The following is a 130063-nucleotide window of genomic DNA, read 5'->3' on the forward strand; positions in this document are numbered from 1 at the left end:
GTACAATTTGAGAGAAGCTGTGTGTGTATGGAACCTTTCAGGGGTCTTTTATTTCAGCTCATGAAGCATGGGACCAACACTTTACATGTTGCATTTATATTTTTTGTTCAGTGTAGATTCTCACCACAGATGACTTATTAAAACAAAATTTATACAAAAAAAAAGACTTATTCTTATGTATCAAACATGACATTCAATTCATCTTTCAATAAACACATTTAAGGAAACAATCTTGTTTTTCTTATAAAGTGTACACTTGCATACAGGTTATGATCTACACATACAAATCAGACATTTTTAAAAATGTAAAATAAAAAAAAGTAAAATATTGTATAAAGTGATTGGTAATTATCAACAAGCACTTGGACAATTCCGGTCTCACCAAATAAGTCCAGTGTCAAAACCTTCCAGTCATTGATCCATGAAAGAGACATGTTACAGTGAGAAAGAAGGTGGCACAATCCAACGCCTCCGATCCATCATTCAATCAACAAAATGCCACTGCAGTGTGGAGAACAAGCAGTCTGCCCGGTTATTCAATTCCAGTTCCTATTGCACAATAACAGCATCCCCACTATGACATACATAGACATTAGGTGAATGTACAATAAGATTTACTCTCTAAATCCTTCCCTTAAAAATCAAATTCTGTCCAGTTGAATCATATCTACTCTTTCTGTGAAAATATTCTATCAACATTACTCGGTCATTCCAATCTATTCACGAGTGTTCAGTGACATAGTGCCCTCTCTCACCATGCTTCAGAGTGGATCATGCAAAAAACCAACAAAATACGCCTGATGAATACTTGGCAGCCAAGCAGTGGAAGAATGCGGAGTGAATGCAGAACTATTTCGCCAAATCGAGATAGCTCCATCAGTCTTACCGGAGAGCAGCTGTTGTTATGAAAGCCCAACCGGGTCACGGACAGAGTTTGTGACTTCATCAAAGAGCATCTAGTGTGTTTAGCAGTCTCAGTATCACCCATTTAAAAGTGCATTAAGTTTGGCGAACAAAATCTTAACTAGTGGGAGTGTCACAAACGACAGTTACAATAGAGGATTATCAGTCATAGTCATGTCGGACTTTCTTTAATGACAATACATGAGCAGCCAAATTAAACCACAAACAATATTTTCTGATCAAACATTATATGGTCCCATGTGTTCGACCGCAAAATATAATCCTAAATAAAATAGATATTCAAACATAATGTGATCAGGGAGAGGGCAGTTCAACTATGCTAAAATCAATGCTATCTGCATGCTAGATACAAACTGTTGGGAGTATGAAATACCCTTCATATTTGATTATATTACTTGGGGCACAGTGGACATACCCTACTTTCCTCTGCTGACCCATGAGCAGAGCATCATTGATCCCTATATACAGTACAGTACTAATAATGGTTGGCGTCATCGTAGGAGGTCACATCCAGGTCAAAGAAGTCCTCTAGCTTCCACTGTAGGGTCTCAAAGGTGGGTCTTTCGTACTCATTCTCCTTCCAGCAGTCAGACATGATCTCATACATCACCTTGGGACAGCGTGATGGGTTCGGCATCCTGTAGCCTGTGGGCAGCTTCTGGACCACCTCGTAGTTGGTCATGGCTGGAACAATAACGGGACCATAGTTCTGATCTCACACAGTAACACAATCTAACCTGATGCTGTGCATTTAGTGTGGATAAACTATGAACGCTCCCTTGAAATTGCAAGTGGTGTACAAATAGACAGGGTGTCAGGTGTTTGTTTTTTAAAACTGTTGACTGTAGTGCATGCTACTCATACAATATTTCTACCCCGCCCACTGACATTATTGTACACTCAAAAATTCCACGGTAGTAAACAACAGGATTAACACTGACTGATTACACCAGCTTTATTTTCTATAGAGTAATACATTAAACATGCATGTAAAAGTCTTACTTGGATATGGCATCCCACCGAAGGTCATGATCTCATATAGCAGAATGCCGAAGGACCACACGTCAGACTTGATGGTGAACTTGCCGCTGTGGATGGCCTCTGGGGCGGTCCATTTCACAGGGAACTTAGTGCCCTCTTTAGCTTCGTAAACGTTGTCACTCTCCATCTAAAACAACAGGAATAAAATCTGAATCCTCAATACTACATTTTTGACAAACCGTCCCAACTAATAACAAAATATCCCCTTCTCTTGTTTTTCTTGACAGAGATACCCACCATGAAGACTCTGGCGAGGCCAAAATCAGCCACCTTGCAAATGTTGTTCTCTCCCACCAGAACGTTGCGGGCTGCCAGGTCTCTGTGGATGTAGTTCTGCAGCTCCAGGTAAGCCATCCCAGCAGCCACCTGGGCCGCCATCTCTAGCTGGTCTGAGATTACCAGCTGCGTACCCTTGTCCTCTGTGGAGGAGGAGAGAAGGTAAGTACCATGGTCAGAGAACTGATATTTCATTCTAATGAGTGCTTAAGTCAAATGTTATAGTACAATTTCTAGAATAACAGTGTGCATGCAAAAGTATGACTATGCGATTCTTTGTAAAAGTTTCTGAAGTTTAGAGTCCCCCCCCAAAAAAAATTATAGTAATGGCCGAACGTCTGAATTTGTGCCCGTGTGTAAGGGCATCTAGTAAAATATAGGGGATGTAATGCAGACAGTCTCGGGGCCACCAACATCAATTTCACATGGCCGCTCCAAGAGGTGACTATCACTCTGACAGGCAATGACACTGCATATTTCACGCTATGGCACAGCATCTCACATTGGGAGAAAAACACAAGGAGTGCTGGCAGTCACCAGGGAGTCCATAACATCAGATTATCTTAAATATACAGTGCATTCGGAAAGTATTCAGACCCCTTTACTTTTTCCACATTCTGTTACATTACAGCCTTATTCTAAAATTGATTAAATAGTTATTCCCCTCTCAATCTAAACACAATAACCCATAATGACAAAGTAACAGGTTTTTCAAAAAAAAACTCAGCACTTTGTTGAAGCACCTTAGGCAGAAATTACAGCCTCGAGTCTTCTTGGGTATGACGCAACAAGCTTGGCACACCTGTACTTGGGGAGTTTCTCCCATTCTTCTCTGCAGATCCACTCAAGCTCTGTCAGGTTGGATGTGTGCTTAGGTTCTTTGTCCTGTTGGAAGGTGAACCTTCGCCCCAGTCTGAAGTCCTAAGCAGGTTTTCATCAACTCCCTCTGTACTTTGCGCCGTTCATATTTCCCTCTATCCTGACTAGTCTCCCAGTTCCTGCCGCTGAAAAACATCCCCACAGCATGATGCTGCCTCCACCATGCTTCACCGTAGGGATGGTGCCAGGTTTCCTCCATATGTGACACTTGGCATTCAGGCCAAATAGTTTAATCTTGGTTTAATCAGACCAGAGAATCTTGTTTCTCATGATCTGAGTCTTTAGGTGCCTTTTGGTAAATGCCAAGCAGGCTGTCATGTGCCTTTAACTAAGGAATGGCTTCAGTCTGGCAACTCTACCATAAAGGCCTGATTGGTGGAGTGGTGCAGAGATGGTTGTGCTTCTGGAAGGTTCTCCCATCTCCACAGAGGAACTCTGGAGCTCTGTCAGAGTGACCATTGGGTTCTTGGTCACCTCCCTGACCAAGGCCCTTCTCTCCCGATTGCTCTGTTTGGCTGGGCGGCCAGATCTAGGAAGAGTCTTGGTGGTTCCAAACTCCTTCCATGTAAGAATGATGGAGGCCACTGTGTTCTTGGGGACCTTCAATGCTGCAGAAATGTTTTGGTACCCTTCCCCATGCCTTGACACAATCCTCTCTCGGAGTTCTACGGACAGTTCCTTAAACCTCATGGCTTGGTTTTTGCTCTGACATGCACTGTCAACTGTGGGACCTTATATAGACAGGTATGTGCCTTTCCAAATCATGTCCAATCAATTTAATTTATTACAGGTGGACTCCAATCAAGTTGTAGAAACATCTCAAGGATGATCAATGGTAACAGGGATGCCCCGGAGCTCAATTTCGAGTCTCGTAGCAAAGGGTCTGAATACTTATGTAAATAATCTTTTTTAGACATTTGCAAAAAAAAAAAAAAACTTTGTCATTATGGGGTATTGTGTGAAGACTGATGAGGACATTTTAAAAATAAAATTCAATTTTAGAATATGGCTGTAACATAACAAATTGAGGAAAAAGGGAAGTGGTCTGAACACTTTCTGAATGCTTTGGATGTAACTTTCAAACTATTGAAGGATGGCCCGTATGATGCATGTTGCATATTCTTTACAGGCAACTGTATCACACAAAGTGAACAGGGAGCAAAACTGTAGCTTCTTTTGGTTGTTGCCAAATGTACACTTCATCCAAAACATCCCCTATACACATCACTCAGTTACATAAGTTAAAGAAACGTCTGCACTGTATTTCAACTCTTGCCACAGGCACATTGTTGAGGTGGTGTTCTAATCTAAACGGCCAACAATAACCAGGGTCTGGTCCACTGAGGAAAGTGCAGTGGTCTTGTATGTAGGTAAGTTACAATGCAATACACTAGTGTGTTCTTACTTCGGAGATAATCCAGCAGACTGCCATTCTTCATGAGCTCTGTGATGATGTAGATGGGTTCCTCCACAGTACACACAGCGTAGAGCTGGATCAGTTTGGGGTGCCGCAGTGTCTTCATGATATGGGCCTCCTGTAGGAAGTCCTTAGCGTCCATGGTGCCTAGGATATCAAGAACATGTATACGTTGTATTGCACTCTAACACGAGCTGGAATTCAAACCATCCTGCAATGTGACGAGAAAGTGTAGTCAAAAACGGGATTTTCCTGTGTTTCGTGTAATGAACAAAAATATAAACACAACAATTTCCAAGTTTTTACTGAGTTACAGTTCATATAAGGAAATCAGTCAATTTAAATAAATTCATTATAATTTCAGATGAGTGAGAATACAGGAATTCATCTGTTGGTCACAGATACCTTAAAAAAAGGTAGGGGGCCGCCCGAATGGCACACTGAGTGAGGCGTCACTACAGACCTGGGTTCGATCCCAGGTTGTCACACAACTGGCTATGATGCCGCAATATTGGCCCAGCATCGTCTGGGTTAGGGGAGGGTTTGGCCCGGGGGGGGGGCCTTACATGGCTCATCGCGCTCTAGCGACTCCTTGTGGCCGGCCGGGTGCCTGCAGGCTGACCCCCGGTCGTCAGTTGAACAGTGTTTCCTCCGTCACACTTCCGGGTTAAGCGTGCGCGTATTAAGAAGCGCGGTTTGACGGGTCATGTTTCGAAGGACGCCTGACTAGACCTTCGCCTCTGCCGAGCCCATTGGGGAGTTGCAGCGATGAGACAAGATCGTAAATATATATAATATACACACACAGTTGAAGTCGGAAGTTTGCTTACACCTTAGCCAACTACATTTAAACTCAGTTTTTCACAATTCCTGACATTTAATCTGAGTAAAAATTCCATGTCTTAGATCATTTTATTTTAAGAATGTGAAATGTCAGAATAATAGTAGAGAGAATGATTTATTAAAGCTCTTATTTCTTTCATCACATTCCCAGTGGGTCAGAAGTTTACATACACTCAATTAGTATTTGGGAGCATTGCCTTTAAATTGTTTAACAAGGGTCAAACGTTTCAGGTAGCCTTTCATAAGCTTCCCACAATAAGTTGGGTGAATTTTGGCCCATTCACCTGACAGAGCTGGTGTAACTGAGTCAGGTTTGTAGGCCTACTTGCTCGGCAAAAACGCTTCTTTAGTTCTGCCCACAAATTATCTATGGGATTGAGGTCAGGGCTTTGTGATGGCCACTCCAAGAACTTGACTTTGTTGTCCTTAAGCCATTTTGCCACAACTTTGGAAGTATGCTTGGGGTCATTGTCCATTTTGAAGACCCATTTGCGACCAAGCTTTAACTTCCTGACTGATGTCTTGAGATGTTGCTTCAATATATCCACATAATTTTCTTTCCTCATGATACCATCTATTTTGTGAAGAGCACCAGTCCCTCCTGCAGCAAGGCACACCCACAACATGATGCTGCCACCCCCGTGCTTCACGATCGGATGGTGTTTTTCGGCTTGCAAGCCTCCCCCTTTTCCCTCCAAACATAAGGAGGGTCATTATGGCCAAACAGTTCTATTTTTGTTTCATCAGATCAGAGGACATTTCTCCAAAAAGTACGATCTTTGTCCCCATGTGCAGTTGCAAACTGTAGTCTGTCTTTTTTATGGCGGTTTTAGAGAAGTGGATTCTTTCTTGCTGAGCAGCGTTTCATGGTTATGTCAATATAGGACTTGTTTTACTGTGGATATAGATACTTTGTACCTGTTTCCTCCAGCATCTTCACAAGGTCCTTTGCTGTTGTTCTGGGATTGATTTGCACTTTTCGCACCAAAGTACGTTCATCTCCAGGAGACAGAATGTGTCTCCTTCCTGAGCAGTATGACGGCTGCGTGGTCCCATAGTGTTTGTACTTGCGTACTATTGTTTGTACAGATGAATGTGGTACCTTCAGGCATTTGGAAATTGCTCTCAAGAATGAACCAGACATGTGGAGGTCTACAATTTTCTTTCAGAAGTCTTGGCTGATTTCTTTTGATTTTCCCATGATGTCAAGCAAAGAGGCACTGAGTTTGAAGGTAGGCCTTGAAATACATTGAAGTGGTTTACCTCCAATTGACTCAAATTATAACAATTAGCCTATCAGAAGCTTCTAAAGCCATGACATCATTTTCTGGAATTTTCCAAGCTGTTTAAAAGGCACAGTCAACTTTGCGTATGTAAACTTCTGACCCACTGGAATTGTGATACAGTGAATTATAAGTGAAATAATCTGTCTGTAAACAATACTTGGAAAAATGAGTTGTGTCATGCACAAAGTAGATGTCTGAACCGACTTGCCAAAACTATAGTTTGTTCACAAGAAATTTGTGGAGTGGTTGAAAAACGAGTTTTAATGACTCCAACCTAAGTGTATGTAAACTTCAGCTGTATGTATGTATGTATGTATGTATGTATGTATGTATGTATGTATGTATGTATGTATGTATGTATGTATGTATGTATGTAATGTAAATAAAATAAAAAATAAGGTAGGATGTGGATAGGAAAATCAGTCAGTATCTGGTGTGACCACCATTTGCCTCATGCAGTACATCTCGTTCGCAGAGAGTTGATCATGCTGATTGTGGAATGTTGTCCCACTCCTCTGCAATGGCTGTGCGAAGTTGCTGGATATCAACGGGAACTGGAACATGCTATCGTACACGTCGATCCAGAGCATCCCAAACATGCTCAACGTGTGACATGTCTGGTGAGTATGCAGGCCATGGCCAGCTTCCAGGAATTGTGTACAGATCCTTGAGACATGGGGCCGTGAATTATCATGTTGAAACATGAGGTGATGGCGGCGGATGAATGGCACGACAATGGGCCTCAGGATCTCGTCACAGTATCTCTGCAATCAAATTTCCAGCGGTAAAATGCCTGCCCATTCCACTCTTTTCACAACGTTAACATCAGCAAACCGCTCCTCCACACAACTCCATACACGTGGTCTGCGGTTGTGAGGCCGGTTGGACGTATTGACAAATTCTCTAAAACGACATTGGTCGAGAAATTAACATTTCATTTTCTGGCAACAGTTTAGGTGGACATTCCTGCAGTCAGCATGCCAATTGCACACTCCCGCAAAACTAGACATCTGTGGCATTGTGTTGTGTGACAAAACTGCACATTTTAGAGTGGTCTTTTATTGTCCCCAGCACAATGTGCACCTGTGTAATGATAATCCTGTTTAATCATCTTCTTGATATGCCACACTTGTCAGGTGGATGTATTATCTCGGCAAAGGAGAAATGCTCACAAACAGGGATGTAAACTAATTTGTGATAAAGATTGAGAAATAAGCTTTTTGTGCGTATGACACATATCTGGGCTCTTTAATTTCAGCTCATGAAACATGGGACCAACACATTACATGTTGCATATATTTTTTTGTTCAGTGTATATACAGTACTTAATGATTTGATATTGAGATAAAAACAACTGCATTGGAACTTTAAGGAGATGCAAAATTAAGGATTTGAAATAACGTGATTTTATGGGTTTGAGTCCTGTGTTTGTGTTGTACAGGCTATTTACCAGGTTTGAGGGTCTTCACTGCTACTGCAGTGGTGTCGTTCCAGAGGCCTTCATGAACCTCTCCAAATTGCCCAGCGCCCAGTTTATTCAGCAGTTTGACAGACGTCCGGTCTATCTCCCAGTGGTCGGCAGTGTTGTAGGACAGACCATGGGTCTGAGGCGCCTCCATCTGACACGAGAGAGATACAACAAATCAGCAGAGACAGAGGAACTGTCCCAAAGTAGAACCTGACACCCTGTTCTCTTTACTGTTCAGGAAAACCACATGACTTTTGTTCTATTTTCCTTGAACGGTTAATGGTGCTATACACGGTTGACACGGAACAGCATCAGGCTATTGTATTAGGCCCAATATTTGAAGAGGATTTCTGTGATCTGGATATCTTTAGCAAATTTGCCAGGCACATTAATTCCATAAAGTGTGTGCACATCAATTCAGATCAAGAGGGCCACTAAACAAATCTGATTTATCGCAATCACATGATACTAGAGGTCGACCGATTATGATTTTTCAACGCCCATACCGATTATTGGAGGACCAAAAAAGCCGATACCGATTTAAGCGGCCGATTTTTATTTATTTTTTATTTTTATTTATTTGTAACTATTGGATGTTCTTATAGGCACTTTAGTATTGCCAGTGTAACAGTGTAGCTTCCGTCCCTCTCCTCGCTCCTACCTGGGCACGAACCAGGAACACAACGACAACAGCCACCCTCGAAGCAGCGTTACCCATCGCTCCACAAAAGCTGCGGCCCTTGCAGAGCAAGTGGAACAACCACTCCAAGTCACAGGGCGAGTGACGTTTGAAACGCTATTAGCGCGCACCCCGCTAACTAGCTAGCCATTTCACATCGGTTACACCAGCCTAATCTCGGGAATTGATAGGCTTGAAGTCATAAACAGCTGCTGGCAAACGCACGAAAGTGCTGTTTGAATGAATGCTTACGAGCCTGCTGCTGCCTACCATCGCTCAGTCAGACTGCTCTATCAAATCATAGACTTAGTTATAACATAACACACAGAAATACGAGCCGTAGGTCATTAATATGGTCGAATCCGGAAACTGTCATCTCGAAAATAAGACGTTTATTCTTTCAGTGAAATACGGAACCTTTCCGTATTTTATCTAACGGGTGGCATCCATAAGTCTAAATATTCCTGTTACATTGCACAACCTTCAATGTTATGTTATAAAATTCTGGCAAATTAGGCGGCCCAAACCGTTGCTTATACACTGACTCTGATTGCAATGAACGCAAGAGAAGTGACACAATTTCACCTGGTTAATATTGCCTGCTAACCTGGATTTCTTATCTAAATATGCAGGTTTAAAAATATATACTTCGGGTGTATTGATTTTAAGAAAGACATTGATGTTTATGGTTAGGTACACATTGGAGCAACGATACGCACCGCATCGATTATATGCAACGCAGGACACGCTAGATAAACTAGTAATATCATCAACCATGTGTAGTTAACTAGTGATTATGATTGATGTTTTTTTTTATAAGATAAGTTTAATGCTAGCTAGCAACTTACCTTGGCTTACTGCATTCGCCTAACAGGCAGTCTCCTCATGGAGTGCAATGAGAAGCAGGTGCTTAGAGCGTTGGACTAGTTAACTGTAAGGTTGCAAGATTGAATCCCCCGAGCTGACAAGGTAAAGATCTGTCGTTCTGCCCCTGAATGAGGCAGTTAACCCACCGTTCCTAGGCCGTCATTGAAAATAAGAATGTGTTCTTAACTGACTTGCCTAGTTAAATAAATATGAAATAAATAAATAAAAATTGGCCAAATCGGTGTCCAAAAATACCGATTTCCGATTGTTATGAAAACTTGAAATCGGCCCTAATTAAATGGGCCATTCCGATTTAATCGGTCGACCTCTACACGGTACAGTAGTTAACAAAGAAAGTCAACGGAACACCATACCTTTTTACATGGTTGAAGCAGCCGTACACAGAGACCATCCTCCTGTTTTGAGTAGTGTTCCACCAACTCCCTCAGAGTTAGGAAGTTCTTGGACGTCGACACGTAGTAGCCTCCAGAGTCCATCTTCCTTACTTTGTAGTGCTTCACTTTGCACTGGTCCAGTACTGAAAGATGCATACAAAAGCATAAGGGCAGAACACTACAAAGTGTGAATGAAGACAGTAGAATCAACCCTGGCCATGAAAATGTGTGCAGAATAGTAAATAAATGGGGAAAGTACCATGGTAAAAATCTGTTTATATGGCCATTATGGAATAATGGGCTGCCTACATGTAAACATAATTTTTTGGTGATTTGGCTCATTGTACAGAAAGATGCCGAGACTCAATTCCCCCCACAGCTACTCGCCCAAGCCTCCCCAGCTTCTCCTTTACCCAAATCCAGATAGCAGATGTTCTGAAAGAGCTGCAAAACCTGGACCCATACAAATCAGCTAGGCTTGACAATCTGGACCCTCTATTTCTGAAACTATCCGCCGCCATTGTCGCAACCCCTATTACCGGCCTGTTCAACCTCTCTTTCGTATCGTCTGAGATCTCCAAGGATTGGAAAGCTGCCGTGGTCATCCCCCTCTTCAAAGAGGGAGACACCCTGGACCCAAACTGTTACAGACCTATATCCATCCTGCCCTGCCTATCTAAGGTCTTCGAAAGCCAAGTTAACAAACAGATCACTGACCATCTCGAATCCCACTGTACCTTCTCCGCTGTGCAATCCGGTTTCCGATCCGGTCACGGGTGCACCTCAGCCACACTCAAGGTACTAAACGATATCATAACCGCCATCGATAAAAGACAGTACTGTGCAGCCGTCTTCATCGACCTGGCCAAGGCTTTCGACTCTGTCAATCACCATATTCTTATCGGCAGACACAGTAGCCTCGGTTTTTCTAATGACTGCCTTGCATGGTTCACCAACTACTTTGCAGACAGAGTTCAATGTGTCAAATCGGAGGGCATGTTGTCCGGTCCTCTGGCAGTCTCTATGGGGTGCCACAGGGTTCAATTCTCGGGCCGACTCTTTTGTCTGTATATATCAATGATGTCGCTCTTGCTGCAGACGACACCATTCTGTATACTTCTGGCCCTTCCTTGGACACTGTGCTATCTAACCTCCAAACGAGCTTCAATGCCATACAACACTCCTTCCGTGGCCTCCAACTGCTCTTAAACGCTAGTAAAACCAAATGCATGCTTTTGAACCGTTCGCTGCCTGCACCCGCACGCCCGACTAGCATCACCACCCTGGATGGTTCTGACCTAGAATATGTGGACATATATAAGTACCTTGGTGTCTGGCTAGACTGTAAACTCTCCTTCCAGACTCATATCAAACATCTCCAATCCAAAATCAAATCTATATTCGGCTTTCTATTTTGCAACAAAGCCTCCTTCACTCACGCCGCCAAACTTACCCTAGTAAAACTGACTATCCTGCCGATCCTCGACTTCGGTGATGTCATCTAAAAAATAGCTTCCAATACTCTACTCAACAAACTAGATGCAGTTTATCACAGTGCCATCTGTTTTGTTACTAAAGCACCTTATACCACCCACCACTGCAACCTGTATGCTCTAGTCGGCTGGCCCTCGCTACATATTCGTCGCCAGACCCACTGGCTCCAGGTCATCTACAAGTCCATGCTAGGTAAAGCTCCGCCTTATCTCAGTTCACTGGTCACGGTGGCAACACCCACCCGTAGAACACGCGCTCCAGCATTAAAGATAAAGATCATCCCTAAAGCCAACACCTCATTTGGCCGCCTTTCCTTCCAGTCTCTGCTGCCTGTGACTGGAACGAATTGCATAAATCGCTGAAGTTGGAGACTTTTATTTCCCTCAGCAACTTTAAACATCTGCCATCTTAGCAGCTAACCGATCGCTGCAGCTGTACATAGTCCATCTGTAAATAGCCCACCCAATTTTCCTACCTCATCCCCATACTGTTTTTATTTATTTACTTTTCTGCTCTTTTGCACACCAGTATCTCTACTTGCACATGATCATCTGATCATTTATCACTCCAGTGTTAATCTGCTAAATTGTCATTATTCACTCCTATGATCTATTTATTGCCTACCTCCTCATGTCTTTTGCACACAATGTATATAGACTATTTTTTTTCTACTGTGTTATTGACTTGTTTATTGTTTACTCCATGTGTAACTCTGTGTTGTTGTCTGTTCACACTGCTATGCTTTATCTTGACCAGGTCGCAGTTGTAAATGAGAACTTGTTCTCAACTAGCCTACCTGGTTAAATAAAGGTGAAATAAGAATTTTAAAAAGAGAGGGAGAGCGACAGGGAGAGAGAAAGAGCGACGTGGAGAAAAAGAGAGAAGAGCGACAAAGACAGAAGGAGGGGTTGCCCAGACTGTTTTCACACTTTTGCTTTGACCACCACACCACAGAAAGAGAAAGAAAACAGTGAAAACAGGAGGACAGTAGCAGGCGATCCAACTTTGGTTTGACAACTATGAATTCCCGTTGTAGCCAATTCAGTGGCAGGCATTCTATTACCGATTTGGTAAAATAATTATATCTTTTAAGCACTTGAATCAAACCACATTGTTATTTGTAAAAACATGAACTAATTGGTAGGTCTACCCCTTGTTACTTATGTAAACTTTCATTATCCTCCCTCCTCATGAGGGAGAGGAATTAGAAAATATCTTAAAGATATGTGGGCTTTTGGTAACAGAATTACAAGACAATGACAAGACTCAATATTTTTTTTTAAACTTACAGAAGGCAAATCATTTCTACAAAACCAGAGCTCCTGAGTGACGCAGCGGTCTAAGGCACTGCATGAGGTGTCACTACAGTCCCTGGTTTGAATCCAGGCTGTATCACATTCGGCCGTGATTGGGAGTCCCATAGGGCCGAGCACAATTGGCCCAGCGTTGTCCAGGTTTGGCTGGGGTAGGCCGTCATTGTAAATAAGCATTTGGTTCTTAACTGACTTGCCTAGTTAAATAAAAGGTTAAATTAATCATATAAATCTTGATATTAGTTGGCAGGGGTCTTTACTTCAATGTGTTTTTATGCATTTCTAATAGCTTTTAAGAATTTTTCTGCTAGATGTTTAAGACCCCTTTTCCATTTGTTTGACCAGAAATCAAAATATTTTCTTATTCCTAATTTTTAGGATAGAAAAAGGTTGAAGAATGTATATATGCATTAATAACATAAAAAATAAACTCTTAGCCTTCATTTGCCACCAAATTTCATGTGCTCCAACTACTTTATATATTAGTTAGTGCTCATGGGGCTTTTTACATTCAAACGCAAATGACTATTATTATGACTATTATTTTATTATATGACTATTATATTATATGACTATTATTATATGGCTATTATTAACATGAACAGTCCATTGGTAGATAACAACACCACTGAACTTTCCTGTAATCAGGTTACTATGAGACTATTGCATTTGTCGTGACTAAGTTTACACACCACTGGACTTTTTCCTTCCGACAGAAACGGCCAGCCAGACTCATGTGGCCCTCAACTGATGTTATCACAGTCTCTTTTTGAGAAGTAGAGGTCTCCCTATTTGTTTAACTTTATGACCTTGAACCATCAAACACTTCAGTGCACTATGGGAGGCTGTGATTTACCCAGAGTGAAGCGGGGATTGTTCAGGGACGAAGAAACAACTCGAGTTATTTGTGCATCGAGTTCCCTCCTCGTACCGGGATCACACGGAAATAGGCTGATCGAAAAAATAAAACCACAAAATACAATCCTGAACAATAGAGCGAAGACACAAAATGTGTCAAACATCACAGTCATTCAAAATCTGTTCCAAGAGCATATTGTGAGAGCACATATTTGGTGGGGGGACAGATCTGAGCTTTCGTCTCTTGCAGACGCGACAAGTACAAGACGACAACGCTGAGACTTACCTGAGAGTGAGAGCTCTCCTTTCTGACTCTCACAGTGTCTGATGAGAAAGGCTCCATGCTGGTTCCCCTCAGACAGAAGCAGCTTCTCAGCATCCACTCTCTTGGTGTCTGCAAAGTACCACCTGTATAGCAGAACAGGAGGAAACAACAGTCAACCCCAGCATCATAGATATTCACTGGCACTGCACAGTGATATTTACTTGGTGGGTAGGTACATTAAGGCGTTCACCTAGCTTAGGGTTTTTACCAATACATCAAACAGATCTATATGATTGATACTATAGGCATCCACTGATCAAGTTCATTTGTTTATGTACACTATGAGACAGTGATACTTCAGTCAAACAAGTCCTGATTACCAAGACAAAACCCTCAAGGTTTCACAGGATGTATCAGAACCGGCCGTGATTGGGAGTCCCATCGGGCGGCGCACAATTGGCCCAGCGTCGTCTGGGTTTGGCCGGTGTAGGCAGTCATCGTAAATAAGAATGTGTTCTTAACTGACTTGCCTAGTTAAATAAAGGCTCAATTTTAAACAAATATACATTCCCACAGACAGTGTGTTGAGAAAGGCAAAAACATAGACTGCAGCTTAACTAAAACCAGTTTCATGGGGATGATCACCAGGACAATACTTGAGCCACACCCAAGATAAAATTACTGACTTTGTTCAGAAGATGGACCCCTCATTAGTTAAATATTTGTTATATATATACATATATATTTTACATAAACACTTTACTTTGAATTGTATGTCTCACTGGCATTGATAAACTGAAGAAAATGTGTGGTTAGTTGTTTTTAATAGGGTATGATAAGATTCATTATTTCCATAATTATTGAACAGCCCATTTCTGAATTGGTACCTGTTCCATTATTTCAAAGCATGACCCAAGCATTACTTTTGACCAAGATACCCAAGCCTGTTCAGTTTGGTCAAAGTTCAGTTAAACTCTACGCCATGTCATGCCAAGTGCAATTTCCTTGCTTAACCGGTTTCTTTCTATATTTAAACAGTGCACTTGTGTGTGTGTTGACCCTACAAACGGTTGTCAAAATGTAAACACAGCTACATGTACACTGAATCTCTTTACAGTTGAATCACTTTTACATTTGTATTTTCATCTGATCTGGATAATTATTAACTCATTCATTGTACTTCCTTGTCATTGACAATCATTAACTTGTTTGACCAATCACTTAGGTCGAGATATATGGAACGGCGCCGATAGTGTGGCATTTGCCTATTGACTTAATCTGTTCGCAATATGGAAAGTTGGCATGCATTAAACCAAACACTAGCGCTTTGTAATTTTCAAAACAATGACATTACTGTAGCCTATGTCAACTATTGGTTAGTTGTGTGTCGTGTGTTTCTTTGAGAGCAGTCACTCAAATCTGAGGCCTCATCAAGAACTAGGTTATGAGGAAGTGCTGGGAATCCATAAAGCACTTACAGTATTGTGACTCATCATATTTTAATTGGGATAATAAACATTCAACACCAGATTGCACCAAGGCTACATAGAACATGCTCATTCTCATAAACTGTGAATGTATACAAATATTGGCGAGATCCTCCTTGGAATGGTCCAGTGGCGTAGGGATACCAACATGTCAGCTATGATGGTTAATCAAATGAGCACAACAGAAGAGTGTCAGAAAGCTAGTGTCCCCTCCTAAAACAATGATTATGTGATCAGTGGAATCAGGGGTAAAGCAGCTCTGGAACATGCCTCAAGTGTGTGAGAGTCTTTTCTGCTTTACTCTGGCCTCAAATTGCCCAAGAATAAGTAAAGGTTATAAGGGACGTAGAATGAATTTTAATAGGCTACTCTATTTTCTGTAGTCCATTTTGTTCTTCGCCTCTTTGAATGAAGCCACCATTCTTCAAACCTGACCTGGTGCTGTTCTAGTCTATACAGTAGCATATATCAACTATTTCAATAGAATCATTTTAAATGGATATTGGTAGGCTACTTACGGCTCCGCATCCAGGCTCTCCACAGGCGCCACATAATTGGCTGGAATGTAACCCTTCTTGGCAGCTGAAAGTCCAGTGAGTGCTTTTGCATACCACCAATCACCAGCACCTTTGTCTAGAGCGTCTAACTTGTCCCCAGCATTGAAACTCAAGTCCTCCACGGTTCGCGCAGCATAATCATAGAGGGCGATATAAACGTAGCCAGGTCGCCCAAGGGGTATTGGTGGCAAAGCCCTGTCGGTGGGATGCTCCGCATGAATGTTTTTGATCACCACGATTTCGCTGTTCTCCTTCCCCGGCTCTGATTCTGACGGAGGTTTATTAAAACACGGGAAAACAGTCGGACAACACCACAAGCACCTACCTAGAATGTCCATTGTGAATACTCACTGGTTTATCATACTAAACCATGTTGTGATCAAATAAAATGTTAGCCGTCCCTTTTTGGCGTTTATAATCCACTTCGGTTAGAACGAATTTCACATCATGGATTGGATCCTAAAAGTTTCACTCATTCCAGAAACGTCTTGTCAACCCTGGTCTTTGGACTGGAATAGCACAAAAACACCCTGACCAACAGTAAAATAAAGCGATTTATTGCACGAGGCCAACAGTCACTATGTTTCCTGGTTAGCCTACTTTAATTTCTCAATCTGCTGCTGAGGAGACCTGTGTGCACTTTGAGCGCAACCCGCAAGGGGTGTTTACTTCCATTGCACCGCCTGCAGTGCAATAATAGCGTACCTGTATCCAGTGGCGGTTCTAGACCATTTCAACTGGGGGGGGGGGCAAAGCTGGGGCCAGTTGTACTGTTAGAGGGGCCAGTTACATTAGACGTTATTGTTGTCATACCGTTTTCTTCACTGCATTGCAGGCATTAGCAGGAAAAAGACCATGTTCATAATCATTCAACAATGTATTTGCATTTTCTGTCTAATAATGAATGTAAAAAAAAAGAATGATAGCAAAAATTAGTTATGTAAAAATTATTGCATACTCCACATGTAGGGGGGCCTCAAGGGAGTCCAAAATTGTTGTCACAGGGGCACTGCCATAAAATACAAAAACAAGTCTTTGTTTTTCCAGAACTGGTTTGACAACAACATTATTTGGGTGAAACAATTATTGAATAATGATGGCCAACTGTATGATTATCCAGCATTTATGAGAACACACAATGTTACATTCACTCCCGAGGAGTATCAAATTGTTATTAGAGCTATCCCTTAAAAGGTGCTATTCTTCTTTTAGGAGAATATAACAATACTCCAAGTGCAACTGTTGATGATTTTGTAGCCTCAATACAATTAGAAGGAATTGAGATTTTAAACTATAAATGTAATAACATGTATATAAGGAAACTGTGTCAATATGTTACAATTGCCTCTGCTAAAATGCCTAACACATGTAGCCCTAGGACAAGTGAACTGGAACAAGGTTTCATTGTTATCTGGTAAATATTGTATATCTAATAAGGTGAAAGAAGTATTATACAAACTCATTCATAGAATCCACCCTGTAAAGACCTTTATTATACACAGATTTAAAAAATAGCTATTGATAACAAATGTGTATTTTGTGATTGTGACCCAGAGACACTTGACCATTTTTGGGGGGGACTGCTCTTATGTCAGAAGATTTGTGTGAGTCAGAAGATTTATTTTAAAAGAAACAACTATTAATGTTAATTTGAACAACTCTGATTATTATGTTTTATTTTGAACCAAATGATATGGACCCTGATTTAACTTTCATTGTTAATTTGTTTATCTTTCATGGAAGATTCTTTGTCCATAAAATGAAGTGGGCAGACAACAAACCCCTCTTCACATGATTTAAGATAGAATTGAAATATTTTGAAATGATCAGTAAATGTAAAAACAAAAAAGCAATACGCACCGTGGAAGTATAAGAAATTGAAAATGATTATTGATATGTTAGGTTTATGTACTATTGTTTGTATATTTGTTGTGCTCATAATAAAATTAATAAAATTTTTAAAAATCATGTGTTACATTGTGTTAATAGCTATCAAGCATACTCCAAACACATGTGTCGGAACAAGGCTGCCAGAAACATGTTGTATGGTGAATTCAGAGAGTAGGACATCACATAAGCTGGGACAGCTTCATCCTGACATGTTTATTTATTGGTCTGAGAAGAGAAACATATTTTGTTGTTGTTAAACCACATGATCAAATAACTAATAACTCGTTTTCTTCTTCGAGATTGGGTTGGTGGATCGCATCCAACTTTTAAGGTGCATACACCGCCACCTACTGTACTGGAGTGTGAGGCCAGTCATGGCCTACCTCATTACAGTTTCTGCATTCGTCCTGTTCCTCTAAGTGAAATGGAGCCCTAGACACCCCAACTACACCACGCAAACCCAACCCCTTCCGGCCTCTATAACCCTTTCACACAATTTCTATGTCATACAGTTCACAAAATATCAACACATGCTCTAAACACTCATCACAGACCTGTTTCAAATCAAATCACATTTTTATTGGTCACATACACACGGTTAGCAGATATGAGAGTGTAGCGAAATGCTTGTGCTTCTAGTTCCGACCATGCAGTAATATCTAACAAGTAATCTAACCTAACAATTTCACAACAACTACCTTATACACAGAAGTGTAAAGGAATTAATAAGAATATATGAATGAGCGATGGCCGAACGGCATAGGCAGTATTTGGTATAGAGTACAGTATATACATATGAGATGAGTAATGTAGGGTATGTAAACATTAAATAAAGTGGCATTGTTTAAAGTGGCCAGTGATACATTTATTACATTATTATTAAAGTGGCTAGAGATGAGTCAGTATGTTGGCAGCAGCCACTCAATGTTAGCGATTGCTGTTTAACAGTCTGATGGCCTTGAGATAGAAGCTGTTTTTCAGTCTCTCGGTCCCCGCTTTGATGCACCTGTATTGACCTCGCCTTCTGGATGATAGGAGGGTGAACAGGCAGTGGTTCGGGTGGTTGTTGTCCTTGATGATCTTTTTGGCCTTCCTGTGACATTGGGTGGTGTAGGTGTCCTGCAGGGCAGGTAGTTTGCTCCCGGTGATGCGTTGTGCAGACCTCACTACCCTCTGGAGAGCCTTACGGTTGTGGGCGGAGCAGTTGCCATACCAGGCGGTGATACAGCCCAACAGGATGCTTTCGATTGTGCATCTGTAAAAGTTTGAGTGTTTTTGGTGACAAGCCAAATTTCTTCAGCCTCCTGAGGTCAAAGAGGCGCTGCTGCGCCTTCTTTACCACACTGTCTGTGTGGGTGGACCATTTCAATTTGTCCGTGATGTGTACGCCGAGGAACTTAAAAAAAAAACACTACTGTTCCGTCAATGTGAATAAGGGGCTGCTCCCTCTGCTGTTTCCTGAAGCCCACGATCATCTCCTTTGTTTTGTTGACACTGAGTGTTGAGTGTCATCCACAACGTGAAAATCAACATTGGGGCGGCAGATAACCTAGTGGTTCGAGTGTTGGGCCAGTAACCAAAAGGTTGCTAGATCGAATCCCCAAGCTGACAAGGTAAAAATCTGTCGTTCTGAACAAGGCTGTTAACCCACTGTTCCTAAGCTGTCATTGTAAATAAGAATTAGTTCTTAACTAAAATAAAAATTCAAACCCCCCCAAAAATTCAAACCCTCTATCCTACATCCTTCCACCACATCAGCCTTCTCATTATGCTCCTTACCTTACCTCCTATCCAATCCAATTAACAGTACCATCATCTCCACAAACAAGTCTCCCCTATCTGACCTGCCAGACTACTCAACACTGCAGCCGAATCAGAACAGATCACCACTCTGAGTGGTTTCACCTCCTCCACCCATTTCACAATCATTTTATTTCCTATTGTGGCTGTTTTTTCAGAGCATGAACGCGGTTGCTGCCGTTGCCATAGCGACCTAGGTAAATAAAATATTTATTCCTGTTGTCAACAGCAACCAAGCTAGAAAGCTTCCTCTAAAAACTGCAACAGTGGCTATCACACCTGTAACCACTTTACACTGTGCCCTAAACATCTTTCTTGTTATTTCTGAAATTAACAGAGCTGATGTTTATTTAAACCATGTAACTTTATGCAAGATGCTGGCTAGCTAAGTCTGTCTAGCTACTGTCAATGTCTCTTCTGATTTACGTCATTAGCTCCATGGACATTGTATTGTCATCATTTTTAAGTAAAGCATTGTTTTCTCCGTATTGTTTTCACAGTTTACAAATTTGGCCAGTAATGTCCAGTGGTGTAAAGTACTTAAGTATTACTTATTATATTTACTTAAGTGCTACTTAAATCTGTACTTTACAACTTATATTTTTGGCAACTTTTACTTGTACTCCACTATATTCCTAAAGAAAATGTACTTTTTACTCCATACATTATCCCTGACACCCAAAAGTACTTGTTACATTTTGAATGCTTAGCAGAACAGGAAAATGACAGCCTACAGGGAGCTGGAGCGAGCGGTCGCATCCGCACTTCGGTCCGCAGGTAGTATAACTTTTCATTACATTTCATTATAGTACAACGGTTTGATTTGTCTAATCTTAGCAATTTCTTCTTAGCTAGCTACATAGCCGTCTTTGTATCAAAGATAATTGCGTAATTATCGTATTTCGTCGTCCTAACGTAGTCTACACTGCTATCTGCCCAGCAGCTAGCCAGCTAGCAAACGTCCACCGTCTACCGAATAGAAGCACTGTAGAAACTATTACACTCAACTGAACGACTTGATTAGTGTAGTGTTAGCTAGCTACATAGTTGTCTTTGCTGTCTTCGTATCCAAGATAATTGTGTAGTTTAGAGTGTGTAGTCTTAGAGTGATTATCTTAATTTACCGAGGTTAGCTAGCCAGCTATTTGTCGTCCTTAACGTAGGAGACGTTGCTAGCTAGCCAACAGCTAGCCAACGTCTACCGAATAGAACTTCCGCACTCAACAACCCGGTCGCATTCCGCTTCGCTCCACAGGTAGTATCACATTTTCATTTCATTTCATTACAGTACAACGGTTTGATTTGTTTGATCGTAGCTAGCTACATAGCTAGCTACATAGCCGTCTTTGTATCAAAGATAATTGTGTAGTCTAGAGCGATTTTCTAGGTTAGCTAGCCAGCTATTGTCGTTCTTTTAACGCAACGTAACGTAATCAACACTGCTAGCTAGCCAGCTAGCCCCCGAATAGCAGCACTGTAGAAACAACGCAGCCACTGCCAGCTAGCCTACAAAGTCAACAACGCAGCCACTGCCAGCTAGCCTACTTCAGCAGTACTGTATCATTTCATCATTTTAGTCAATAAGATTCTTGCTACGTAAGCTTAACTTTCTGAACATTCGAGACGTGTAGTCCACTTGTCATTCCAATCTCCTTTGCATTAGCGTAGCCTCTTCTGTGGCCTGTCAACTATGTGTCTGTCTATCCCTGTTCTCTCCTCTCTGCACAGACCATACAAACGCTCCACACCGCGTGGCCGCGGCCACCCTAATCTGGTGGTCCCAGCGCGCACGACCCACGTGGAATTCCAGGTCTCCGGTAGCCTCTGGAACTGCCGATCTGCGGCCAACAAGGCAGAGTTCATCTCAGCCTATGCCTCCCTCCAGTCCCTCGACTTCTTAGCACTGACGGAAACATGGATCACCACAGATAACACTGCTACTCCTACTGCTCTCTCTTCGTCCGCCCACGTGTTCTCGCACACCCCGAGAGCTTCTGGTCAGCGGGGTGGTGGCACCGGGATCCTCATCTCTCCCAAGTGGTCATTCTCTCTTTCTCCCCTTACCCATCTGTCTATCGCCTCCTTTGAATTCCATGCTGTCACAGTTACCAGCCCTTTCAAGCTTAACATCCTTATCATTTATCGCCCTCCAGGTTCCCTCGGAGAGTTCATCAATGAGCTTGATGCCTTGATAAGCTCCTTTCCTGAGGACGGCTCACCTCTCACAGTTCTGGGCGATTTTAACCTCCCCACGTCTACCTTTGACTCATTCCTCTCTGCCTCCTTCTTTCCACTCCTCTCCTCTTTTGACCTCACCCTCTCACCTTCCCCCTACTCACAAGGCAGGCAATACGCTCGACCTCATCTTTACTAGATGCTGTTCTTCCACTAACCTCATTGCAACTCCCCTCCAAGTCTCCGACCACTACCTTGTATCCTTTTCCCTCTCGCTCTCATCTAACACTTCCCACACTGCCCCTACTCGGATGGTATCGCGCCGTCCCAACCTTCGCTCTCTCTCCCCCGCTACTCTCTCCTCTTCCATCCTATCATCTCTTCCCTCTGCTCAAACCTTCTCCAACCTATCTCCTGATTCTGCCTCCTCAACCCTCCTCTCCTCCCTTTCTGCATCCTTTGACTCTCTATGTCCCCTATCCTCCAGGCCGGCTCGGTCCTCCCCTCCCGCTCCGTGGCTCGACGACTCATTGCGAGCTCACAGAACAGGGCTCCGGGCAGCCGAGCGGAAATGGAGGAAAACTCGCCTCCCTGCGGACCTGGCATCCTTTCACTCCCTCCTCTCTACATTTTCCTATTCTGTCTCTGCTGCTAAAGCCACTTTCTACCACTCTAAATTCCAAGCATCTGCCTCTAACCCTAGGAAGCTCTTTGCCACCTTCTCCTCCCTCCTGAATCCTCCCCCCCTCCTCCCTCTCTGCAGATGACTTCGTCAACCATTTTGAAAAGAAGGTCGACGACATCCGATCCTCGTTTGCTAAGTCAAACGACACCGCTGGTTCTGCTCACACTGCCCTACCCTGTGCTCTGACCTCTTTCTCCCCTCTCTCTCCAGATGAAATCTCGCGTCTTGTGACGGCCGGCCGCCCAACAACCTGCCCGCTTGACCCTATACCCTCCTCTCTTGACCCTATCCCCTCCTCTCCGGACCATTTCCGGAGACCTTCTCCCTTACCTCACCTCGCTCATCAACTCATCCCTGACCGCTGGCTACGTCCCTTCCGTCTTCAAGAGAGCGAGAGTTGCACCCCTTCTGAAAAAACCTACACTCGATCCCTCCGATGTCAACAACTACAGACCAGTATCCCTTCTTTCTTTTCTCTCCAAAACTCTTGAACGTGCCGTCCTTGGCCAGCTCTCCCGCTATCTCTCTCAGAATGACCTTCTTGATCCAAATCAGTCAGGTTTCAAGACTAGTCATTCAACTGAGACTGCTCTTCTCTGTATCACGGAGGCGCTCCGCACTGCTAAAGCTAACTCTCTCTCCTCTGCTCTCATCCTTCTAGACCTATCGGCTGCCTTCGATACTGTGAACCATCAGATCCTCCTCTCCACCCTCTCCGAGTTGGGCATCTCCGGCGCGGCCCACGCTTGGATTGCGTCCTACCTGACAGGTCGCTCCTACCAGGTGGCGTGGCGAGAATCTGTCTCCTCACCACATGCTCTCACCACTGGTGTCCCCCAGGGCTCTGTTCTAGGCCCTCTCCTATTCTCGCTATACACCAAGTCACTTGGCTCTGTCATAACCTCACATGGTCTCTCCTATCATTGCTATGCAGACGACACACAATTAATCTTCTCCTTTCCCCTTCTGATGACCAGGTGGCGAATCGCATCTCTGCATGTCTGGCAGACATATCAGTGTGGATGACGGATCACCACCTCAAGCTGAACCTCGGCAAGACGGAGCTGCTCTTCCTCCCGGGGAAGGACTGCCCGTTCCATGATCTCGCCATCACGGTTGACAACTCCATTGTGTCCTCCTCCCAGAGCGCTAAGAACCTTGGCGTGATCCTGGACAACACCCTGTCGTTCTCAACTAACATCAAGGCGGTGGCCCGTTCCTGTAGGTTCATGCTCTACAACATCCGCAGAGTACGACCCTGCCTCACACAGGAAGCGGCGCAGGTCCTAATCCAGGCACTTGTCATCTCCCGTCTGGATTACTGCAACTCGCTGTTGGCTGGGCTCCCTGCCTGTGCCATTAAACCCCTACAACTCATCCAGAACGCCGCAGCCCGTCTGGTGTTCAACCTTCCCAAGTTCTCTCACGTCACCCCGCTCCTCCGCTCTCTCCACTGGCTTCCAGTTGAAGCTCGCATCCGCTACAAGACCATGGTGCTTGCCTACGGAGCTGTGAGGGGAACGGCACCTCAGTACCTCCAGGCTCTGATCAGGCCCTACACCCAAACAAGGGCACTGCGTTCATCCACCTCTGGCCTGCTCGCCTCCCTACCACTGAGGAAGTACAGTTCCCGCTCAGCCCAGTCAAAACTGTTCGCTGCTCTGGCCCCCCAATGGTGGAACAAACTCCCTCACGACGCCAGGACAGCGGAGTCAATCACCACCTTCCGGAGACACCTGAAACCCCACCTCTTTAAGGAATACCTAGGATAGGATAAAGTAATCCTTCTCACCCCCCTTAAAAGATTTAGATGCACTATTGTAAAGTGGCTGTTCCACTGGATGTCATGAGGTGAATGCACCAATTTGTAAGTCGCTCTGGATAAGAGCGTCTGCTAAATGACTTAAATGTAAAAAAATGGTCCAATTCACACACGTATCAAGAAAACATCTCTACTGCCTCTGATCTGGTGGACTCACTAAACACAGATGCTTCGTTTGTAAATTATGTCTAAATGCTGGGGTGTGCCCCTGGCTATCTGTAAATAAAATGAAAACAAGAAAATGGTGCTGTCTAGTTTGCTTAAAATAAGGAATTTTAAATGATTTATACTTCTTCTTTTACTTTCAACACTTCAATATATTTTTGCAATTACATTTGACTTATTTTGACAATGAATTATATTTCAAACAAAATACTTTTAGACTTTTACTCAAGTGACTTTCACTTTTACTTGCGTCACTTTCAGAGCGAGCATCAAACAGGAAGCTCATCGCGCAAAGTACACGGTAAAGATCATTGACATTCAGTGGCTATCTTTCTGTTTTGATGTTGAAGTGGAACTGGCAGCATTTTAGCAACATGACATCTTATTGAAATATGACACTTTGTGTTTGTTACATTTTCTGACAAGCGAGAACGCTTAGATATGGTCATTTTCATGAATTCATAGAATGTTTGGGAATTATGTATATTAAGGCATTTGTGCAAATTCTATATCAATATGGGAAAACGAGAAAACGGCTGTGCGTTCTGGACAATTAATAGTCACTGCAGTAAATAAAACATAATAAAATCATCTGGCGTGTTCAGGACCGGTGTTTCAATGTAGACTGGTGCGCCACAGCCAATCAGAGCTACAGTAGGCCTATAAGAAAATAAACAATTTGCCATATGGGACCACAAGCTCTGCACACTTCTGCAAAGTGATTCCATTTACCACATGTAGTACACTGTTTGCCTTTGGCTGGGCAATTTCCTTGTTCGCCATGCACTTTGTATCCACAATATCCACATGTTTTGGGGCGTTTTGAGTCTGTGTCGCTCTGTTTTGGAGTTGTCTCTCTCTGTTCTAAAACGCGCTCTCTGTGCACCGGAGGTGTGCTTTGACGTCTGCATGCACTGCTTGTTCACGTGATGCGCTCGTGCTGCCACGAGAAATGGTTTTACTCTGAGCCAGTGCTAGCTCGTGAGATCTGGCTTTGTCAAGCGTTAGCTCAGACCCAACACTCAAAAGTTTCTCTCACTCACAGTGAATGTATTCCAAATACAATACGGTCCCTGACCATCTCATCCTTGTTTGCATAATCACAGTCTTTCACAAGCAGACGCAGCTCAGTCACAAACTGTTCAAAAGACTTGCTAGCTCCCTGTACTTTGTCATGGAATTTGTACCTAGCGAACGATAAACGATGAACAATAATAGTATGTTTTCAGTACCTTTGATTCAGCCTCGGTAAGTGTCCATGTGTTGCAAATATCTCTCCCTTTTTCACCGATCCAGTTGAGCAGGTAGCTGCACAAGCCCACAGACCCTGTGGTCTACCCACCGAGAAAGATTCCCCTTGCTCTCCATGCCTGTCTGAAGAAAGAGTTGGAGAGCATGGAGCAATCTGACATAGTCACCAAGGTTACAGAATCCACTGACTGGGTAAACGAGTTAGTGGTGTTTTGAGAAACCACGCACAGGCAAGCTCCGAGTACGTCTCGACCCAAGAGATTTGAACAAGGCTATCAAACGCCCCCATTTTCCTTTACCGACGCTAGATGGCATCACACACAAGCTAGCGGGAGCACACTACTTCAGTGTCATGGAAGCTAGATCAGGCTACTGGGCTATAAAGCTCACAGAAGAGTCATCTAAGCTCACAACATTCAACACACCGTTTTGACGCTACAGGTTCCGTCGCCTGCCTTTTGGGATTATCTCAGCCCAAGACGAGTTTCAGCGAAAGATCGACAAAGTGTACGAAGGCCTCGATGGAGCTGTGGCAATTGTAGACGACATCCTTGTCTATGGTCGAACCAAAGAGGAGCACGACCAAAAGCTCCGCACGATGCTGCAAAGGTCCCGAGAGAGAGGAGTCCGGCTCAACCCCAAGAAGAGCACAGTCGGCGCTACAGAAGTCAGCTACTTCGGACATCTTCTCACAGCAAATGGAATCAAGCCAGATCCTCAGAAGATCTCAGCCATAAAAGAAAATGAGCCACCAAAGAACTGTGCAGAGCTGGAAACAGTGCTTGGCATGGTAAACTACTTAGCCAAGTTCGCACCCAGCCTCTCCAATGCTAATGTTCCCCTGCGTCAACTGCTAAAGCAGTCCACTGAGTTTCTCTGGGACAAGCAACACAACAACATTGCTTTCCAGAATGTGAAAGACTTGATCACGTGAGAACCAGGACCAATCCTTGCCTACTACGACCCCGACAAAGAGCTCAGACTCCAAGTGGATGCGTCAAAGTATGGACTAGGTGCAGTGCTACTGCAAGAAGGAAAGCCCATCGGCTACGCTTCCAAATCTCTCAGACTGTGAAATCAACTACGCTCAAATTGAAAAGGAGCTCTACCCCATTCTGTTCGGATGTAAACGTTTCCATCAGTACGTATATGGACGACAAGTCATTGTGGAATCCGACCACAAGCCCCTTGAGTAAATCATGAGGAAACCACTAGCCGCAGCCAAGCCAAGGCTACAGAGAATGATCCTTCAACTACAAAAATACGACTTCGCAATCACTCACCGTCCAGGCAAAGACATCCCTGTCGCAGACACACTCTCCAGGAAGTTTCTTACCTATAAGGACAGCAGCCTCAGTGAAGGCATGGACATGCAAGTGCACACTGTGTACAGCAACTTACCAGTTAGTGACACAAAACTGAAGGAGATCCAAGCAGAAACAGAAAAGGACTCACAACTATGAGGATTCTGTGTTATGCACTATAGCCCGTTACCATATATGTGATTGAATATTATCTGCTGCTTGTGTGGATGTATGTATGTGTTATGCAACATAGCTGACTTGAAACATTGTTAACAGTTTCAGGGCCATGGACCTTTCTCATGATGTAAAAATACAGAATAACATAAAAACGGACACATACAGAACGTAGTGTAGCAAACCACAGACTGTTTTTGTTAGAACTCAAACTTAACAATAACAGAAACCAGATATGTGATAACGGTATCTAGGGAATGAGCTAGGGAATTTATCCTGACACCAGATTCGAATTGACGCAACCCTAACAATTTGTGACCCCGAACGTGATCTGGTGAAGGACTTCGCTGGACATTGGTGTGCCAGCCGATTGGCCAGTACTGTCGTCGGACGGTGTGTCTCACAAATCCTGACCGGTCAACTAAAAAAGGTAAGCAGACACCTGTTGTGAAAAACTAAAGTTCTGCACATTGGCGTTATCCAAATTTAGTTTTGTGAGACAACTGTTTGATGTAAGTAACCAAATTGTATTAGTTTATATTGGTAACGGATCATAAGGAATACATAGTGGTAAATGCAATTTTGAACTGATCGATCACTTTTATGGTATGACAGTGAATGTAATGTACTAGGTAGTTCGGCGAAGCTACTGGTTTATGTCAGGGTGGGTCGGCGAACCTACCAGTGGTAATGTGAGGTGAACGGCAATATAACTGCGAATGTAATGTACTAGGTAGTTTGGCGAAGCTACTGGTTTATATGAGGGTGGGTTGGCGAACCTACTTGTGTGAGTGAGGATGAACGGCAATATAACAGTGAATGTAATGTACTAGGTGGGTCGGCGTACCTACTGGTTTGTGTGTGGGTGAGTCGGCGTACTTACTGGTGTGAATGAAGATTTGATAAGGACAAATCGAGTGACTGTGGTACATTAGTTATCAGTCGGCGTACTGATGACGGGCTGAATGATCTACGGATAATAGTACAGGCAAGAGACCTGTGTTATATTGGAAATAAGATAAGTTCATCGAGTGACTGTGGTACATTAGTTATTAGTCGGCGTACAATAACAGTTGAATGACCTAAGGGTAATGAGATGGGTTTTATTGGAAATAAGATAAGTTCACTGAATGAATGTAGTACATTGGGTATTGAGTGGGAATAGCTAATACCAGTTTGAACGACCTACGGGTATTTCTTGAAGTCATACTGTTAATTGACTAAGGAGGTAGCAACGTTGACATGAAAAAAAGTGGCGAATTGGTATTGGAAATCATTCTAAAAATTATATGATACACACCCCAAATGTACTTAACAATGACTAGTCAAGAAAGAGACTGAGAAGTTGTTGAAAACTTTGAAGTCCACTTTAGAAATAAATGGTGGTAGAAGCGGGGAGAAAAGCTATACAGGGAGTGGACAGAAGAAGGCAGCATTGCAGCGCCTTCGACGGGGAGCCTGGTTGGATATTGGAGACGCTAAAACGGAGAATAAGGAGAATCCTCGCTGGGGAAAAGCTTAGACCTTTGAATTGTAATATTTTCTGGGAATTGTCTCGGTGCCGGAGTTTGCTAGTGCAGACAATTATAATGGTGTGGTTATTGGCGGGGAAACTCAATAATTTGAATGGCGTTGTGGGTAAAGTTTTTGCCTTCGATGCGGGGGATTGGGGTTCGTGTCTCAGCCTTGACATCGATAGACTAAAATTAATTCTGATTGTAATTCAAATATTTATGGGTTTTGCCCGATTTGATACGGTTACTAGTATTTGTTCAAGATATGACTGAACGTTTTGATAGTTTGTTTAGGTTGAATTGAGAGACTAATTCGTTCGAGATAATGGCGAGGCAATTTCTATGTAATACATTGTGTTTCCCAAATGATCACTGGAAGAGCCTATTGGAGTCGTATTTTTTTTTTAAAGGTGCTGGGTCATGGGATGAGACAGTTATCTAAATCTGATGAATTCTAAATAATAATGAAGAGACAATTACGATAGATCTGTGCCCATCGAAATATTCTTATGACTTTAGCGAAGTACATGGTACGTTTACATTTTGGGGTAGAGGAAGTTGGAAGATAAAACTGCATCATTACGTTGAATACACAATAACGTTCCTCAAATTATGACAGAGAAAATTGGTTGTGTCATTTAGAGGGAAAATGCGTGCATTATAGCTTTGAGTCACTTTACAGAAAAAAAGTTCCAAATATATTTAGTAGCTGTATATCGTTTTACAATAATTCACAGTTATTGATTTTGGCTTGATTGTTCAGATAACACCATTTGAAGTTAAACAGGAGGTTAAGGTATACTGACATTATAATCTGTTTTCATTATGGGGAACGATGAAAGGTCCGCAAAGCTGATTGCAGGCTGAGTTTATTTTATGTTAAAGGGACAGTGCACGTTTATTACAATTGTGTGAGTCTAATGGCAGGGTAAAAGCATTTTGGGGAGACAATCCTTTAAAGACGAGTTACATGAAACATTGAGGAAATTTAAAACAAATTATTTGAGGGTATTATTATAATTATCAGGTTTTGTTGTGTTTTCAGCCAGAGGTGGGACCAAGTCATTGTTTGACAAGTCACAAGTAAGTCTCAAGTCTTAGCACTCAAGTCCCAAGTCAAGACAGGCAAGTCCGAGTCAAGTCTCAAGTCAAGACCGTCAAGTATCAAGTCAAGTCTCAAGTCCTAAACTTTGAGTTTCGAGTCCTAAACAAGTCATCACGTGCTCTTCACCAAATGTAATACCATTTCATATTATTGTAATGAAACAGCAGGGAGCAGGTCTCGAACCCTCGACCTTCGAGGGTCCAAAATACTGCAACGTCACCTAACACGACAGATTTTGCGGTAGCCGGCGCTACCCAAAACGCAGAAATAAAATATAAAACATTCATTACCTTTGAAGAGCTTCTTTCTTGGCACTCCTAGATGTCCCATAAACATCACTTTTGGGTATTTTTTTCCGATTAAATCGGTCCATATATAGCCTAGATATCGATCTATGAAGACTGTGTAATCAAGGAAAAAGCTGAGTTTGATAACGCAACGTCATTTTTTTTAATAAAAAAAGTTGACGATAAACTTTCACAAAACACTTCGAAATACTTTTGTAATGCAACTTTAGGTATTAGTAAACGTTAATAAGCGATCAAATTGATCACGAGGCCATGTATATTCTATAGCTGTACGTCTGGAAATAATGTCCGGGTAAATCTCAACCAAAATATCCGGTCGGAGACCGTAAGAAATGGGCTGTCTCTTGTTCGTTTGACCAAGAAACAAATCTGAGACAAATGACAAGACTGTTGACATCGTGTGGAAGCTGTATGTATTGCAACCTCGGCCCCATTTAATGTGGTTCACCTTTATCAATGGGTTGAAGTGGCGCATGGATATATTTTTCCATTTTCAGTGATCAGATTTTCCTGCACTTTTCGATGAAACGCACGTTCTGTTATAGTCACAGCCGTGATTTAACCAGTTTTAGAAATGTCTGAGTGTTTTCTATCCACACATACTAATCATATGCATATACTATATTCCTGGCATGAGTAGCAGGGCGCTGAAATGTTGCGCGATTTTTAACAAAAAGCTGCGAAAATTCGCAGCCTCCCTAAGAGGCTTTAGGAAAAGTACACAACCATTCTAGGAGGCACTCTGTCACAAATGTGCTCATTTGATATTTTCCAGCTCCAAACAGCGTGGTGGCGAGTCAATCTGCAAGTCTAATCTAGGCAAGCAGTGAGGAGCGCACATAACAATACAGGCTCCAGACAAGCTCACAAGCCAGCAAAAAGAAACTCATGAAACAAGTTACACACTCATAAAACACACAACCTCGTGTGTCGGCTATATTATCCACGATTTACTGTTCTTTGTGCAGCTTCAAATGTCGAACAAAGTTGGAAATTGTTGTGCCTCCGTCTGTAATTTTCTTCCCGCATGTTTTGCAAGTTGCATGTTTTGTTGATACAACGTCGTCTTTATTTCCGAAAATAATAATTTTGGGGTATCATCATTCCAAGTGCTCCATCTGAATTCAACTTCCGACGTTCCTCTGCACTGTCACGCACAATTTGATTGGCTGCTGTCCGATTCAACTTGTAATCCATTAAATAAAGAGTTGATGCGTTGCACACTTTTTTTAATAGCATCATTTTTTATATTTGTGCTTGGGGAGGGTATCAAGTCAGGTCGAGCCATAAGTCATCATATTTGTGACTCGAGTCCAAGTCATGTGACTCGAGTCCACACCTCTGTTTTTAGCATGCAAAATAAATACCTAGCTACATAAATGTATACGCTAGCCCGGGGTGTCAAACTTAATCAGCGCACAGGCCGCATTGAAAAAGCAAAAACAAATTTGCGGTCCAGGCACAGCCTATTTGTTTATACAAAGAAACGTGCAAGTGCGACCCAAACTGGCCATGCATTGTTTCATTGGAAAAAATATTGCCCTTTATAATGTCAACTTATGTAGGGCTCCTCAATGGCACAGCGGTCTAAAGGCACTGCATCACAGTGCTAGAGGCGTCACTACAGGCCCTGGTTCGATCCCAGGCTGTATCACAGCCAGCTGTGGTCGGGAGGCCCATAGGGCGGCACACAATTGGCCCAGCATCGTCCGGGTTTGGACGAGTAGGCCGTCATTGTAAATAAGAATTTGTTCTTAACTGACTTGCCTAGTTTAATAGAAGGCCAGCATCCCGGAGTCACCTCTTTACTGTTGAGATTGGTGTTTTGCAGGCACTTTTTAATGAAGCTGCCAGTTGAGGACTTGTGAGGCATCTGTTTCTCAAACTAAACACTAATGTACTTGTGCTCTTGCTCAGTTGTGCACCGGGGCCTCCCACTTCTCTTTCTATTCTGGTTAGAGCCAGTTTGCCCTGTCTTGTGAAGGGAGTAGTACACAGTGTAACTGACAAGTAACCTGTAAGTCTGTCGTTTTTTGTTTGAATTGTTTACGTGTTCGCTATGCGGGGGAAATTATAAAACAAGCGGAACTACGTAGCTAATAACTGTTGTAACAGGGACATTATTGAGGCAACACACCTTTGGAGGGAAGGAAATCCTGCGCTGTGTTAGCTAAGTTTTCATGTCATCGGGTGTAGTTAGTAAAAGTTGAAGCGTGTACGTTATGATGGTAACGTTATAATAATTAAGTGTGAATTCATGCCAGGAATAATAAGTGTGAAATTTGATTATCTCCCTTCTGTAATAAGCAGCCAATGAGGTATTTTTCCTTTATTCATGTGTTTAATCTGATACTGTTATAGCTCCAGCTAAACTGTTATGTATGTCAGCACTTCAGAGTTATACCAAGCTAATAAGTCACTCGTAAAATAAGAAGGTTGTAAGAGTGTGCTTAACTGTATTTTCATTTACTTTATAGTTCTCAAGGAAGGTGATAATTATAACTAAAACTACAGAAGAAAGCCGCCAGTTAAAATCAAGGAACGGTTGTGCTCGTGGTTACTGAAGGGAGCTACACACAGCATTGTACAAGATCTTCAGTTTCTTGGCAATTTCTCGCATGGAATAGCTTTCATTTCTCAGATCAAGAATAGACTGATGAGTTTCAAAAGAAAGGTCTATGTTTCTGGCCATTTTGAGCCTGTAATCGAACCCACAAATGCTGATGCTCCAGATACTCAACTAGTTAAAAGAAGGCCAGTTTTATTGCTTCTTTAATCAGCACAGCCATTTTCAGCTGTGCTAACATAATTGCAAAATGTTTTTCTAATGATCAATTAGCTTTTTAAAATGATAAACTTGGATTAGCTAACACAATGTGCCATTGGAACACAGGACTGATAGTTGCTGATAATGGGCCTCTGTATGCCTATCTAGATATTCCATTAAAAATCATCCGTTTCCAGCTACAGTAGTCATGTACAACATTAACAATGTCTACACTGCATTTCTGATCAATTTTATGTTATTTTAATGGACAAAAAATGTGCTTTTCTTTAAAAAACAAGGACATTTCTAAGTGACCCTTAACTTTTGAACGGTAGTGTACATTTCTTAAAAGCATGTTTTTGCCCTGTCATTATGGGTTATTGTGTGTAGATTGATAAGGAGATTTTATTTTAGAATAATACTGTAACGTGAAAGTCAAGGGGTCTGAACACTTTCCAAATGCACACCTATTCCACAATGAAATAGGGTGCAGGCCAGGCAGCAGGCTGTTAGCCAGCCTGCCAGCTTAGTGGAGTCTGCCACTAGCACAGTCAGTGTAGTCAGCTCAGCTATCCCCATTGAGACCGTGTCTGTGCCTCGACCTGGGTTGGGCAAAACTAAACATGGCGATGTTTAGTATAAAGACCTCCTCCATTCCTGCCATTATTGAAAGAGATCGTGATACCTCACATCTCAAAATAGGACTACTTAATGTTAGATCCCTCACTTCAAAGGCAGTTATAGTCACTGATCATAATCTTGATGTGATTGGCCTGACTGAAACATGGCTTAAGCCTGATGAATTTACTGTGTTAAATGACGCCTCACCTCTAGGTTACACTAGTGCCCATATCCCCCGTGCATTACGAAAAGGCGAAGGTGTTGCTAAGATTTACGATAGCAAATTTCAATTGACAAAAAACCCCCCAGATGTTTTCATCTTTTGAGCTTCTAGTCATGATATCTATGCAGCCTAGTCAATCACTTTTTATAGCTACTGTTTACAGGCCTCCTGGGCCATATACAGCGTTCCTCACTGAGTTCCCTGAATTCCTATTGGACCTTGTAGTCATAGCAGATAATATTAAACTTTTTGGTGATTTTAATATTCACATGGAAAAGTACACAGACCCACTCCAAAAGGGTTTCGGAGCCAACATGTCCAACATGTCTCTGGACCTATTCACTGTCACAGTCATACTCTTGACCTAGTTTTGTCCCATAGAATACATGTTGTGGATCTTAATGTTTTTCCTCATAATCCTCGACTATCGGACCACCATTTTATTACGTTTGCAGTCGCAAAATATTATCTGCTCAGACCCCAACCAAGAAGCATCAAAAGTCGTGCTATAAATTCTCAGACAACCCAAAGATTCATTGATGTCCTTCCAGACTCCCTCTGCCTACCCAAGGAGGTCAGAAGACAAAAATCATTTGACCATGTCACATTCTGACCTTAGTTCCTTTGTTTTGTCTTTGTTTTAGTATGGTTAGGGTGTGAGTTGGGCTGGGCAGTCTATGTTTGTTTTTCTATGTTGGTTTCTGTGTTCGGCCTAGTATGGTTCTCAATCAGAGGCAGGTGTCGTTAGTTGTCTCTGATTGAGAATCATACTTAGGTAGCCTTTTTCCACCTGTGTTTCGTGGGTGTTTATTTTCTGTCTTTGTGTATGTCGCTAGACAGGACTGTTTCGGTTTTCGTTCATTCACTTTATTTTTTTGTAGTTCAGTGTTCAGTTTGATTCATTAAATATTACATCATGAACACTTACCACGCTGCAAATTGGTCCTCCGATCCTTCTCGCTACTCCTCCTCAGAAGAGGAGAACGAGATCCGTTACAGACCACCTAATTGAGGAACTCAATTTAACTTTGCGCAATACCCCAGATGCAGTTGCACCCCTAAAAACAAAAAACATTTGTCATAAGAAACTATCTTCCTGGTATACAGAAAATACCCGAGCTCTGAAGCAAGCTTCCAGACAATTGGAACGGAAATGGTGCCACACCAAACTGGAAGTCTTCCGACTAGCTTGTACCGTGCATTATCGAAGAGCCCTCACTGCTGCTCGATCATTCTATTTTTCCAACTTAATTGAGGAAACTAAGAACAATCCAAAATTTATTTTTGATACTGTCGCAAAGCTAACCAAAAAGCAGCATTCCCCAAGAGAGGATTGCTTTCACTTCAGCAGTAATACATTCATGAACTTCTTTGAGGAAAATATCATGTTCATTAGAAAGCAAATTACGGACTCCTCTTTAAATCTGCGTATTCCTCCAAAGCTCAGTTGTCCTGAGTCTGCACAACTCTGCCAGGACCTAGGATCAAGGGAGACACTCAATTGTTTTAGTACTATATCTCTAGATAAAATTATTAAAATAATCATGGCCTCTAAACCTTCAAGCTGCATACTGGACCCGATTCCAACTACCGAAAGAGCTGCTTCCTGTGCTTGGCCCTATTATGTTGAACATAATAAACGGCTCTCTATCCACCGGATGTGTACCAAACTCACTAAAAGTGGAAGTAATAAAGCCTCTCTTGAAAAAGACAAACCTTGACCCAGAAAATATAAAAAACTATCGGCCTATATCGAATCTTCCATTCCTCTCAACATTTTTAGAAAAAGCTGTTGCGCAGCAACTCACTGCCTTCCTGAAGACAATGTATATGAAATGCTTCAGTCTGGTTTAGACCCCACCATAGCACTGAGACTGCACTTGTGAAGGTGGTAAATTACCTTTTAATGGCGTCAGACCGAGGCTCTGCATCTGTCCTCGTGCTCCTAGACCTTAGTCCTGCTTTTGATACCATCGATCATCACATCCTAAACCAGTTCTGGCCTGGTTTAGATCTTATCTGTCAGAAAGATATCAGTTTGTCTCTGTGAATGGCTTGTCCTCTGACAAATCAACTCTAAATGTCGGTGTTCCTCAAGGTTCCGTTTTAGGACCACTATTGCTTTCACTATATATTTTACCTCTTGGGGATGTCATTCGAAAACATAATGTTAACTTTCACTGCTCTGCGGATGACACACAGCTGTACATTTCAATGAAACATGGTGAAGCCCCAAAATTGCCCTCGCTAGAAGCCTGTGTTTCAGACATAAGGAAGTGGATGGCTGCAAACTTTCTACGTTTAAACTCGGACAAAACAGAGATGCTTGTTCTAGGTCCCAAGAAACAAAGAGATCTTCTGTTGAATCTGACAATTAATCTTGATGGTTGTGCAGTTGTCTCAAATAAAACTGTGAAGGACCTCGGCGTTACTCTGGACCCTGATCTCTCTTTTGACGAACATATCAAGACTGTTTCAAGGACAGCTTTTTTCCATCTACGTAACATTGCAAAAATCAGAAACTTTCTGTCCAAAAATGATGCAGAAAAATTAATCCATGCTTTTGTTACTTCTAGGTTAGACTACTGCAATGCTCTACTTTCCGGCTACCTGGATAAAAGCACTGAATAAACTTCAGTTAGTGCTAAATACGGCTGCTACAATCCTGACTAGAACCAAAATATTAGATCATATTACTCCAGTGCTAGCCTCCCTACACTGGCTTCATGTTAAGGCAAGGGCTGATTTCAAGGTTTTACTGCTAACCTACAAAGCATTACATGGGCTTGCTCCTACCTATCTTTCCGATTTGGTCCTGCCGTACATACCTACACGTACGCTACGGTCACAATACGCAGGCCACCTAATTGTCCCTATAATTTCTGAGCAAACAGCTGGAGGCAGGGCTTTCTCTTACATATCTCCATTTTTATGGAATGGTCTGCCTACCCATGTGAGAGACGCAGACTCTGTCTCAACCTTTAAGTCTTTACTGAAGACTCATCTCTTCAGTAGGTCATATGATTGAGTGTAGTCTAGCCCAGGAGTGTGAAGGTGAATGGAAAGGCTCTGGAGCAATGAACCGCCCTTGCTGTCTCTGCCTGGCCGGTCCCCCTCTCTCCACTGGAATTCTCTGCCTCTAACCCTATTACAGGGGCTGAGTCACTGTCTTACTTGTGCTCTTCCATGCCGTCCCTAGGAGGGGTGCGTCACTTGAGTGGGTTGAGTCACTGGCGTGATCTTCCTGTCTGGGTTGGCGCCCCCCCTTGGGTTGTGCTGTGGCGGAGATCTTTGTGGGCTATTCTCAGCCTGGTCTCAGGATGGTAAGTTGGTGGTTGAAGATATCCCTCTAGTGGTGTGGGGGCTGTGCTTTGGCAAAGTGGGTGGGGTTATATCGTGCCTGTTTGGCCCTGTCCGGGGGTATCATCTGATGGGGCCACAGTGTCTCCTGACCCCTCCTGTCTCAGCCTCCAGTATTTATGCTGCAGTAGTTTATGTGTCGGGGGGCTAGGCTCAGTCTGTTATATCTGGAGTACTTCTCCTGTCTTATCCGGTGTCCTGTGTGAATTTAAGTATGCTCTCTCTAATTCTGTCTTTCTCTCTTTCTTTCATTCTCTCTCTGAGGACCTGAGTCCTAGGTCCATGCCTCAGGACTACCTGGCATGATAACTCCTTGCTGTCCCCAGTCCACCTGGCCGTGCTGCTGCTCCAGTTTCAACTGTTCTACCTGCGGCTATGGAACCCTGACCTGTTCACCGGACGTGCTACCTGTCCCCAGACCTACTGTTTTCAACTCTCTAGAGACAGCAGGAGTGGTAGTGATACTCTTAATGATCAGCTATGAAAAGCCAACTGACATTTACTCCAGAGGTGCTGACTTGTTGCACCCTCAACAACTACTGTGATTATTACTATTTGACCATGCTGGTCATTTATGAACATTTGAACATCTTGGCCATGTTCTGTTATAATCTCCACCCGGCACAGCCAGAAGAGGACTGGCCACCCCTCATAGCCTGGTTCCTCTCTAGGTTTCTCCCTAGGTTTTTGGCCTTTCTAGGGAGTTTTTCCTAGCCACCGTGCTTCTACACCTGCATTTCTTGCTGTTTGGGGTTTTAGGCTGGATTTCTGTACAGCACTTTGAGATATCATTATATATTTCGGAAATCCTCAGGTGTTTCCTAATCACACATTGAATTTTCATTGGGATATAATTAGGACTATAATAGTCAGGGGTGTAACTTTGGTTTTAGAATAATAATAATAATAATATGATTTATTATACATTTTTTATCCAATCTGATAAACACTCCAATCAGCCTACCCGACCGCTTGGAGGTGTCCGCACAGTCGTAAAGCACACTGTTGCCTCGTTTTGTAAGTCATTCCAATGATAAAAGTGGGGGGGGGACAGAAATGCAATGGTTCTTGTCCACCCCCCCCCCCCCCCCGGCATCAGTGAACGTTGCGCCCCTGATAATAATGGTGTCCCAATTTATCTAACCTGCTGTTCCAGTCTACCAAATGCGAACTGAAAATATGGTTTTGACCCAATGTACACAAATTGGTGTCATGCCTCCTGTGAATATGATATCAATTTTGTGTGTGTGTGATTAAGAAAACTCTTGAGGATTTCAGAAATGTATCTTGTGTTGGGCTAATACGCCGAAAGAGGTTACAGCAGATGGAAATGCAAAAAGTTTCCCACCCAAACTGAAAAATACTGTCGGCTGCAACTGTGATAAAGCCTGTTAAAACAGTGTACAGTAAGTGTATATTTTGCATTTGTGAAATTATTTTGCTGTGATATGAATTATAAGGCTTTATGTTTCTAGAACCGTATCGCAATTGAGAATCGATTCACGTTTAGATGGAGTAGTGTTTGACTGTTTTTGCTGCCAGAGCCAGTCCACCTCTGAAAATAACATACAATGTCCTCATAGGTCCATATATGGCTCTACTACTGTACACTCCTTAAAGCTAGAATCCTCAATTAAAACAATAACAAAGCTCACCCCGCCTCTGTTTTGGTATAAATCTGATATATGCTAGAAATGTAACCACTCTCAAATTAATTGACAGCGCTTTGGATGCAAGAACTGACCATCCATTATATCAAAATTATAGTTTTAACTGTGTTTTGAGTATATACAGTGTTTGTTTACGTTATTTACAAACATTGTTTAAGAAACTAAGGATTCTAGCTTTAAGAGTAGATTCTTGGGCTAGGCCTATCCATATGTGTGGGCAAAATGTTAGGCTTTTAGTTTAGTTAATTAACTAGCATAAATAATTAAGGCTACAACTTTTTGAGAACTTCAAATTGTCTAGGATATGTGTGGCCCCGCTCTTCGAATAACTATGCACATTTATTTGACGTACTACGGTACACCCTGACCGGAAGCTTCGGGCACAAACCTTTTGTGCATGTTCTTGCGCACCTCCACCTTATATCACTATTGCGGTTGATGCGGAATGTCAAACAATGAATGAACAATTCGTAGACCTTGATTTACTATATGTGTACGACAGTGCCTGGTTATTGGAGACATTTTGTAAAGCATCCCCTTGTAACAGCAACCCACGTGTTGCCGTAGGAACAAATATATTGGAGGGTACAGATTCGACATTGACAGATACAGTGTGCAGGCGTGTGTAGCCAACAGTACAATATCCTTGGTTTCGATTGTTTCTAGCGCCCTCGTTAAAATGAGCGAATATTTTTCCCTTTCAGATTGTGATGTAATTGGTTTTGATTTGGACCACACTCTCTGTCGGTACCATTTGAAGGAGACCTCTAGGGTGAGTTTATTTATAGCTCACGGGCTGTCCTTGTGATTTCTGACAATATGATACTGTAACAATAGCTAGCCGGCTGGCTAGCTACTAAGTATACTAACGCTGGCATTCAACATAAACCATCCTTTCCAGCTGGTAGTGTTAAGTTAGTCGTTCATGGCTCGCTGCATTTGATCAATAGCTAATACTCACAATGTATGATGGAACGAATGGAATAGAATACATACATCCTAGCTACATGGTGTTAATATGGTAAACATTGCAGTTGCGATGCATGCGCCCCCAAAAACGACATTGTTACAATGCAACGTCTAACTACCTACCTAACAACACTATTAGTATGTGTTTATAGCATGCGTACATTTGATTTATAAGCAATATGCAACAACAAATTAGCCAGCAGTCCAGCCAGAGTCACAGCTGAGTCTGTGTGACATCTGACTGCCAGCTGCAGAAACCCAACGGCATCCTCTCTGTCAGGAACACATACATGACATTGAAGCCGTGACTTTATAAAGAGGTTCACAGTGTATGCCAGCTCCATCACGGTAGTTGTCAATACAGCACAGTGTTTATGTATCGGTACAAACATAAAGGTTCAGTGTCACTGAATGTTCACCCCACCTGTGGATAGAATAGAATGCAAGTGAGACCCTATATATTTGTGCTTCTTTGCAGCTGATCTATGAGAGCTTTACCAGGTATCTGGTAGAACATAAAGACTATGACAAGGACCTTCTTATATTGACCCCTGCTTCCTGGGATTTCTGGTGAGTCACAAGCAGCAGCAGCAGAACGACTGCAGAAAACACATTGTTCAATAGGCTGTAATCATTCTTGACTGTGGTGTGCCATTGTAAATTCAGACTACCTGCATGCATCATTCCACTGCTGTGAATGACTACCCCATTTTCAGGTTAGATAAAGGGCACTTTCAAAAAATGAAAGGCATTGGATGAATGCACGGTGCTCTGGGGAATATCGCTTACAGATTCTTATTGTTATTGCTTAGCATAGGAGATTGATCAACACGCTTGTTCTTTGCCAGTGACCACTATGAAATGTGTGTTCTGTATGTCCAGTTTCAAAGGCTTAGTGGTAGACCTTGAGGATGGAAACTTGGTTAAGTTGGCTGAAGATGGAACCGTTTTACGGTAGGGTAACAGTAAATGATACAGTCAACTACATGCTCTGATATTGGGTTCCTTTTTATATTGATAGGGGGAAAAAATGCCTGTTTTTAAGTGTTTGTATCAATGTACAATATTTGGGCATGCCTTTTTGTTACTCCTCTTTCCACCGCAAATGAATTAAAACCCCTGATTTTTAAACATGTTTTCATCAGAGCAACCCATGGGACCAATAACCTCAGCACAGAAGAGATCATTAAACATTATGGTTCAAAAAGGGAATGGAAGAACTTTAATACCCTTAATACCTCATTTACCAAATCTAGTAAGTCTGTAATCTTGAATCTCTGTGTCCCATCCAAATTGTGACAGCAGTTTTTGCTTTATTTTTGCAATGCAGTTTCAATTTTTTTTTTTATATGTGAAAGACTAAAGAGTGATTATTGATTGGATTGTTTCTTACAATAAATATGTTCTGTTTTATTCTCTGCAGCAAAGTACTATTTTTATGACAACTATTTTGATCTACCCGGGGCTCTTCTCTGTGGAAGGGTTGTGGATATGTTGCGTAAGGTAAAAATATACATGTTTTTAAGTGAGTTATGAATAGATAATGAATATGTTTACACTTTTTTTTCTTCGCCAAATTGTATCTCCTTTCAAGAACATGATTTTGTTTTTGTCAACAGCGTGGGAACGAGGTGAATTCAGACTTCTGGAAAGACATTGTTGCTGCCATCGACCACAATTACAACACATCTGCATTCAAAGGTATGCCTATTACTTATGCAATAATCAAATCACTTTCAGTTGTTGAAACAGAGGACCATATCAGAAATCACTATTTCACCATATCAGTGGGCTGAAATAGTCCAACTCAAAACAAGATTTTTCAGTTTCGTACTGTAGACTGACACAGAAAAGAAAAGACAACGCCGTCAGTTTCAGAAATAAGACTTTATTCTTTTACTTTGATCAATAAGTTGAACATAGCATAATGCATCCCCTCAGGCATAGAGTTGTTTTTGACATAATACTTTTTTTTGTGAGCGTTTTTCATCTTGTGTGTTGCAATATCACACGGCTGGTTTGTTAAAGGTGTTGCGATCTGACTTACAACATTGCCTTAAAAAACAAGCATGATTTCCTTTGCATGTATATTACAAGATATGTATTAACGACTTTGAAAACAACAACATGTTGTCTGCTGTAAATGTTACAGGCACCATTTTGTGAATTATTCAGACTGATCATTGTTTGCTGAATACTTGTGCATATACTGGGAAAGGGAATAGTGATGACAAACAATTGAATTCCTAAATTATATTCTTCTTCTCATTTCATTTAAATGCCTCCATGAACCGAAAGCCCTTCTTAATAGAATACTTGAGAGAATTGCTGCTCTTGCCTTTTCAGCCTTTTCAATGACAAATTAACTTGTAGAATATTACGTCAATCTTTTATTCTACAATGACAACCCAATCTCGATGGAAGTTACAAACTGAACTATTTCTTTAGGTCGTTTCTTTTCAGCTGTTATTAGTGATTGTATCACGTTGAGGCAATCAGGAACCCAGAGAAAGAGCAGTGAACATTATCGGCAGCGAAGACACCATTGGTCTCCTCATCAGGGACCTGAATGTAGACTTGGTCATGGGCATTCAGCATAAGTACAGTGCTGCCAGACAACTGATCCAAGAAGCCCTTGTTGTACTCATCGTATGAGAACATGATTGGCTCACCATTTTTGTACAGTGCCACCAATGCATTAGCACCGTTAACATGCATATGGTAGGAGAAGTAGTAGAGACCTGGTACCTGGCAGGAGAAGATGCCAGTCTGGGGGTCATAGTGCTGCTCCCCATTGTAAATAATCTGGTTGAATGGAACGGGTGAACCCGCTGATGGGTAAGCCACCGTCAGAACCGCGCTGAAGGCGGACATAGGGGCCTTCATCATCTCATGAGGCATCATAATCTCATGGGACTTGATGGGCATGCTCTTCTCGTGATGGTAGACCATCTCACCAGGGGGACCAGGTGGGCCAGGAGGTCCCATAGCACCTGGGTTACCATCGTTACCTCTGGAACCAGGAGCTCCAGGTGGACCCATAGGACCAGACATTCCCTTGGCCATCTGGCCAGCTGGGCCGGGTGCGCCGGGAAGACCTGCGTGACCCCTAAGACCTGCTTGACCTGCTGGACCTGAAGGCCCCACTGGTCCTCTTGTCCCTGGGATGCCGCTCTCGCCTGGTTTCCCTGGGCCTCCAGGTGTGCCTGGGTGTCCCTTTGCTCCTGCAAGCCCATTTGAACCTGGCTGACCAGGAGAGCCAGCATGGCCCTGAGCTCCCTTGTTACCCTGATGTCCTGTTGCGCCGGTTGCACCAGGAGGGCCTGCTGCCCCGGGGATACCTGCCTTCCCTGCGTAACCCTGATGTCCCTGATCCCCCTTGGTTCCCTTTGCCCCTGGAGCTCCCAGCATGCCGACATCTCCTTTAGATCCCTGCACACCTGGTTCTCCCTGGAATCCTCTAGCACCCTGTGGCCCAGCTGGACCCATAAGGCCAGTACCACCTGTTGCCCCAGTGTAACCTGTTGGCCCTGGCTCTCCTTTCTGACCGGTGGTTCCTGATGTACCGGGGGATCCCCTGTCACCTGTCATGCCATTAGCTCCTGGTTTACCAACTCCTGGTATGCCAGGTGCACCTGGTTGTCCGGCATGTCCCTGGGGACCTTTAGGTCCCATATTTCCAGGCATACCTGGACTGCCATTCTCACCTGATTTTCCTGGCGCTCCTACCCCAGGGTTTCCATTGTGGCCCTTTGGCCCTGGCTGACCCATAGCTCCTGGAGCTCCATCCCTACCTGGAGTACCTGACTTCCCAGGCTCCCCAGGGTATCCAGTGGCACCAGACTTACCAACTCCGGGTTGCCCTGGCATACCAGAGGGTCCCATTGGGCCCACTTGGCCGTTTGCACCTGGTGCCCCAGGAATACCAACTCCCCTCTCTCCCTTTTGTCCTTGCAGACCAGGGATACCTGGATGCCCTTTAAGTCCACTCTCACCCCTTGGCCCCATGCCTCCGGGCAGACCGTGTGGGCCAGGTTTGCCAGCAGAAGAGTATCCAGCAGGTCCTGGGCTTCCAGCGGAACCGGGTGATCCTCTTGGACCCATGGCACCAGGTGCGCCAGTATGGCCCTTCTCACCGGGCATTCCGTTACTACCTGGTTTCCCAGGACCACCTGGATTGCCAGGCTTGCCAGCTGCGGAGTAGCCAGCGGGTCCGGGGGCCCCGGGTGGGCCCTGTTGTCCAGGATGTCCCACGCCGTTATTGCCGGGAGGCCCAGGGGGGCCCATAGGTCCTGGCTCACCAGGGGATCCGGGAATACCTGGCTCACCTGAAACAGCTGTGGAAATGGATAAGCGTAATTACCTAAGATGCAGGTAACAACTGCAGTTAACTGTAATTTGTTTAGATTTTAGGATATCTTTTTTTTCATTTCATTAAGTTTGTCAGTTTTTCCAGAGTAGATCATTAGGTTTCAGTCAAGATTAATTCATCCAAGTCCGTTATCTGTTAACAGAATATTCATGTAGTCCTGTTTTCATTCGGGGTGCATCTGAAACATTTGTCTATTTCATTTGAATTTGAATGGAAAGATATATTGACGTTTTCTCGGTGATGCCCCAAATGGATCTTAAGATGTTTTGAAAAGCTGATGACTTGGATATCTGCGCCCTATTTGTATGGGTGTGGATGAACAACTCTGCCATGCACCAGTTGTTACACGTATTGATCCAGTCATGGTGTCTGGGGGGGTTGGACAACAACTCGGCTTGTCAATTGGTTCCTTGAGTTACCTCTGCTTTGGTATTCCACTCTAAAACACCACAATGGGATTTAAACAACCGAGGGGATGTAGGCTCTGTGATTATGGAGGGAGTTTGCGGGCACTGACTGCTTTTCCCAGGGTAATTTTGACAGCACCAGTGGTCTGAGAATATGTTCATATAAACACTGGGGTCCTTGTACAGTGCTCAGCATATTGAGACCACATTAGACGACTGTAGCCAGTTATTTTAGTTTCATTTGCCCACGCTATGTTGAACCCTTTCATTTCACAAGTTGTCTGTAGTGCGTGATTATGGTTAGTGGTCCTCCAGTTGACGTATGTGCATCGCCTTGAACTCTGGCCTAGGTCGTGAAATTCTGAAGGGATACTTTTATCCCTGTGTCTTTGAGCAGTTAGCCCACAATACCTCCACGCCTTTGCCTATATCAATAACTTTCCCGAAGCCGTGTTGTTTGTTGCATATTATGCCTAACATTTTGTATAACCATTCATGTGTTCGCTTGAGCTATTTGTGTTAAGTCTGTGGCATTTTACCACTGTTCAGATATCAGAATTCAGTCCATAGTGGTCAGTATTTGCCTTATGCTGTAGCTTGGCTGCATCACCGAGTTGATGACCCTGCCCCCTTTTTGACTGACGTTGGTAAAGGGACAGTGACCTTTGAAACGGAGTTTCCTTTTAGATATAAAACTTCAAGGCACTAGCAGTTATTAACAGTTTTTATCAATTCATGTATTCATTGTATTATTAAAAGTGATTTTATAATTTACTGGCAAGGCTGTTGCTGCTCAAGTAATGTGTGGTATAGTAGTGCCATGGTGTAAGGTACTACTACAGAAGTCAGTAGGAAACATTTAGCTAAAGTGACTGAAGTTTAATTGACTGATGATTTGTAGAAAAGCACATAAAGTGTTTGCCTTTTCCTGTTTTGGAATAGCACTTTGAGAACAAAATGGCAAGACAGGGCTGTAATTTGAAAGCCACTGAAGAGTAGGTTTGAAACCTGAGGAAAAACAGAAAGTGCCAAAACTGGCAGCCAAGTCAAACCTCAGGAACTGGAAGGTGACAACACTGTGGCATAGCCAGCTGTTCAACCTTGACTTGTCTAGTTAGGCCTAGATCCTATGTCTATTGCCAGCCTCAAACCATACCGTTCTATATATAGGCCATGCCATGGCTCTCACATTATACATCCTGAGGATGGCACTTTTTAAAGTCTTACAGCATATTTAAGATGATTTGCATTTGTGTCTACTCTACTGTAGGGCATTTATTTTGAGACGTGTCTGGGACAATTTAAGCACTTACAAAGCGGTTTGTTTGGGTGTGCCCAGTGCAACGTGGTAACATCTGTTTGCATTGTTGACGTGTGGGAAAGTTTTGTATTTCTGTCAGAGGACACCGGCCATAATAATACATTTTAAAAATGCATCGAAACATCTTAAGCAAAGCTACTGAGTGACGTAGTCTGGTTGAGCGACAACCCTCGTCTCTGGACCGTATTCTTGACCGAATGGTCCCATCTCTGCCGTTTTGTCAAGCCCCACTCTCTTACTCTCTATACTTTTTCCCCGCTGTCTTCTGAGCTTTCTCCTGAAGAGAGGATAGTAGGATATCTTGTTAGGATATTTCAATATTTGTCAAGAGTGACATGGAATCTGGAAAGCAGCGTTCTGTGGAAGCTAGCGACATTTAACTGGTGCGTTGGGTGCTCTTTTTATGAGGCGTACAGAAGCGATAATTGCCCCTGGCTCTCACTGCTACAGAACCTCTGTGATCTGACTGTCAGCGTTGTTGCAGGAGAATGGTTATTATTTTAACTACTGTAATCATATTTTTATTATCCACTTTCTGTGGATGAATGACTGTGTCCTCTCTTGGGAGCTGTGGAAGGATGCATTGGTCCACGGTTTCCAATTTGTCACGACATCTATGGGCAGGTGAAAACCCTCAACAATTTGGACTGAGACATTGCCTCAGAATGCATCAATAAGTCTGTTTAATTGACTTGTTCCCCTGTAAAGGATAATGTACTTTCAATCCTGTTTCATAAGGTAAGTATGTCGAGATTTAATACTCAACATCTGTGAGTGTTTTGGTAGCAATTAACTTCCACAGTAATTAATGTTTTTTTTTATTTAAATTTTGCTGTTTTACATTGATTTAACTTTTTTATTTTGATACGTTTATTTGTATATATTTTTTTACCATGCTGTGCTTAATTACATTTGTTAAAGCTATATGGAATTCAAAACAGCCAAGTATCTTCCAGTTTGACATTTGGGGTGTACTTGCACCCAGTATTTTCCTTTTGGCACTGACGGCTATTAGGTGGCCAAGAAAACCTCCTGGCCCTAATGACAAACCTCCAGTACAGTCTAGAATTGTAATGAATTAAACCTTTCATCAAGAGAATGTACCTTAAAGCTGATACAGAATTATCTTCGGAATATTAGCGTGCAAATAGACATGAATACGTTGAGACTTACTTTGGACATGGCTCTTGGTAGGATAATGCTGCTGCTGCTTGGCTACTTTCTGTACATGGTAGTATCTCTCTGGTGTTGCCACGGCCAAGGCCACCAGGAGGAGGAGAACGCTTGTCACTCTGAGGTCCATCCTGTGAAGCTAAACCTGCAAGAAAGAAATGTAGAACAGAATGTTGAAATGTGAACGGTCTTCAGCATACAGAGACACTACACTGGCGTCTCCTGTATTTCTCATACAGTAGCTTTGCAGTTATATTGTCACTACAGCAGGGCCTGCAACAACAAACTAACATTTCTGTGTCAGAATGACAAGAAACGAAGCACAGGAGGGAACGTTGCAGGCCCCAAATCTTTAGTCAGACTTCCAGAGCTAAGTCAGATTCAGACTCCCATGTATGCGTCATCCCTTCCCTCGCCAAGTGAATCATCTCATCACAATGATAGATAGATAAGACACTTGCTATGAGGACGACTTGAGGCCAGATGCCATCAGTACCTACTGCCCCAACCTATTCCTCAACCATGCCCCCAAGACCCCAACTGCCTCCCCAATGGCCCAATGCACTCTACACCTCACAGCACCAGGCACAGAGGGCCACACTCACATACACCCAGAGAGCATACTAGAGAGAGCGGGCAGGATACACTTACCAGCAGGCAGGCTCCAAAAGATCAGTGAGGGTCGGGAGGCTACTGTCCTGGCACGGTACTGTATAGTCCTTAGTCTGGCTGCTGCTACCCAGGCCACTGGATATGGGGTATTTATACCAAATCTGTCTCCAGCATCACCCAGAATCTACCTAGTATAAAAGCCCCACCCCGTTGTGATGTCAGCTTTAATGAGGGGTGCCATATCCTCCGAGAGAGAAGGCATGTCACTTCAGGATGATAGTCCTCTCATAGCATTTCAAAACCCCACAGCTCCTCCCTCATCCATCCATCCTCAATGGAGCAGGACTGAACTAGATTTAATTCAGTTAAAGATACCTTTTTATCTTTTTGTTTCTGAACTCTTTGGCATTTGTGGGTATATGTGGTCGTATGTTCAAGTCGCAATAATGCACAAAGCTATGTGGGTATTCACTTTGATTCTTTGATGTCTTTGACATCTTAATTGCTGTTTTTTTTATAGATTAATTAGAAAAACAACATAAGTGTTCCCCTCTTCTACCCAGTTCTGCATATTTTCGTCTGCTCAAATACAGGTGCTGGGGAATGGCTTTAGTACATTCATTATCTCCAAAATAATTTTATTGACAGAGTGAGCATTTTTGCCCTGGAAAATTAAAGACGGTCTGTACTTGAGCTTTTTCCTCCTTTCATCCCATGGAGTCCCTGTCTGTAACAGTAAATAACACTGTGGATAGCCCAGACCATTGAGTCCTTATGGAGGGAACTTCCAGGCAACAGTGAAGTTTCAGACTTGTACATGCAAACAAATGTGTTGCTTTCTTAACAGGATTTTAATGTTAGATTGTGGTAGCAAAATCAATACACTATGTCAGCTTAATGAACTCTGGTAAACATTACTTACATTTATAGACATTTATTTACTGGAGAGTTAAATTGTTTCAACTGTGTGTGGTGTAGAGTGCATATAGCAGTACTGTGCCTCCACTGAGCCACAGTGCAAGATGGGTACACCAGAGGGCAGAGTTTAGTTTCTGTCCTCAGACCTCTGGCGGTCTGGTTCTCAAATGTCCATTGTCACCTCCAAATTATTTTGTGAAAGTCTACCCTGCACATTTGTCACATTTTTCTGCCTTTAAAATGAAATCTTAATAGGAATAAAAAAAATGTTTCTACACAACCTGCTCCACATTTTCAAAATGAAAGAAAAAGTATGGAACATTTTCACAATAACATACAATTTTTTAATTAAAAATGCAGATGTCTTGTATTTTCAAGTATTGTGGCATGCATGTCACAGGCAGGGACTGGAGAGTTTGTCAGAATCCAAATAAATAAATGATCAACACCCAGGTAAAAAGTTAGAGACCCTGTCTCAGTCTTCTGGATACCTAACCCTGGGATAGAATTGTATTTTTCAGTGGGACAATTACACAAATGTTAATGCCAAATACACACCAGAATGGCTTTCCAAGAGATGTTGATGATTGTTTCTAAGGGGTCTAGTCCCAGTCCTGACTTAAATCTGTTTGAAATTCAGAGACAAGTTTTTGATGTTGCTTGTCCATATTAATCATTTCCTAACCAAATTTACCGAGCTTGAGAAATTTTGACAAAAACAATGGATATGTTGCCGCAAGAGTTGTGCAGAGTTATTCAAAATAATTCACAGCTGTACTCACTGCCAAAGGTGCTTCCACCTCTGGGGTTTGAAGACATACGCAATCATTACGTTTATTTTTTTTAAATTTAAAAGGTTGTGTAGATTTGTAGGGAAAAAATCTAAATGTACTCCCTTTTTTAGATGATATTTTAAGGCGACAAAATGTGAGAATTGCGCAAGGGGTGTGTTGACTTTCACTAGGCACTGTATCTACTCTTACGGACAGTACCTGCCTTTTGGAGTCTAGCAACTGTGTTTTGTGATGTCACCATGTGCTAGCAGGAAATGCCTACTCCCCAAATAATGACGTTGTTATTACACACAATGTCAAGATAGCCTTCGATTTTGTGTACAGAAGCTGTGCCTCAAATTGCTCCTTTTGTATATGTTGTGTGTCTATCTCCTAATCTGCAGTATTTATCTTTGTCTTTGAGCTGTTTTGCACCTGTTAATCCTTGCCAGGTCAAGTTTTACTGTAGTAGACTGAAATGGTCTCGAGGATGTTTTAGGTTTAGAAAAACCCAAAATAGTGTGTGCGTTTTTTTTCTCCGACATATTTCCAACTCTTAGTTTTACAGCCTGCAGAAGAAAGTCAATCAAGCCACTGGGCATCCTTGGTAAACCCCTTTAGTTTAAATGACAGAGTTGCAGGAGGTGGAGTCAACACTTAAAAACTTTGCAGGCTCCAGTCCCTCCATCACACTTTCACCATGAAAGCCGTGTAGACCACACAGTGGCAACGTGTTCATTTTTTATTTGGGTCCATGATTTTTTTTGTTGATGTGTCAGGATTCATTCCTCCCTATCTAAAAGCATACTGTGTCATTTTAACGTAAGTTAATGCCTAGACTAGAGGCACATGAATAGACGTGTACTGGAAATACCTTGTGGAGTTTGAAAGGAGGAGTACCAGGTCTTACAGATCGTTTTTCTGCACGGGGATAGAAGTGAAACACCTTCAAGATGCCTCTATTGTACTTGTCATCAGTTTTGCGTTGTGACCCTGTGGCCCTTAACAAAATGCATAAACATTGGCCTTTTTACAATAAACATCGATCACATCATATACATTGCCTCGTAGGACACTGTTACTGATTTACTGCCGAGGTGTGGTGGTCTCTCAGGCGCTTTTAGCTGCCGAAGCATCACCCAGGTGCGTGCTACACTTTCGGTTGGTGGATGCTCCGTGCGGCCTACCTACAGAGGAGGAGTAGCCGTGAACTTCGGAGAAAGCGGTGCCCGGTGAAAAGTTCTATGCCTGTCTGACTGATGTTCTCCCTCCCTGGCTTTACCATCAACCCAACCTCCACTCAAGCCAGTTACTCCTTTACTGAACTGCATCGTCATCTAGCTGTGGAAGACCATCTCCCATGAACTGCCAACTCCCTGTATTTGTTTTTGTTCATTTTCCTTTTTTCTCTCAATTGACTGAGATTCTGTATGAAAGCACTATATCAAATACATGTATTATTATTATTATTATTATTACAGCACACCTGAACCACTTTATGATGTGGTGGCATTCTGAGTCAATGAAAGGCTCTGGAGAGAGCGCTGCGGTTGACACTAGAAGAATATGCAGCTTCTCTCTCCAGACGTGACTAATTCACTTTCATTCCTTTTAATTGCTATGATAATGACTGGGATTCTCACACAACATAGACAATGGTGCCAACCGTTTACCCCGTTATCTTAGTATGGGATACAGGCATGCTGTAGATCAAATCTGCACTCTGCTATAATTTGTTTCTGATTAATAAGCACAAGGCCGATGTCTTAAATCTAGGCTAATTGATAGCTGAATCTTTTTCCATCTGTTTGAAATGGTCTTTTGCATTTATCATGTTTTTTTTTTATGTCTGGTGTGCAAAATACCTACTGCTTTTCGTAGTCTATTTATTCTCATGGGTAAAGTTGGTAGACTGGTGGCTAGGACTACAAATACAATTAAGGCATTTTAAATCTTATAATGGGCAGTTCAGAAAAACCCCCAATGATTTATAGCATTTAGTGTTTAGATTTATGAAATGTCTGATTTTGCCATCATAATTTCCCTCACAAATTGTCTCAAAAATCATCATACATTTTCCCTGTGCTTGTCTTTGCTGCCCAAGTTCAGTTTTAGAGTGCTGGGGAAGACGCAGTCTGGGTGAGACAGATACGTTTTAGTCTCTTATGAATCTCTCTCCTCTGTTTGTTCCCGGTGATTTGAGAATGCCACGCTGCCTGAGAGAACGGAGGAAATAATTGCAGGTTGATGATATGACTAAGCTAGTCAGAAGAATGGAAAGTGGGAATCTAAAGATGGCATGTTTTAGCTGGGAAGTGGCTGGGATACAGATTTAACATTTTAATAAACCCAATATGCCACTAAGAGGCAGTTGCAGCTTTATGAATGGAAGGGTTGATGTTGGCCCTCCAGGCTTAGTGTGGGTGCAATTACAGAGACCCGAAAGACAAACGTCTCGAAATCACGGTCGGAAGCAGAACCGAACAACCTGAGGAGTCTGAGGTTGTTTCAGAATAGGAACCCAAAATGCATCCCTCACAACTTTTTTTTTTTGTCATTTCAAGATGAAAGTATTTAATTAGAGAAATTACTGAAAAGCTGGTAATCAGAGAAAGAGGGGAATTTAGGCCAATGTTTTATTTTTTTCACGCTGAAGCCTGAGAATGTTTCAAATCAGATTTGGTTCCAATTTTAGGCTCTCCTTGAGGACCAGGTAATGGGAGGGGGATTGTTAGAAGTCAATTATGTTCATAGAGGCAGGACGCAACAAAGACGCAGGGCCTTAATGACTAGTGCCTTTAAGTCTAACTATGCCTTCCACACCCTCCAGAGCCCTTTAAGTGGAACAAACGGCTCACATGGATGCTTGAGCCAATCCCATGGCTTTTGTCTGGTGTTGAGACACCGCCACTGTCGCTCAATCTTCTTCTAAATGTGTTTTAACTCCAACAAAGTAAGATTGAACATGTTGTCCAAAGGGCAACATTCTTGAGTCTTGACAGATTTTTTGTAATTTGCAGAATATTTTCTACTATGGATCTGAAAGTCTGCCTCCTGGATTGAAATCTGCCGACTATATATCTTTGTTTGACTCTGAACTAAGCCAAAGGTTGTATTGTGTAAGGTGCATGTAGCTTAGGTTGGTGTATATTGCCAGCTTATCAGAGTTAGCTGTTTTTGTAGGATTATTATAGTCGTCTTATAGTGAGATGTGACATGCCATTAAAATTAGTAACTGGGGAAAGCTGGTATATCCTATTTGGTTGGCTTGAGTTCCTGAAGAGGCCAAGGCTGCCATGTGGGCACTGACTACATGTCTAATTTACATTACGTTTAAACCTTTGATTAATGGTCACAATAAAGCATGGGGAGTCTGCTTATATGGTTATATGCCTATGTGGTTATATTCACCAAAAGCATATAATCTTACAGTCCTTTGAAAGACTATGGGATGTTTTCCATGTTTTTTCCATTATCCCTCACTCTGCTTCCCATGCACTTCTGTGTTGTTGAATCAGATCAGCTCCTGTCTAGTTTGGCATGTCCAACCCAGCCCCAAAGTCCAGCCATTGAGCCTTGGGGGCTTGCCTGGGGGCTTAGAGGGCTCTGCCTGGGCTTGGCCGGGCTGGCTCGACTGTCTGGAGGTGGTGTTGGAGATAGCTTTGGCGTCTGACACCTACCAACATGACCAGCCATGGTGCGTTTTTGTTTTTGCTTCACTGGAAGGAGCTCCTGTGTTTTAGCAAATTACGAAGCTCTCAAAATAATCATAGTCGGATGAAAAACAAGGAATAAGCCTTTCTCAAGCACGATGGAAAATCCAAGCCTTTGCATGTTGGTAAACAACCCATAGCTATATTTTAGGGCTATCTTAGTGTGCTGCGTTTTCACTTTGGTCTTTAGACCAGGATATGGTTGAAAACCTGAACTGCAGAGTGCCAAACCACCACTGGTATTCAAGTGTGAAAAACCCACACGGATGCAGTAGGTTCACTTTTTAAGTTGTCTACCAACCTTACATGAATATAATGCCAATCCTCATACCTACAGTATGTTTTACACCGTGCCATTACACTAATGTCTGCACACACAATTTGTTTATGGTGCTTCTGAAGCTGCGGCCGATCATCCTTGGTGGCCTGCAGCACTAAAACATGTGGATATCTCCTTTCTGGGTTTCTGTCAAAGGTCTGTTTTTGTTTTTCTTGGTTCGACCTTTATTTTAGGTGTGTGGGTTGGGAAGAATCCCTGAACACCACTCTCCGTACGGTGGTAAGATTGTTTGGTAGAGTTTTAAGAGGTAAGCTAGCTACTTATTTTTTTCAACAGAAATTCAGTGCCAATGAATGAGGAAGAAGTTCTGAATAACACTTTTCTCTTGAATACCATGGTACCAAGGGATACGCTCACTTTCCTTTTGATGTTATTTAAATCAAATTACTCTCATTAGGCTGGCTAAAAAAGGATCCCATATCTGCTCACCCAATTATTCTCGATGGTACTAAATTGTCTGGATAACAGTTTCTCTTATATTTTTACTACTCAGTGTTAGAAAAATGTAAATGATCTTTGTAGTTCACCACTATATGTGTTCCCTCATTTTATACAATTGTTGTTGGCCATGTACACTGAGTATACAAAACATTAAGAACACCTTAATATTGCCCTCAGAACAGCCTCAATTCGTCGGGGCTTGGACTCTACTAGAAGTCGAAAGCGTTCCACAGAGATGCTGGCCCATGTTGACTCTAATGCTCTTCAAGTTGACTGGATGTCCTTTGGGTGGTGGACCATTCTTGATACACACAGGAAACTGTTGAGCATGAAACACCCAGCAGCGATGCAGTTCTTGACACACTCAAACTGGTGCACCTGGCCCCTTTTACCATACCCCATTCAAAGGCACTTAAATCGTTTGCCTAGCCCATTCACCCTCTGAATGGCACACACATTGTCCATGTCTCAATTCTCCAAGGCTTAAAAATCCTTCTTTAACTTGTCTCCTACACTGATTGAATTTAACAAGTGACATCAATAAGGGATCATAGCGTTCACCTGTATTCACCTGGACAGTCAATGTCATGGAAAGTGCAGGTGTTCCTAATGTTTTGCAACCTCAGTGCATAGTTCTAGGTGTTGTATGCGTGTAACTATCATCAGCTTAGCTCTTTCGAAATCCATACATTAAAGCCTGTTGAATCGTGTTGTTGTTTAGGTGTGTTTTGAGAAAATAAACTGTGGGAGGAGAATTACAGATACTTTCTGGCATGGAGCAGAAAGTACAGAACATTTAAAGATAGTGTTGGGTTCTCCTCTCATCCCAAAATGGGTGCTTCGTGTGTCCAATTAGGCTTTGTGTGGAATCAAGCATTTTCCCATTTTCTCCACGTGTTTGGCCTCCTGCAGTCGCAGGAGACGAATGAAGTAGGTCTGTATAACACTGAACTTCGATTTCAAAGCACTTTCCTACCAGGAAAGAAATCATAACATATAACCTATTTGAAAGGTGTTTTGTCTCTGTGATCATTTGGTTTCAAATGCAGACCTGCCAACCTGCACGCATTTTCCGTACCATGCACACAATTTGAGGTTCAAGTACGCTGGTACGAAAAACTACCAGAAAATATGCAACAACAGGCTTCTAGTTGGCACATTGTGATTTTTGACTGAACCGTCTGAAGTTGAAGCTGAGCCAATCAGACGACTGAGCCAATCAGCTCTCCATAGTCTGAGGACTATTTTCCTCCCTCAGCTCTCCACTTTGTCGGTTGATACCACTGATGTGTGAGGAAAAAGTTTAGGGAAAATGGAGAACGAGCTGTTTGCCAAATACATTTTCCAAAACTGTATGTGTTAGTCAAGCACATTACCACTACTATTTTGTAGTTAGATCCTTAGCTAAGGCATCATTATGACAAAGGTAGTTAGCTACAGCGTTTAGTCAACTAAGCGAGAACACTTTCTTGCCCAGACATGCTTTGACAGCAAAGAAACGTGCGGTGTGCGTTTGTTCAGTGTGCGTCGCTGCGTGGATAGAAACAGACATGTTAGAGAGCTGTTAAACTAATACCGTCTTTCACAGAAAGTGATGTTAGTCCTACTAAATCTTAAACAGTCTATGTCAATTAATCAGTTCTTGATCTGTCCTCTTGATATAGCTGTATGTCAACAGTAGGCTGCTAAGGATTTGATAATAGTAATTTCACCAATGACAACAAGGTGTGTTTAAATGAAAGGTCTCCCTACTAGGCTACCAAACTGGGTGGATTAGGTCAGGGATGGAGATCTGAAACAAGCTCATTATAGGCCTACATTAGTTGTTTTATATTTCAAATAGCCTACAGTAAGCTAGAGTACAGTACTACAGTTGAAGTCGGAAGTTTACATACACCTTAGCCAAGTACATTTAAACTCAGTTTTTCACAATTCCTGACATTTAATCCTAGTAAAAATTCCCTGTTTTAGGTCAGTTAGGATCACCACTTTATTTTAAGAATGTGAAATGTCAGAATAATAGTAGAGTGATTTATTTCAGCTTATATTTCTTTCATGACATTCCCAGTGGGTCAGGAGTTTACATACACTCAATTAGTATTTGGTAGCATTGCCTTTAAATGATTTAACTTGGGTCAAACGTTTCAGGTAGCCTTCCACAAGCTTCCCACAATAAGTTGGGTGATTTTTGGCCCATTCCTCCTGACAGAGCTGGTGTAACTGAGTCAGGTTTGTACACACTTTTTCAGTTCTGCCCACAAATGTTCTATAGGATTGAGGTCAGGGCTTTGTGATGCCCACTCCAAGACCTTGACTTTGTTGTCCTTAAGCCATTTTGCCACAACTTTGGAAGTATGCTTGGGGTCATTGTCCATTTGGAACACCCATGTGCGACCATCTTTAACTTTCTGACTGATGTCTTGAAATTTCCTCCCTCATGATGCCATCTATTTTGTGAAGTGCACCAGTCCCTCCTGCAGCAAAGCACCCCCACAACATGATGCTGCCACACCGTGCTTCACAGTTGGGATGGTGTTCTTCTGCTTGAAAGCATCCCACTTTTTCCTCCAAACACAACAATGGTCATTATGGTCAAACAGTTATATTTTTGTTTCATCAGACCAGAGGGCATTTCTCCAAAAAGTACGATCTTTGTCCCCATGTGCAGTTGCAAACCTTAGTCTGTCTTTTTTATTGTAACGGTTTTCTTGACTTGAAGGAGAGGCGGACCAAAATGCAGCGTGGTTTCTATTCATGGTTCTTTAATGAAGAAAACTATACATGAACAGACTGTCCGCGGTGGCGGCTCTGGCGCGGGACGCGGACCCCACTTCACCATCGTCTTAGTCCGCCTTATTGTCCGCCTCCGTGGCCTCCTAACCACGGCGACCCTACTAAATGACCCCACTAGACAGAGGGGCAGCTCGGGACAGAGGGGCGGCAGCTCGGGACAGAGGGGCGGAAGCTCGGGACTGAGGGGCTCTGGCGCCTCTGGGCTGAGGGGCTCTGGCGCCTCTGGGCTGAGTGGCTCTGGCGCCTCTGGGCTGAGAGGCTCTGACGCCTCTGGGCTGAGGGGCTCTGGCGCCTCATGGCTGAGGGGCTCTGGCGACCCCTGGCTGACTGGCGGCCCCTGGCTGACTGGCGGCACTCGCGGCCCCTGGCTGACTGGCGGCCCCTGGCAGACTGGCGGCACTGGCGGCCCCTGGCAGACTGGCGGCACCTTGCAGACTGGCGGCACTGGCGGCTCCTTGCAGACTGGTGGCGCTGGGCAGACTGGCGGCGCTGGGCAGACTGGCGGCGCTGGGCAGACTGGCGGCACTGGCGGCGCTGGGCAGACTGGCGGCACTGGCGGCGCTGGGCAGACTGGCGGCACTGGCGGCGCAGGGCAGACTGGCGGCACTGGCGGCACTGGGCAGACTGGCGGCACTGGCGGCGCTGGGCAGACGCGTAGCTCAGGCGGCGCTGGGCAGACTGGCGACTCTGATGGCGCTGGGCAGACGGGTAGCTCAGGCGGCGCTGGGCAGACTGGCGACTCTGGCAGCGCTGGAGAGGAGGAAGGCTCCGGCAGCGCTGGACAGGCGGGAGCACCTGTAAGGATGAGACGGAGAGACAGCCTGGTGCGGGGGGCTGCCACCGGAGGGCTGGTGCGTGGAGGTGGTACCGGATAGACCGGACCGTGCAGGCGCACTGGAGCTCTTGAGCACCGAGCCTGCCCAACCTTACCTGGTTGAATGCTCCCGGTCGCCCTGCTAGTGCGGCGAGGTGGAATAGCCCGCACTGGGCTATGCAGGCGAACCGGGGACACCATGCGCAAGGCTGGTGCCATGTAAGCCTGGAGACCAGATGCGTAGAGCCGGCTTCATGGCACTTGGCTCGATGCCCACTCTAGCCCGGCCGATGCGCGGAGCTGGTATGTACCGCACTGGGCTATGCACCCGCACTGGGGACACCGTGCGCTCCACAGCATAACACGGTGCCTGCCCGGTCTCTCTCGCCCCCCGGTAAGCACAGGAAGTTGGCTCAGGTCTCCTACCTGGCTTCGCCACACCTCCTGTGTGCCCCCCTCCAAGACATTTTTAGGGGTGCCTCTCGGGCTTCCTTGCCAGCCGTGTTCCCTCATATCGCCGGCTCCTCTCTCCGGCTGCCTCTGCTCTCCTAGCTGCCTCCACCTGTTCCCATGGAATGCGATCTTTTCCCGCCAGGATCTCCTCCCATGTGTAGCAACCCTTGCCATCCAATACATCGTCCCATGTCCATTCCTCTTTGCGCCGCTGTTGCTGTTGCCCGTTACCACGCCACTTGGTCCTGTTGTCGTGGGTGATTCTGTAACGGTTTTCTTGACTTGAAGGAGAGGCGGACCAAAATGCAGCGTTGTTTCTATTCATGGTTCTTTAATGAAGAAAACTATACATGAACAGACTAACAAAAACAAGAAACGTGAAAACCTAAAACAGCCCTATCTGGTGCAAACACAGAGACAGGAACAATCACCCAGAAACACACAGTGAAACCCAGGCTACCTAAGTATGATTCTCAATCAGAGACAACTAATGACACCTGCCTCTGATTGAGAACCATTTTAGGCCGAAACATAGAAATAGCCAAATCATAGAAAAAGAAACATAGACTGCCCACCCCAACTCACGCCCTGACCATACTAAATAATGACAAAACAAAGGACATAAAGGTCAGAAGCTGACATTTATGGCAGTTTTGGAGCATTGGCTTCTTCCTTGTTGAGCAGCCTTTTAGGTTATGTTGATTTAGGACTTGTTTTACTGTGGATATAGATACTTTTGTACCTGTTTCCTCCAGCATCTTCACAAGGTCCTTTGCTGTTGTTCTGGGATTGATTTGCACTTCTCGCACCAAAGTACGTTCATCTCTAGGAGACAGAACACTTCTCCTTCCTGAGAGGTATGATGGCTGCATGGTCCCATGGTGTTTATACTTGCGTACTCCTGTTTGTACAAATGAACGTGGTACCTTCAGGCGTTTGGAAATTACTCCCAAGGATGAATCAGACTTACGGAGGTCTACAATGTTTTTTTCAGAGGTCTTGGCTGATTTATTTTGATTTTCCCATGATGCCAAGCAAAGAGGCACTGCATTTTGAAATGCATCCACAGGTACACCTCCAATTGACTCAAATTATGTCAATTAGCCTATCGGAAGCTTCTAAAGCCATGACATAATTTTCTGGATTTTTCCAAGCTGTTCAAAGGCGCAGTCAACTTAGTGTATGTGAACTTCTGACCCACTGGAATTGTGATGAAAAACAACACAGTTTACTTTTTCATTCAACTATTCACATATAGAAAAATGTGAAACTGTCATTGAGACCACCTCAATTTAATTTAGGATCAAAAACAAGACTTCTGTGTTGGCAACCATTTTTTATATAATTTATGACTCTAGGTTTCAGGAAATGGCAGTTACAGGTAAATTGTCCAACTTCCTTACGCCTACATCAGCACCACCTTATCGGAAAATAAGGCGAGAGCCCTTATTTGTACATTTAAATGTATTTCTAGTCAGCTACTAAAGAGTAGCCAATTACCAAGTACCCATGAATCTATAGCCTACCATTGTTACTGAGGCAATCTTCTGCTCACATCATTATTAGGCTAAATAAGATCCATTTGCCTGTGATTTGAACAGTGTGGGTGTTGCACGCACGCCTTTTGTGGGGTCCGCGGGGCAGTTTCCCAAATGGCGTCTTGCACCAGGCACTGCTAGTGATGTGGCAGTCTGACAAAGGCAAAGACGTGGAGCCCCAGATTGTTTAGATAAGCTACAGTAAGTGGCAGTGTTTAGAAACTTTCACTCAACTTGAGGTGAAGGTCGTGAAGTCCACTTCCTCCACTTGAAAAGGCTCAAGTTGTTTCTCCACAAATCATAAACCAATCGTTGGTGATGCGAAGGGAGCATGTGAGATATGAGCCAGGTTTAACTGCATTGGGCTCTATAACTGCACTTTAATGAGCACTGGTGAAGGCTTGTTAAGCATGTCCCCGATTTAATCACTATGAAGACATGAAAGTCAGGTTCGCTCAGTGGAAGTATTTTTGACTTAGCAAAGGAAAACAAAGTGATGAATGGAACCCTCAATTCTTCTTGGTGTTTTCAGCAATTAAGCCATAATTAATCAAATATAGCCAGCCATCATCAGCAAAAATGGTTGTACTAAGACTGCTTATTTTGAAGTATTTTGGTGCAAGGAAAAAGTGACTTTTTGCTTTAGGATTGTGATTTGCTGATTTGGTAAATAACAGTGAGCTTACATTTGCTTTTCAAGATACTGGTGATGACAATGAAGTGTCACACTAAATGAGAGAATGAAAATGATCACTAAACAACTGTACATGTATGTCACCAAGGGAAAGTGTATTAGCCTAGTCCACATGTTGTTAAAAGTGGATTAAAGCTGGAAAGATGTGTGTTACTGGCAAAAAATAAACATAACCACTGGAACAACTATACTTATATTTTACTGCACATTGGGGACACCAGCACATGCAGCCTACTCCACCACTTTGCCTGAGTTTTACGGAGTGACTGGGAGGAGCACACATGAGAATATACGTTTTTAATTGTGCCAGTAAACTGGGGTAAGGCAACACTGAAATGTGCTTGGTTGCCCTGGCAATCTTGCAGATCTAAATAAGAACTAGTTTGTTAGCTAATGCTTGTCAAGGGTAGCATTTAAAGGCAGAAAATATCAAACTAGGCCACATCCTTGACCACCCTTTGCCCTCCGTGTGTTCCATATATAGATTTGCCAAACTTGTTTTTCTACCCTTGGTTTGACCATTCTTTGTTGTTCCTATTTCTTGGGTCAGTTTCCGCAGGCGCAGGTTAAGCCTACAGCAGGACTAAAAAGCATTCTCAATGGAGAATATCCATATCGTTTTAGTCCTGGTTTAGGCTTAATCTGTGTCTGGGAAACCGCCCCTGTACTCTGTTCCTTTACAACAACAAAAATGTATAGTACCCTTCAAATGTAATAAACACCAGAGCAGAACGGCTTCAAAGTATTTCTGTGCTGTGAGCCTTTTTATATATATATTTTTTTATATACTTATTCAACCAAACTAATGTTATAAATCTCAACTGTCTTTAGCCATGGTCCATAGGTGCAATCTGTCAAGATTCAAACTGCTCTGGTCAACGGGGTAGGGAAAAAAATGAAGTTTATTACTTGGCATATACTAAAGCTGAGGAATTTACGCACATCCAGGTACTCTTTTGCAGATGCTGGAGTTCTAGGTGAATCCCTGAAAAATAAGAAGGGAAACAGCGCACACTGCTGTTCATGTTCCCAGGTGATTTTGTTGCAACGTTTTGACCCTTAGGTCTCCACGGATCCCTGGTGAAGACCTAAGGGTCGAGGCGTTCGAACGATAAAGTCCCCTGGGAACATGAACAGCAGTGTGCAGGTGTTTTCCTATTTATTTTTCATAGACATGGCATGTGCCTTCAAATTCTATCTAATTAAAGTTTCCCTCACTACAGTCCACCGCAGCCGTGATGAGTGAGCCACGCCGTTTACCGACCTTTACCTCCTGAAATGGTGTTTATTTTCTGAGTAACTACCTGGTCTAACACAAGGGCCCCAACTGGAGTGGAAGGACACTTGCTTACCAAAGGGTATATTTTTCTCACCTCAGCTTATCTAAAGCCATCTGTGCGGCATTAAGTCATCACTGTCTACTTGGGTTCCTCAAGTGGATTTGCTTGGTGGTCATCCATATTTCATCCATCTGTATCCATTCAGACTCTGGGCTAAAAGTAGTAATTGATCTGCTCTTGATCAGGACGGTCACCAGACTTTGGCACACTGTCAAATGAAACTTGTGAAATTTGAATGAGCAAAATCATGTTTTCTTCTGTGACCTTCTGGTTGTAATCTTTTTAAGCACGCATGTGTAATGGTTTAATCTCGCAGCCTACTTGTCGTGAATTGAGCGTGTGCATGCAGCCCGTGTTGACATAGCAACGGTATCCATGTTTTTACAGCTTTGTAAAGCTACATGTTAAACTTGGTACCATGAAGTCATTCATGTCGTCACACACTGTATGTTCCGAACGATACGACAGTGGAAAACTGGGCAGAAAGGTCATTTGGCTGTCTAGGTTTACATTTACAGTGCACCCATAACAACTGTGAAATGAGTTGTCCAATGCTTATTTGCAGAAACATGAAAGGAGTGAATCATTGAGGCATTGTACTATAGTAGAAGATCTCAGGCTCTCTGGTCTTTATTTCTAGCAGTCATTGTGGCCAGGCTGCTTACAGTACTCTCTGAGTGCTCTGTGTTGTATCCACTATCCAGAACTCTTGGGTTTATTTCAGTGGCATGGCCATAGTTATCACCATTTTCTGCTTTTATGTTTTTTAAAGGTTGTCTTTGAAATGAGGTAGAAGCTTTTTTTCAGGGTTGTGTCCATATACAGGAAGGGCACAATTTGCATCTGCTTGTCTCTGAGGAGTGTGTATCTCTAGTTGTGTCAACAGCATTTCCCATTTTCATTAAGGAGACACAGCTTCTTATTTGACCAATTAACATAAACACTCCATATTGTTAAGACTTTCACGTTTTGGTTCTTGAATATTTTAATCCATTGTATGGTTTAGTTCATATTTTTGTTTGATAATGGCAAGTAGGGTAGGGTGCAAGTATGGTGACCAGTGTGGCCGTAATACATTTACGTCTGTTTTCATACGACTTCTGGTAAGGCATCATTCTTCAAAGGGTGGGAATGTACACTGTTATGTCTGACACTCCAAATTATGTCCCAGTTTAGTTTGTTCTTTGATCTGTGCTAGATGAGTGAGATTAGTCAAGCTTCTGTTTTGCATGCAACAATAACAGCAGAAGTACAGGTGTAGGATCTTAATTTGACCCATATTGTCACATTTGAACGTTTAGTCCGTAATGTTGCTTGATCAGTGGTTAGGCTTAGGTAGTTTATTAGTAGCCCCATTAGCTGTCGCCAAGGCACCAGCTACTTTCCCTGGGCTGGCCAAAAGTAAGCTGCATGAAAAGTGCAATGCTGTTAATGTAACGGTGTGTTAGTGTTGGTTTTCAGTGAATTCATGTAAATCACGAAGCTCATCCGCATGTGGAGGAAATCTCTTGGCAACAAAAGATGGATGAAATTAAGATCCTACATCTGTACATACTGTGCAAAACCAAATAGACCAGAAAGTCATTGTAGACTTAAGCAGCCATACTTCTAAACTCTAGGCAGATTTGTTTCTTGAGGGTGGCAAGTTTATTTGATCAGAAACATGAGTTCAGCATGTTTATATTCATCAAGAGTCAAATGTTTCACTGACATGCAACCATTAGGTGGCCTCTTTAGGGGTGTGAAAAGTCAGTTGTCATTCAGCACCATTTTCAGTATCCCTGTTAGCAATTCAGGGTTTAACTGTGTTGCACTGTACGGTAGCACCTTGATGTTGCCATAAATCATACTGTATGATGGATCGCATGAATAGGGCGTGCACAATTAATGTATAACCGTGTAATTGACGGTTATGGATAAAGACTGTCACGAACAGTTCAATGAATGACCACAATGCAGCACCAGCACACATAGAAATAAAATGAATAGAACAGGCTTGGAACTTCTAACCCTGGCAGTTTGACTGGTAAACTCATGGGTACACTCGCAATGACTGCCTGGTATTGTTATACAATCATTTCCACGGTAATGTAGAATGTTCATTCAAGTCATCCAATAGACGCGGCAAAGGGATCGATGGAACACAGACCTTTCCATTGACCAGGTGGCCGCACATTCAGCAAATCTGATCTACCAAAGTGGATATCCGTCAAATCCGTCACGGTTGATGTATTGTAACAGGTCACCAATGTGGTTACTTAAGCCTGATGAGGATCTATTTGGCTGTTTTCGCTGCATAACTTTTAGAAGTTGTCCCTTTTCAGGTTTAGAAGAAGTGACTTCTAAATGCTAACTGCCAGTCGTATAAGCTGGCAGCATAGCTAGCATATAGAAATCGGTGGTGGTAGTCTGTCTTTAATGCAGTTGATTGGTGACGATGACATGAACATGTGTTGACATCCATACAATCGTTATACTCCAATTTTTGCCTCAACAGTGTGACATACACGCCTAAATGTGGCCTAATTTTGCTGGAGGGGGGGCAATAAAGAGATTGGGGATCTTTCCCCCATGGCCTTTGCCGCCACACGTTTCCATGGCAATTCCATTGTTTTGGTCGAGTTCGATTGACCTCTTCGCCGCATCTATGCGCTGTATTTTTTTGTAATGTCAGTTGAATCAACAGATCACAGCAAATATTTGAGCATATATTTTACTTCCTGCTTTGCTCCTATAGGTACACTTGCAATGGCTGCCAGTCCACCTTTATGCCACCATTGACTTGAATGGAGACACCTATTCTCTTTCTATGGCAGCACATGCAGTCAGGAACGGAGGAGAGGAGAACATGTGCAGGTTTTTTTTTGCTACAGTGATTACTTGCCAATTACCGTCATCCTAAATTCAATGAACGTCATGGCCCTACCCATGAATCCCACTTACGGTGTCTCTACCACTACCTATAAATAACTGTCTCTTTTGGGGCTAGGGACATGCCCAGTGGCAGATCTGAAAGCATTGTTTATGGAGATTGTACCTTTAGACAGGGGGGGATCATTCATCTCCTTAAGTGCCATAAGCCTCTGTCATTAAAACAGAACCTGGCTGGACTTGCTGCTTGTTGGGACTTTTCACTTTCTGTTTCAGTCCTTTTTGCCTCCTTTTTCCCCCTTCATGACTCAGCAGGTTTGTGACCAGTGGCTTCCACCTGGGAGGAGCATCATACCGTTTGTATTTCTGTATTTTGAAAGTTAAATATCTTGAAAACTTGATTGCTAACATGCAAAACATTTTAGGACTATATCCGGGGCCTAAAATGAACACCCGCCAATGTCCACATGTGGGTAGATTTAGATCTAATTTACTTGAAAGGAAAGTCTACTGAACTGAGACTTTGTCCTTTTGTTTCTTGGCTTTTGAAAATGTTTTTTTTTTTCACAAGCTAGGTTGTTTTTCAATGTTTGAGTTTCAACTTTTAGGGAAGAGACGACAGCGCGGCTACTAGTCCGACTCAATCTCACAGGCACAAATATGACTTGAGTTGCCTTACCATGGTAACCCTGGTAAGGTGAACATTTGTGTCTCATCTGTGAAATGTTGGTAATTTTTTTAATCAACAATATATACCACATTACTTCTTACTAGTAATACATTTTTTTTTTGTTGAAACATTACCAACCATGTTCAAACATTTTTTGTGTTTTGTTGGTGTAATTTTAGCTTTAAAAAAAGTATATTTTGGCTGGTAAAAATACTGAGTGGCTGGTAGCATTTTAGATATATATGCCACATTAACAGGTGAACCAAAAAGTACATTTTAGGTTCTGACTATATCAACAATGGACTAAAATATATGTATTTATTTGTATAGTTTGAGTGGAATATTCCTTTAAAATACCACTTGTCAACTGAATAATTATGCCCACAACTTACCCATGATGTTCCACCGTTTTAAGTCAATAAGTCACCGTTTTAGTCAAAGTATGATATATTTGGGCTTGAAGTGGGATATCCGAAGTGGGACATTTGTGGAAATTTCCTTTATGAGATGACGTACAAATACTTTCAAAACTACTTTTCGATTTCAGAGCTGGTGTTTTATTTGAATGTTGACACCCACTTAGCTGTGCCAGACAGTCTGGTGTCCACTTGGCTAATTTAAAATAGGGGAAGCAAACTTATGTTGGATAATTAGTACATTTTCATAGATTTTTAGCTAGTCTGTGTAAAAAAAATATATATAATATATACATTTGTATAAATGGTATAATAGAGTGATATGACTGTATTTTTCAACCCTGCTTCCTCTGTTGCCCCAAGGTGACCACTACAGTTTTGCTCTGCTACACGTTCCGCTGCTTTGATTGGTGCAGCTAAAATTGTCTGCTATAATGAAAGGCACCTGTGAAAGAAAATTCAAGGAGCCATTGTTTATCTATTTTTTGTTGTGCCTTTTGTTACATTTGTATTGGTGTTTTGTGTCCGATGCGCTCAGGCTGTTGTTACTGTAATTTGCGGCGTGCATCACGAGCCTATCATTGTAGCCTATCATTTTACTTCCCCTGTGAGAACCATGAGCACGAGCTGACTTGGCTTTGCTGTACCGTAGTCGAAGCCTGCTAGCTGCCTACCTACCAAAGGTTGCATGCACCATGTCTATTACAATGTAGAAAAATGCACGTTTCTAAACCTTTCGATAGTTATCCATATTTCCGGAGCTTCATCTTTTATGTGTGTTTTTGGAAAATGCCAAAACTTTGGCGATAACAAAAGATGGCAAGGTCATACTGGTTTCTATCTGTGGTGAAGTTTTCCCTAAGTGCTTATGACAAATCCAGCTCCACAACCTAGCCAGCTAGCTAATCTTTTGAATACAGTGTAGTAAAGAAGAAAAAAAACAGCAACAGAAAACATTAGCTACTGTAGCTAGATAAGGTTAGCATGCTAGCTAGATACACTTTCAGCTGTCAGTGCTCTATTTGTGGATATTTCTTCACTCCATGTGGAAATCACCTCACCATTCCATCCCACCCCCGATTTGTGAATATGTATAAGTAGCCTGAGTCATTCTTTGGAGGTGGCACCTAAACGAGCATTTTCGCTCTAGAACAGGAATTACATTGAAATAGGGGCGGCATGGCCCTCTGAGGTCCTTTAACGTAACAGACACATGCATCTCATGGGCATGGACATCTTGTAATCAGAGTATTCCCGCTAGATAATATTAGAGGGCTAGCGTTACGTATGGGCATTAGGGTTATCTTTTGCAATACTAGGCCATGCCATGATATTTGCAGCAAATAATCCAGGTTTTTCACCCTGAAGATCAGATCCTAAATGCAGCTCTACCCAACTCTTCTTTTTCTAAGATGTCCATGCTAAATATAGTCTCGGTTTTATATAATGACAGATTGCAATGTCCACACTTTTGCCTTTTGGGGGAGAGTGACTATGCAACTGGCATCAGTTTCCCCAAGCTATAGTAACTGCACATTGGTGTCCCAAATCCACTATCCATTCATCTGAATTGCCATCTGTTGTTCTTCGTGTATCACTCTTCTGTCTCTATTTGACTGAGTTACAGTTCATATAAGGAAATCAGTCAATTGAAGTAAATTCCTTAGGCCCTGATCTATAGGAATACAGATATGCATCTGTTTGTCACAGATACGTAAAAAAAAAATTAGGGGCGGGGATCAGAAAACCAGTCAGTATCTGCTGTTACCACCGTTTGCCTCATACAGCGTGACACATCTCTTTTGCATATAGTTGATCAGGCTGTTGATTGTGGTCCTGTGGAATGCTGTCTCACTCCTCTTCAATGGCTGTGTGAAGTTTCCGGATATTGGCGAGAACTGGAACATGCTCTTGTACACGTCGTTCCAGAGCATCCCAAACGTGCTCATTTGGTGACATGTTGGTACATTGGGACATTTTCAGTTTCCAGGAATTGTGTACAGATCCTTGCAACATGGGGCCGTGAATTATCATGCTGAAACATGAGGTGATGGAGGCGGATGAATGGCACGACAATGAGCCTCAGGATCTCTTCATGGTATCTCTGTGCATTCAAATTACCATCAGCAAAATCCCAAATTGTGTTCGTTGTCTGTAGCTCATGCCTGCCCAAACCATACAGCCACAATGGGGCACTCTGTTCACAACGTTGACATCAGCAAACCGCTCACTCGCACGACGCCATATACACTGTTTGCCATCTGTACGGCACAGTTGGAATCGAGATTCGGCAGTGGAGAGCACACTTCTTCAGCGTGCAAGTGGCCATCAAAGTTGAGCGTTTGCCCATTGAAGTCTGTTACGACGCCGAGCACGCAGATGATCTTCCCTGAGACAGTTTCTAACAATTTGTGCAGAAATTATTCAGCCTTGTATTTTCCCCGGCACAAGGTGCACCTGTGTAATGATCATGATGTTTAATCAGCTTCTTGATATGTCACACCTGTCAGGTGAATGGATTGTCTTGGCAAAGGAGAAATGCTCACCTAACAGGGATGTAAACACATTTGTGCACAACATTTTTGAAAAATAATCTTTTTTTTCTGGGATGTTTTATTTCAGCTCATGAAACATGGGACCAACACTTTACATGTTGCGTTTATATATATTTTTCAGTATATCTCAATATATCATCACAACAGACTTGGTGAGCTGGTGTCCTTTTGAAAGGTGCTTATCTCTGTGGAAGGACTTGCCTTCATAATGTCTGTGGTATCAGGTGCCAGGGTGGCAGACATCAGCCCCAGGCCTTCAGTTTTCGCATGCTCTCTTGTGGTCTTAATCACATGCAAATCCCCGCCTAGTATCATCTTTTTAAACTCAGACACTAAAGGATACTGGCTGCTGATGACAGATGGCACCCAATCCTGAAGACACAGATGTATGTTGAACCATCTTACAAAATGTTTGTGTCCATTCGCTACGGTAGACGCAGAAGGAAAAACAGATAAAATAAGAGTCTTTGGCTTTCTTGAACCATGCCATTATTGTTACCATGGGTCACAAATTAAGATTATCCTCGTCTTTTTGCTGGCCTCAAAGAGATAGAGAAATGCGTCATGGGACATGATGCAGCAATTTGTGGTCAGTCTTCTAAAAATGGCCAATGCTCGGCCGCTGGTGGCAGTTGCCACATTTTCCCCAGGGTACAAGCAGGTGGAGCCAAACATATCCCCATGTTACCCTAGATTATAGCTTCCCTCTAAACGATTTATACACGGTCATGTATTTGTTATCTATTAACGTCAATTAGGACTACGTAAATGCACAGTGTATCTTCGTTTTGATAACCTATGTCTTCCCTGTTGATTCTGTTGATGGTAAGGAAAATGCTTGTGCGACTCGAGCTCTTTCCCCTTCACTTGTGTTGCAGCTGTTTGTGCGTCGACTGAGCACTGCCCTAATTTGCACTGTAACCGTTGATTTGTTCATCCTGTCGTCGGTCTTTGATGTCTGTGAGAGAGAGAGAGAGCTGGTCTGTTGGACGTGGTGCTGGCCTCCGATGCTGGGCAGTGCTCCAATCAGGCCTCCCCCCTCTTACTGTTACTGTGCCCAGCCCCAGGTTTCAGGTGGAAGGGAGCATTCCCCACATATTCACTTTTAAAGCCACGTAAACACACACACACACACACACACACACACACACAGGTTGATAGATCGATCATTGGGTCCTCTTCTCTGTGCGCCACCATACCACTATGCCCCTAAAATAATGTTTGGGCTGACTGTTTGAACAGCTCTGATGCATCAAGCTAGGCAAATGAATAAGGAAGGATATGACTTCTCCTTTACAATTTCAACCAGAGAGGAAGGGAGGAAACGAAGCCTATTCAAGTTGTGAGTGTTTTGAAGGCATCAGTGTATCCGTATCTTGAGTTTTAAACATGAGAATCATTGGATACAGTAGGTACAGTGTATAGCCGTGTTTAACGCTCTGTCCCAAGTGGCGCCCTATATAACGCACTACTTTTGACTGGAGACGTATGGGCCCTGGTCAAAAGTAGTGCACTACATGGGGAATAGTGTCTTATTTGGGACGCGACCTGGGTGTCTTAACTGTAGCAGGGTGGCATTCCAGAGGAAGAGTGGGGTCCTGCAGGGTCCACCCAGCAGAGGTTGTCAGGCGGGCCAGGCAGACACTTTGTACGCTGGCCAGGGCGGCCTGTTCTGTTTATTTGGAGATGAAATGGAGCGTGAGGAAAAACACTGGCGGGAACGACGGGCCTGGAGATCACAGCCAGATGTTTGTGAAATGATCCCAGCACCTTTTTTTCATAATTTCATAAAACTACTGGAGGATATCACATTAATCCGTTTGGCCCAGAGTTTTATCAGTTGTGTAGTCTTTCATAGGACACAATTGAATTGAGAATCTGAAGAGTTGGTTGTGCGACTGATTTGTGCTGTTCAGTATCTGTTTTTTTGGGGGATCCAATGCTGCCCTCTGCTGTTAAAGTCAGCTTTACAAAACTTTTAACATGATAAATAAAGCTTCCACAGAAAATCTGTTGTAATATTTGTTTTCCTTTTGGACTTACTAAATATATGCTTTTCTGTGCAATGCATGCTTTGTTATTTTGGAAACATTCGGAGTGTCTGATCTCGGGTACCAATCTCCCCTGTCGGAAGACTTGTACTTCATTAGGGTTGGTCTTGTTCTTGCTTAATGCAATGTTTCTGTTGTACCACATGATGGCAGCATGCGCAAATCTTTCACAGCCTGGAAGTTCATTGTGGAGAGTGGAGGGTCATTTTCAGTACAGAGAGGAGCTTGACAAAAATGTTTATTTTCTTTACACCATGTGGGAGCTGTAACAGATACCCTTTAGTCTTTCACCTGTATATATGCATGTTGCATATGGAAACTCAACTCCTTCATAGTACTGCTAAATGACTTAAATGTAAATGTAAATGTGAGACTGTTTGTATTTGGCATTTCATCTCCGACGCATTGACAATGCATTTGACTAGGTAGAGATTTAAAAAAAATGTAACCCTTATTTAACTAGGCAAATCAGTTAAGATCAAATTCTTATTTACAATGGCGGCCTACCCCGGCCAAACCCGGACGACGATGGGCCAATTGTGCGCCGCCCTATGGGACTCCCAATCACATCCGGTTGTGATACAGCCTGAAATCGAACCAGGGTCTGTAGTAACACCTCTAGCATTGAGATGCAGTGCCTTCGACCGCTACGCCACTCGGGAGATCTAGGATCAGCTTCCCCTCCCATCATCCTAACCTTAACCATTAGTGGAGAAGATGCAAAACTGACCCAAGATCATCGTCTAGGAGCAACTTCACCCTACTCCCACGCTATGCAGCTAGCTATTTATCCATGAGCCTCTGGTGTTTGTAGCTTATGATGACCTCTGGTGAGGCGAGGCCTGTGTTGCCTTGAGAGTGGGAGAGAGGGAGTAGAGAAGAGGGTGAGTGGGTGTGAGTGTGCTCTCCTATCCCTGCTGGCTGTAGTTGGGGCACTGTGACGCTTCCACCCTAAGTGCTCCTCCCATCTCCTCTCTGTGCCAGGATAAACTCCTGGCCTGATGAATACACTCCCTACTCATCTGCACCCGGGATGTTTCCCTAAGCCTTCTTTTCTCCTACTCGTGAAAAAAAGCAGTGCTACTTCTCACGTATATTGGCCCGCATTTTACTGCTCCACAGCAAATTCAACTATGTCCGGTTTCAATAAGCTTGCATATGTGTCCATGTTCATTTTAAATTTGGCCTTAGACTTGTCGTATTCACAGGAGACAATCAAATGCATTCCTGTTTGGGTACTTCGATGCGACATATTCCATGGATTCCTCTCTTCAGACAAAGTAGTAGAAAAGCGTGTGTTGCCGTGCTGTATCAAATGACTCCCTCACATTATAATGTATTTATTGCTTTTGATGCTTCCATTCATCAGGCTTTTTTCAGTACGGCCGGTCAAGTGGGATGGTTTGACTGAGATCAGAGCAGAGTACCATATTTAGCTCTGGCCTACTATCTTGGGCGCAGCAGGGGATCTTTAAAGAGCAGGCTACCCGAACCGCTGTCTCTCTGTGGGGGTGGGAGATGACCCACACATTCCCCTAACCGCCTGCTGCTTCCTGTGACATGGCTCAGGGAGTGGGTGTCCCAGACAGTCCTAGTGCCGTTGTACTAATCGGTTTCTCCCGTCCACTCTGTTTCATTCTACATGAGCTAGTCCTTTCCTTCATTCCAATCAGACCAGTCAGCGTCAGAGTGTCTCAGGACAGTGTTTCATTATCCTGGGAAGACTTAGGTTGCATCACAAATGGTCCCCTATTCCCTTTATAGTGCACCACTTTTGACTTTTTGATCAGGGCCCATAGGGCTCCGGTCAAAAGAAGTGCCCTATATAAGGAACAGGGTGGCATTTAGGATGCATACTAAGTGTGTCTGGTGCTTATTATTCTCTAATGAAAACCATAGACTGGCTGAGAGCCTTCGAACTTCAAACAGACAATCCACTGGGTTAGAAGGGGAGTTGTGTCTGTCTTCTGACCTGGCCTGCCAGGATGTCACACAGCCGTGGTGAATATTATTCATCCACTTGGTCAGGGCTGTCTGCCAAATGACTTTTGTAATACTCCAACCTTTACGTGGAAAATCGAACGAGCGGAAGATCATCACATAAATGTTACTCACAAGTTGTTGTTTATGAGAAAAATAGAAAAAATAATCATCTGTGTCTCGATGATTGTTTCACAAAGTCTTAGAGGAAGACCGCTTTTTAAAAAGAGAGAGCGGTTTGCTAATGTTCAACACTCCCCGTTGAATTGTTGTCATGAAATTGCTTTGTTCTCTGTCCAGGCATGCTTACCCTGTGTGTGTGTGTGTGTGTGTGTGTGTGTGTGTGTGTGTGTGTGTGTGTGTGTGTGTGTGTGTGTGTGGTTTTTTTCTTCTTCAATCTACACACAATACCCCATAACGACTAAGCAGAAACTGTTTTTTTCTTTTGACATTTTATTTAAGAAAATAATAAAACTGAAATATGACATTTACATAAGTATTCAGACCCTTTGCTATGAGACTCGAAATTGAACTCAGGTGCAACCTGTTTCCACTGATCATCCTTGAGATGTTTCTACCAATTGACATGATTTGAAAAGCACACACCTGTCTACATAAGGTCCCACAGTTAACAGTGCATGTCAGAGCAAAAGCCAAGCCATGGGTTTAAAGGAATTGTCCGTAGTGCTCCGAGAGAGGATTGTGTTGAGGCACAGATCTGGGGAAGGGTACCAAACAATTTCTGCAGCATTTGAAGGTCCCCAAGAACACAGTGGCCTCCATCATTCTTAATTGAAAGAAGTTTGGAACCACCCAGACTCTTCCTAGAGCTGGCTTCACAGCCAAACTGAGCAATCAGGGGAGAAGGGCATTGGTCAGGGAGGTCACTCTGACAGAGCTCCAGACTTCCTCTGTAGAGATAGGAGAACCTTCCAGAAGGACAACAATCTCTGCAGCACGCCACCAATTAGGACTATTGAAGAGTGGCCAGACGGAAGACACTCCTCAGTAAAAGGCACACGACAGCCCGCTTTGAGTTTGCCAAAAGGCACCTAAAGGACTTTCAAGACCATGAGAAACAACATTCTCTGGTCTGACTCTTTGGCCTGAATGCCAAGCATCACGTCTGGAGGAAACTTGGCACCATACCTACGGTGAAGCATGGTGATGGCAGCATCATGCTGTGGGGATGTTTGTCAGCGGCAGGGACTGGGAGACTTGTCAGGATCGAGGGAAATATGAACAAAGCAAAGTACAGCGAGACTCTTGAAGAAAACCTGCTCCGGAACGCTCAGAAATTCAGACTGGGGGCGAAGGTTCACCTTCCAACATGACAACGACCCTAAGCACACAGGCAAGACAATGCAGGAGTGGCTTCGGGACAAGTCTCTGAATGTCCGGAGAAGTCTCTGAATGCCAGGCAATTTTATAAACTTGATCTCCACTATAAAAAGTATCTAGACATTATCTCACATTTCTTTGAGACTAACATTTAGTTTAACAGCAGAGATTTGTATACACCTTGCTGTCTGTCTCTCTGACATTTGCAACATTGATTAAATATAACAATTTGATCTCCAGCTGTCCCATAGTAATGAACATCTCAGGACGGGAGACAGACAGGCAGCGTTTCTCAGCTAGTTGAAATCATGAATCAGCTGGCATCATTTTGATGGATATATATACAAAGACATATCAATTGAAAAAAGGAAAAACAAAACAAAGTGCAAATAGTTTGCAGTCTTTCCAGCTTCAGTTTGAAGTGATTGTGTTGTTAGCTGTGTTGTTGCCTAGATCCTCTGAACAAAGGTGTCCTGACGAGGGAGCACATGTTCTATGCCAGGTGAAATCACACCTCATTAGCTCATTGTTATGGATTTATCCAAATAAATATCACTAGAAAACAGCTTAAACAAATGCAAATGCTACTGTTGTTATTCTGGATGCACTGTTTGATGTGACTATAAATTAGCCATAGTTGGGATAACATTTAGAATGAACGACTGGGTAGCGTCTCTGGCAACCGAATCGATAAAACGAACGATCAGCCGGCTTGGGTAGCGACCCTAGATTTGTGTCGGGACTATATCTTGTGGAAGGACGAAATAGCATGAATAAATTCATCAAACCAAAGTTTTTAATGAAAATGTCAATCATTATTATTATTATCAGTAGTAGTATTTGAATATGTTAGTAACCCTTTGTATAAAAATGATAATGCCCTATATGGCCAGTCCTCAACCCGTGCCATATGTCTCCCAAACACAGGCTTCGAGGGCATTAACACTTAAAATAATGCCCTCTCTAGGATGCCCTTAAAGCCAATCAGAAAGGAGTATTCAACAATGCCATGGTATAAGTGAAGATATTGCATGTGCATGGTTAGATGTTTTTTTGTTTTGTTTGCCTGTCCCTCAGAGGATGCAGGATGGTACTTCCCCAGTGTAAAGAGGGACCCTGGCCGTTACCTGCAGCCCTGCTCCGAGTCCGTCAAGACCTGGCTGAGGAGCATGAAGAGTGCTGGGAAGGTCCTCCTGCTGATCACCAGCTCCCACAGTGACTATTGCAGGCTCATATGTGACCACATCCTGGGGTGAGTTAGTAGAGGGAATCGGTCTGGAGACCAGACCAGAGACCACACACTGCACTGACCACATCCAGCCAGGTCCCAGGTTCCAGGGCCCAGCCAAGACCCAGCCTGCCTGTCTTTACCACCGTGTACCAACACTTCTTTTGACCAAATACCAATTGACACACTAGTCCCTATATAATGCACTACTTTTTTGACCAGGGCTTATAGGGCTTTGATCAAAAGTAGTGTACTATTTAGGGAATAGGGTGCGATTTGGGATACACAGCATAAACCACACCTCACTGGGGCCAGGCACTAACCAAACTGGTTGAGCCCCAATATGGGAGAGAATACCAGTCGGGGCTAAAGTCCAGACTTTTTTAATGGTTTTATGATGAGCCTCGACTGGTTTCAGCCCTACTGGCTCTTCTCCCGCAACCCACATTGCGTACAGCTCCCATATGCCTCTATCCCTCATTCCTTCAGTCACCCCCGGTTTTATATGGCTGTCTTGGGTTACAATCACCATCACACACCACTCACACCCTGGTCAGCTAGCCTGCTGACCAGCACACCCTCTCACCACGGTGCCCTGTCAGCTCTCATTCCCACCCAGCCCAGCAGAGATACAACAGCACATTAAACTAGTAAGTCTTCCCTATAACTTTGCCTGACCATATGCAATGGTGATGTTTGTCCTAGCCGGCTCTCCATAGACTCATTATTACTAGCTGTGGGCTGACCTAGACCAGAGGACTGGACTGTGTCAGTGGTGCCTCTCTCTCTCTCTGCAGTGTACACTATGTGGTCTAGGGTTATTGTTCTAGCCTAAACCCTCTTACACACTCGGTCAGGAGGCAAGAGGACGACTCGTGGAAAGCAGACTGGTGCTGTGGCTGAATAGAATGCCTTAGTGAAGTGTCTCTGCCCATGATCTAAACAGCTAACAGACACACTCACATGTCACCAGTATTACTTCACAGTGGAGAACTTGATCATGAGTATTAATCCATCCAAGGCCATAGCCTAGCTAAAGTAAGATTTGATGCCCATCTGGTAAGAAACCAACCACACAGATGATCTATTCTCCTGCTCCACTCTGCTATTATAGCTGACCGTTATGGAGAGTTAGACTCAGGGGAGAGAGGGGCGGTGGGGGCTGAAATCAACCGTTTGTTCTGAATGTCTACTAGGTCTCCGGGGACCTCTATGGCCCAGACTTCCCCCCCACAGCCATTTCCTGTCAAACAGCATGGCCTGGCTCGGCCCGGTCTCTGTTGTTCCTCCCCCCCTTCCCCTGTCTCTCCTCCACTGTTTCACTGGCCGCCCCCTTTCCTCCTCGCCACCTTTAACCCTCCGACATATGTCACCTCCCAAGGAGCCGTCATGTCAGGTGGGAGCCCGACTGTGTGTGCGCAATATAGTGTGTTCAGAGAATCAGTTTACAAGGCCTGAGGACTGTGTGTGCAATATAGTGTGTTCAGAGAATCAGTTTACAAGGCCTGAGGACGCCTGATTTATGTTGCGATAACTGAGGCGAGGAAATCGTGCAGGCTGCGTCTTGTGGTAGCTCTGGGATAAGCTTTGCTTTGTTCTGCTGTACGGGCTGGCCTGCATGCTAATCCTCCTGTGTGTTGTGTTGTTGTCCACAGTAGCTGTTGTGGTAGGACAATGTCTGGCTTCACAGTCAACAGACTCCGATGTGTGACTCTTTCTCCTGCAGCCCCAGGCTGGAGTCTATGAGCTATATGCTTTTCGACACCTCTATAATACATAGGCACTCCCCAGTGAAGAATGCCCTCTCACCTGATCTGACTTCTGTTTTCCGTCAGGAAGAACAACTCGTTTCTCCTGCCCTCTTAAAAGCCCACGCTTCTCTCGGTAGAGCAGTCTGGCAACTGTAGCCCTGCGGGCTGTGGGCCAGGGACGGAGAGCAGTCAGAAGGGTCACAACAAGACCAGGGCTGCCAGTCAGGCCCCTACCAACCAGGACCCATGGTCTGCTCCAGGAGTATCTAGGTGACTCCTTGGCATGGCCAGCCGTGGGAAGATGAAACCATAAGTCTACAACAGATATTTTTTATACTTCCCCGCTATGCTTTTTGCTGGCTAGAATAGGATGTAGCGATAATGTTATGCTATGGCAGGAATATGTTTGACTAGCTCCAAAGGATGCAACCCTGGTCGGTATGTCTGCTAGCTAGTGCTTGGAGCTGGACACTGATGCTGACCTAGTGTTAATAATCCCTATGAGTGTACGTGTTTGTCTTTTTTTGGTCTGTTGTGAGTTTATTTCTCTCTGGGGAAATGTTGATATTGTTCCCTAACATTTCCCTCCGTTCCCTTTCCATAAATGCACTGTTTATGGTTGACTGGTTTTCATCAGCTTCCTAATGTTTAGTTCAAGCAATGTTTTTTTTTTTAAATGTTCTTGTGCTAAACAGGAATGGCGTCCAAATTTTGACCTTACACTAAGCCTGTATTTGTTTGTAATAATCAGATGGATAATTTCTCATTGGCTATTGCAGGAAGGACTGGGAGGAGCTGTTTGACATCATCATCACCAACGCCTTGAAGCCTGGGTTCTTCTCCCTGGTGCCCCAACAGAGGCCCTTCAGGACTCTGGGTGAGTTCCTGCCGGCCTGCCTATCTGTATGTCTGCCTTTTCACACAAGATACCTGATGTACAGTACACTTCACACCAACACTAAGCACTGTGGAACAGCCCTTTGCCTTCATCAAAAAGAGCTTTTGCAGGGCTGTAGATTTTACACCCCAATGGGATCTCATGATGGTGATTACTGAAACTTATCGTGGGGGGCAGGTCTCAGGTTGGACTCATTGGCAGTCAGGATTGTTAGTCTCCATTGAGTGATGTTAACACACCAGGTTCCCATTATCCAGCAGTCAGGAGATAAAGCTGTGTTCAGAGATAAAATACTAGTTCTTCCAACTAGCATGGAGGTGAGTCTTCAGACGTTTAAGGATTTTTAAAAATATTTATTTAACTAGGCAAGTCAGTTAAGAACAAATTCTTATTTATAATCACAGCCTAACTCGGCCAGACCCTCCCCTAACCCGGACGACGCTGGGCCAGTTGTGCGCCGCCCTATGGGACTTCCGATCACGGCCGGTTGTGATACAGCCCGGGATCGAACCAGGGTCTGTAGTGGCGCCTCTAGCTCTGAGATGAAGTGCCTTAGACCGCTGCGCCACTCGGGATAATTAGGAGTACGAAACTAGGGTATTTGGTGCAGTTTCCTGTTGCAGGATCACTTTTCTGGTTCTGATAAAATCAGAATACTTGTGGAGTTGGAGTCCAGAAAAAAAATCTGTGCATCTAATAATCTCTCAAAACCCAAGTGAAACCAGTAGGATAAACTAGCATCAAGACAGATGGTGAACATCAAACTACAGATCTTCATTTGAGCCAATCTGCTACAGCAGTTGTGATTTTTATCATTTATGGACGTTTTTGTAGGGGAAAACCAAGTCTGAAATTTCAATATGGGAATTACAAACTTCAAGAAGCCTTTTTAAACCTCCAAATACACTACAAGTTTAAATGTACTGCATTGCAGAAAAGTGATCCTGCAACAGGGTGATCAAATTAAGATCCGGCATCTTTTTTGTTCATATTAGCTGTCAGTATTTTCTAATATGATCTGTGATCCACACATGGTCCCAGTTTTCCTGCTCAGGCAGCTTATATTTAATCCCGATCGGTTCCTGAAGGTGTGCACCGGCTCTGGAATGCTCCCCCATCTGGACTGCGTTCCCGCCAGGAATAACACTGGAGCGAAGCGTTATGTGTTGAAACACAATGACCCAGCCGCTCAAATATTCACTCCTCCTCCAGCCCTCGCCACGTTGGCAGATATAGCCTCAGTCAGTGGCTGGTTCTGTTCCATACTGGAGAGATATCTGATTTGATTTTCTTTCATCCATACAGAGATATTGGCTTCTGGGATATAACATCACTGTTGTGCACTACTTATGTGCCTCTATTGTAATGTTCTAAGTGTTGCTATAGTGATGCTGTTAAGTTGATCGGATAAAGCTGAGTTGACAAGGTCCGTCTTAGTTCAGGAGGTCAAAGGCTAGTTTACTATCAGAAGGTTGAAATCTTGTCAACATATACCGTGGGGACCGAAATGACTGACACCCTTGATAAATATTAGAAAAAAGGACTGTAAAATAAAGAATTTAAATACTGAGCTATATTTTATGCTCCAAAGAAATGAGGAAACTATATTATTTTATACTAATACAATTGACCAGAGAAAGATATTTTGTTTAACAGGAAAATAAATTCTCTCAAAAAGTTAGGGGTCAAAATGATTGACACCCCTGTTTTCAATATCTTTTGATACAGTACTTTACCTTGTGAAGATAACGGCACTGAGACTTTTTCTAAAATGTTTTATGAGATGGAGAACACATTGGGAGGGAACTTAGTTCATTCCTCCATACATAATCTTTCCAGATCCTTGATATCCTTTGTCTGCGCTTGTAGACTGCCCTCTTCAATTCAAACCACAGGTTTTCAATGGGTTCGGAGACTGAGATGCCCATTGCAAAATTTAGGTTTTGTGGCCAATTAACCATTTCTTTGTGGATTTTGATGTGTGCTAGGAGTTATTGTCTTGCTGGAAGAATCATTTGCGACCAAGTCTCAGTCCCGTTATCCTCGCAAGGTGAGGTATTGAAAACGGGTGGAAAATATATATATATACTTTTGAGAAAAACTTGTATTTATTGTTAAACAAAATCTCTTTCTCTAGGCAATTGTATTAGTATAATATAATTTCCCCAAAAAACTTTACCATACAATATAGCTCAGTATTTGAATTATTTATTTGATAGTTTTTTGCTGATCTTTATCAAGGGTGTCAATCATTTCGGACCCCACTGTATGTATATATAGTCCAGTTTAATTTGTTGACATTTGAACACCTGCTCTTTCCATGACATAGTAGACTGACCAGGTGAAAGCTATGATCCCTTATTGATGTCACTTGTTAAATCTGTGTAGATGAAGGGGAGGAGACAGGTTAAAGAAGGATTTTTAAAGCCTTGAGACAATTGAGACATGGATTGAGAATGTGTGCCATTCAGAGGGTGAATGGGCAAAACAACAAGAACTGCAACGCTGCTGAGTTTTTAACACTCAACAGTTTCCGGTTTGTATCAACAATGGTCCACTGCCCAAAGGACATCCAGCCAACTTGACACAGCTGTGGGAAGCATTGGAGTCAACAAAGCCAGCATCCCTGTGGAACACTTTCGACACCTTGTAGAGTCCATGCCCTGACGAATTGAGGCTGTTCTGAGGGCAAAAGGGGGTGCAACTCAATATTAGGAAGGCGTTCCTAATGTTTTGTACACTCAGTGTATGTGTGCAGTTTTATGTCCAGAAATATTCAAGAGGTTATAGGTTATTTTAATGCTCACTAATTCTGAACCTACCTATAAAAAAAAATGTAATCTCAATTTAGATCTTTTTTTCCATCAGCCTCATTTGATGGAATGGCTCAAATACTGTATTTGTGTCATTAAATGGGTTCCTACACAGGACAGGAGTAGCTACATTATATAATTCATAAGAGCTCAGTTCCTGCCAGGTACTGTATTAGACTGAGAGGTTTTATAAACCAATCCTTTACTTTGGCTGCTAGCATCAGACTCCTCCCAGCCTCTTATTAAGCGTGGGTTGCGTCCCACACGGCACCCTATTCTCTATATAGTGCACTACTTCTGAACAGAACCCTATGGACCCTGGTCAAAAGTAGTGCACTGTATAGGCAGTAGGGTGCCATTTGAGACGTGACCATGGCCTTCAGCAGCCATTTGTCCAGAGGAGGCCAGATCTCTCTAAATATTTGCCTGGTTACAGTGAAAACGACACAGGATTTCACATCCTAACAGGTGACCGGTATTCTTTGTGCGCGCGCGCACGCCTGTGTGTTTCTGTGCTCAGTTTTTCTGGGGTTCCAGAGACCACATACTTCTCATTCCACTTTCTCTTAAGGTCCCTGCATCCTCACAGTTGTTATACTGTGTGTGTGTGTGTGTGTGTGTGTGTGTGTGTGTGTGTGTGTGTGTGTGTGTGTGTGTGTGTGTGTGTGTGTGTGTGTGTGTGTGTGTGATTGACTGAATTGCACAAACTAAAGTCTGTGCTTTGTCTCTCTCTTCTGCCACAATATTTATAGCATATTTAACCTTAGCGTGAACCTGGTGCAGCCCACTCTGTCAAGGACTGTCTTTTTCTAAAAAAGAAGGTAGAGGTTCTCTTGCTGCTGGTCTTAAGCGCCCATCAGTCTCATAAAGACTGTTTTCTTCTCCTGTCCAGAAGTGCAGTCACCCACTTCAAAGTGCAGGGTTCCTAAAAGCTGGGCAGCAAAGGGTATACCACAGCTAAGCGCTGTTCTTACACACGACGCAACGCGGAGTGCCTGGACACAGCCCTTAGCTGTGGTATATTGGTCATATGTCACAAACCCCCGAGGTGCCTTATTAGTGTATTATAAACAGGTTACCCACATAATCATAGCAGTAAAAATACATGTTTTGTTACACCCGTGGTATACGATCTGATATACCATGGCTGTCAGCCAATCAGCGTTCAGGGCTCGACCCACCCAGTTTATAAGGTACTAAACTCAGCAAAAAAAGAAACGTCCTCTCACTGTCAACTGCGTTTATTTTCGACGATAAACACGAATCCGACCATCACCCCTGGTGACACAAAACCACGACTCGTCAGTGAAAAGTGCTTTTTGCCAGTCCTGTCTGGTCCAGCGACGGTGGGTTTGTGCCCATAGGCAACGTTATTTCCGGTGATGTCTGGTGAGGACCTGCCTTACAACAGGCCTACAAGCCCACAGTCCAGCCTCTCTCAGCCTATTGCGGACAGTCTGAGCACTGATGGAGGGATTGTGCGTTCCTTGTGTAACTCAGGCAGTTGTTGTTGCCATCCTGTACCTGTCCCGCAGGTGTGATGTTCGGATGTGCAGATGTTGTTACACGTGGTCTGCCACTGCGAGGACGATCAGCTGTCTGTCCTGTCTCCCTGTAGCGCTGTCTTAGGCGTCTCACAGTACAGACATACCAATTTATTGCCCTGGCCACATCTGCAGTCCTCATGCCTCCTTGCAGCATGCCTAAAGCACGTTCACGCAGATGAGCAGGGACCCTGGGCATCTTTCTTTTGGTGTTTTTCAGAGTCAGTAGAAAGTCCTCTTTAGTGTCTTAAGTTTTCATAACTGTGACCTTAATTGCCTACCGTCTGTAAGCTGTTAGTGTCCTAACGACCGTTCCGCAGGTGCATGTTCATTAATTGTTTATGGTTCATTGAAAAAGCACGGGAAACCGTGTTTAAACCCTTTACAATGAAGATCTGTGGAGTTATTTTGATTTTTATGAATTATCTTTGAAAGTAGGGTCCTGAAAAAGGGGACATTTCTTTTTTTGCTGAGTTTATTTACTCAATAGAGATTCCAGCAGGCCTAAACCCTAGCTGTTTAACTGCGTTCTCTTTTCAGCTAAACATTAGATTTGTTTTCGAGGAACTTTCTGTGATCTCCCCGCCTTGCAGTTTCTAGAGTGTGTGTAATGCTCTAGAAGTTGTGTGGTGGTTTACATTCCAGCCTCTCTCTATCTTGTTTTGGCTGTCTTCCAATGCCCCCTTGCTCAAACTGAAGCAGACTGGGGTTATTGCTAAGCAGCAGCCAAACAGCCCAAACCAAAACCCCTCCAATCAACTAGGAATGACTAAGTGAAGAGTATTTGGCTGTTGTCGAGCGTCAAGACATAAACCATGTACCTGAAGCCTGGAAAGACCCTAGAGTGTTATTTATGTAAATACTTCTATGAGGTCATTGACACACTTTCTTGTACTGATTGATGTGTGACCTCTGTGACTTCTATGAAGTGTTCCTCTTCACTGAGAAGCCGACACATTGCCTGGTGGCTGAGGGTGTTTCCTAAATGGCACTCTATTCCCTATATAGTGCACTACTTTGAACAGAGCCCTTATCAAAAGTGGTGCCCTACATAGGGAATTGGGTGCCATTTTGGGATGCACTTTGAGACGCGGCTACACCGGGCCAGGCTGAGCCACTGCACCCACAGAGGTATGAGAGGAGGAAGCAGGCTAGCCTTCTTGGCCGTGTCCAAAATTGCACCATGTTCTGTATATAGTGCACTACTTTTGACCAGGGCCACCTTAAATGCTTCATTAGTGTGCTAATACCGTGCCATTTGGGACGCAGGCCCATGACTCTGTTTTGACTCCGAGAACTGTTTTTCCCTTGCTGTGCTGATGTAATGGCCGCTGTACTCTGTGTACCAGCAGCAGCAAAGCTAAGAGCAGAGTTTTAGAAGGAAATAGATATCCAGAATTAGACCACATGCTGAGACCTAAATATGAACTGTTTAGGAAACATACTCATGGAAGTAGCTCCAAATAGGCTTATTTCCCCTGTGAAAAAATCGCCCTTTTCAACATTTGTTTTTAATCCCTCACAAGAGTACTGTATATTGAGCTATGGAAATATTTGAGGTGTGGTTGTGGGTTGTGCGGTGTGGTCGTGTATGTTCGTGTCATTGAGCGGCGTGGTCGAGCCGTGTGGTGACCCTGTGGTAAGGTTGCTCACTTTGTCTTGCAGTGAATGATGTGGAGGAGAGTGAAGGACTGCCGTCCCTGGACAAGCCTGGCTGGTACTCTCAAGGAAACTGGCCCCACCTCCACCAGCTGCTCAAAACAATGACTGGGAAACCTGAGCCCAAGGTTAGATTTGTTGATTCATTGATTGTTTGTTTGATGGGTTAGTTGAATATTTTCTTGTCCTTACAGAGGAAGTTATGCTCAGCTGTTGAAGTAACTAGCAAATGGTATACATGTATCCAAATAACCATCACTTCCATACTATCCTGGGATCTGTGTCTCCATGTTTATCCACAGGACAGTGAGCTTCCGTTCCTGGCAAACGCACAGAGATCGGACGTCCTATATAAATCAGCTCAGGGAGATTTACACCGGTGTGACGGAGAGGGAAACATGGCCTCGTACACAGCCTATACGATCTCTGGCAGGCAGCTAGCTCGTCTGACTCTGAGACTCTGTTTGTGCTCTGTCTCAGCTCTTGAGGAAAGGCCCCGGCAACAGCTGTGTCAAGCCCCTTCGAGTGCACCCAGGCATGATCATTATCCACGTCTTCAGCCTCTCCTTCCTCTCCCGCCTCCAAACATCCACCCCTCCAACCCGGCCAGGGGCGCTCAATGCCCCCCTCTATTATCGGGCCACGTGGAGAAAGCACTCGCGGAATGCAGTGTCAACCTGCACTTGTGGCAGCTTTAAGGCAGCCACTCTGGGGTGACCTGAGGCGGTCAACATTTTGGGTTCTCTTCACTTTTACCTGATAGGACTTAATATAGGCCAGTAGGCCGGCTGAATGGGAGGCATTCAGAGCAGATTACAGTCCCATGTAGGTCCCCTGTAGCAGTTTTTACAGGCCTGGCTGCTATGTGTAGGATCACAACTTATACACTGAGCTGCCCATCTCATACAGACTCAGTGAGTCAATGATTGAAGTGGCACTAGTTTTTTAATTCAATTAAAAGAGCAGGATAAGCCTGGTGTGATCATAAGGCATTTGCTATACATTGGCAGTTTCACATATTCACATTGATTGAAAGATTACGTCATTTTTGTAATCCAAGAAAGACAGCATCAGAATATTGCAGTTCAGTTGTGTCCTTACCATTTCATTAGTTGCATATCAGCAGCGTTGCTAAGTAACATGGATTATAGTCCTTATCTCCCTGGCCCTCTCATGTCAGATATGTGATCTCCCCTCCCGCTTGTCTGTTTGCATCCCAAATAGCACCTTATTCCCTAAATAGTGCACTACTTCTGACCGGTGCCCTGCTAGTAGTGCACTATGTAGGGAATAGGGTGCCATTTGGGACACGGCCTCTGTCTGTCCCAGTCAGGCCGCACACAGTGGAGCACAATGGGCTCATTAAGCTGGGCTTTCTGGGCTGCTGTGGCTTTTCAGACCTGTTTATCCAGGGGTGGCTTTACCTCTAATCGCTGCTCTGAGTGATGCATTGATAAGTGTAGGGGGGCAGTGAACTGGGCTGGGGGTCTCTTGACTGGGTCTAGGGGAAGGGAGGGAGCCACAGGTTGTAGCTACAGTTGAAGTCGGAAGTTTACATACACCGTAGCCAAATACATTTAAACTTAGTTTTTCACAATTCCTGACATTTAATCCTAGTGAAGATTCCCTGTCTTAGGTCAGTTAGGATCACCACTTTATTTTAAGAATGTGAAATGTCAGAATAATAGGAGAGAGAATGATTCATATCAGCTTTTATTTCTTTCATCACAGTCCCAGTGGGTCAGAAGTTTACATACACTAAATAAGTATTTGGTAGCCTTTAAATTGTTTAACTTGGGTCAAACGTTTCGGGTAGCCTTCCACAAGCTTCCCACAATAAGTTGGGTGAATTTTGGCGCATTCCTCCTGACAGAGCTGGTGTAACTGAGTCAGGTATGTAGGACTCCTTGCTCGCACACGCTTTTTCAGTTCTGCCCACAAATTTTCTTTGGGATTGAGGTCAGGGCTTTGTGATGACTACTCCAATACCTTGACTTTGTTGTCCTTAAGCCATTTTGCCACAGCTTTGGAAGTATGCTTGGGGTCATTGTCCATTTGGAAGACCCATTTGCGACTAAGCTTTAACTTCCTGACTGATGTCTTGAGATATTGCTTCAATATATCCAAGTGCACCAGTCCCTCCTGCAACAAAGCACCCCCACAACACGATGCTGCCACCCCCGTGCTTCACGGTTGGGATGGTGTTCTTCGGCTTGCAAGCCTCCCCCTTTTTCCTCCAAACATGACGATGGTCATTATGGTCAAACAGTTCTATTTTTGTTTCATCAGAGGACATTTCTCCAAAAAGCACGATCTTTGTCCCAATGTGCAGTTGCAAACCGTAGTCTGGCTTTTTTATGGCAGTTTTAGAGCAGTGGCTTCTTCCTTGCTGAGTGGCCTCTCAGGTTATGTCGATATAGGACTCGTTTTACTGTGGATATAAATACTAGATACTTTTGTACCTGTTTCCTCCAGCATCGTCACAAGGTCCTTTGCTGTTGTTCTGGGATTGATTTGCACTTTTCGCACCAAAGTATGTTCATCTCTAGGAGACAGAACGCTTCTCCTTCCTGAGCGGTATGAAGGCTGTGTGGTCCCATGGCTGTCAGTCCCAAGGCTGTCGGCTGTGTGGTCCCATATACTCGCGTACTATTGTTTATACAGATGAACGTGGTACCTTCAGGTGTTTGGAAATCGCTCCCAAGGATGAACCAGACTTGTGGAGGTCTACAATTTTTTTCTGAGGTCTTGGCTGATTTCTTTTGATTTTCCCACGATGCCAAGCAAAGAGGCACTGAGTTTGAAGGTAGGCCTTGAAATTACATCCACAGGTACACCTCCAATTAACTCAAACAATGTCAATTAGCCTATCAGAAGCTTCTAAAGCCATGACATAATTTTCTGGAATGTTCCAAGCTGTTTAAAAGGCACAGTCAACTTAGTGTATGTAAACTTCTGACTAATAAGTGAATTATAAGTGAAATAATCTGTCTGTAAACAATTGTTGGAAAAATTACTTACAAAGTAGATGTCCTAACCGACTTGCCAAAACTATAGTTTGTTAATAACAAGAAATTTGTGGAGTGGTTGAAAACGAGTTTTAATGACTCCAACCTAAGTGTATGCAAACCTCCGACTTCAACTGTAGTTACAAATTATGGAGAAAGTCAGAGTTAACCTGAATTCTGTTGCATTATCTGTCCCAGCCTAATGAAACTCTTTATCATGAAAGCCTCTCTACAATGTTTTGCCACTGTGTTGGAATTCCTGGCCCTGTAAATATTTATCATACTGATCCGATGCCTCTGGCTGCAGTTGGGAGCTGAAAAAGGATCGGTGCACTCCGCAGCAGTCCTCTCTCTTCATCTCTGTGGCCAGTTTCTGGGAAAGCCTGGAAACCTGATGCCTGAGCCCGCCCCAGCCCCAGAGCTCCACAGGCTGGGCCCCAGGCTGGCCGACTGTCCTGTTTATTTATGCGTGGGACTGCGAGGCCTGGTCATAGACTCTGTAAAGGGCCTGAGAAGAGGGGGGTTTCCGGAGCGAGGACTGCGGCCCACATGAATTCATTAGAGACCCTCCACTCCTCCCTCACCCCCTCTTTATGGATGCCTCATCTATACCCCCCCCCCCCTCCCAAACACACACACCCCACTCTGCATTCCACACAGAGAGCTATGTGAAGGACTCTTTAAGTGTGTGTCTTTAGTACCAAGATTTTCTCATTATCCTTATAGAACACTGACACCAGTGGCCTGGGGTCATAACCTTTCTTCTCTCCTTAAATGGACCCCTTGAGAAGTCAGAGTTTTGTGATGTGCTGAAACTCAAGGAGCTATTTCCTCTAAAGAGCTGTTTCCATTATGACAGCATTCTTGTTTTTTTCCTTCCTCTAGTTGTTCCCTAATCTGACACTCTTCTTAACCCTTCGTTTCCACTGGGTTTGCAAGGAATTCAACTATTATGCATTTCAATGGTTTCAAAAGTAAGGAAATGGGTTGCCAGTCAGTTTTGGTACGCTGTTCAGCTAAGCCTGTCTTAACATGTATTTCTTGAGTACAAAACCAGAAATGATGGTCAAAGAAGACGTGATGGGTTTTTGCGGCCCCATCGTGTCTGGTCTAGTTCGCCCTAAGGGGCAGTAAGACACATGTCGGATTTGTTGAATTTGACTACTGCTGAGCGCTCCCTTGAAACGAATCCAGAAGAAAAATGCTATTTTATTACAGCACTTTACTGATCAGATGAGGGGGTAATTACTATAACATAGAAAAGTCAACTTCATTTACTGAGCGGCTGCGAATGTGGCCTCATTCATTGTCTATCCTGTCTCCTACCCTATACAGGTGGTGTACTTTGGGGATAGCATGCGGTCGGACATGTTCCCTGCTAGCACGTTCGGGAAGTGGGAGACGGTGATGATCGTGGAGGAAATGGAGGGAGAGGGCGTCCCGAGGTGCGACGCAGCGAAGACCAACGAGGCCCAAGCGGAGCCTCGGGGCAAGAAGGGAAAGTTTGAGGTTAGTTCACACAAGCAGCTGTTTCCGTTCAAAGCGCTCTCCCACCTTTTTTTACCTTGCTCCATGAAAGACATATCCTCCCAACCCCCAGCCCCTTTGCTTTGCTTTGCTCAATGCCACAATATACCCACCATAGCCCGTGTCGTATCTGAGTGGGTACATGGGCTTGTTCATTTTGTAAGCGCTGTCACAAGACTTACAGTGTTGTAAGTGTTCCGTGGCAGTTTCGTATAATTACAGTTCCACAGCTAATGGCGAAATCTGTAAAAGCGGTCATGCTGAAACAAGTTTATACGAGTCTGTATTACTGCCTAGTGTTAGTACAGGAAAGTCGGCAAAGAAAATGCTCACGGCAGTTGACGTACTGCTAGGAAGGAAACTATAAACACATTCTTACAACTATTATGTAATATCGTCAGTGCTGCCCTCTCCCTCACTGACCAGGCCATAGTCTATCCATATCCAGCGGGGTCAGTGCTTCCTGAGAGGGAATTAGGCGAGTCAGCATATATGTTGCCAGGAACGATGAGAGGAACCACCTGGTTTGGATAGGACACCACTAAGGGTGTGTCCGTAAATTTACTCTGGATTGCCAGAGTGCGCTCGGAATGTGCTCTGAGCATTGCCAGATTGGCCGTTTTGTAAATTCAGATCGTTTCGCTCTGGGAGTGTTCAGAGAGCACCCTGGACACTGCCCGAGGAGTAGGGTTGATCTGAGCGTTCCGTCCTCACAACGGCAGTCAAGCACCCAAGCTAACTGGCTAAAGTTGTCTAGCTTGCTAGTTACTTCCAGACACAAATGAGAGAACACCTCACTCTGACCATTTTACTCGCCCTAGCAGAGCTGGTTCAGCTAATTTCATGTTATCCAGAGCGTTGCTGACTAACTGTGCTGCTGGCAACAATTTAATTATATATATTTTTTGGCCAATGTTTACTGACACCGGTCATATTCAACGGGTGATGCGCGTTCGTAAATTCGTCAGTTATTCTGTGCTCTGGCACACTCAGACGAGAATGCTCTGAAATAAGAGTTGATAGCCAGAGTGTATTGACGAACGCACTCTAAAGACAGATCGGAGCACAGGGCCTTGTCGGTGGACAAATTGTCTCGGCCTAGACTCACCACCTCTACCTCTCTTTCTCACGCTCTTCTCTTTTCTCTTTCTCTCTCGCTCCACTTCCTCTTTTCACTTCACCTTTCCTTACTAAAACCTATTTCCCCATTTGCCTATTTCCCAAATTTGTTATCCTCTGACTCCTGGAAGTTCCAGTAGGTTTCTCTCTCTCCACTGTGGTGTGTCAGCTCTGAGCTGTAGCTCCGCTGCAGCCAAAGTGTATGTAACACATTAGACAGTCTCAGAAAGCTGCCTGGAACAACATGTTTCTCATCAGTTTCCCCCAGATTCCTTTTGGTTACATTTTGGCTCTCAATATCTGGTGGGAATTTTCCACGTGAATAGGCAATGTACTGTTGTGCATCAATTTGCCAGTTATTAATGATGAATTATGAGGTTCTGTGTCATGTAGAAAAGCTTCAAAACTAGGGAAGAATGAGAAGTAGTTAGCACAGTAGTTTGTTTGAGACAGAATATTTCCATGCCCTGCGATTCATCGAATCTTATTGATGACTTTTAACATAAACCGTTTTTCTCAGCGAGCAACTCCGCCTCTAAGTGATTGGGAGTCAAAAAGCTTCACCATTCAGAATAACGTCTTCATCACACTTTCCACCAAGAGAGGGAAAAAGTAGCAACAATTTTCATTTGAAGCATTGACCTTTCTCCCAGATGAACTGAATCCCATTTTAAGGAAGTATCTGAACGAGTTGACTAATTTAGATTTATACATTTCTTCTGCCACCTCTGTTTTGATTTGTTATCTGTTCAAGCTTGTTAACCACATCCTGTTATTAACATGTTAGACAAATGGCACTGATAAGTATGAGCAAGAAGGGTAGAGGTTTTCTCTTGGCAAAGTGACCAACTCCACACTGCTTCTTATGTTGAAAAGTGGATCCATTATTACCCACACGTTTCCTCCCTAGTAGGAGGACTTACATTTAGTTTTTGTCATTTAGCAGATGCTCTTATACAGAGCAACTTACAGGAGCAATTAGGGTTAAGTGCCTTGCTCAAGGGCACATCGGCAGATTTTTCACCTAATCGGGTCTGGGATTCGAACCAACAACCTTTCTGTTACTGGCCCGACGCTCTTAAACGCTAGGCTATCTGCTGCCCCGTACCTCTTTCTGGTCAGTGAATCACTCCCTCTTTAACCCATGTGATGTGCTTTCAGGACCAGGGCATGAAGGCGCCCTCTGCTCCATCAGAACAGTGGGGATCCTACTTTGTGGACTCACACAAGAGTGGTGAAGGGGACGAGGAGAGCCAGAAACTCACCTGGTGCTGCCATAGCATCCACAAATACAGCACCATGGCCATCCCCAGTGTGGAGTCTATTGCAGGTACAGGGAGGAGAGGGCTACGGGGGCCCACTGACACTGTGTTGCGTAATGACCTACCGAATTGCTGTATTTATTTATTTAACTAGGCAAGTCAGTTAAGAACATATTCTTTTTTACAATGACGGCCTACACCAGCCGAACCCGGGACGACCCTGGGCCAATTGCGCGCCACCCTATGGGACTCCTAATCATGGCCGGTTGTGATACAGCCTGGATTCAAACCAGGGTGTCTGTAGTGACGCCTCTAGCACTGAGATGCAGTGCCTTAGACCGCAGTGCCTCTTGTCTTGAGAGAGGCGTGCTCTGCTAGTTTAAAGAGTAATTTTACCCCAGATATCCTCTACTACCTGTTCCTTATTTTTGCTAAGAAGTGCTGGTCACACTTTATTTGGATAGTCCAGATAGTATGACCATCTGTAGAATAGACTGTTGATAAGCAATTGCTTACTAAGGTTAAAGTTATTGTTAAGGTTAGGTTTAGAATAATGGTTAGGTTAAGGGGTTGTTTAGGGATAGGATACGGATTAAGGTTAGGATTAGTAGATAGATAGTTTAATGTTACTGAGCATCTACAGATGGACTATCCAAATAAAGTGTTTGCCGAAGTACTTTCTAAAACAGTTTGTTCCTTTTCGTGACGGTTTGCTTTGGCAGAGCTTTGCGCAATTTCCAGAAATCAGAGAGAGAAAAAAATGTAGTCATGGACCACTCCTAGCTATTGTTGATGATGTGTGCAGAATGGAAACTTTGAGGGTTACATGTCCTAGCTAAGCAGGCAAAACTGGTTGGTATGACATAATTCTCACTAGTTTAATCTCTCGTCCTCCTCCATAGATCTGCCTCTGAACTACAAGTTCCCCAGGTTCTGTCCCAACAAACCCTGCACCACCGGCTACTACCCCAGACCCCCAGATTCCCTGCTGAGAATGTTCCAGAGTCAGTCGTCTTAAAGAGTCCCTCCTCCCCAGATTCGCCCCCTCGCCCTCCTCAGCCTAAAGGGGAGGAATGTGCCTCCATCTCGCCTGTAGTTCCACACCTGAACCACACCATCGATCCCTCTGGCACAGGAAATCGCACTCACATTGGTAGAAACCATGTGAAAGCACAGTATCTCTCTCTGCAAGTAACCTGGCTACATTTGAACGTTGTTCTGTACGTGGATTATTGTACGTGTGTGTGGAAAAAATGTGACTTGCCAATTGTATGTGTGTGTGCGCGTGTCAGCAAGCAGTGCTGATTTTAAAGCATATTATTCATATTGTTTCATGCGAAGACCACTTTTGTAATGTAGCTAGATAGGTAATTGATGTTCCAGTTAAACCCCCTACAAGTACATCATTCAATGTAAGTTAATAACTCTTCAGAGTACTAAAAAAAAACTTTACGCCCTGTAAATACTGTCCTACATTTAGTTTTTGGGTGTGTTTCCTTACCTCAAAAAACATGATCGGAGCTGGAGTGCAACGTTGCAGTCACAGCGGTGTTGTCTGTTGTCTCCAGAGAGAAATTCCTAATAATTCATTATGTCCAGTATCCTTGGTATGATGATGTGTGTGTGTGTGTGTGTGTATAATACATAATAAACAGCCATTTTGGTTTTCTGTTTCACTGTATGCATTTCAGTGAGAGTAACTTAAGATGTCCTTTAAGATAAAGCATTCCCCCTGTGTTTGTCACAGATTCCCCTCGGTACTGCTGCTCATTCCGTGCACCAGTTCCGGAGTTCTACATCACCGGCCTTCTAGGCTTCACTGAACTGTCTAATTACGCACTCGTGGTTCCCATTTCCCCTTATTAGTAATTGTATATACTCTGTTCACCATTGTCACCATGCCCGTTGGTCCTGTGAGTACCTGTGTTGTTTCGGCTTTCGTGCTGCGTGTTTTGTACAATTGTTATTACGGGTCTTACCTCGTTCTTTTGTTTGGGTTGCATCCCAGTGTGTTTTGTATTTGTTCTGGGCATCGTCCCCGTGCCTTTCATGGCATGTTGTTTAATCTGGGTGGAGTATTAAAACCCCCTATTATGTATTCCTGCGCCTGTCGCCAATCATTTATGCAACGTAACAGTATTGATTTTGTGGAAGGTGTTTAAGAGGATTGTTCTTGAAGAAATGGCACAATCAGTCCTTAGTGTTACCTTTTTGTTGTTGAAAGAATAGAAAATAATCAAACGGTAATATTGGATGCTTAAAGATTATGCTCTGTGTACTCTGTTATTCTTTTGGTGCAACAGTAAACTATAGTGCTGTTGGAGTGACTACTGTGTAAAAATGTGTTATACTTGTGCTTCATATGCAGTACCAATTTGAAGATATGCTTTAATTGACTTCTGAATGGTTACATGTGTTGGTTAGCTGCATATAGACTAGTTGTATTATAATAATAAGAAACAAGTCTTAATTTGCTTGCTTGTAGAAGTATTTTTACAGGAAGTACTTTAGAGAGGACAGCAGACCTTAATTGGTCTTTGGATTATTTCTGTTTTAAATGTGTGTGTTGGTGTTAAATGCAGTGCAGTTTTGGTGATTGTATTCCATTTACTTTTTTCCCCCATCTGATTTAGAAATCTTTTATTTGCTCATTTGCCTTATGTTCAATTCATTAGTGGTATTTTAGTGTTCTAGAGAAGATGCAGGGATAGTGTTCGATGTACTGTCTGTGAAATAAATAAAGTTATACAATTTTGTTAGACACTGCATTTTTCTGATGATTTGACTTTTCTTGAAAGTTCAAATAAAACATCTGAAAATGTGTCGACGTCAGATCATTACAAAATGGGATTCGACTGTTTCAAAATGTGTTTTATAGACTGTTTGGCTACTTTTAATTCTACACATATGTTCTCTCTACCTGGATGTTTGTGTCTACAAATCAGTCATTTCTGTCTCTCCCCTACTTCTTTAGTCACTTTCCTCTACTGCCCCTCCTCGTTCGGCAGAATTGCTGACGTTCTTCTCTCCAAAACCTTGCGCAAAGAGGGTATACTTTGTTTCACTACTTGAAGAATCAACGTATCGATGCATGTCACGGGGATTACATTTATAACACAGAAATGACTTGTAGGGGGAGTGTCAAATCTGGACTACAATTGTACAACAACGGGTTTTGACAGGTAGGCTAATCTTGATCAGTGTATTGTTCTTTCTTTTACAACAAGCCACCGATCGATTTTTTTTTTTTTAAGACTTCGGATCCAGTGTGCTATCTGCGCATATTTATACGTTAATGCCGTGTGTTATTAAACGTTTTTCGATGTTGGAATAATAATTCAATAATTACATTTGAGAAAAGTACTATTTATGTAAGTAGATGTACATATTTACACGGAATAATGAACGAAATATTTTTTTTTGTCCTTGTGACATTCGGGAAACGGATGACAAAAGTCACATACAAGGACATTAGATACGATATGTACAAGTGTAGGATATTGTCACGAGTTGTGTATACGTATTAAAATATGACCATTTTATTTCCCATGACCCGAGGAAAACTAGCCTACTGATATGAAAAAAACGGACACTTAAGGCAAATGTGTCTTTTTATATGACTAAAACATTTGTTAGAACGCTAGCGACCTGAATGTAGACTATCCAAGGTAAGGAGATGTGTGAGCAGCCAGGTAGGAAATATAATATGTGGAGCTACTTTACTGTGAATTGGTGGTTGCCACTGTAAACCCTTGAGTTTAGGGTTTGTATTAGGCCTACTTTCGAGTGATGTAGTAGTATAGAATAGTTTTCATAATACACATTCTATAGTCATTTGTTTCTCAACGTGGTCATTTGAAATAGTCTTATCAAGTTTCAAGGGCACAGGTCTTTTAAAAACTAAACGTCTATTTGAGAATGATTTGCCCATTTTGTGCCATCCGTTTGTAATGTTTGTGTAAATTGAAAGAAAACAAAGCAGTCAAAGGTTAATCCAGCCCAGGAGAGGGACAGCTGCCCCCCTCAACTGGTTTCCTTTATTCCCCTAAACCAATCAGTGCTCAATCTCCACGTCCCTAAACACATAGCAGAAATAGGTTTCACTTCCACATCCAGGGTTCATGGGCTTTATGGCAGTAATGGTAGACTATCTGATGGGCAATCTGCAGTTGTTACATCCATTTTAATTAAATATACCCATTGATTCTTGAAGGATAGAATTTATAGATCCCCCCCCATGAGCTCAGTACAACTGTCATACCCCATCAGAACCCCACAGATTAAGTTGTTTTATGCTTTGTGAACAATGTAAATGTAAACAAATACTGTTAGCCTCAAAATGGTTCAAACAAATAGTTTGTATGTCATGGATGGTCAGTCCTTGTATCTACATCTCTGTCCATGAGTTTGAGAATGGTTGTGTTTCTCCAGCCTCATCCCTCAGCTGTTACAAAGTTGACCCCTTTTGTTATTGTTCAAACTACAGATGCCTCTTTAAACTGGAATGTGCCCGTTTATGAGGTCAGGTGTCATATCTAGCTAGTTGGTCAAGTGAAGCAACATCTGCACAATAATGGACATTTAGCTCCCTCGTCCCCATTGGTGTCATTTTTAGTAGGCCATACTAAATTGTGTATTACAATACACTGCCGATAAAACTCACGTGAATAGGACTGACCAGAGTCTAGACTCTCTAGACTACCTTCAAATTCAACACCGTTTGATTTTGCCCTAGGCAAGTGCCAAGAGTAAGGCACTGAAAGGGATGTCCACGTTCTTGAGAAGAGATGACTTGCTCCACCATAGTGTTAGATGTACCAGGTGATGTTAGTCATTGGTTAAGCCAAACCACTATAACTGACGAATAGAATACCACAGAGATCTTTCTGACTATGTGGGTGTACATGGCTAGATTCACCTGAGACACCGCCAAACAAATGTAAGGATTATCTACCCTGATGAACACACCTCTCGCCAATAGCTGGATACACTATCAATCTGAGGAATGATAGCACACTATACACATTACAGCTACCTCTTCTCAAGATACACATGGGGGAGGAGGAAGGGGGGCGGTCTATTTTGATTATTCATATAGATAAGTTGCATTTTTACAACAGAGATCTGAGCTTCCCTTTCAGTTGTCACAGTCTACAGTCTACTTGAAGCGTTTCAAAACTTGTCAGAACAGTAGGGGAAGCCAGAATGATCAGGAATACAGCTGTATCCAATTATTCAAGGAATGTAGCCCTCATATGAAAAAGCTGGGGAGAGTTGAGAGAGAGACAATATGGCTGTCTGGCTTTCTTAAAGTCTTTTCTTCTCCCTCTCCTTCCCTTCTCAGCTGAGCTCTGTTGGAAATGCCACTGCGCCCTCTCTGATGTGAGGATGAGGACCTACACCCGAGGGGCCCCCACAGTGTTCTTCATAAGTCTACTGTGGCCCCTGGTGGCCCCGGTGGTGGGGGTGGCGGAGGAGACGATAGACCCCAGTGGAGGGATACCCTTCATGGGAGGGAACTACGATGGACACCCCATGCTGTACTTCGGCCAGGGCGAGGTGGAGGAGCTGCAGTCGGCGGCGGCTGGGACACACCGGGAGATGGCCGCGAGGATCCGCGAGGCGGGGGAGGCCATGCTGGAGCACCCTGAGGATTACCTGCCCCCCTGGAGCCCGGCCGAGTTCAGCGCCCGCTGGAACGAGGTGTATGGAAACAACCTGGGAGTGTTGTCTATGTTCTGTCTGCTCTACCCACACAGAGCCGGGGCCCTCGACCTGGCCAAGGATTACATGGAGAGGATGGCAGCTCAGCCTAGTTGGTATATTTTCTATCTTTGTTTTTCCCTTATTTTTGTATGAATTTTCAGTTGCAATCAATTGTCTGTGAATAACATCCCTAACCTATAGGGACACGAAATAAGAGATACAATCAGATATGCCCCTGTGGAAACAGTTACTGTGTAGTTACTCAAATTCAACCCATAAGTGAATTGCCCACTTCTCAATTGCAGAAAATCGCTTAGCCTACCCTTAAGCGGGAAGAAAAACTCCCACACGTTTTTCTCATTACGTGAACAATACTGGTCTTTTTGGAGAAGGTACAGATGCTGCCTGCTATCTGTATTTCTCCTTCCTATCACCATGTGACCACTGGGGGTAAAATGCCAAATCCTCCTCCTCTCCAGAGGACCTTTAACTGACTCAATCCCCCTCCATAGTATCTCTGTTCAGTTTTCACTGTGGCCGGCCAGACCTGTGGAAGAGATGCCCTGTGGTCCAGGAAATGTGTTTAGCAGCTGTATGAATTTATTGCTTAACATGCTCCCGTTCAAAGGAAATGAAATGTTCAGATGTTGAGCTGAATGGCCTGGTGCAGTGGGATGGGTGGACTAGGGTTCAGGTGGTGGTGAGAGGCTAAGAAAAACATTTTACCTGGGTTCTCAGAGGGGTTACATGGGAAATCTCATCTGCATCTCACATTGTTCAGCCCCAACCTAAGGGATGGGCGAATGACTCTCCCAGTCTATAGACTCAGAGGGGAATAGCTTAGGTAGTCTGGATGATGTTATGTTTCATTTTCATTATACAGTACTAGGCTGTACTATCTTGCAGACTTCTTCGCTTTCTGTTGCATAAGAATAATAAGCTAAGAAGAGGCCAGCAATGAGACTGCATGTTGTTGCTGTATATTTAGCCAACCCTTACAGTACTGTACTTCAGAAGACCCCTGACCGCCCGTGAAGGTTGTGAAACTTCAGTGGTTTCATTTTTTCCCTCTTGCAGTGCAGTTAGGAAAGTGCATTATAGCAAGCTTTCTCTGCACGTCCCAAGCCAAGGAATTCAATGTTAAGGAGGGGTCTCTGATATATCGGGCAAGGTGTTTCACTGTCGCTGCCAATTTAGTCATGTCGCCTGCGTTCTCAGGACGTCTGGTCTCTGCTATCAGCCTCGTGGTCAGGGGGCTTCCCTTTTCAAGTGTCACCTTTCTCTCATTCCTTTTCAGAAATAAGCATTACCTCAGCTCCGTTGTTTTAATCCTCTATTTAGCCATCAGCTGCTGTGTCTAGTCAACCTATTTCAGAGAAAAATGTTTTCTTTAGGGTCAGTGTTCATTGGTACATGTACAGTTTACCATTAGTTCAAATTTGTGAAACTTCTCACAAAATGGAAGTCTGTGCCACATGTTGAGAAATGAAAACCCACAAGGACGTTTTCACATTTTAACTACACACAATGTGAGTTCTCTCCTCAACCGCACATTTACTAGGGCTTTGGAATCTCTCAGGGATCCTTAAAAGTGGCTCCAGGAATCAGTCAACTGTGGTATCTGTGACCTTCAATTATGTCTCCAACAACTTGTTGAGGAGAGCCTTATTCCATATTCCAACTCCAGCTTGTGGCGCACTGGTTCCCTGGTTCGGTTTTTAAGGCAGTTCATGTGTAAACACACAGAAGAGACGTCTTGTGTGCTTTGGCGTAATGTAATATACAGTACAGTGGTGACATAGAATCACTTCACTCATTCTAACTACTTATACAGTGCATTAAACTTGGTTGGTGAACCAAAGACTGTAATGAAACATAATTGAAACTCCTTTCTTGATGAATAAAGTTGAAATCATTTTTTATTCAATTTAATTTAAACCCATGTAGAAGGAACATTTATTCCCAATGAACTTCCTCAGGTCGTTGACAGATGGAAATAATGTATTAGCTAAATCAAATGGAAGAAATGCTGCCAGAGGGTGGTGGCATATCTTCGGTATTTATGAATATTAGAGTCGCATTTAAAAGAAAAGCAGGCAGCTGTTTTGATATTTGGCACTGAGTAAAGTTTATGGGTCCATGTGATGAGGGGAATGGATTTCAACCTATGTCTTTTAGATGTTCTGAGAGGAACGATTGTCAAGAGGGAGCTGAAAATGTAATTACATGGCACGCACTTTAATAGCAACTGCTCAAAATACAGGTTGCTTTTTGGATTTATTTTTTATTGCCACATCTGAAGTCAATTTGACTATAATTACACAGAAAGAGCTTTTAAAGAACACCTCTTAGCAGGTGGTATATGAGATTAATGCATGGGCATGGACTATTTTGCCAATTTAACAATTAGTACCTCTTAGAAATAGAAGTCAGTCAGCATTCTGAGGTGCCAGCTACTTTACAAATAGCACATAGTGCACTTTAAACAGCACTTTAAAAGGCAGGATATGTTGGAGTAGGACTTTAAAGCATGTGTGAAAATGCTGTTTTGCATGTTCTTTTGTAAAGAGAACAAAAAGCTATTTAGTAGCTGATTACAAGCTTGGATAAATTATGCAAATAGCCTGAGAAGGATTAGTTTAACTCTACGCTTTTGATGACATTTCACTTTCCAGAATATATACTACCCTTTTTGTTTTTGCAGCCTTGCTTGGGCTAGTGTGAAAACGGAATTTCAAACAATTCAAGACTATTTGTAAGGATACTACTTCGTGATATTACTGTTTTCTTGTGTATTAACCCTGTGAGACCCAAGCATAGATCCAAATGAGGAAAAACATGTATTTACCGTTCAGAAATACTTCTAATCGGCCTCTGATTATGAAAATAATCTGTTCGTTTTATTTCAAGTTTGTAGAACAATTTTATGGAAACGTTGCAAAGAAACACCATTGAGCTTCAATGGTAGGAACATTTTGTTGTAAGAACATTTTGAAATTCTATAAAAATCACATAAAAATTGATCAAAAGCATTGATGGGATGGAAAATATTGTCTTATGTATATAAACTATATATACAGAAGTAAGTGGACACCCCTTCAAATGAGTGGATTCGGCTATTTCAGCCACACCAGTTGCTGACAGGTGTATAAAATTGAGCATGTAGCCATGCAATCTCCATAGACAAACATTGACAGTAGAATGGCTTTACTGAAGAGCTCAGTGATTTTCAACATGACACCGTCATAGGATGCCACCTTTCCAACAAGTCAGTTCGTCAAATGTATGCCCTGTTAGAGCTGCCCTGGTCAACTGTAAGTGCTGTTATTGTGAAGTAGAAATGTCTAGGAGCAACAACGGCTCAAACGCGAAGTGGCAGGCCACACAAGCTCACAGAGCGGGACGGTTGAGTGCTGAAGCATGTTGCACATAGAAATGGTCTGTCCTTGGTTGCAGAATTCACTAACGAGTTCCTAACTACCTCTGGAAGCAACGTCATCACAAGAACTGTTCGTCGGGAGCTTCATGAAATGGGTTTCCATGGCCGGGCAGCCTCACACAAGCCTAAGTTCACCATGTGCAATGCAAAGTGTCGGCTGGAATGGTGTAAAGCTCGCCCCCATTGGACACTGGAACAGTGGAAATGCGTTCTCTGGAGTGGTGAATCACGCTTCACCATCTGGCAGTCCAACGGACAAATCTGGGTTTGTCAGATGCTAGGAGAACGCTACCTGCCTGAATGCATAGTCCCAACTGTAAAGTTTGGTGGAGGAGGAATAATGGTCTGGGGCTGTTTTTCATATTTCGGGCTAGGCCCCTTAGTTCCAGTGAAGGGAAATCTTAACGCAACAGCTTACAATTACATTCTAGACGATTCTGTGCTTCCAACTTCGAAGCAACAGTTTGGGGAAGGCCCTTTCTTGTTTCAGCATGACAATGCCCCCGTGCACAAAGTGAGGTCCATACAGAAATGTTGTTGAGATCGGTTTGGAAGAACAAGACTGGCCTGCACAGAGCCCTGATCTCAACCCCATCAAACACCTTTGGGATGAATTGGAACGCCGACTTCGAGATAGGCCTAATCGCACAACATCAGTGCCTGACATCACTAATGCTTTTGTGGCTGAATGGAAGCATGTCCCGGCAGCAATGTTCCAAAATCTAGTGAAAAGCCTTCCCGGAAGAGTGGAGGCTGTTATAGCCTCCACGATCATGTTTGGTCATGTAGTGTACATCTGAAATTGTCATATTTTGTCTGAAATAGCTAAATTGATCAACTTGATCTATAAGTATGGTGCCGAAGAACATGGCTGACGTTTTACATTCTCCCAACCAATTATGCAATTTTGTTATTTTTGTGTGTGTTTTGTGTAACTTCTTTTTTAACTTATTGTGTACATAAAGTTGCTGCTACCGTCTCTTATGGCCGAAAATAACTTCTGAACAGAAAAGCGATTACTCACGGGGACTGGAAGAAACTTTTTCCTTTAATGAGTCCGATGAGAAGGATATCCTGCTTTCACTGGACAGGCCCAGATCCACGCCTTTTGCGTGAAAAAAAGACACCGGAAAAGGGGACGCAGATCAGGGATCCTTCTGAGAAGCCGGAGGCGAGCGAGTAAACTCCCAATGCCTTCCATTCTCCTTGCTAACGTGCAATCTTTAGAAACTAAAATTGATGACCTACTATTAAGATTATCCTTCCAACAGGACATTAAAAACTGTAACGTCTTATGTTTCACAAGACGTGGCTGAATGAAGAAACGGACAATATAGAGCTGGCTGGATTTTCCATGCACCGGCAGAACAGAGACACTACCTCTGGTAAGACGAAGGGTGGAGGTGTGTGTCTTTTTGTCAATAACAGCTGGTGCGCAATGTCTAATATTAAAGAAGTCTTGAGGTATTGCTTCCCTGAGGTAGAGGACCTTATGATAAGTTGTCGACCACACTATCTACCAAGAGGATTCTCATCTGTATTATTCGTACCCGTCTATTTACCACCATAAAGCGAAGCTGGTACTAAGACCGCTCTCAACCAATTCTATAAGGCCATAAGCAAAGACTTTAATGCAGGCACACTTAAATCAGTTTTACCACATTTTTACCAGCATGTCACATGTGCAACCAGGGAAAATAAAATCCTAGACCACCTTTACTCCACACACAGAGATGCATACAAAGCTCTCCCTCTCCCCTCCATTTGGCAAATCTGACCACAATTCTATCCTCCTTATTCCTGCTTACAAGCAAAAACTATGGCAGGGCTTGAAAACTATTACAAACTACAAAGGGAAACCCAGACGCGAGCTGCCAAGCAACACTGGAGCATGCATGAGAGCACCAGCTGTTCTGGATGACCGTGTGATAACGCTCTTGGTAGCCGATGTGAACAAAATCTTTAAACAGGTCAACATTCACAAATCCGGCCAGACGGATTACCAGGACGTGTACTCAAAGCATGCGCGGACCAACTGTCAAGTGTCTTCACTGACATTTTCAACCTCTCCCTGACCTAGTCTGTAATACTTACATGTTTCAATTAGACCACCATAGTCCCTGTGCCCAAGGAAGCGAAGGTAACCTGCCTAAATGATTACCAACCCGTGGCACTCACATCGGTACCTATGAAGTGCTTTGAAAGGCTGGTCATGGCTCACATCAACAGTATCCCTAGACCCACTCCAATTCGCATACCGCCCCAACAGATCCACAGATGATGCAATCTCAATCACACTCTACATCGCCCTTTCTCACCTGGACAAAAGGAACACCTAATTGAGAATGCTGTTCATCAACTACAGCTCAGCATTCAACAACATAGTGCCCACGAAGCTCATCACTAAGCTAGAGACTCTTGGACTAAACCCCTTCCTCTGCAACTGGATCCTGGACTTCATGACGGGCCGCCCCCAGGTGGTAAGAGTAGGCAACAACATGTCTGCCACGCTGATCCTTAACACTGGAGCCCCTCAGGGGTGTGTACTTAGTCCCCTCCTGTATTCCCTGTTCACCCACGACTGCGTGGCCAAACACGACTCCAACACAATCATTAAGTTTGCTGACGACACAACAGTGGTAAACCTTATCACAGACAACGATGAGACGGCCTATAGGGAGAAAGTCAATTAACTGGCAGTGTGGTTTCAGGACAACAACCTCTCCCTCAATGTGAGCAAGACAAAGGAAGCTGATTGTGTACTACAGGAAAAGGCGGGCCGAACAGGCCATTAACATCAATGGGGCTGTAGGGGAGCGGTTTGAGAGTTTCAAGTTCCTTGGTGTCCACATCACCAACGAACTAGCATGGTCAAAATATACCAAGACAGTTGTGAAGAGGGCATGACAAAACCTTTTCCCCCTCAGGAGACTAAAAAGATATGGCATGTGCCCCCAGATCCTCAAACGGTTCTACAGCTGCATCATCGAGAGCATCCTGACCGGTTGCATCACTGCCTGGTATGGCAACTGCTAGTCATCTGACCGTAAGGCGCTACAGAGGGTAGTGCGAACGGCCCAGTACATCACTGGTGCCAAGCTTCCTGCCATTCAGGACCAATATAATAGGTGGTGTCAGAGGAAAGCCCATAAATTTATCAGAGACACCAGGCACCAAAGTTATAGACTGTTTTCTCTGCTACTGCATGGCAAGCGGTACCGGAGCGCCAAGTCTAGGACCAAAAGGCTCCTCAACAGCTTCTACCCCCAAGTCCATTAGACTGCTGAACAATTCATAAAAATCGCCGGACAATTTACATTGGCACCCCCCTGTTGTACACTGCTGCTACTCGCTGTTTGTTTGTTACCTATGCATAGTCACTTCACCTACATGTACAAATTACCTCAACTAACCTGTACTCAGTGTAGAAAGTGTAGACATTGTTGTAAATTACTATTTTAGCTGAAAACAGATGCCTCACATGTCCTCAACTGGCAGCTTCATTAAATAGTACCAGTAAAACACGTCTCAACATCAACAGTGAAGAGGTTCCTCTGTCCAATGTCTATGTTCTTTTGCCCAACTTAATCTTTTCTTTTTATTGGCCAGTCTGAGATTTGGCATTTTCTTTGCAACTCTGCCTTTCTTTGCAAGGCCAGCATCCCAGAGTCTCCTCTTCGCTGTTGAAGTTGAGACGGGTGTTGTGGGTACTATTTAATGAAGCTGCCAAGTTGAGGACTTGTGAGGCATCTGTTTCTCAAATTAGACACTCTAATATACTTGTTCTCTTGCTCAGTTGTGCACCGGGGCCTCACACTCCTCTTTCTGTTCTGGTTAGGGCCAGTTTGTGTAACAGTATAGACTTTACGTCCGTCCCCTCGCCCCGAACCTGGGCGCGAACAAGAGACGCTCTGCACACATCAACAGTCACCCTCGAAGCATCGTTACCCATCGCTCCACAAAAGCAGCTGCCCTTGCAGAGCAAGGGGAACCACTACTTCAAGGTCTCAGAGCGAGTGACGTCACCAATTGAAATGCTACCAGCGCGCACCACCGATAACTAGCTAGCCATTTCGCATCGGCTACACTTGCGCTGTTCTGTGAAGGGAGTAGTACACAATGTTGTACGAGATCTTCAGTTTCTTGGCAATCTCTCACATGGATTAGCCTTCATTTCTCAGAAGAAGAATAGACTGATGAGTTTCAGAAGAAAGTGCTTTGTTTCTGGCCATTTTCACCCTGTAATCAAACCCACAAATGTTTATGCTCCAGATACTCAACTAGTCTAAAGAAGGCCAGTTTCATTGCTTCTTTAATCAGAACAACAGTGTTTTGCTGTGCTAACATAATTGCAAAATGGTTTTCTAATGATCAATTAGCCTTTTAAAATTATAAACTTGGATTAGCTAACACAATGTGCCATTGGAACACAGGAGTGATGGTTGCTGATAATGGGCCTCTGTACTCCTCTGTAGATATTTCATAAAAAAATCTGCCGTTTCCAGCTACAATAGCTATTTACAACATTAACCACGTCTACACTGATATTTCTGATCAATTTAATGTTATTTTAATGGACAAAAAATGTGCTATTCTTTCAAAAACAAGGACATTTCTAAGTGACCCCAAACTTTTGAACGGTAGTGTATATATTTGAATGAATCAACTTGTGGGTTTTCTATGTATGCAGACTATATAACTTACTTTTAGCAATATGTAGTTGTCCTTTCTGGATTAATTACTTCTCTATGTTGAAATTGATGGTCCTAAATGGCAGTAATCGGACCTCATAAACCACACATTAACCACACATACAGTACCAGTGAAAAGTTTGGACACCCCTAGTCATTCAAGGGTTTTTCTTTATTATTTCTACATTGTAGAATAATAGTGAAGACATCAAAACTATGAAATAACACATATGGAATCAAGTAGTAAGCAAAAAAGTGTTAAGAAATGTGAATATATTTTCGATTTTCGAATCTTCAAAGCCACCCTTTGCCTTGATGACAGCTTTGCACACTCTTGGCATTCTCTCAACCAGCTTCATAAAAGGTTTAGATAGCTGGCTAGACTAACGAACCTAGAAATCTATAAAATTTTAGCTGACATGGGCTAATTGAGAGAGTAACAAGAGGAAAACTGCTGATGCACAACCAAATTTTGAAATTGCACCTTTTGTATTCTACTACTACTTAATATAACAGTAGGTTGAGATCCTGACTGACTCACCCCCCCCCCCCCCCCCCCCAAAAAAAAATGTCGCTAATGTCACTTATGCCTAGAAATAGCACTGAACAGGCAGCGTTGCAATTTTACAACCCTGTGTCTCACAGGGTTAAGTCTTGAACATGTATTTCTTACATATGTCTATACTTATCTATCCTTTTCTCTGTGTCTTGCAGGTTGGTAAAGGATGCTCCCTGGGATGAGGTTCCTCTAGCCCACTCTCTGGTTGGCTTCGCCACAGCGTATGATTTCCTGTATGAGTACCTGAGCAAGGTGCAGCAGGAGCGCTTCCTGCAGGTGATCGGCAACGCTACACGCTACATGTATGAGAAGTCCTACATCCGCGGCTGGGGCTTCCAGTACCTGCACAACCACCAGCCCACCAACTGTGTGGCTCTCCTCACCGGCAGCCTGGTTTACATGACCCAGGGTGAGTACCACTGATTCATGCACTGTGTGTGCGTGTGCGTGTGTGCGCGTGTGTGTGCAGGTGTGTGTGTGTGTGCGGGCGGGCAGAGAAACACAGAGAAACACCATGATTATCATTATCAGATTTCAGACGGTTCCTTTAGTATCTACTCTGTAGCCTAGATATGGGTGGCAGGGTAGCCTAGTGGTAAGAGGTTGGAAGGTTGCAAGTTCAAATCCCTGAGTTCAAATCCCTGAGCTGACAAGGTACAAATCTGTCGTTCTGCCCCTGAACAGGCAGTTAACCCACTGTTAAGGACATCATTGAAAATAAGAATGTGTTCTTAACGGACTTGCCTAGTTAAATAAAAAATACATAAAAAATATACATTTGAAGTCGGAAGTTTACACACGCTTAGGTTGGAGTCATTAAAACTTGTTTTTCAACCACCATAAATGTCTTGTTAACAAACTATTGTCTTGGCAAGTCGGTGAGGACATCTACTTTGTGCATGACCCAAGTTATTTTTCCAACAATTGTTTACAGAAAGATTATTTCACTTATAATTCATTGTATCACAATTCCAGTGTTTCCAGAAGTTTACATACACTAAGTTGATTGTACCTTTAAACAGCTTGGAACATTCCAGATAATTATGTCATGGCTTTAGAAGCTTCTGATAGGCTAATTGACATAATTTGAGTCAATTGGAGGTGTACCTGTGGATGTATTTCAAGGCCTACCTTCAAACTCAGTGCCTCTTTGCTTGACATCATGGGAAAATCAAAAGAAGCCAAGACCTCAGAAAACAAATTGTAGACCTCCGCAAGTCTGGTTCATCCTTGGGAGCAATTTCCAAACGCTTGAAGGTACCACGTTCATCTGTAGAAACAATAGTGCGCAAGTATATACACCATGGGACCACGCAGTCATCATACCGCTCAGGAAGGAGACGCGTTCTGTCTCCTAGAGATGAACGTACTTTGGTGCGAAAAGTGCAAATCAATCCCAGAACAACAGCAAAGGACCTTGTGAAGATGCTGGAGGAAACAGGTACAAAAGTATCTATATCCACAGCAAAACAAGTCCTATATCGACATAACCTGAAAGGCCGCTCAGCAAGGAAGAAGCCACTGCTCCAGACTACGCTTTGCAACTGCACATGGGGACAAAGATCGTATTTTTGGAGAAATGTCCTCTGGTCTGATGAAACGAAAATAAAACTGTTTGGAGGAAAAAGGGGGAGGCTTGCAAGCCGAAGAACACCATCCCAACCGTGAAGCACGGGGGTGGCAGCATTATGTTGTGGGGGTCCTTTGCTGCAGGAGGGACTGGTGCATTTCACAAAATAGATGGCATCATGAGGGAAGAAAATTATATGGATATATTGAAGCAACATGTCAGGAAGTTAAAGCTTGGTCGCAAATGGGTCTTCCAAATGGACAATGACCCCAAGCATACTTCCAAAGTTGTGGCAAAATGGCTTAAGGACAACAAAGTCAAGGTATTGGAGTGGCCATCACAAAGCCCTGACCTCAATCCTATAGAACATTTCTGGGCAGAACTGAAAAGGTGTGTGCGAGCAAGGAGGCCTACAAACCTGACTCAGTTACACCAGCTCTGTCAGGAGGAATGGGTCAAAATTCACCCAACTTATTGTGGGAAGCTTGTGGAAGGTTACCCGAAACGTTTGACCCAAGTTAAACAATTTAAAGGCAATGCTACCAAATACTAATTGAGTGTATGTAAACTTCTGAACCACTGGGAATGTGATGAAAGAAATAAAAGCTGAAATAAATCATTCTCTCTACTATTATTCTGACATTTCACATTCTTAAAATAATGTGGCGATCCTAACTGATTAATTAATTACTAATTTTTACTAGGATTAAATGTCAGGAATTGTGAAAAACTGAGTTTAAATGTAGTTGGCTAAGGTGTATGTAAACTACCGACCTCAACTGTATATAGATCCAGTAGATCGGTAGATTGGTCATTTTCTGCTCAGCCTATTCATTTTCCTCTTTGGAATAATGTGGTCTCATCTTGGCAACTTCATTCCTCCTCAGTTACATCCTTCCTGTGTCACATTCGCCTTAAATGGATGGCTACAGTCCAGTTCCAAATGACTTATTTGAGATTGGTTCCTCCAGGGGAGGCTTGCCAGGCAGTCCCCTCTGCCCCTGAGGAGAGAAGCAGTCTGGGCTGGAATTTCAGTTCAGTCAGCCCTGGGTTATTCTCCATAGCTGCACTTGCCTGGTTGTTCTTTAAAAGTAATTTCCTCACCATCTTAAATAAGCATGCCCCTTTCAAAACATGTAGAACTAAGAACAGATATAGCCCTTGGTTCACTCCAGACCTGACTGCCCTCGACCAGCACAAAAACATCATGTGTCGTACTGCACTAGCATCGAATTGTCCCCGCGATATGCAACTTTTCAGGGAAGTCAGGAACCAATACACACAGTCAGTTAGGAAAGCAAAGGCTAGCTTTTTCAAACATAAATTTGCATCCTGTAGCTCCAAAAGGTTTTGAGACACTGTAAAGTCCATGGAGAATAAGATCACCTCCTCCCAGCTGCCCACTGAACTGAGGCTAGGAAACACTGTCACTACAGATAAATCCACGGTAATCGAGAATTTCAATAACCATTTCTCTATGGCTGGCCATGCTTTCCTCCTGGCTACCCCAACCCCGGCCAACAGCTCCGCACACCCCGCAGCTTCTTGCCCAAACCTTCCCAGCTTCTCCTTCATCCAAATCAAGATATCAGATGTTCTGAAAGAGTTGCAAAACCTGGACCCGTACAAATCAGCTGGGCTGGACAATCTGGACCCTCTCATTCGAAAGTTATTGTTGCAACCCCTATTAATAGTCTGTTCAACCTCTCTTTCGTATCGTCCGAGATTCCTAAAGAGTGGAAAGCTGCCGCGGTCATCCCCCTCTTCAAATGGGGTGACACTCAAGACCCAAACTGTTACAGACCTATATCTATCCTACTCTGCCTTTCTAAGGTCTTCGAAAGCCAAGTTAACAAACAGATCACTGACCATTTCGAATCCCACCGTACCTTCTCCGCTGTGCAATCCTGTTTCCGAGACGGTCACGGGTGCACCTCAGCCAGGCTCAAGGTACTAAACTAAATCATAACCGCCATTGATAAAAGACAGTACTGTGCAGCCATCTTCATTGACCTGGCCAAGGCTTTCGACTCTGTCAATCACCGTATTCACTGTAGACTCAACAGCCTTGGTTTCTCAAATGACTGCCTCGCCTGGTTCACCAACTACTTCTCAAATTGAGTTCAGTGTGTCAAATCGGACGGCCTGTTGTCTAGACCTCTGGCAGTCTCTATGGGGGTACCACAGGGTTCAATTCTTTGGCCGACTCTTTTCTCTGTATATATCAACGATGTCGCTCTTGCTGCGGGTGATTCCTTTATCCACCTCTATGCAGACGACACCATTCTGTATACATCTGGCCCTTCTTTGGACACTGTGTTAACAAACCTCCAAACAAGCTTCAATGCCATACAATACTCCTTCTTTGTCCTCCAACTGCTCTTAAACACTAGTAAAACTAAATGCATGCTATTCACCCACCCGCCCGACTAGCATCACTACTCTGGACGATTCTAACTTAGACTATGTGGACAACTACAAATACCTAGGTGTCTGGCTAGACTGTAAACTCTCCTTCCAGACTTATATTAAGCATCTCCAATCCAAAATTAAATCTAGAATCGGCTTCCTATTTTGCAACAAAGCCTCATTCACTCACGCTGCCAAACATACCCTCGTAAAACTGACTATCCTATCGATCCTTGACATCGGCGATGTCATTTACAAAATAGCCTCCGACACTATAATCAGCAAACTGTCCCATCCGTTATGTCACCAAAGCCCCATATACCACTCACCACTGCGATCTGTATACTCTCGTCAGCTGGCCCTCGCTACATATTTGTCGCAAGACCCACTGGCTCCAGGTCATCTGTACGTTTTTGCTAGGTAAACCGCCTCCTTATCTCAGCTCACTGTTGACCATAACAACACCAACCCGTAGCACGTGCTCCAGCAGGTATATCTCACTGGTCATCCCCAAGCCAACACACACTTTGGCTGCCTTTCCTTACAGTTCTCTGCTGTCAATGACTGGAACGAATTGCAAAAATCGCTGAAGTTGGAGACTTATATTTCCCTCACTAACTTTAAGCATCAGCTATCTGAGCAGCTTACCGATCGCTGCAGCTGTACACAGCCCATCTGTAAATAGACCATCCAACTACCTACCTCATCCCCATATTGCTTTTATTTACTTTTTTTGCTCATTTGCAAGTACTTCTACTTGCACATCATCATCTGCACATATGGCCTATTTATTGCCTTACCTCCTTATGCCATTTGCACACACTGTATATATATTTTTCTATTGTGTTAATGACTGTACTTTTGTTAATCCCATGTGTAACCCTGGGTTGTTGTTTTTTGTCGCAGTGCTTTGCTTTATCTTGGTCAGGTCGCAGTTGTAAATGAGAACTTGTTCTCAACTGGCCTACCTGGTAAAATAAAGGTGAATTTTCTTCTTCTTAAAAAAAAAAAAAAAAAATAAATACAATGGAAACATTCCACAACATTCTGGATGGACCTTTTCCCAATGTTTTTCTTAGTAGATTCAGTGTGAAAGGAAGGAACGTATGTCTAGAAAACAGCCTTGTTATTTACTGTACATTTGAAAACGGTTCCCTCTATTGTTTTGGTTTAAATGTCCTGGTTGTATATTCTTGGATGTTTAAGTCAGAGGCAGCGAGGCCAGAGGAAGGTGAAGTTGTTCTTGTTGTTCCCAGCACTGCTGTACAGCCTAGTTTGATTACAAGGGAAATGTTTCTGGTAGAAAAAGAACAAGGGTCGACTAAATGACAACAGGCATGGAGATGACTGTGGTCACCGTGGTTTTTCTTTGAGGCTGGTTTGTTTGTGGTAGTGAGTGGGAGGGGGGGGGGGCAGGAGGTGCAGACTCTGGAGAATTATAGCACCCCTCTTTGTTATGGATCAGCTTGTTTCCTATTCAAGTGGAGGAAAAACAGAGGTCCAGCAGCATAGGTTGTTACCTCTTCTCTTTACCTTGGAAGAAAAATGTCATTTGGTCAAGGCCTGGTGTCTTTGTGCTGACTGTGTAAACGTTTAAAGCTGACTTTGCACTTCAAAGTTTTTAATTTGGCTGCAAATTGTTAAGAGTATCTCATTAGAAGGTGGCTTAACTAACATATAGTATTTGCTTTGAGTGCGACAGATTGACGGAACGTGATAACTGTTCGCTTTCTCATTCTTGGACCAGTTCATTTAAGGGAACTAACTCCCGCATAATTATTTGACTGTGCTCTGCACACGATCCTATTCACTTCCTGCATTCCCTTGTCACGGATTTGTCATTCATATCCTGTGCAAAAGTATGACATTACACGCAAATATTATTCCATTAAGATCTCAGTGAATAAAGGGAACTTTGCCTGTAAAGGTACTGCCAGAAGAAATCAAGAGCAAACATTGGTCTCGTGTCACACTTCTTTCAGAGCTATTGTATTGCACAGGTCTATATTACTCCGATTTATGGAATAACACAGCACCTCTTTTCCTGTGTATCATTTTAAAAGGCGAAGCCAAAAAGCCATTTTGAAGCATTTATTCACAAGGAAGGGATAGGCTCCGTCTGTTGAAAATAAAGGGAGACGTACCGTATCTGTCCAAAGCATAAAACGTCTTAAGACCTGTATGGGAATGTTAAGCACAGCATGTAGGTACTGTAGGTATACTGTATTCGTATCATTTCATGCCTTGATTGTGAGTCAGACGGGGATATTGTATGGGCTCTGTCCAGATGACTAGATCACAGGACAGCAGCTTACAGAGGATCAGTGCATTCCTGATGCAGGTGTCTGCATGTTGGTGCTTTGCGGCTGCCTAGCTCCGCTCCTAATTGGACAGTCATATGTGGCATAGTTTACCCTGAGTTCATCTATAGTTAAGCATCAGTAGTTAAACCTAAGGCCTCAATCACCCACTTCTCTGCTACGGCCACCCAGGTGCTTGAGTTTTATTATCTGGTGCAGAATGCTGGGACTCTGGGAACCATTCAAAGTCATAGCCACAGTCACACCACATTGTGTTGCTTCCTTGAAAGCTGTTACACGTGAACACTTGATTCATTTGTGGTAAAGTGTCTATTTTACACCAAATGGGTTGAGTCAACGTAGTTCCCTTGTTATTTCAATGTAATTGACCTTATATTCAACCACAAACAGGGTTTACAGGTTTGGTTTAAGATTGTTGACAACTTAATCAAATGTCAAGCAAAATTGAATGTCTATCGAGTGTCTTTGCCCGTTGGGTACAGTGTGGAAAATTATATTTCTCTCTACTGGATGCAGGTTGAAGCAATTGTCTAGACTTGTTCATTCTCCCAATGCATGATTATCATGTCAATAAATGAAGCATAAACTCTTGGTAGACAACTATCAGTTACATTTTTTAATAAACATTTAACCACTTATTTACTACGCAGGTCAGTTAATAAGAACAAGTTCTTATTTACAATGGCGGCCTACCCCAGCCAAACCCTAACCCGGACGACGCTGGGCCAATTGTGCACCGCCCTATGGGACTCCAAGTCACGCCCAGTTGTTATACAGCCTGGAATCGAACCAGGGTCTGTAGTGACGCCTCTAGCACTAAGATGCAGTGCCTTAGACCGCTGCGTCACTCGGGAGCGTAACTCATTGATCATACATAACATTTGAAGTTATTCCATTCTTAGGAAATCATTCTTTGTCCATTCCTGAAATGAACTAAGAAGAACCAGAAATGTCTCAATGTCTCATCTAATCATAATTAGCGAAGAACCTTAAAGGAGTAGAAGTCAAGTCAAATGGCACCATCCCTTGACCTCCCACATTCTTACAGATCTCATTGTGATGGTGCTGGGGAGTTAACAGACCAGACCTTCCCCAAACAGCGGCTCTCAACGTGTAGATGACTAATGTGTACTGATGGGAGCTTCAGAGATCTAGAGCCAGTAACATCACTAACAGCATGGCTGAAGAAAAGCCCCTAATAACAGCAACGAAGGCAACATCATTAAATCCTAGAGGGGTAGAGGAGGACATTGCTAAAGCACAGTGTGACTATATGGGATGTGTTTGAGCCATGGGTGGGAGAAGACATTTATAGCTTTTGACTTCGTAGGGTTAATTGGATTTTTTTAGTTCATGAATTCCTATATACATGATGCCTATGTCTAATAATGGAAAATGCAGAACAGTCCAAACACTGTGTGGAGCCGGGGTGTGAGCGTAGTGAGATGCCGTTTGTGTAAATGTGGTCTTTGTGTGCCAGCAGTTCCTGTTTGATGGTAAATACCTGCTCTGTGTAGGCCACTGGTCTCCCAGACCAAACCAAACACTGGGGTGGACGCCAGCTCCGGAGCTGGGCTGTGGGTTGTGGTGTCCGGGTGGATCCAGTCCACCAGGTAGCTGCCAGGCACCCATGATGGACTGGGATTCTCAATGAACTGCGGCTGGAGTGTTTATGTGGTCACTTCTTCTCATAGAGAGAGAGAGAGAGAGAGACTATACATTAGTCTGGTATGGTAGTTTCATACTTTCCATGCATAACGGGAGGTTCCAGTATGATGTTCCGGGAAAGAAAATGGGAATGTGACTGACTGAGTAGCTTACTGTAACTATATTTATGATCAACCTCACTTGAGACCACACTTTACACCGAGCTTAATTGGGGTATGTCTCAAGAAAACAAACACTTTGGCTGGGTGACAGCAGTACAGTACAAATGTTTGGGAGCCACTGCTCCAGAGACATTGACGAACATGACCTTCCTTGGAAAACCAATAAGCTGACCCTGGTTTCTCCTCTGTACGGTTCCAGGTTACCTGCAGGAGGCCTACCTGTGGACCAAGCAGGTCCTGGCCATCATGGAGAAGTCTATGGTGCTGCTGCAGGACGTGACGGATGGCTCGCTGTATGAGGGCGTGGCCTACGGGACGTACACCACCCGCTCTCTTTTCCAGTACATGTTCCTGGTGCAGAGACACTTCTCCATCAGCCACTTCGACCACCCCTGGCTCCACAAACACTTTGCCTTCATGTACAGGACCATCCTGCCAGGTAATACAGCTGCTATAGATGTTGTGTGTGTGTTCTTTGCCATTCTATTCAATATAACTTCATTTCTCCTCTTAATGGTGTTTTTTCTCCTCTTAATGTTCCCTTTGAAGAAGTTGCTTGGTTCGATCGACTTTTTATCTTTAACAGTGCATTTAGTCTAGATGTCACGTGATAGATGCAAAGGTGATACAGATACTATATAGGCAGCAAGACAGGCTATTTTGAAATTAAATGCAGTGCAAGTTAGCAATGATTAAATACAGTTGAAATCGGAAGTTTACATACACTTAGGTTGGAGTCATTAAAACTTGTTTTTCAACCACTCCACAAATGTCTTGTTAACAAACTATAGTTGTGGCAAGTCGGTTAGGATATCTACTTTGCGCATGACACAAGGAATTTTTCCAACAATTGTTTACAGACGGATTATTTAACTTATAATTCACTGTATCACAATTCCAGTGGGTCAGAAGTTTACATACACTAAAGCTTGGAAAATGCCATAAAATGATGTCATGGCTTTAGAAGCTTCTGATAGGCTAATTGACATCATTTGAGTCAATTGGAGGTGTACCTGTGGATGTATTTATTTCAAGGCCTACCTTCAAACTCAATGCCTCTTTGCTTGACATCATGGGGAAATCAAAAGAAATCAGCCAAATAATTGTAGACCTCCACAAGTCTGGTTCCTCCTTGGGAGCAATTTCCAAATGCTTGAAGGTACCATGTTCATCTGTACAAACAATAGTACGCAAGTATAAACCCATGGGACCACACAGCTGTCATACCGCTCAGGAAGGAGACAAGTTCTGTCTCTAGAAATGAACGTACTTTGGTGCGAAAAGTGCAAATCAATCCCAGAACAACAGTGAAGGACCTTGTGAAGATGCTGGAGGAAACAGGTACAAAAGTATCTATATCCACAGCAAAACATAACCTGAAAGGCCGCTCAGCAAGGAAGAAGCCACTGCTCCAAAACCGCTATAAAAAAGCCAGACTACGGTTTGCAACTGCACATGGGGACAAAGATCATACTTTTTGTCTGGCTACCTCACTATCTTGTCTGATGAAATTAAATTAGAGCTGTTTGGCCATTGTGGGGGCGCTTTGCTGCAGGAGGGTCTGGTGCACTTCACAAAATAGATGGTATCATGAGGAAAGAAAATTATATGGATATATTATTGAAGCAACATGTCAAGACATCAGTTAGGAAGTTAAAGCTTAGTCGCAAATGGGTCTTCCAAATGGACAATGACCCCAAGCATACATCCAAAGTTGTGGCAAAATGGCTTAAGGACAACAAAGTCAAGGTATTGGAGTGGCCATCACAAAGCCCTGACCTCAATCCTATAGAATATTTGTGGGCAGAACTGAAAAAGCGTGTGCCAGCAAGGAGGCCTACAAACATGACTCAGTTACACCAGCCCTATCAGGAGGAATGGACCAAAATTCACCCAACTTATTGTGGGAAGCTTGTGGAAGGCTACCGGAAACGTTTGACGCAAGTTAAACCATTTAAAGGCAATGCTACCAAATACTAATTGAGTGTATGTAAAGTTCTGACCCACTGGGAATGTGATGAAAGAAATAAAAGCTGAAATAAATCATTCTCTCTACTATTATTCTGACATTTCACATTCTTAAAATAATGTGGGGATCCTAACTGACCTAAGACAGCGAATTGTTACTAGGATTGAATGTCAGGAATTGTGAAAACCTGTAGTTGGCTAAGGTGTATGTAAACTTCCGACATCAACTGTAAGTGTTCCTAAATGCCTTAGCAAACCTCTGTGGCACTTCTTGGCAACATTGTCCAAGTTATAAGTAGATTAGGCATGAAACCCCCCTCGGTGCATTACCCCCATGTTAGAGAGGGTGACTGCTCGTTTGTCTTGATATGGGTTATGCATGCGTTACCTTCCTGGGGGGCTGTCAGAGCTATGCTGATCCAGCCCTCCCCATCTCCCCTCTTCCCTCATCTCCTTTGCTCTCCTCTTCTCTCCTCTCCTGGTTTATGGTCAGGGGGAGGGTAGCGCTGGAGGAGTGGCTCTCAGGTCTGGACATTTTATAGCCCTCTGCCAACACTCTCTGTATTGTGACTGGGGCTGGGCGCCACTGCTACATTCAGAGAGCAGTTCTTAATTGCAGCAGCCAGGAGAACGCTGGACTCACTATCCACAATGCCAGCTTTCTCTCTCCCAGATTATCCTGCCTAACTACCTTCTGCCTGAGCGGACTATGTGACTGCACTGCACTCACTGACCCTGTACAGTCAGGTCCATAATTATTGGCACCCTTGATGAAGATGAGTGGAAAAGACTATAAAGTAAAGAATACAAATGCTGAGCTATATTGTATGCCAAAGAGCTATATTTTCATGTCACCTCATGGTCAGATGACATGGAAATAGAGCTCTTTGGCCGTGCACACCAGTGGTTGATTTGGAGTCGAAAAAAGGAGGCAAATGCAGAAAAGTACTTCATACCTACAGTTAAATATGGTGGTGGATGTTTGATGTTATGGGGCTATTTTGCTTCCAATGGTACTGTGGTCCTTGTTAAGGTCAACGGCACTATGAAATTGACCAAGTAGCAGGACATTTTTGCCAAAAACCTGGTTGCCTCTGCCGGGAGGCTGACAATACAGAGTCTTTTTTTTGCTGATCTTTATCAAGGGATCCGTAACCCACTGTATGTATCTGTGTTCAAATGATGGGGTTTGTTGGTGTTCCAACAGGTTAGACTGTAAACAGGAGCCGTGTTTTAAATGTATCTTGTGTTGGACTTACAAAGACAGACCGTGAACAAACCAATATCACCCGAGTGTTCCTGCACACAGACCCCCACATCATTTGGATTGGGCATTTGTTTATCCAAGGTCTAGTTTTGCATCACAGAAGGGATGTTTTTACAAAGGGGAAACGCGCGTATTGTCGTACCGCTTGTGCACTGATTTTGGTTATTGCCGTTATTGTTTTTGGCTTACATGTGATTTATTGTGGTTAAGTATTTACTACCGGTTGCTAGGTTTTAAGATCTCTTTTGGCACCAGACTGCCATTCTTTGTGTTGGGGAAATGGCTTCATCGATAAAGCTAGGGAGCTACGATCTCAACAGGGCCCGTAGTTTGGCTCATTTCCTTATGTTAAGGACATGGCATGCATGGGTGTAAAAGCTTTTGTGACCTATTCAGTAAGAAAAGGAAAGAAATGAATCATGATTTTGTAGCATATGTATTACTATGCATTCAATCAAATAGAAAGCTATGTGGTTAGTACAGCTGAACTGGACCTTGGACAATATGTAGCTGTCACTTCATATTTGTCAGAGTTTTATGATAATAACATTCAATAATCCTCCAACAAACCCGTATGAAAGGCCACTATATTGAAGTTGCCTTCTCCTATATTTTAACTGTAAAATAATCCATATTGATATTTTGCCCTGGCCTGTTCCATCTCACCAGGGTTCCAGAGGACTGTAGCCATAGCAGATTCCAACTACAACTGGTTCTACGGGCCCGAGAGCCAGCTGGTGTTCCTGGATCGCTATGTGATGAGGAACGGCAGTGGAAACTGGCTGGCTGAGATGATCCATCAGAACCGGGTGTTGGAGGGGCCGGGACAGGCCGGGAAGGGACAGAGATGGTGCACACTGCACACAGAGTTCCTCTGGTGAGAATCTCTCTCTCTCTCTCTCTCTCTCTCTCGTTCTGCCTCTTTCTCTCTCTCTCTCGTTCTGTCTCTTTCTCTCTCGCTCTTTCTCTCTCTATTGGTTTAAGTGTACTGTCGTACACTGAGTGTACAAAACATTCGGAACACCTACTCTTTCCATGATATAAACTGGCCAGGTGATGTCACTTGTTGAATCCACTTCAATCTGTGTAGGTGAAGGGAAGAAACATGTCAAATAAGGATGTTTAAGCCTTGAGACAATTGAGACATGGATTGTGTATGTGTGCCATTCAGAGGGTGAATGGGCAAGACAAAATATTTAAGTACCTTTGAACAGGATATGGTGGTAGGTGTCAGGTGCACTGGTTTGGGTGTGTCAAGAACTGCAACGCTGCTGGGTTTTTCATGCTGAAAAGTTTCCTGTGTATATCAAGAATGGTCCACCACCCAAAGGACTTCCAACCAACTTGACACAACTGTGGGACGCATTGGAGTCAATATGGGCCAACAAACCTGTGGAATGCTTTTCGACGCCTTGTAGAGTCCATGCCCTGACGAATTGAGGCTGTTCTGTGGGCAAAAAGGATGTAACTCAATATTAGGAAGGTGTTCTTAATGTTTTGTACACTCAGTGTATACGCTGATTTACTCAATTATTAATGAAATATTTGCTTTTAGAGCAACTGAATTCAAATGTATGACATTCATTCCTTGTTGTTTTATTTCCATTCTGCAGGTATGATCCCGGCCTGACTCCCAGGGCTCCTGCAGACTTTGGTACATCCCAGCTCCACTACTTTGAGGACTGGGGGGTCGTCACTTATGGAAGTTCTCTACCCGCAGACACCAACCACACCTTCCTCTCCTTTAAGTCGGGGAAGCTGGGTGGACGGGCCATATTTGACATCGTTCACAGGAACAAGTACAAAGACTGGATCAAAGGGTGGCGGAACTTTAACGCTGGCCACGAGCACCCTGACCAGAACAGCTTTACGTTCGCCCCTAACGGTGTTCCTTTTATCACGGAGGCTCTGTACGGGCCCAAGTACACCTTCCTCAACAACGCAGTGCTGTTCTCCCCGGCTACCTCGGGAAGCTGCTTCAAGCCATGGGACGGCCAGGTCACAGAGGCCTGCGACTCCAAGTGGCTGAAGTACAAGGTGGGGCTGCCGGCGGACGCCCAGGGCAGGGTGGAGGCTGCTCTGGAAAGGCAGGGCATGGTGTTCATCCGTGGGGAGGGCCAGTCGGCCTACAACCCTGACCTGAAGATCAGGAGCTTCCAGAGGAACCTGCTGCTCCTGCACCCCCAGCTGCTGGTCCTGGTTGATCATATCCATCTGGAGACAGACAGCCCAACCAGGGCCATGAGTGCCTTCTTCCACAACACGGACCTGCCCTTTAAGGACACCAAAATAGACGGTGTGCACGGAGCCTTTGTCAGACATGGGGAAGACCCATATCAAATGTTTTGGATGGATGACACAGGCTTCAGTGAGAAAGGGGTCTTGGGGTACTGGAACTATCCCCGTGGTTACCCCTATAACGGCTCTAACTATGTGAATGTGACAATGCCTCTGAGGTATCCCCATACCAGGGTGGCCTACATCTTCTTTGGGCCAGGGGTGGACGTGCAGAGCTTTAGTCTGCGTGGCGATGCTAACAGGGTGGACATTTACCTGGCCACCAACGAGCACACCTACACCATCTACCTGCTGACCGGGGAGGTGACCACCAAGCCTCTGTTCGCCATGGTGCTGGTGGACCAGAAGAAAATAGTATTTGAGAAAGCAGCAGGAGTGAAGAACAGCACGCCGGAGGAGGTAGAGGAGTATGTCAACGTAGTAGAGGACAACCTCCAGCACGCCAAGCCTGTTTTCCAGCAGCTGGAGAGACACATCCTGGGCCGGGTGCTCAACACGGCCAGCTTCCGCAAGACGGCCGAGCGCCTCCTCCAGTTCTCCGACAAGAAGAAGACGGAGGCCATTGAGAAAATGTTTGCTCTGACTAAGAAACAGGGCAAGGGCAAGGGGGCCAATAAAGCCTTGGGGAACCTTGGGGACAAGCTCTCAGAGAGCCTGCCGGACATCTTTGGACAGATCGAGGTAAAGGAGAAGAAGGAGAGATCGAAGACAACAAAGAGGATTATTGAGGAGAGCCCCGAGGAAGACGGCGACTCCAGGGCCTTTATGGATTATGGAGACTCCAAAAAAGCCCGGAAGGGAGGCTTCGTGAAGGGTCGCAAGTTCAAGGAGGTCCACGAGTTGGCGACGGCCAACAGTGACAGTCTGTCGAACTCATCCTCTTATATCAGACTATTTCTCATCTTAAACATAGCCACCTTCTTCCTGCTACTGTCTGTGTTATTGACACGCTTCCAGAGAGGCAGAAGTCTGCACACCCAGAGGTGTTTCTATGGCATCCTGCTCATCGACAGCTTCATCTTACTCTGCCTCTACTCCTCCTGCTCTCACGCACAGTGTTGACATGATCACTGTGCGGCGAGGGGAATAGTCCATGTGCAGACCGATTGAACCGTTTGCCATGGGTGAATCAAATGCACCATACGCCTCAGTCTGAGCCAAGTCTACCTGATGAGTGTCCAGGAAAGAATTGATTCCAAATAGGAATTGATAGATTTAGTAACGAAATGAAGCCAGACCACCTTTGAGATCCTAAGCTTCTGTGGAGCTTTAGAATGGAGTCTGTGTGAACTTTTTAACGTAGCATTTAGAGTGGAACATGTTGCTTTATATCAAAGATTGCTAGCCACTAAAATGCAGATATATCTGCCTCTCTCTGTGGACATGATAGAAAGAATGTACATATGTTCAAACAAGATATATTTTTGTGGTATTATTTCTACTCTTTGTCATGAGAAAAGAACAATATGCATAGATATTGTATTTGCTTTTGCCTGATGAATGAGGGGACTTTGCAGATAAAAAAAAGCTATAGAAATATGTTACCTCAGTCGGTGGTCCTCTCTGTGTCCATAACTGCAGTATAATACCATTGCATTTAACCAAATTGGCTTACCCGCATAACCGATCACATTGTCACCCCCACCACCCCAATTTAAGTCTTGTGATATTGTTCTTAAGCTGTCTGGGTCCATGTAATTCCATTTAGAGTAATACACTTGGGAAAGTACATTTTACTCTCCAACTGTAACAGATTTGCTTTCATGCTCTCACCTGTATGACTACTTGCAGTATGTTGGTGAAGCCCATTCACTTATATGCTAGCATAGATTCATATTATTGTCCATCACCAAACCCACCTATTATAATTACACAACCTGCTCCTCCTCTTGATGTTATGATGTGGAATCGTTGGGAACCAATGTTTCTTGTTGTTACTGACTCTTAACTAATGGATCTACAGGCGGCACTACAGGGATGAGGACCTTTGACCTTTGTGTTACTTTGGTTGGGAGGAAACAACTACTATGCTAGTCATGGATATGTGAGGAAAGGGAGAACTCAAATGCTAGGAGAGGGGTCGATTTTTGGTTGGCATTGGTGGAGGGGATTTGGGGGGGAAATACTGTATGTAAATAGCCTTGTACCTGTATTGGCATATCTGTCGTCAAATGAGTGTATGATAAAGTTATCCTCCGATCAGGAGGTTGGTTGTATCAATATTTACTCACTCTTGCTCAGTCACACAGATGATAAGGAGAGACATGCTAACAAGTCTTCACTTCATCTGGTGTGTTTTGGACGTGAGGGTGGGCACTGTCTCTCTTTCTGTAAATTCCCAGGTGTGTCTACTGAAAATGTGTACGCCAACATTACATTTTAGATTCTAGACACATGACTCCTCTGCCTGCAGGGGGAGCAGCTACAACACAACACACCACTAGTTGAATTAAATTTGATTAGGTGGGTGGGGAGCTCAATCCACTATACCACTACAGCCTAAGTCTGCTGTATCTTGCTAATGAATTTACCTAAACTATGAGTCATGGAAGCCCTAGTCTCTTGTGACAGTGCAGAGATTTAGTTCTGGGTGCCGAGATTATGAAAGCCCTCGTGACAATCAGGTAGCATCTTTTGGTCAGGGCTGGCTAGCAACAATCAGAATTCATTGTTTTGTCATCTCATTAAAAAACGAATTTTCACTGCCTTTTATCATTGTCATGTCATTCAATAAAGAGTTTTATGCCAAATCAAATGAGATTGAAAGGGTACCAGTATCATGTCTCAAATGTTGTGGTGATATACAGTACCTGTCAAAGGTTTGGACACACCTTCTCATTCAAGGGTTTTTCCTAATTTTTTTACTTTGTTCTACATTGTAGAATAATAGTGAAGAAATCAAAACTATGAAATAACACATATGGAATCATGTAGTAACCAAAAAAGTGTTAAACAAATCTAAATATATTTGAGATTCTTCAAAGTAGCCACCTTTTGCCTTGATGGCTACTTTGCGCACTATTTTCTACAATGTAGAAAATAGCAAAAATAAAGAAAAACCCTTAAATGAGTAGGTGTGTCCAAACCTTTGACTAGTAATGTAGTACAATGAGTTCATCATTAATCTCAATGGCCGTGGCTGTGTTTAGGACTGATCCGACTGTCAGAAACATGACCCAGGTAGTGAGGTAGCCAGGCAATATAAAATGTACGTAGTCCCTGACCTTTGACACATTTTCATCATTGCTCAAATGCCACTTAAGCTGTCAATTCCTATGAACATGAGTAGTGGCACACAAATCAATGATATACAGTGCATTCAGAAAGAACACCCCATGCCTTTTTACACATTTTGTTGTGTTATAGCCTGATTTTAAAATTGATTAAGTTGAGATTTTTGGGGGTCACTGGCCTACACACAATACCCCATAATGTCAAAGTGGAATTGTGTTTTCAGAAATGTTTACAAATTAATTAAAAATTAAAAGCTGAAATTTCTTGAGTCAATAAGTATTCAACCCCTTTGTTATGGCAAGCCTAAGTACGTTCAGGAGCAAAAAATGTTCTTATGTCACATATTAAGTGACATGGACTCACTCTGTTTGGAAATCTATGGTAAGAACTGAAAAAGGTTGTCCTGCAATGATGAACAACAAATTTGACAGAGCTTGAAGAATTTTGAAAATAATAATATGCAAATGTTGAACAATCCAGGTGTGGAACGCTCTTAGAGACTTACCCAGAAAGACTTAACAGCTGTAATTGCTGCCAATGGTGATTCTAACATGTATTGACTCAGGGGGTTGAATACTTATCTAATCAACATATATGACTGTTTTATTTTTCATAATTGTTTTTACAAATGTAAAAATATATATATATATATTTACTTTGACATTACAGAGTATTTTGTGTAGATCGTTGACAAAAACATGACAATTAAATCAATTTTAATCCCACTTTAACACAACAAAATGTGGAACAAGTCAAAAGGTGTGAATACTTTCTGAAGGCACTGTATAGGCAAAATGTCTGTCTCTCCAATACTGTAGGCTACAGTATTTTGATATTTGTCCTTGGCAGTAGATCATTGCCAGATGTGCTCTGTGGGGTTCACTTATGTAAAGGTGATTTGGCTGGCCAAGCTACTCAAGAGAGAAAAAACACAAACCAGGCTCCTATATAATCCACAACCAAGTCAGACTCACTCAAACTCAACCTATAGATACACTAAACAAATACCGATGTTATATTTACTGCATTTATGAATGTAAAACCTGCATGATAATGTTTTCCTATTAAAAAAGAAAAGGGAAAAAAGACTGAAGACCTGTAAGACTCTAGTGTTTACCTTTACCTACGATAACCAGCGTCAGATTAGACGTGTCACTCACACTCACTCAAAGAACAAACTGTACACTACACCAGAGGCATCATATAGGTTTCCCATCTTTTCTGCCTACCTGTACTGTGCTCGTACTGTATAGGCTCCAGGGCTCTGCTGCCACCTGTCGGTAAGTGTGTGCCTTCGCATCATTATGGACGCGGAACAAGATGCTCGATGTCCTCTGCGCCAGACGGGGTCGCTGTATAATTTCCAGCTACCATGATAGAACCGTCTCGCTCGCCGTCGAAAATGTTGGAACCCGTTCTCCGGAGAGATGGCTAAGACGGTTCGAGCATGGAATGTGCATTGAGAGTTCCTGGAGGTGATTGTGTCAAAAATGGGGGCACGCGTTGCACGGTTGTTTAGGGATTTTAATTTAGAAAACCGAGTACATCGTGAGATTGGGAAGGCAAAACCCGAAGTGGCACCCCGACATCTGACCCATATGGATCCTGTTCAGAGTACAGAGGGTGAGTACATAGCGATTTTTGTTATTGCGTTGAAAAACTTGTGTAAGTCGGGAGGGTCAACTCAGCCTGTAGCTACGCCAGCCAGGCTGTTAGCAAGTATACCATAGCTTGCTGTCCTGGCGAGTGTTTCTTAACGTTACAGCTTTGTAGCTATTTGAAACCAAGGTTTTAGTGTTGAGTACGTATTTGTGGTTTTCCAATTCTGTAACAAGCACAAGCTAAGATACCTAACTAGTTAGCAGCAAAGATGGCAAATTACCCATTCAACACTAGGGTTCACCCTTTACTTCTAACGTTATGATCTGCTGCCAGTACATACCAGTCTGTATCACAGTCACACTTCTTTCATATGTTGCTCTTTGTCCCCTGAGGCCTAAACGATTTTGTTTCCTTCAGTTACTGAGATCAATGATGCCATCCACAAGAGAAACGACCCCCTCCTGGGGTTGCTGAAGTCGGTGTATGTGGAATCAAAGGATCCTACCGAGGTGAGAGCCTAAAATAATGACTATTCAATTGAAATGTCAAATTAGGACTATTTGCTCGATTGGCACCCAACTCTGTTTCAATACAAACAGGCTCCAAAGGAGGTGACTGAGGAGAACGTGGAGGAGCGCAGGCCACTGAAGTTCAACCTACCGGGGGACCCCTATGGGATGGTGGAGCTCACTGATGTCCCCAAAGGCAAACTGTCTATTGCTGAGGCCCTAAAAGCTCTTAACAATCACAAGAATGCTCCCCGAACATGGACATTGGACAAGGTTGCCCAGGAGTACTCTCTTGACTTGAAAGACACTAAAGCACTTCTAGAGCATTTCATCCCCTTCGAGGTTAAGATCATACCTCCCAAGACAAAGGACGATTCAAAGCAGATCAAAGATACCTAGGACAGATATGCAGTATACCTGGCCTTTCAAGACATCTATCAGCCGAGTGAATGATTTATTTATGTAAATGTACTATCGGGTTGTCTGTCTTGCTTCAAGGTTCAGGATAGGAATAGAGTAAGTGTGGGATTATTTGTTTTTCTGTTACGAAACGAGGGAGACGCATGATTTAAACCCAGTACACTACTGTTCAGAGCCAGACATGTTACCGCCACTCCCAAGAAAGCTGGCTTCATTGTGGGAATGGTGATCAAATCAAATCAAATCAAATTTTATTTGTCACATACACATGGTTAGCAGATGTTAATGCAAGTGTAGCGAAATGCTTGTGCTTCTAGTTCCGACAATGCAGTGATAACCAACAAGTAATCTAACTAACAATTCTAAAACTACTGTCTTATACACAGTGTAAGGGGATAAAGAATATGTACATAAGGATATATGAGTGAGTGATGGTACAGAGCAGCATACAGTAGATGGTATCGAGTACAGTATATACATATGAGATGAGTATGTAGACAAAGTAAACAAAGTGGCATAGTTAAAGTGGCTAGTGATACATGTATTACATAAGGATGCAGTTGATGATGTAGAGTACAGTATATACGTATGCATATGAGATGAATAATGTAGGGTAAGTAACATTATATAAGGTAGCATTGTTTAAAGTGGCTAGTGATATATTTACATCATTTCCCATTATTAAAGTGGCTGGAGTTGGGTCAGTGTCAATGACAGTGTGTTGGCAGCAGCCACTCAATGGTGGCTGTTTAACAGTCTGATAGCCTTGAGATAGAAGCTGTTTTTCAGTCTCTCAGTCCCAGCTTTGATGCACCTGTACTGACCTCGCCTTCTGGATGATAGCGGGGTGAACAGGCAGTGGTTCGGGTGGTTGATGTCCTTGATGATCTTTATGGCCTTCCTGTAACATCGGGTGGTGTAGGTGTCCTGGAGGGCAGGTAGTTTGCCCCCGGTGATGCGTTGTGCAGACCTCACTACCCTCTGGAGAGCCTTACGGTTGAGGGCGGAGCAGTTGCCGTACCAGGCGGTGATACAGCCCGCCAGGATGCTCTCGATTGTGCATCTGTAGAAGTTTGTGAGTGCTTTTGGTGACAAGCCGAATTTCTTCAGCCTCCTGAGGTTGAAGAGGCGCTGCTGCGCCTTCTTCACGACGCTGTCAGTGTGAGTGGACCAATTCAGTTTGTCTGTGATGTGTATGCCGAGGAACTTAAAACTTGCTACCCTCTCCACTACTGTTCCATCGATGTGGATAGGGGGTGTTCCCTCTGCTGTTTCCTGAAGTCCACAATCATCTCCTTAGTTTTGTTGACGTTGAGTGTGAGGTTATTTTCCTGACACCACACTCCGAGGGCCCTCACCTCCTCCCTGTAGGCCGTCTCGTCGTTGTTGGTAATCAAGCCTACCACTGTTGTGTCGTCCGCAAACTTGATGATTGAGTTGGAGGCGTGCGTGGCCACGCAGTCGTGGGTGAACAGGGAGTACAGGAGAGGGCTCAGAACGCACCCTTGTGGGGCCCCCGTGTTGAGGATCAGCGGGGAGGAGATGTTGTTGCCTACCCTCACCACCTGGGGGCGGCCCGTCAGGAAGTCCAGTACCCAGTTGCACAGGGCGGGGTCGAGACCCAGGGTCTCGAGCTTGATGACGAGCTTGGAGGGTACTATGGTGTTGAATGCCGAGCTGTAGTCGATGAACAGCATTCTCACATAGGTATTCCTCTTGTCCAGGTGGGTTAGGGCAGTGTGCAGTGTGGTTGAGATTGCATCGTCTGTGGACCTATTTGGGCGGTAAGCAAATTGGAGTGGGTCTAGGGTGTCAGGTAGGGTGGAGGTGATATGGTCCTTGACTAGTCTCTCAAAGCACTTCATGATGACGGAAGTGAGTGCTACGGGGCGGTAGTCGTTTAGCTCAGTTACCTTAGCTTTCTTGGGAACAGGAACAATGGTGGCCCTCTTGAAGCATGTGGGAACAGCAGACTGGTATAGGGATTGATTGCAGACTGGTATAGGGAGTGTTGTAAACGGCAAGGTCGTAAAACACTACTCCGTATGATTTGTGTCAAGTCTTTAGTAAATCTCGATACACATTTTAATGACAAAATCAACCAATTCTATAATTGTAATGAATGATGCGATATTGGCCTGCAAATCCATTCATACAGGGATGAAAGCCTTGTTAGGAAAGTAATTAGCGAAGTAGTATGAATGGATTTGCAGGCCAATATCGCATCATTCATTACAATTATAGAATTGGTTGATTTTGTCATTAAAATGTGTATCGAGATTTACTAAAGACTTGACACAAATCATACGGAGTAGTGTTTTACGACCTTGCCGTTTACAACACTGATCACCATTCCCACAATGAAGCCAGCTTTCTTGGGAGTGGCGGTAACATGTCTGGCTCTGAACAGTAGTGTACTGGGTTTAAATCATGCGTCTCCCTCGTTTCGTAACAGAAAAACAAATAATCCCACTGACAGTAAATTGACTGTCACTTGCTAATTTGGCATCTTTATACAAATCGCAATGTACTCTCTTAAATTTTTCATTCATATGAGCCAATGTTATGTATTTCTGTAATTCCTATTAAGAGTGGGAAAACATTTTGATGTCGGATTTTGTTTGTCTTCCGTGGGTATCCAAGCAAGCACTTGTGTTTTAAGTACTGTATCATGATTATATACACTACATGACCAAAAGTATGTGGACTCCTGCTCGTCGAACATGTCATTTCAAAATCATGGGCATTAATATGGAGTTGGTTCCCTCTTTGCTGCTAAAACAGCCTTCACTCTTCTGGGAAGGCTTTCCACTAGATGTTGGAACATTGCTGCGGGGACTTGCTTCCATTCAGCCACAAGCATTAGTGAGGTTGGGCGATTAGGTTTGGCTCGCAGTTCGCATTCCAATTCATCCCAAAAGTGTTCGATGGGATTGAGGTCAGAGCTCTGTGCAGGCCAGTCAAGTTCTTCCATACCTATCTCAACAAACCATTTCTGTATGGACCTCGCTTTGTGCACGGGGGCATTGTCATGCTGAAACAGGAAAGGGCCTTCCCCAAACTATTGCCACAAAGTTGGAAGCACAGAATAATCTAGAATGTCATTGTATGCTATAGCGTTAAGATTCCCTTCTGGAACTAAGGGGCCTAGCCCGAAACATGAAAAACAGCCCTAGACCATTATTCCTCCTCCACCAAACTTTACAGTTGGCACTATGCATTCGGGCCGGTAGCGTTCTCCTAGCATCCGCCAAAACCCTGATTTGTCTGTCAGACTGCCTGATGGTGAAGCGTAATTCATCACTCCAGAGTCCAATGGTGGCGAGCTTTATAGCACTCCAGCTGAAGCTTGGCGTTGCGCATAGTAATCGTAGGCTTGTGTGCGGCTTCTTGGACATGGAAACCAATTTCAAGAAGCTCCGGACGAAAAGTTATTGTGCTGACGTTGCTTCCAGAGGCAGTTTGGAAGTCGGTGGTGAGTGTTGCAACTCAGGACATGATTTTTACACGGTTAAGCACTCGCCGGTCCCGTTCTGTGAGCATGTGACCTACCACTTCGCAGCTGAGCCGTTGTTGCTCCTAGACGTTTCCACTTCAAAATAACAGCACTTACAGTTGACCGTGGCAGCTCTAACAGGGTAGAAATTTTACGAACTGACTTGTTTGAAAGGTGGCATCCTATGACGGTGCCACGTTGAAGGTCACTGAGCTTGTCAGTAAAGCCATTCTACTGCCAATGTTTGTCTATGGAGTTTGCATGACTGTGCAATATTTCTGCTGGGTTTTTCACACTCAACAGTTGCTTGTGTGTATCAAGAATGGTCCACCACCCAAAGGACATCTAGCCAACTTGACACAACTGTGGGAAACATTGGAGTCCACATGGGCCAGCATCCCTGTGGAACGGTTTCGACACCTTGAAAAGTCCATTGAGGCATTTCTGAGGGCAAAAGGGGGTTCAACTCAATATTAGGAAGGTGTTCCTAATGTTTTGTACACTGTACTTTGCAGGGTCATTTATTTCATAAAAGAATCATGATGATGCTGTTTACTTTCCGTTGATGATGTGGATTGTTGTGATGTTTCATTTAATAAATCAAACACATTATTTTTGTTTTGAATTTTTACCCCTTTTTCTCCCCAATTTCGTGGTATCCAATTGTTTTAGTAGCTACTGTCTTGTCTCAGAGACGAAGGTTGAAAGTCCTCCAATACACAACTCAACCAAGCCGCACTGCTTCTTAACACGCATCCAACCCGGAAGCCAGCCGCACCAATGTGTTGGAGGAAACACTGTGCAACCTTGGTTAGCGCACATTGCGCCCGGCCCCGCCACAGGAGTCGCTGGTGCGCGATGAGACAAGGATATCCCTACCGGCCAAACCCTCCCTAACCTGGACAATGCTGGGCCAATTGTGCGTCGCGGCCGGTTGCGACAGAGCCTGGGTCTCTGGTGGCACAGCTGGCGCTGCAGTACAGCGCCCTTAACCACTGCGCCACCCGGGAGGCCCTCAAACACATTATTTGAGCAAAATAGTGGACATTGTTTAAAAAAGAACGACGAAGCGGACACTCCTCCTGTGTTTTGGTAGGAAGCAGAGGGATGGCCTTGGAGATATGTAACCACTCAAGTTCATACATTTATATTTTAGCAGACGCTCTTTATCCAGAGTGACTTGCAAGCAATTAGGGTTAAGTGCCTTGCTCAAGAGCACATTTTTCACCTAGTTGGCTCGGGGATTCAAACCAGCAACCTTTCAGTTACTGGCCCAACGCTCTTAACCGCTAGGCTACCTGCCGCCCATGAACTATTGCTTGCTCTAGTGGTTACCCTCAACAGCGCAGGGCACCTGGAACAGACTGATACTAAAGTCAACACTTGCTACAGTGGTCCCTAACAGTACACAGAGCTATTAGTTATGGAGGGGGAAATCTATACAGTTACTTATCACAATGTTATTTTGGGAGGATATATTGATATTTGGCTCAATCTGTATACAGGTAGCATTAGCTAGTGCTTGTCGGCTGTACCGGCGCCAAAACTAAATTTCCCAGCGCAGAGCTATGGATGCAAGGACTAACCATCCATGTTATTGAAATGTATAGTTTTAACAATGTTATACAGTGTTTACATGGAGATTGTTTACAAACATTGGAGTAAAACAAGCTTGTGTTTTTGGTTCTGATGGGGTATGACTGTTGAACCAAGCTCATTAGGAATTTATAAGTTATATTCTTCAAGAATCAATGGGTATACAGTGGCAAGACAACGCATGTGAACCCTTTGGAATTACCTGGATTTCTGCATAAATTGGTCATAAAATTTGATCTGATCTTCATCTAACTCAGTCACAACAATAGACAAACACAGTGTGCTTAAACTAATAACACCAATTATTGTACTTTTGTGTGGAGAAACAAATGCACAGCACACCAACATCAAAACCTCATCCCAACTATAAAGTATGGTGGGGGAGCATCATGGTTTGGGGCTGCTTCGCTGCCTCAGGCAGGGCCTTGACAACTTGCTATCATTGACGGAAAAATTCCCAAGTTTTATCAAGACATTTTGCTGGAGAATGTAAAGCTATCTATCTGCCAATTGAAGCTCGACAGAAGTTTTGGGTGATGCAAAAGGACAACGACCCAAAACACAGAACTAAATCAACAACAGAAGAAAATACGCCTTCTGGAGTGGCCCAGTCAGAGTCCTGACCTCAACCCAATTGAGATGCTGTGGCATGACCTCAAGAGTGCGGTTCACACCAGACATCCCAAGAATATTGCTGAACTGAAACAGTTTTGTAAAGAGGAATGGTCCAAAATTCCTCATGACTGTTGTGCAGGTCTGATCGGCAACTACGGAAAATGTTTGGTTGAGGATATTGCTGCCAAAGGAGGGTGAACAGGGGTTCACATACTTTTTCCACCATGCACTGTGAATGTTTACACTGTATATTCAACAAAGACATGAAAACCTATAACTGTTAGTGT

At 43.4% G+C, this 130063-nt stretch overlaps 5 protein-coding genes across 5 annotated transcripts; 3 read left to right on the forward strand and 2 right to left on the reverse strand.

The window, feature by feature from the left end:
• Positions 1-18: 18 nt before the first annotated feature.
• On the reverse strand, positions 19-16704 carry LOC115139512 (tyrosine-protein kinase SRK2-like). The gene is made up of 8 exons (XM_029677001.2): positions 16011-16704; positions 14027-14148; positions 10055-10218; positions 8117-8285; positions 4526-4684; positions 2203-2384; positions 1927-2092; positions 19-1608 (listed from the first exon to the last, which is right to left on the reverse strand). The coding sequence occupies exons 1-8, from the start codon at positions 16385-16387 to the stop codon at positions 1400-1402; spliced, it is 1548 nt and encodes a 515-aa protein (XP_029532861.1). The 5' UTR covers positions 16388-16704; the 3' UTR covers positions 19-1399.
• A 22535-nt stretch (positions 16705-39239) lies between these two features.
• LOC115139514 (5'-nucleotidase domain-containing protein 1-like) lies at positions 39240-93068 on the forward strand. Its single transcript, XM_029677003.2, has 12 exons — positions 39240-39655; positions 40331-40422; positions 40735-40806; positions 40998-41107; positions 41276-41355; positions 41472-41553; positions 74516-74690; positions 77197-77294; positions 83338-83459; positions 87675-87848; positions 90147-90315; positions 91150-93068. The coding sequence occupies exons 1-12, from the start codon at positions 39563-39565 to the stop codon at positions 91263-91265; spliced, it is 1383 nt and encodes a 460-aa protein (XP_029532863.1). The 5' UTR covers positions 39240-39562; the 3' UTR covers positions 91266-93068.
• On the reverse strand, positions 41721-47883 carry LOC115139513 (collagen alpha-1(X) chain-like). Its single transcript, XM_029677002.2, has 3 exons — positions 47777-47883; positions 47126-47270; positions 41721-44189 (listed from the first exon to the last, which is right to left on the reverse strand). Exons 2-3 carry the CDS (start codon positions 47253-47255, stop codon positions 42334-42336), a joined length of 1986 nt encoding a protein of 661 aa, XP_029532862.1. The 5' UTR covers positions 47256-47270; positions 47777-47883; the 3' UTR covers positions 41721-42333.
• Positions 93069-93258: 190 nt separating the features above from the next.
• dse (dermatan sulfate epimerase) lies at positions 93259-121064 on the forward strand. Its single transcript, XM_029677005.2, has 6 exons — positions 93259-93429; positions 95592-96066; positions 104798-105051; positions 112971-113210; positions 116676-116883; positions 117620-121064. Exons 2-6 carry the CDS (start codon positions 95636-95638, stop codon positions 119364-119366), a joined length of 2880 nt encoding a protein of 959 aa, XP_029532865.1. The 5' UTR covers positions 93259-93429; positions 95592-95635; the 3' UTR covers positions 119367-121064.
• A 1877-nt stretch (positions 121065-122941) lies between these two features.
• On the forward strand, positions 122942-124955 carry LOC115140507 (NADH dehydrogenase [ubiquinone] 1 alpha subcomplex assembly factor 4-like). Its single transcript, XM_029678842.2, has 3 exons — positions 122942-123161; positions 123558-123649; positions 123740-124955. Exons 1-3 carry the CDS (start codon positions 123029-123031, stop codon positions 124046-124048), a joined length of 534 nt encoding a protein of 177 aa, XP_029534702.1. The 5' UTR covers positions 122942-123028; the 3' UTR covers positions 124049-124955.
• Positions 124956-130063: the final 5108 nt, after the last annotated feature.

The sequence above is a fragment of the Oncorhynchus nerka genome, linkage group LG13 (assembly GCF_034236695.1).
Source record: "Oncorhynchus nerka isolate Pitt River linkage group LG13, Oner_Uvic_2.0, whole genome shotgun sequence".
Classification (NCBI taxonomy): domain Eukaryota; kingdom Metazoa; phylum Chordata; class Actinopteri; order Salmoniformes; family Salmonidae; genus Oncorhynchus; species Oncorhynchus nerka.

Excerpts from the sequence above, each read along its gene's own strand:
- LOC115139512 (XM_029677001.2), bottom strand. The coding sequence starts at position 16,387 with ATGGACATTCTAGGTAGGTGCTTGTGGTGTTGTCCGACTGTTTTCCCG. Across the intron at positions 14,149-16,010 it reads GAGAGCCTGGATGCGGAGCC|GTGGTACTTTGCAGACACCA; the intron begins GTAAGTAGCCTA and ends TCTGCTATACAG. Across the intron at positions 1,609-1,926 it reads CGGTGGGATGCCATATCCAA|CCATGACCAACTACGAGGTG; the intron begins GTAAGACTTTTA and ends TTATTGTTCCAG.
- LOC115139514 (XM_029677003.2), top strand. The coding sequence starts at position 39,563 with ATGAGCGAATATTTTTCCCTTTCAGATTGTGATGTAATTGGTTTTGAT. Across the intron at positions 77,295-83,337 it reads GAGGCCCTTCAGGACTCTGG|TGAATGATGTGGAGGAGAGT; the intron begins GTGAGTTCCTGC and ends TTTGTCTTGCAG. Across the intron at positions 87,849-90,146 it reads GCAAGAAGGGAAAGTTTGAG|GACCAGGGCATGAAGGCGCC; the intron begins GTTAGTTCACAC and ends ATGTGCTTTCAG.
- LOC115139513 (XM_029677002.2), bottom strand. The coding sequence starts at position 47,255 with ATGGACCTCAGAGTGACAAGCGTTCTCCTCCTCCTGGTGGCCTTGGCC. Across the intron at positions 44,190-47,125 it reads TACCAAGAGCCATGTCCAAA|CTGTTTCAGGTGAGCCAGGT; the intron begins GTAAGTCTCAAC and ends CCATTTCCACAG.
- dse (XM_029677005.2), top strand. The coding sequence starts at position 95,636 with ATGAGGACCTACACCCGAGGGGCCCCCACAGTGTTCTTCATAAGTCTA. Across the intron at positions 96,067-104,797 it reads ATGGCAGCTCAGCCTAGTTG|GTTGGTAAAGGATGCTCCCT; the intron begins GTATATTTTCTA and ends TGTGTCTTGCAG. Across the intron at positions 105,052-112,970 it reads CCTGGTTTACATGACCCAGG|GTTACCTGCAGGAGGCCTAC; the intron begins GTGAGTACCACT and ends GTACGGTTCCAG.
- LOC115140507 (XM_029678842.2), top strand. The coding sequence starts at position 123,029 with ATGGGGGCACGCGTTGCACGGTTGTTTAGGGATTTTAATTTAGAAAAC. Across the intron at positions 123,162-123,557 it reads TCCTGTTCAGAGTACAGAGG|TTACTGAGATCAATGATGCC; the intron begins GTGAGTACATAG and ends TGTTTCCTTCAG. Across the intron at positions 123,650-123,739 it reads AATCAAAGGATCCTACCGAG|GCTCCAAAGGAGGTGACTGA; the intron begins GTGAGAGCCTAA and ends CAATACAAACAG.